Source organism: Ruditapes philippinarum, unplaced genomic scaffold (assembly GCF_026571515.1).
Source record: "Ruditapes philippinarum isolate M1 unplaced genomic scaffold, ASM2657151v2 ctg32_1_1_1_1, whole genome shotgun sequence".
NCBI classification, from domain to species: Eukaryota; Metazoa; Mollusca; class Bivalvia; order Venerida; family Veneridae; genus Ruditapes; species Ruditapes philippinarum.
In genome coordinates this window covers 6,846-151,024 of record NW_026860502.1, presented here as the reverse complement: position 1 = coordinate 151,024, position 144,179 = coordinate 6,846, and the positions used below count along the sequence as shown (strand labels likewise).

At 33.4% G+C, this 144,179-nt stretch overlaps 7 protein-coding genes across 12 annotated transcripts in view; 4 read left to right on the top strand and 3 right to left on the bottom strand.

The window, feature by feature from the left end:
- Nucleotides 1–10,847, top strand: part of LOC132760327 (solute carrier family 49 member A3-like) — a 12,814-nt gene extending 1,967 nt beyond the window's left edge. For both annotated transcript variants that reach the window (XM_060752282.1, XM_060752281.1), the window contains exons 2-10: nucleotides 3,169–3,327; nucleotides 3,854–4,070; nucleotides 4,754–4,830; nucleotides 5,649–5,783; nucleotides 7,457–7,573; nucleotides 8,072–8,224; nucleotides 9,105–9,262; nucleotides 10,094–10,239; nucleotides 10,634–10,847. In XM_060752282.1, the coding sequence (XP_060608265.1) occupies nucleotides 3,169–3,327; nucleotides 3,854–4,070; nucleotides 4,754–4,830; nucleotides 5,649–5,783; nucleotides 7,457–7,573; nucleotides 8,072–8,224; nucleotides 9,105–9,262; nucleotides 10,094–10,239; nucleotides 10,634–10,794 (1,323 nt within the window). In that variant the 3' untranslated portion in view covers nucleotides 10,795–10,847. The remainder of the gene's footprint in view (nucleotides 1–3,168; nucleotides 3,328–3,853; nucleotides 4,071–4,753; nucleotides 4,831–5,648; nucleotides 5,784–7,456; nucleotides 7,574–8,071; nucleotides 8,225–9,104; nucleotides 9,263–10,093; nucleotides 10,240–10,633) is intronic.
- Nucleotides 10,848–24,428: 13,581 nt separating this feature from the next.
- LOC132760326 (uncharacterized) lies at nucleotides 24,429–27,486 on the bottom strand. The gene is made up of 2 exons (XM_060752280.1): nucleotides 27,377–27,486; nucleotides 24,429–25,899 (listed from the first exon to the last, which is right to left on the bottom strand). Exon 2 carries the CDS (start codon nucleotides 25,793–25,795, stop codon nucleotides 25,148–25,150), a length of 648 nt encoding a protein of 215 aa, XP_060608263.1. The 5' UTR covers nucleotides 25,796–25,899; nucleotides 27,377–27,486; the 3' UTR covers nucleotides 24,429–25,147.
- Nucleotides 27,487–27,541: 55 nt separating this feature from the next.
- On the top strand, nucleotides 27,542–36,749 carry LOC132760325 (histone chaperone asf1b-B-like). The gene is made up of 4 exons (XM_060752279.1): nucleotides 27,542–27,736; nucleotides 32,121–32,236; nucleotides 32,529–32,705; nucleotides 33,765–36,749. The coding sequence occupies exons 1-4, from the start codon at nucleotides 27,628–27,630 to the stop codon at nucleotides 34,011–34,013; spliced, it is 651 nt and encodes a 216-aa protein (XP_060608262.1). The 5' UTR covers nucleotides 27,542–27,627; the 3' UTR covers nucleotides 34,014–36,749.
- A 17,308-nt stretch (nucleotides 36,750–54,057) lies between these two features.
- Nucleotides 54,058–56,242, bottom strand: LOC132760324 (tubulin alpha-1A chain-like). Its single transcript, XM_060752277.1, has 3 exons — nucleotides 56,091–56,242; nucleotides 55,543–55,765; nucleotides 54,058–55,384 (listed from the first exon to the last, which is right to left on the bottom strand). The coding sequence occupies exons 1-3, from the start codon at nucleotides 56,091–56,093 to the stop codon at nucleotides 54,255–54,257; spliced, it is 1,356 nt and encodes a 451-aa protein (XP_060608260.1). The 5' UTR covers nucleotides 56,094–56,242; the 3' UTR covers nucleotides 54,058–54,254.
- A 4,959-nt stretch (nucleotides 56,243–61,201) lies between these two features.
- LOC132760323 (uncharacterized) lies at nucleotides 61,202–69,983 on the top strand. Of its 3 annotated transcripts, XM_060752274.1 has the most exons (13): nucleotides 61,202–61,355; nucleotides 61,862–61,979; nucleotides 62,828–62,871; nucleotides 63,151–63,268; nucleotides 65,322–65,365; nucleotides 65,489–65,606; nucleotides 66,150–66,193; nucleotides 66,667–66,784; nucleotides 67,207–67,250; nucleotides 67,614–67,731; nucleotides 68,558–68,601; nucleotides 68,864–68,981; nucleotides 69,616–69,983. In XM_060752274.1, the coding sequence occupies exons 1-13, from the start codon at nucleotides 61,292–61,294 to the stop codon at nucleotides 69,626–69,628; spliced, it is 1,005 nt and encodes a 334-aa protein (XP_060608257.1). In that variant the 5' UTR covers nucleotides 61,202–61,291; the 3' UTR covers nucleotides 69,629–69,983. The 3 variants fall into 3 exon arrangements, with proteins under 3 accessions (XP_060608257.1, XP_060608258.1, XP_060608259.1); XM_060752275.1 differs by lacking the exons at nucleotides 63,151–63,268; nucleotides 65,322–65,365; XM_060752276.1 differs by lacking the exons at nucleotides 67,614–67,731; nucleotides 68,558–68,601.
- On the bottom strand, nucleotides 69,658–108,302 carry LOC132760321 (coiled-coil and C2 domain-containing protein 1-like). Of its 3 annotated transcripts, XM_060752271.1 has the most exons (26): nucleotides 108,151–108,302; nucleotides 107,494–107,591; nucleotides 106,992–107,189; nucleotides 106,478–106,724; nucleotides 105,606–105,724; nucleotides 104,806–104,887; nucleotides 102,678–102,809; nucleotides 98,269–98,417; nucleotides 97,550–97,622; nucleotides 95,324–95,569; nucleotides 94,966–94,983; nucleotides 92,968–93,110; nucleotides 92,282–92,338; nucleotides 89,679–89,810; nucleotides 88,964–89,022; nucleotides 86,045–86,161; nucleotides 84,390–84,519; nucleotides 83,741–83,792; nucleotides 83,094–83,193; nucleotides 82,300–82,390; nucleotides 79,873–80,019; nucleotides 78,402–78,424; nucleotides 72,749–72,812; nucleotides 72,139–72,268; nucleotides 71,344–71,468; nucleotides 69,658–71,088 (listed from the first exon to the last, which is right to left on the bottom strand). In XM_060752271.1, the coding sequence occupies exons 1-26, from the start codon at nucleotides 108,275–108,277 to the stop codon at nucleotides 71,053–71,055; spliced, it is 2,895 nt and encodes a 964-aa protein (XP_060608254.1). In that variant the 5' UTR covers nucleotides 108,278–108,302; the 3' UTR covers nucleotides 69,658–71,052. The 3 variants fall into 3 exon arrangements, with proteins under 3 accessions (XP_060608254.1, XP_060608255.1, XP_060608256.1); XM_060752272.1 differs by lacking the exon at nucleotides 94,966–94,983; XM_060752273.1 differs by lacking the exons at nucleotides 69,658–71,088; nucleotides 71,344–71,468; nucleotides 72,139–72,268; nucleotides 72,749–72,812 and adding an exon at nucleotides 76,289–76,622.
- A 3,923-nt stretch (nucleotides 108,303–112,225) lies between these two features.
- Nucleotides 112,226–120,605, top strand: LOC132760367 (uncharacterized). Its single transcript, XM_060752351.1, has 2 exons — nucleotides 112,226–112,390; nucleotides 118,900–120,605. Exon 2 carries the CDS (start codon nucleotides 118,908–118,910, stop codon nucleotides 120,603–120,605), a length of 1,698 nt encoding a protein of 565 aa, XP_060608334.1. The 5' UTR covers nucleotides 112,226–112,390; nucleotides 118,900–118,907.
- The last annotated feature ends 23,574 nt before the right edge of the window (nucleotides 120,606–144,179 follow it).

Genomic DNA, 144,179 nt, shown 5'->3' with positions numbered 1-144,179 from the left:
TGTTCATTGTTCTGAACATTAACCGAGTTAACACTAGACTAGATTCAATCATTTTTTGATAAATCCTTTTCAAATACATTTTGTGACATTCCAGTATTAAAACAGCAGTAATGCCATTATAATTTAGAAATATTAAAGAAGTATACTAGTTATTTTTTGCACGAGGAGCGTTATCTTCTGACTGAAAAAAGAACTGCCAATTCGAAAGACAATATTGAATTGAAATAAATGAATGTCGGTATGAATTTCATTTTTTTGGTACTATTGGAATAACAATGTGGGTGTACATTAACCAAATGATTGCGTGATTGTGACATCAGCATTATTTTCTTACATAATGTTTTCGATTTTTCTCAGTCATATACATGACATATACATTAGTGTCTTTCATTCATGATTTGACAAATAAAAAATACTATCAACATAATGCCTTATTTTTCAATTTCTATATATTAAGTGTGGAGTGTAGATTCGAATTGATTGAACGAGTTGTATAATATTATTTTATTAAACAAGTTCAATAAATTCAGTATTGAATCTACACGAATATGATATTCTATTTATCATATAACCAACATAAGAACTGTTTACATTGAAACAATTCCCATTTTCGTTATTGACACGCACGCTTATAGTATAACGCTAACATTAAGGGCGTCTTAACACCCTATGTTTGTCTAACTCAAATGACGTTTCGTCAAAATATGCACGGCTGTGCAATACCGTTTTTTACGAAGTCGCAAAAGAGGCACGGTTATGTGATAATATTGCTTATGGTTATTACTTTTCCTTTTAAGGATACTATTCCTTATACGTGCAATGAAAACTAAAGCAATAAAATTTGGAAAAGTGATACGTGTAATAAATATATTACATCCATGAAACAATTTTACTTTTATGTTGTGATTGTGCTAACAAGAGCAAACTTGATATTTCCCAAGTTCAAATACAATTAAGACACCAGAAACATGCCACGTTGAGTTTACATAATTTAATATAGTTCCGCATGTTAAGAAATACAAATGTACTCATTTGTGAGTGGGTTTGCCTTTACATAATGTTTAGTCAATTTATCAGTTTACCAAGTAACTAAGAACATATGAACTCAAAACTTTATGTTAAAATAAATTTACCCATCCTAGTTTATTTCATTGCCTGTTTATCGGTATCGATCACTAATAGCTACATATTTATGTATTATTATGTCGGTATGAGATATCGCCGTTTTCAGTAATAGTATTTTCAGTCAATTAAAATCGTTTTATGTTCAAAAGAGATTGCATGAATAAAATTCAATTATGTATGTCATTGTACACCATTTTTTATTTGTATTTTTTCATTGCACGAGCAAACTAAATCTGCTTTATGCATGATAAAAACAAAAACAAAATATGTATACATATAAATTAAGTATTATAATAAAACAAATTTGTCTGGTTGTTGTGTACATGTAGTTTTAAACAAAATCTTTAATGTAATTTGAGTACAGCAACATAAAAAATTTCCTTTTTAGCTGTATATCTCTTTTATACATGTATTTACATATGGGAGTATATATCGGTTACCCTATCTCTAATACCATGGCACTAACGTGAAGAACTTTTTTTATTACCGAGTGAAATTCACCGTTTGTATCCAGTAACACAGGAATAGGTTAACTTCGAATCTGAAACGAGTAACGGGGGACCACTTAGTATTCTTACATGTGAGTAAACTATCCATATATCGCAGACCGTCGGTGGTTCTATTCCGGTTCCCGGAGGGGCACAAGAGGTCTTCTTGCATCAATAAAGCTGGAAAATCGCCAAGGCTCGTTCCCGATAGAACCGATCACCCTCGGATCACTCCTCTATCTAACTCAATGATAGATTCTATTAATATGACCTTACTGTGTTATTGTGTTTTATTGTCTTAAAACTTTTTAGGACTTTTAAGGAGAAATGAAATTTTTATTTTTATTTTTATAAAAACCTTATTAAAAGTTACAAAGTTCAAATTTAGGCTCTATAAGCTCCATATTATGGCTTACAAAGTTCTAATTAAGATCTTATCTCTCAACTCCTAATAATATTATATTTCTCCTAGCTAATCCATACTTAGCAGGCTTTCAAAACTTTTTACTTAGTTTATTTAGTTACAAAGTTATAATAAGGTTTATTTCTCCTAATTATGAGTAAAAATTCCTAACTGACAGGTTAATTATTGCGACATGACCACAAGAGTTGTTGTACGTGATTTCGGATGATGTAAAATAGACTAAGAAGACCACGCGTAAAGATTGCTAGAGTTGAAACATATACGTCAACGTCGTTTACCATCTACTGTGACGGCCAGGTCCGCCGGATAAAGTTGTAATCGGATATGTAGCAATGTCCTTTCCGTTAGATACAGTGGCCATATCTCGGACAAGACATAACCAGGTGGCACCGCACAAACACATGTGTGTGTGGGCTCGACGTAATCTAATGTGGTGTAGGCAAAATGAAACTATCCTGTTTACAGACGAATCGCGATTCAATCTGGGTCATGCTGATAAAAAATACGATTCGCATGTAGAGACGAAAAATGAAAGTGATCCTGATTGGTTTTAAGTAGAAAAGCTGAGAACTAGGGTGGTAGTGCGATAATTAATTGCTTTGCTATAGCAGAAAATCTCAATGGTTAATTCCAGGACCGGATACGAGTGCTCCAATAAGCTAATAGCTTCCAACACAATCGAACTAAAATAAACTCGTATAAACTAAATGAAGAAGCCATAAAACGCGACTTTGGCATTGCCAAATATTAATACATATATTGTCATACTGTCACATTGAATTACCATACTTTCACAGTCACATGGTTATAGATATCTAAACTGAATCTATATATTTATTGTTTCATTGTATATATACGCTCTTCTTTCTTTTTATACATGCAGTTTGTAAAATCTTTTTGTCCGCATACGATTCTTTAAAGGGACCTCACTGACATTTCTCGACATGATTGGTCTGGAAATGTTTTCGAGATTCATGTGCAGTTTGAAGGCTGGACCAACAGCTTAGGGGCCAAATTTCAGATCAAATGCTGTTTCCGTTTATCCAGAATGATAATTTTAATTGTGAAAAACGACCAAAACTGTAACAGAATTAAAAATATCATTTCACAAGCCTAATGCAAATATTTCAGATGTGGTTGACCTTTGCACCTGTTGCGGACACCTTCATCGCCTACTACGGCATTTCTTCGTCTCAACTGAATATGTTGTCAATGACTTTCCTAATCGCAACAATACCACTTGGCTTTGTTGCTACATGGGTATTGGACACGCAAGGGCTCAGAACAAGTGTAAGTTAACCTTACGAATGTACACGTTTTCTTCCGAATGTTAAGTCTAATTTGATCGTAGTAATGGGTATACATGTAAAACAGGATATTTTAATCTATTAAGTTCAATAAACAAGGTATGTGTTTCCTACACGTTTCGTTCCAATAGACTTAACCATCATCACAAAATCCAACTTCCAATTCGACAATACATTACATTACGTATAAACTATTAAAGAACTAGACCATAAATAAAATTGGTTTTAATATGTTTAGGTATAAACCATAATGTTGATGATAGCAATCTTTAACAAAAAACAAACAAACCAACTTAACCACAAAATTTTGCGAAAGCAATTAATAGGATATATTAGTTTTACAAATGTAGTGGAACATCGGTTATGCTTAAGATGATTCAAAATAGTTATCACCTTCATCTGCCTTTCAACCGTCTTCTATGTCGCCTGCGCAGAAATAGAGCCATTCGTAGATCTAATGCTCGTTTATGTATATGTATTTAACTTATGATGCACTAATTTAATTTCAGTTACTGATAGCGACTTGGTTAAATAGTGCGGGTGCGTTACTTAGGAACATTAGTTCTTTTGACACAGTGCCCAAGAAATTTTCATATGTCATATTGCTCTGTGGACAGATTCTTGCAGCCTGCGCGCAACCATTTGTAATGTTTGCGCCAACAAAAATGGCCTCGATCTGGTTCCCTTGTCATCGTCGAGCGACCGCAAATATGATAGGAAGCATGAGTAATTATAAGATTTGATATGTCATAAAAATTAAAGTAGTTCTTTACCATTTGTGTTACCTTAAATAGCAAAATGTGAACAAGATCAATAACTTTAGATCATTCCTTTAGGAAAAAGCCTCCAAATGAATAACTGATAAAGCATTCACATTCTATTTCTCAGGGAATAAATCTGTCAAAAGCTACCAAGATCGCATTTTTATCGAAATATAACTCATCAAAAACAATTGTATTTGTAATTGTTATTGACGATTTCTGGCATGAAAATATAAATCATACGTATAGATCACAAAGATTTTTGTGTTGCCGAAAATGTATGGAATACAACTCGGTCGATAAATTTGGCGATTATATAGTGAGCAGAAAATGAGCTATTTTAGCAGAGTACAAAACATATATCACCTGCTGCATCTGATTTGATGATAATTACTTTACCATTATATGTTTTATCAGGAAAACTCTGGCTGAATGTATCGAAAGACGGATGGGACACTTCAACTGTATGAATGCTCCATTAATCTTCATGAATTCATAATTTCGACTTTAATAACTATTTAAAATAATTTTAGCATATTGAATGCACGATATAAACTCCACGAATCCACGATGTGAGAACTATAGTGATACCAAAATCTGATTACTGAGTCTTTCTCTTCTTCCATGTTTTGCTCTTAATTTTTTCAGTGAAACCTTTAGGAAACATGGTTGCATTTATATTCATTCCGTTCATGGTGGACGATACATCGGACATCCCTGCTGTGGTAAGCATGCATATATTTGGAAGGAAAAACTAATTTTGATATATGTCAGTTTTTTGGGGTTTTTTTTTTTGTTGTTGTTCTTGTTCTTGTAGTTGTTTTTGGTTGTTTTTTTTTTATATAAAAAATCCCTGGAATATGTAATTGTCTACGGAAATGTTTTTTGCACGTGTAGATTTCCATTGAAGAACCGTGGCGTTTATAGTTTTTTATATTCATAAACACGAAAACGCAATTTTGCAATTATAAGGTCTTGATAAAGAATTTTGACAGGTTATATGTCCAGGTTGAAACATATGTTGGTATATAATCTTATGATCATTTAAAGTAGGATATATAACCTGTCAAGAAGCACTAAATTAGTGATGCATGTAATAGTGAGCTTTAGATGTCTTTGTTTCGTGATCATATCGCATGATGTCGTTTTCATTATTTTTTACCAAATTATTATGTCCTAAAATTTTGTAATCTATAGTTATTTTTTGTTCATCACGGCGTTGCTGTCACTCTTCCACCGGATCAAATGTATACTTTGACAATAAAATTAGCCGCGCCATGACAAAACCAACATAATGGGTTTGCGACCAGCATGGATCCAGACCAGCCTGCGCATCCGCGCAGTCTGATCAGGATCCATGCTGGTCGCAAACCCATTATGTTGGTTTTGCCGTGACGCGGCTCAAATAATTGCGCCCCTTAATACAACAATATATGACATATATAACAATAAATATATAACAATATACTTTAAGTATACCAATTTATTTAATTATTTTCATTTGTGTATTCTGTTTGCAGTAAGTTCATACTTTTGTTTTTAGCTATGGGTAACATCCGCACTGGCATTTTTTATCACTATCGTTGCCACTTTTGGGATACGGGATTCAAGACCACCAACTCCCCCGTCTGCAAGCGCGGGCACAATTTCCACGCCTTTCTTGCCAGGACTTAAACATGTAAGCCATACACGTACAAGTATTTGTACTTCAATTTGTATCCAACATCTTAATTTAAGCTTTTGTGGCCCTTTCGTAAACGGACTAATCATTTTTTTCCAACGCATTAGTTTCAATTTGAAAATATACAGTAAGATAAATACATCTGCTTATTCAATTTTGTTTTAATTTTGAAACTAGCATGTAAATATTTTAGTTGATAGATATGTTCTGCTCTGATCCGTTGCCATTTTAGATGTTTTCGTATCAAAATTATCTCAACCAAGATATATCTTTTAAAAAGATACTCGGCCGAAGTATAACTGTTAAACATACAAAAGTATGTTATTTATATTATAAGTTTTCAATACAAAAAGAAAATTAATGTAAGTAATGTTTGCATAACAATGGCATGATAGCTATTAAGAAAATGCCCATTTTGTAAACATTGAAATTTAATTAAAGCATATTGATATTGGTAATTTTTTTTAAAGAAAAACAACTACTATTTAAGGTGTCCTTTTTACATGTTTTCCGTTTGACTTTTTAAACTTTGTAATCATTTAAAAACTAATTTAAATGTTAAAGAACTATCCTCATTCCTGTACATTTTATTTTAGAACTATCCTTTACATTTCATTTTATATTGACATATCAAAGAGCTATCCTTAAAAAATTATTTTAGAACGGTATGAACTATCCTTTACATTTTTTAGAATGGTTAAAACGGTCCTTTACATTTTATTTTAGAACGACCAATGAGATTCACCGATTTCAGTTCGTAACTTTAAAATGACCAGTGAAAATTCTTCTTGTATTCAGTTCTTCACTGTTAAGTTTACAGGAAGTCAAACCGATAACAGACGGACTTCGTCCGAAAAACAGAGAAGCAGAGATGTATAGATTCTGGCCAATGCATGTACAGACGAATCTAAGATTAATTTTTATTGCAGCCAAAATACCCAAAGATTAAAAAATAATAGCATATTCCCGACCGAAGGTCGGTCTTTTTTTAGTTTGACTTCCTGTAAACTTTACAGGGAAGAACAGAATATAAGAAGAGTTTTCATTGGTCATTTTTAAATTACGAAATTAAATTTGGAAATCTCATTAGCCATTTTAAAATAAAAATGTAAAGGATAGCTCTTGCCGTTATGACATAAAATGTTAAGGATGGTTCTAAAATAAAATGTACAGGATAGTTCTTTAACTTTCTAGATAAATTGAGATCTATAGAATGTTTAACATTCAATTTCACTACATTTTAAAGTGAAGAGTTTATTTTAACTGAAAACTTGCTGAGTTATTTTACACATGATCTGAGTATAGTTTTGCATATTAATCACGTGTTTATAAAAGTAATTGCCTAACCGACTGCGCAGATGTTGGTGATAGAAATTGAGTTCACTCACCGAAACACGACAGGTTTGTTTAGAAATACATACTGCAGTACATCTTTTTCAAGATCAATCACCCTGTAGAAAAGAAATCATCTTTACGCAAGCTATGCTAACATTTCTATATGACTTTGAATGGAAAACTAAGAACTAACATATTTAAGTTAACCAGTTTTTCTTCGGTCGTGTATCTTTTTGAAAGATACTTCTTGTTATTGTTAAATGTGAAATGATTTTTTTTACTCAAAAATGGGCGTAAAAACTATTAAACAAACAAAATCATTTTACAAATTTCAGATTCTATTTAACAAGAATTACATAGTGTTAAATCTGGTATTTGGGGGTGGTCAAGCGTTGTTTACAGCCGTCACAGCATTCATGGAACAGATTTTATGTCCACGGGGATACACTGATGTAAGATTCAATCAAAGCGCTGAAAGCACTGCTTGAGACGCAATTTTAAATGCATACACTGTTAAGAAAGAAATTTTAAAATATTATCTAAAACATATTTAACTTCGGGTGGAACAAGTTGATGCAATAACTACCGTTGAATCACCTAAATGCGATAAAATGGTCGATTTACCGTAATATCACTGCCCCCATCCCATTCCACTAACTAAAAAGTAAATAAACAGAATTTTAAATATCATAAAGTCGTAATTTAGGTAAGTAATATCATATTAGCGTAACATATATTCTGGATTACTTTGTGCATATTTTCTCTTTTAAGTTTAGTTCATGTCTGTATGAAACACAATTTCATTTTTAAGTTTATTTTATTCTGGGAATATTGATTAAGATACGTTTGAAACTAATTTGAAATTGTATTCCTTTTTTGCCTTTTTTTATAAGTGTATATGCGTTTAATCATGTAATTGCTTTCATTTCAAATGTTTAATATTTCATCAGGAATTTTCTGGGTTATGTGCATCACTGATGTTAGGAGTCGGGATGATCATGGCGGTGCCGGTCAGTTTATATGTGGACAAAACTAAACATTTTGACGAAGTTTTCAAAGTATTGTACGGTTTATCGGCACTGTTCGCTATTGTCTTCACTCAGGTGCGCAGTTGTCCCACAAATTAATTTCAAATGTTTTTTTTTGTGTTTGCTGTTGTTGTTCTTAGTAAAATGTTAATGCAAACTCAATTAATATATAACTAATGTATTTGGGTTTTTAGACACATTAAATAATCGCCAATTAATTTGTTATCATTTTTCTATTTTCGTCCCATATTCTCTTTTCAATAAAACAGAGAATATTAATCAAGTTTCACGGTTTAAAACCGTATACTATTATAAGAGGAGATGATGTGTAAGCTGCCGGTTAGCTCAGTCGGTAGAACCGCGGTACGGTATTTCAAGGGTCCCTGGTTCGAGTCCGGTGAGACTGCATATTAATTAATGTGTTATTAAAATTTGGGAAACAATTCAGAGACACAACTCCAGTTTGCTTTTGTATTTGGTGACGAAATGAAAGGTGTACATTCACCGGCAATACTTAAAATTACGAATTGTCACCAATTTTAACACAGTACAATTAATGAATAATTTCTTTGGCAGGATCAAATTATCTTTGTAGTAAATACACAGTTCCGTAGTACAAGACGGAATAAATAATTGTAAAATTTGGCTTGTTTTTCGTATTTTAGCCAGTTTCAGAATGCGACACAAATGACATTAATCAGCCACCATAATGGTTAATGTACTTATTTGATTGTATATCTTTCTTGGTAAAAATGCCATGCAAGTATAAATAACTCGTATTAATTGAAACGACATATTTAGATATAGCGAGTAAACTTAGTATGTGTTAGTTACAAATTTCTATTACCATTTTTCATAAGTTTTCTGTAAATATGTGATAAGAATAGATCATCACCTTGTCATTATATTCATAGTGAGATAACTTGAAAGTGTTCTAATTCTATTTTTAAAACAGGTTTCACGACTTAGAGACCAACATGTTTGGGTTGCTATTATGACGGCGCTATTTGGAGGTTGTGGGATTTCTCTTTATGCCATTGGATTTGAGTTAGCAGTTGAAGTAACATACCCAGTTGCCGCGGCAACTGGATCCGGGTTGTGCTTAGTAGGAGGGTAAACTTATCCCCTATATGATTATTTATAAGTTTGACGTTCGCATTATGAAGAGTAACGCGTTCATATATATTTTATTTATGTTTTATAGGCCTACCATGACCAACTGTTTATTGAATAGTAGACGATTTCAAGGGTAGTTGATTCCAAAATTATAGTTTGTACATACGTTTTTTTTTCTAATTTCATAAATAGAAGGAATATCTTAATTGCATAATATATAATATATATGAATGTAATGTAAAATCTATAGATACAAACTGTAAAAGGCTACGTATTGAAAATCAGTGTCAATGTTACATTAACAGCCTAAAGTTTAGTCCTAACCACGCTAAAAGTGTCTTAAATGCACTTGTCCATCCTTCAATCTGGACAAAATCGTTCTCATTTATAGGAAATTTTTTCAAAGTATGTTCTGATTAAAAAGGGAACAGTACAGACAATGATCAAACGGTAAAAATGTGCCGGCAAGTCTTGGACTGCATTGGTCGCACGGGTTAGAAAGCAAGGGTTTGTCTGTACGGCTAGCGTAAAAGCAAGATAACGGTTAAATAACTGAATAAATGAGAAAGTTAGCAATAAATTTCTACTTGAAGGTATTTTCTAGGGTAATAGCAGAATGAAAAACTGTATAATCAGAATTAATTTCAACTTAATATTTTCTTAAAAGTTTGACGGAAAGGACCGATAGATGCGACTGCGCTTAAATTACAACAGTACCATATGTTATGACACTATACTTTAGAGAATATTTGCACTCAGAATTTATAGTCAAATACTTTTTATATGAAAATAATTTAATTCATTGCATTTTGGTATTATTTTTTCTAGACAAATTCAAGGCATAATATATATGTTCATTATGCAATATTTAACGAGGCCACTTCCGGCGGAAGAGATGCAATTAGAGACAGGATGCTATGTTCCGGAAGATATCAACGCAGATACAAAAGTTTTGGAACCTCGCGACTGGACTTGTAAGAATCAGAATTTTTATTTTGTTATGAGATAATGCAAATGTGATCAAGTCACGTGATTGAACTGTGATTTATTAAAAAAAGACACAAACAGAACTAATGAGTAAGACATTTGATCTAGAACATTGAGATTTTGAATATTAGATAATAATAAATATAATTATTGTTATATCACAGATATTTTAAAAAAAAAACTTAAACCCTTTTATTGTGAATGCTTTTTGTTTCATTATTTACTATTTTTTAAAAAATCGTTCAATTCTGACGTTCTGTTATTCATATTTCCTCCTCAGTAAAAGAATTCATTATAAACACATCTGACTTTTCTAATGTAGTATATGTATTTGACATCAGATAAATAACAACCGATTATCATTTTATTGTATATTTTCAGATTCAAACTTGTATATTCTAAACTGTATTTCATGTGGCACCTTTGTGTTATTGGTGTTTTTCTTCAGACCCAAATACAAACGACTCGAAGCTGAAAGGACGGCAGTGAAGCATATAAATAAGAACACTGACATAACAATAACATGTTCCACACACTTATGACATCACTTTGATATTGTTTTGTACATATGACGTTAAAAATTGTTTGAACTTGCTTTTATATTTATTATTCTAACACGACCCGCATTTTTCCCTATTGAACATAGAAGAACAGAAAGTGTGTGTTATTATGCAACAGATGCACAGTTTGACGTTCTATATTTAGACATGTGACGTAATCATTATACACGTGACGTAACCACTAAAAATCCGACGCGCTCAAAATAAGTACGGAAACAAATCAGGCGCAATTTTGCTTAACTATCAAGTACGGAAACATTTATTTGTTGATGTCGTGTTAGAATCGAAATAATATATCCAAATCAGTGATTTTATCGCTTGATAACACCACTGTTTGTCGTTCGGATGCGCATCATTATATCACTCGGGCTACGCCCTCGTGATATAATTCCTCGCATCCGAACTCCAAACAGTGATGTTATTGAGCGATAAAATCACTGTTTGGGATATATTATTTCTTAAATCATTTTATCATGTGTATTGTCGGTAACATTTAGGTCACGTGACACACGGCACGTGTTACATAATTATACAATGAGGTCATCGCGAAGGGAATCAGATACATGTATAATTATTAAGACATACATTAAAATATTGTTGCTTTATAAAAACGGGGATAGATCATCTTAAGAATTGGCGTCCACTTATACTGAAGCCATTATTATCAAAGTTGCTATCGCTAAATGGCCACGAGCTTGAGTTAAATGTAAAAATCTGTAAACAAAGTGATCCCTCGGAAGCATTAATCACAACAAAATTACAAGAGAACTGCAGACTCGGTTTGATTGAGTCCGTACATGAGGGATAATGTAAAGTGCAACATCCCTCACGCCCCCTAGCACCGGCTTGAGCGGTACTCAATTCTCAACACTTAATAGTGCTGGCATCAATGATCCCGTAGGACCAGAAAAATGTGTTCCACACACTTATGACATCACTTAAGTCAATACACAAGACGATACACATGTTTTTTGTGAGAATGAGTCTTCAGTTTTTGAAATATTTAAAAGTTTAAGAGAATATAAGCGAGGTTTTACGCACACGTAAAATGTTTTCAAGGGAACTGTCATTTTTGTGTGCTGCATACGTTAGAAGAGCCGAATAAACTGCTACCTAGACAAATGTCTGTTTAGATCTGCGCAGTTGTTAAAATTAAAGGGGGAGCGTTACGACACGAAAGTTCTATTACGTCCGTACCATTTATTATGCTCCCCGAAAAATTTCGGGGGAGCATATAGTCGTCGGGTTTTCCGTCCGTCCGTCAGTCAGTCCGTCTGTACGTACGTCCCGAACTCGTGTCCGGCCCATAACTTTGTTATTTGAAGTCTGATTTAAAAAAATATTTCACATAAATGATCACCATATTGAGATGACGTGTCGTGCGCAATATTAGGGTCGCTACCTTGAAGGTCAAGGTCACAGCATGACCTTGCAGCAAAATCGGGTCCGGCCCATAACTTTGTTATTTGAAGTTGGATTTTAAAACTATTTCACAGAAATGATCACCATATTAAGACGACGTGTCGCGAGCAACATTTGGGTCGCTACATTGAAGGTCAAGGTCACATTATGACCTTGCAGCAAAATCGTGTCCGGCCCATAACATAGTTATTTGAAGTTTGATTTTAAAACTATTTCACAGAAATGATCACCATATTGAGACGACGTGTCATGCGCAACATTTGGATCGCTAGCTTGAAGGTCAAGGTCACAGCATGACCTTGCAGCAAAATTGTGTCCGGCCCAAAACTTCGTTACTTGAAGTCGGATTTAATAACTATTTCACAGAAATGATCACCATATTGAATCGACTTGTCGTATGCAAATTTGGGTCGCTACCTTGAAGTTCAAGGTCACAGCATGACCTTGCAGTAATATCGTGTCCGGTCCATAACTTCGTTATTTGAAGTCGGATTTTACAACTATTTCACAGAAATGATCACCATATTGAGACGATGTGACGCGAGCAACATTTGGGTGGCTACCTTGAAGGTCAAGGTCACAGCATGACCTTGCAGTAATATCGTGTCCGGCCGATAACTTCGTTATTTGAAGTCGGATTTTACAACTATTTCACGGAAATGATCACCATATTGTGACGATGTGACGCGAGCAACATTTGGGTGGCTACCTTGAAGGTCAAGGTCACAGCATGACCTTGCAGTAATATCGTGTCCAGCCGATAACTTCGTTATTGAAGTCAGATTTTACAACTATTTCACGGAAATGATCACCATATTGAGACGATATGACGCGAGCAACATTTGGGTGGCTACCTTGAAGGTCAAGGTCACAGCATGACCTTGCAGTAATATCGTGTCCGGCCGATAACTTCGTTATTTGAAGTCAGATTTTACAACTATTTCACAGAAATGATCACCATATTGAGACGACGTGTTAGGCGCAACATTTGGGTCGCTACCTTAAAGGTCAAGGTCTCAGCATGACCTTGCAGCAAAATCGTATCCAGCCCATAACTTCGTTATTTGAAGTCGGATTTTACAACTATTTCACAGAAATGATCACGATATTGAGACAATGTGTCGCGCGTACAGTGTAGCAATACCTCGTGACATTGACGTCATTTTCGGCATCATTTCCAAGACAAATATTGCTCGATTCGGAAGAGAAAATAGCCGTAAATATTTTGTTTATGTACCAATTTCTTTGGGATATGCACCAGTCTATGAGGAAAAATATAAGCTTTCCACAGAATATTGGATCTTCGTCAGTTTATATGCCGTTTTATCCAACACTTTGCATAACCTTGGAAGATGCTTGTATTAGAGCGGGCTTCAGTTGCAAGCTATTTCGTTTTCTGGCGTTATTTGGTCTACGCCATGATTAAAAAGTCAGGTTTACATCAACCGGGAGTACGGAAGGCAAAACTCTACCTAAATATGTTCATATTTTTATTATGAATGACATAAATTTTACATTTTTCTTCAATTGTCAATTCTGGCACCAGTTCCAAGTCGGAAAAAAGGACTACAGTTAAAAGCAGATTTTAGAATCCGTTGCAAATGCGAAGCAACATGTCTATCGTTCTCTTTCTACAATTTAGTTTTTCATTGTTGATCTTTCACAGAGAGATTGTGAAAAAACTGAATTTTCCTTAAAGCAATAACACTTACTTTATCGCAATAGTGCATGTCAAATCACGTAGATTTAGTCCTGTCGAAAAATAATATTTTGGTTTCGTTTTGAAGATGTTTAAATTATTGCTCATCTTACCCTATGTAGTAAAATGTGTTTTATTCTATTTCACAATGGCGAAATTGATAAGAAATATACGTGCTCTCTGTGAGAGAAAAAGTTAAAATAAAAAAAAAATTTGTACATGTATGCTACGGAAAGGTTTAAACTTTAACGCGAGTTTTGTAAAGCTTAAGGTATTTTTTCAGTCTATATTTTGTAAAGAGTAACTGACAAACACTAACACTCGTTAACTTGACGAATAGGTTCTTCTGTCTTTTAAAAGGTATATATTTTTTCTGGAATTGCCGTATAGAGTTTGATAAACGAAATCACAATTGAAGTACTATATATGCACATGTATCGGTATTAAAAATCATGAATCTAATTGTCACGCGCATTAACGTGACGTTAACATTTTATGCTTATTAAACTATAAGCACTTTCATCATCAGTCAGATTTTGTTCTTTGTGTAGAACAATTTTAAATATCATTACATATAACTTGGAACTTTGCCGTGTAAACCTGATATAGTATTGTTTCTTAGTTGCATTACTCAAGATTCTCTATTTATCAAAAAGGCCCAAAATAGCCATGCGTCGCCAATAAAGAACGAGAATGGACGCCATGTGGAGTAAACAAAGTAGAAAATAGTAAACAGATAAATGATTTTACAAACCAACAGCCATCGATCACAGTCAAATTTCTTGAATCAAAACATTGAAAAAGACGGAAATAACAATGATTATCAATAATTATATAAATTTACATTAACATCTGTAATAGCAACACCGACAAGATCTATGACTGGGATCCCTATGACACTGATGCGTCCATTGTATAATTGATAGCTAACATATGCTAAGTATAATTACGATTACATTTGAAGAGTATATTCAATTTTTATCCTTCAACTGTCAAATGACTTACTTCTTTATTTACATATCAGATAATTCACTTATTTGGCATATGCATTATGTTTATCATGTTAAAGATTTTTATATGTAGTCCTTTTTAAATCTTAAAATGCTACAAAAATCCTGTTGAGGGCATCTGCAGGCCATGCCGCGTGCAATAATCCATGCATTTACAGCCAATGACCACATCGATAAGAAATAGTCCCAAATAGCCCTATCGTTTTTATTCAGTTTAAAGAGACATTATTGTTAAAAAAAAAATGTTTTCAAACAATAAATATTCCGTTCCCTTCCTCTCTTTACAATTAGTATTGGTGAGCTCTCTGATAAATCTGAGTTGACTGATATAATTAACTAAATTTGTCAGATATGCAGTTTATTAACAGATATAAATGCAATAATAACATAAATAGTGTTTAGTGTTCTTAAGTGAACGAAGTTATATCCAGTTAACGAAAAACGGTTACCGTGGGTATGAAAACAGGATGTAAAAATATTTTTATCAACGAGTGCCACTGTGTTAAAAAGCTGAATCTATCATACTAAAACATTGCTACAGGTTCTTTACCAAGTATATATATGGTTATACGTATAAATAACTCTTTACAAAAGAATAATAACCTTTGACTTGAAAATTGCCGCGTTGAGGCGTAACCCTTTTCACATCATATAAATGGAAGTGATCCTTATTGTGCACGTTTATTGGACAGGCTAGCTAAGTCAAACCGAGCCTGCAACATTTTCAATTTTGCCGTTTTGGGCGATATCTAACTATTTTGAATATTTCGAATTTAGTATTGCTACATGGCACTAATAGACTAACAATGATTAAAGAGCAAATCAATTTCTTTACAAATACAGACAACAATTTAACGACTTTTAAAATCACTTATAGCGCAGCGAGTAAAAATCATTTAAATATTCATTTGTGTTTATGTATATCGTATAGTAAATAAAATGTTTTTCATGGTTAACATAATTATAGAAAGAGAACGGTAGGCACGTTGCTTTGCATTTGCAACGGATTCTAAAATCTGCTTTAAACTGTAGTCCTCTTTTCGACTTGGAACTGGTGCCAGAATTGACAATTGAAGAAAAAGGCAAGATTTACGCCATAAATAATAAACATATAAACATATTAAGGTAGGATTTTTCTGTCTGTACCCCCGGTTGATGTAAATCTGACTTTTTAATCATGGCGTAGACCAAATAACGCCAGAAAACGAAATAGATTGCAACTGAAGCCCGCTCTAATACAAGCAACTTCCAAGGTTATGCAAAGTGTTTGATAAAAGGGCATATAAACTGACGAAGATCCAATATTCTGTGGAAAGCTTATATTTTTCCTCGTAGACTGACCAGTGCATATCCCAAAGAAATTGGTACAGAAATAAAATATTTACGTCTATTTTCATTTCCGAATCGAGCAATATTTGCCGAAAATGACGTCAATGTCACGTGGTATTGCTACACTGGCGTAACACTCGGGTTGTTTTTACACTTTGAACTTTGTCTGTGACATTACTCTGACACTACAAGAGGTATACCTTCCTGTGTCCAAAACCTATTCGGGGAGCATCACCCGGTTCAACCGGCTCTTGTTAGTACTGGTTTTATACTGTGACAGGACTGTTGCCTTTCAGTCAATGTCGTAATGTGCCAGGAATCCGACACCATGTGTCTTATAATATATAGACAGTGTTGCCAGTTAATTTATTAATTATATCCTGATTAAACTTTAAACTTAAACGTACTAGGCATCAGGCCCGTTACCAAATCTAACCAAAATAAACCAGCACACGCCTGACCTCCCTTTTCTATATAAAAGGCCGCTATTTAAGTTTTTGAAATCAGAACTATTTCCGCACAGCATTATCCAGTCATCTCAAAAGAAAAATTTCCTCAAAACCAACTTGTTTCCTAGTTTCTTAAAGTCAACAAATGGTTATACTGAAAAATTCAGATGTTTTATGACAATGCAATGCAACAGCTCTTACACCGTTGCGTTTTTGTCCAAATGCTCTTGGTGGAGACAACGTGTTTACACATGATGGTTTCACGCTAACTACAGACAGTTGCACAGTTCATTGTTTGCGTACGGAGATAATTTCAATTCAATTCAATATTTTATTAGGCATATAAACATTATATTTTTTTGCCTAAATGAATATATTAGGCGGCAACAAATACCATGAGAAGAGTATGTTATATACAAAGAATGATGATAAATGTCAATTATAATATATATGTATATGGAAACACTCATATTTATACATTTCAATTCGATAGCACATAAATTTATTTGCAAGTGACTACTACATTGTCCGATAAAATATTCCGATTACTGGGTCGTATAATTATAAACATGTATAATACAAGATCGGTACATGTTACCAGGCCACACAAACAAAATTATGTGCTTTACATGCAAAAAAAGTAATACAGTATTACATTTGAACTAATATAAATCTAATCAGTAAACGCAGTGCGTTTTATATTTGCTAAATATATAAATTTTGCTAACTTATTTAAAACATTCGACTGTTGTGTAGTTAACAAAGTTTTAAATTTCTGAGACGTTGGCCAATGGCAATAATATTTAGGGAGACATGCATTTCTTATATCTCGATAATGCGGGCACACAAGAACAAAATGATATTCATTTTCAATAGCATTCATTTTACAATATATACATTTTCTATCTTCTCTTACAACATTTCTGAAACGACCTTCTTCAATTGCAAGTCTATGGGATGAACATCTTAATCTAGTCAATGCAATACGATAAACATCAGTTTTGACACACGTCAAATATTTTTCAAATCCAATGCAATCTTTTATAATTTTATAGGTACTCAGTTTTGGCATTGTATCAATCATTGAGTATAAATCTTGATAATATTGACTATACAATCTTTCGATCACAGCATTCAATTGATATTGAGAAATGGTAATACAATTCCATAAATATGCAAAACCTAAGTTTTCTAGTAATGATTTATATAGATAATAAAACATTGTCTTTCCATTTGAAGAAAATGTAAAAAAAATGTTTTGCAACAAAGCCAGAAATTCTAAATTGGTCATGAAGTGTAAAGCTGATGTATGTGAATGTTTTTATTTACTATGTTTTTATTGACGACTTGAAAAATAAATCGTGTCATTCCGCAGTAAATAATGCGTCTTATTCAAAATCATATAAGACTGAACGAATGAACTTTCCTCTGACAAGGCATCTTTATTGGACAATCAAATGACAGGACTTGGAAATTCAAAGATATTAAATGAACGAGAATTTATGTTGAAACTTTAGTAATATTACGAACGAGATTGGATAAAAAAATAAGCACAATTAAAAAAAGTATGAAAAGTTAAGGAAAATTCTTGTTCTGATAATTTATGTTGTTTTTCTTATTAATTTTGAATTGAAACGCGCGGTATACTGACAAAATACATATATGAAATCAAAATAATTATGAGACAGCGGCCAGATGTCTTAACTTTTCATTAATTTCCTTATATTCAAGCTAGTCTGAATGTTAAGATAATATATAGAGGATATTTGTTTAGTTCATTGTTAGATCGGAATATTATATGCAAAATAACGTTTAAAAGGACGTTTTAACCTAATGCTAAATGAAAAATGCACCAAATAATAACGTGGCGTCATTTACGACGTCACGTCAGTAAGTTGATTTCCAGTTCTGTGCACGCTGGTATTTCACTGAAACAACGTAACGATATATAAAAGATATATTTCTTCTTTTTTTTGTTACACTGAAATTCGTTTTCGCAGGAAACCATTACACTTCAGTACATTTCTTAAAAGTAAGTAATAAATTGTTTTTAAAAGACATTTGGGACTTTTGAAAGCAAAAAAATAGCACAGGCACTCTTTAAGGAAATTAAAATGTACGCGAAATTGGATTGCCGAATGGCATATTCTCAAATCAAGCATTCCTTAATTGTATAAAACTGCTTTAAAAGACCATGATTATAAAAAGGTGTCGAATTACACTTAGACCATATTGTCTTAATGAGCAAGTCGCAAACAGATATTTCATATATGGAATCAAAAAAATTTTAAATTAAAAACTGTAGCAAATGGGAGAGCTTACTAAACTGTAGCAAATGGGAGAGCTTACTAAATATTGAGTTACCATGGAATAGAATATGGATCCAAGTTTATTTTTTTTTCTTCATGCAAAGTGGAAAATTTAACACGATGTTATTTATAAAGAAAACAAACTGTCTCTTATGAATTTATCTGACGGTAAATGTTGAAAAATCTTAGACTCTGATTTTTCTAATTTTCAATCTACTGCACTTTACAAGCAATTAAAAATAAATTGATCAATACTGGCATATTTGAAACCAAATGGGCAATTTAGAAATATTGTAAATTATACACGTCAACCAATACCTAGTTTAAGAAAATTGTTTAATGGTATAAAATACCAATTTCCATAAAAATGTAGAAATAAAAACGATACCGAAATATTTGTAATTTGTTTGAATATTATCTTCAATGTAAGGGACGCAACTCAATTAAAAATCTAGCATTAATATATAAAGAGTTAATTCGCTTTTCACCTTTGTCACCAGAGACAAAGCTAACAAAGGGATCAAATGTACACCCATTAAGTTTAATTTGCTACAAAATGCCATTTTTTTCACTTTTTGATAGGCATGAGAGATATTTCAGTGGAGTATATAGGACCTGCTTATCTCTGTTATCTACATCTTTGATTTATCACATTATCTGTACTATTTCTAATTTTTCCTTTTAATTCATACTATGCAATCAAATGTATTTTTGCTGGGAAGAAAAAAAAAGAAAGAAGAAGAAGAAAAAAAGACATACATTAAAAACATGACCCTTTATATGTTATATGTACAGATGCTGCATGGTGTCAGTTTAGCATGTTAAATGGGTACTATTGAATAAAAGTTTTCTCATACCCCGATACTTTGTGATATTTAAAACCTACGAATCAGGCCTAATCATGATGGATTCGTTAACCACCTATAAATTAAAGATATATATTTTCTTTACAAAATCACCAATTATTTCAATATGCCATGTATATCATAAAAAGCGGCCAAGCAACATAAGCTTCATTTTATTGATCACAGTTTAAGCACAAAGGGGTTCATCTGCAGCTTAGTCAACGGTTCAAGTTATGTTAAAAAAAACCTTGTTTCAAAGCAGACAAATAATGTTACCACTGGCGCATTCATATCCAGTTTAAACATAATTATCCAGCCTCCATTTTGCAACTTCTACTATATAATTGTAACCATTACCGGTACAATATGTGTAGAATGAATATGAGTCATGGTTATGACCTGGTCCAGCCACAAAAACCTGTGTTGAAAGACAGACACCTTTACCAGTAAGCCACTGCTCCATCTGATGTTAGGGACATGTCAATGCAGTGAAATAATACAATGGAATATACAGGTACATGTTGCAAAGCAGTGTTGTTACAAGCAATCAGAATGTCACTTATTCTTTTTGTGTTGACATTTTCATCCATCTTAATTATGGATGAACGACTGGCATTCAATTATGCACTCTATCCATAAATTGAAGACAACATTTCATACTTGATAATGATTGTCAGTTAAAAATTTGTATAAAGAAGGCATAAATATTTAAAAAAGTTTATTTTCCCATTTTCATGAATATTATATGATATAATGCATCTAATAGTATATAAGTACAAATTAATAGTATAATATAAAATTGACAAAAAACCGATGGCCATTCTATGAAATAAAGCACAAGTAAGATTACTAATAACATAAACATAAGCTGGGTAAAAAATACCACAAAATTGTATAAAAAGTGATATTTGTGCATATTGTGTAGATATCAAACTTAAACAGAGAATAAAAAACAAATATAAACAAGAAAATCAGCAAAGCAATATAAAACTAACATGAAGTATAACAAATAGATGTACTAAACAGAGCAAATATCATTTATTACAACACTCTCAACCAAACAAAGTATAAACAAAAGAAAAAAAAACAATGAGAAATAAAAAAACAAGTAATAATATTGAAAAAAAAACTAAACAGATCTTAAAATTATAACACAATCAAACTTAAAGCTACATTATAAGAAGTCAAATGTATAAATTTGAGTTTAAAAGCAGTACTATACATTGTATATATTCGTAACCTTAGGAATCCTAAGAGATCATTAATTTTATTATCAAATATTCATCATTTAAAAACACAATGCTGCTACATATAATTTTTCATTTTGTTTGTGTACATGGAATGTTTTTTCGTGTATAATCAATGCTGCATCAACCAAACTTATATTTATTTTGCCAGGTTTGCCCACATTGCTGATAATAATTAATTTAAGGGATTCACACTACACTTACATAAATTAATGACATTACAGAAAAATAGGAACAATAAATTAAAGTAAAACAAATTAAGGCAGCATTGTATTCAAATCTCGCTTTATCTGAGCTCTTATAATAAACGATAAAAAGTCATTAGATAATACTCATCAACAGAGCTTGTAGCAAGCTTTATGACAATTCTTGTATGAGTTTAATTCTTACAATGCTGGAAATTACAAGTGATTAGCCTTTTTCACCAGTATAGAGCCAAGTCAACATGCACACCCCTGCCTTTTGACTTGGCTATTTACTGTTGACTGACCAACTTCATATTTTGACCTTTATATCCCAAAAACTGATTTTCAAAAATGGAATCTGTACAAGTCTGATTAACAATTTAGGGTTAATGAAAGTTTATATGAAATAAAAACAAAAATAGGACTATATCTATCATGTTGCATTGTTAATATGTCATAAAACATAGAAACTTGATCTTGTATATATAAAATTTGTAAAATGAATGAGGACTAATCTTTTGAGATAAAAATACATATGTGTGGTTTATTGTCATTATGACACCTCATTTTAAACACTTTCAATTTAAAGATATAGGTAATGGTTACAGTGCATAAATATTTAATTACAATATATATTAGAAAGGGTAACAAGGGTAACAACTCTAGCACAGAACATGTCTTGTAATTGTTATATTTATAGAACTTGCATTATGTCTATAATCTTTAATACTACACCTGTAACACCAGTTTTCTGTACAATCAAAATGTAGTTGTAAACTATGACTATTTTATTCATTAATAATTGGTTATCTAATGTCAAAGATATGTTGTACACTAATGGTTTTATGGATGTATGGGAGAATCAAGGTTGTGTTTGTCATAAATCTTTTTTCTGCGAATTTAGGCAACGTGTAATAGATAACTTTTTACAAAACTGGCATTCTACTGGTAGCCCAGTTTTGAATTTGTATAATAATTTGAAGAGTGGGTTTGGTTATGAACATTATTTAGATCTTTTACCAGGAAATCTTAGAACTTATATAAGTAGAATACGTATGTCTTCACATAACTTACTGATACAAACCGGACGTTATGGTGTAAACAGAATTCCTAGAAATGAACGATATTGTATATATTGTAATCCTCGTGATATTGAAGATGAATACCATTTTATATTAGTATGTACCTGTTTTCTTGAAATTCGTAAAAAATACATTAAGAGATACTACTATGTTAGACCAAGTATATTCAAATTTATTGAATTGTTAAATTGTAATAATAAGAAAATATTGTGTAACTTGGCTTACTATATCAGAGATGCTATGGCTAATAGAACATCCATGTCTTATAATATGTAATAATGAATGGTTAATCCTCTATGTAGGAAGTAAACAGAATATTTCATGTTGTATTCTTTATCTATATTTTCATTGTTAAAAGTATGTATGTTAAGATCTATAGCTATATTTATGTACATTAAATAGCCTTCGATCTGAAGGTAGCACTGTTCTAAAAATAGATTTTACCTTATCACCACTACACCACCTGTACTGACTTTCGGACAAGGGATTAGGGAGTTCACATTATACATGATGTTAATCAGGGTACATTTACTTTGTTTACATGCAATTTTTTAAGATATTTAATACAATTGTAGAAAGCAAACAAGTTGGAAATGGAATTTAGTGTGAAAAGAAAAGGGACACTACACACTGTACTTTTTTAAGTTAAATTTAAACATATGTCACAATCTGCTCTGACCTCTATATATACATCTTTACACCTTGTCAATAAAACAAAGTTTAAAAAATGCACCAGTAATTGGCGATGATTTTAACAACAAATATTTTGTGTGAGACATAAAATAAAAAACAAATGTATTTTATTGTCTATACGTAAACAGTGTATGTTAAATCACGGACCTCAATTGTCAATTCAGTTTAAATATACATGCAAGCATGCATGTACGTATACATTATTTCTGATAAAATAAATACTAGAATCGGCATTTTTTATTAGGTAAAATAGGAAAAATGCAGAGTTTTGCTTATTCTAAAATTATTAAAGAATTAAGATATTAATCATTAATCTAATACTCGTAGCACTTTGGTGGATAGATTCATGACATCTCCAATCTACGTATTTATATAAACAAAATTTTGTACGACAGACAGATACTCTTTCATTTTTAGTCCCAATTTCTTAAAATCATGCCATATCATATCACCATTTCTAATTTTGATAAAAAGTGAAACAGAAACAAATTGCCAAGCGCCGGCATTTTTCTCAAATTGACATGCAGGGAAAGTATTGCCCCGAAAGTTATTTCTTTTTCACCATATCATCTTTTTTTAAACCATTTCAATCATGGTTTACGCAAGTTTAACTCCAGATACATCATTTCATTGAGAGAAATGTGAATAAAAGTATTCGTATGTAGATTAACCAGTTTCCTTGTCCGAAACTTATCGCTATGTGGCTATTTTTAGAACAGGTCTCTTATCAGTGACGTATACGATGCTTATCTCAGATCGTTCCTTATGGCATGTGACTATTGTATAGTATATTTAAATTGTACAAATTGTAAGATGATGTACCATGTACAAATCTTGAATAAAATTTCTGTTCTGTTTATTCATTAATATATATACCACTAAAAGGCCAACAAAACAACACAATTTTGGTACTTCATCAGGGATCTATGATTAAAGAACTTGTGAATGAGTAGATGGGCAAACCTTTTGTAACTCTGGTGCATTGTACAGAAATTTGCAATTAACTCATTGACTTTAAAAACCTTGACATCCAATTGATATATATAAAACATACATATAAAAATTGTTAAATGTAAAATAGAGTTAAAGCCTTATGGCCTCTAATGGAAGTCACAGATTCTAAAAAATACTGTACATATGTACATGTGCAATTATGTTTTGACTATTGCATAATTATGAATTTTTACATTTTTAAGAACATAGTAAAAAAATATTTATTTTCTTACAAATAAAAATATATAAAATTTACTGTGGCAGATGGAATGTAACAGCTCATTTATAAGAGACATCAGATGATCACAAAAGTGCATTTTTTTAATCATGAACATATTATAATATACATGTAGAGTAAGAGATTTTTCTCCTTTTAAAATCAATAAAGTACATTTAATGAGTCAATGCATAACAAATGTGAAAAAGAAAGACAGATTGACATAATAATTATGTAATTCAAATAATCATTAAAGAGAAGTGTTAAATTTCATTAGATCATTAATAACAACCTTAATTTACAATAAAATCCCTGCACTTAATACAAAACCTATACAAAATATAACCCCTTGTAACCCTGTGATCTTCTTCGGATTCAATACTAATTAAGCTAAAACTAATTCAACTGACCTCTACATAAACATAATTTTAGGGTGCCTTCAGCTAATATGGGAGAAAATTAAAACATCAAAAGTTTAAATGTGTCAGATGCAAGTTTCCAGTTGCCATTTATTTGAAATAATATTTTTGAGGCATATTGAGCTTGCCTTTATTTACAAGAATAATTCCATTGAAGGACTTTGTTTGTAATTACATGTCAACTAAGTAAATCATTATCTACATAATTTAACTTCCACATCTGACACATTCTTCAAAATTATAAATTGCCATTCAATATGAGGAAAATATTAACATAATTTTAAAAAGAAAATTAATATAAAGACCAGCGTAATATAGTATGTATTCTTTTCTTCCATATATTGCTAAGTTTAAATAACAACCATATTTTGTCCTAAAATGAACAATGTTATCAGAAACTTTATATGTTAAACACTTTAACAAATTTTCTTAACAATCAAAAGTAGTGTTCCTTCTTTACACTTGTATTTCTAACAGTAATTATTTCACTTTCATCTAAATCATCCTCTGTCACTGAGAACTTTTTAGTTCCCTCCAACTGCACAAAACTCCTTGCCATTTCACCAACACTTATCGATTCATCAGCAACCACTTCATGTATTCCACTTCCTGCAGAATGATTTCCTATGTCACCTCCGTCCGTATTATCAGCTTCATCAGATAGACTTGGACTTGCGTTAACACGTACATATCCATCATCAATGTCATTTACAATAAGAGCTACTGCTTCAACTTTTGAACAATATGCCTTCAAGTCTGGAATGAGATCCATTAAATCACTTAATGCTTTACACTTTTGTTTGAGAATGTCCAGCTGAGCATTTTTAGCGAGCAATTCTTTCTGCAGGATTGTAATAATTTCATTATTTTTACTTACTTCTACATCACGTTCTTCCAACTTATTCCTCAAGTCCTTTATCACAAGGTCTTGATGGGATAGTTCTTTTATTTTTGTTTGTATAAATGAGTCTTTTGCAGACAAAGCACTTTGTTGTTCTTGAACAGTACTTTCAAGCTCACTTACTCGACTGTACAATGCCTGTAGGTGTTTGTTTGCTTCCTCTATACTTGTTCTATTCAGCATCTTATTTCAGCACAATAGGTTTTTAATTTTGTAGATTGTTGTTTTTGCTTTTTTCTGCTAAATCTTATAATTTGGTAATTAGATAGACCCATATAAAACCATTCCTGAAAAATACAGCAGAGTTAAAATATAAATAAATATATAATAATTAAGTACATTGTACTTTAAATATAAAGATATTAATAATAATAATAATAATAATAATCAATTCTTTTATTTTATATTTCGGAGATAAGAGACATGACAAAGTCTAGAATTTGACATATCTGAAAAAAGTTTGTTATAGTTTCATATGATGATTTGATTGAACAGCTAGTTATTACAAATAAAAATTTTATTTTATTATATTTACATGCGCAAAATAAAAAATTATTCATTGATATATTTTAGATCTAAAATAACTAATTATTTCGAGTAAACCGTGATTTTGGTGAACTGTTTTCTGATTGGTCGTTTATTTTTAGATTACTGTCGCGCCAATTTTGTACTTCCAGTCATTCAAGCCTTTGTTGTCTAGCTGTCAAGTTTAAGAAAAAACCCAGCAGTCACATCTCTGTTGATCTACATACATATATGTATGCTTACGGTGACTTCAAGATTAAATATCTACTTATAACTTGAAATAATTGTAATGACAGCTTTATTTCTTTTAAGAGTAATCAATTCCCTACCATTTAGTTTTGAAGATTTTGAAATTTGGTGAAAAAATACGTAATAGTTTACATTAGGATGAGTGCTGAATATTGAGTGGTACGCTGCATAATTTACTAAATATACAATGTATAATTATGTTGTAGCTATAAGTTTTTTGGGTTTTTTTATGCGTATTGACTAATTGACATGCTGAACACCTGTGCTTAGGGTGGGATGACAAAAAGTATTGGATAAATTGACTAAAAAGTTGAGGAGTTGTCAACAAAACTAGTTCACCCAACATTCTCTGAAATGAAGCCTGGTGACTACTCTGTAACTTCGCAAGCAATAGATATATAACGAAAATCGCTTTTGATAGTAAATCACTAAAATCGGTTACAAGTAACAGGTTTAAATAAATGTACTATATCACTATGCATATATATACCATGAATGTTTCTTATTTTAACGAAATAATTTGCTTATTTGGGACCCTCAGTACAGTGAAATAAGACAGGCAGAACAGTTTATTTCTATACTGTCATTTCACGTGTTGAATGAAAACTCAACGATAAACATTTGCATGATGATCCCTTAACAAAAATATTCATACCTCAGGGCCAAAAAACCCTTCTTTGTAGAGGCCGAATATAGGCTGCTTCCCCAAACAATCTAGCCTCTTTTTTTCCCCAGTTTGGTCCTTAAAATTCCCCAGTCTTTAAATTTCCCATAGAATTTAGAACAAAATTAAATGATGGTGTTGAATTCAGGTCTTTTACTACCTTATTAGTAATTTCCCAGTGCTTTTTGCTTTTCTAGTTGGAAGAACTTTTAAAAGTTTTTGTTAAATTTGAGACCCCTTTTCCCAAAGTATGCCAAAATCACCCATATTTTCCCCAAGAAAAAGGCTGAGGCCCCTTCCCCAAAAATGGTGTTTGGGCCCTGTACCTGGTCCATACAAAAGTCATAAATAGTATAAAATGTCAATAATTTATAAAATTTGACGTGCTGTCAAAAAGCCGGAACCGGAAATACAGTGTCTGTTGCCATTTATGTCCAATGAAATTTCGCAATAAGTTAGCACTATAGAACATTGGCCAATCGCTACACGCGTAATAAATGTGCATTGTCGCCATTCATTCGCGCCATTCTTTTTCGCCGAGCATAATATTATTGTACTAAAATTACTGTTTAAAGTCATGGCGAAGGTTAATATAGTTAATGTTGTTGTTCTTGATAATCCTTCACCTTTTCTCAACCCGTTTCAGTTTGAAATAACATTTGAAGCTTTGGAGGACCTCAGTGAAGGTAGATAATGTTGTTGTTTTTTCTTTTTATGAAATTTCAGAAATTTTATTTCTAGTTTTATTTTATAAAAGTAGATTTCCATTTATTGTGCAACTGTTTAATGTTGGAAACTTTTTTAAAAATTTATTTGCTTATATAACTGACTATAATACTGTATATCGGTGTAAATTTAAAAATACCGTCAAAATCATTCAGAAGGGAAAATGATTTTTTGTATTAAATCTGCTTTTGTCTCAATTCATTTGCCCTAATTTTAAATTACGTATCTTAATTCATTAATCTTATATTTTTTTTCATTTTCATGTTTTGTTAGGTGGTAACAGGGGGGTGAAATGACTGGTTGACATCAGACATAAATTTAGCAGACTGGTGAAAATGCCCCATTGGGCTGAATTCGGGTCAGCTCGGCCCTTAAACGTACTCGGGGGGCCCCCGAGTCAGCTCGGCCCTATTCCAACTCAGCACAGGTCAACTTGGCCCACTTTTCAATTATTAATATTTAGGTTTGTGTTATCACTATTTATTGTAAATATTGTAATTATCTATAATACACGGATTGGCAGTTTCCGAACTAGCAGCAGACAGGCTTTTCTTATCAGTAGAATTGCGAGTAAAGATAACCGATTGCGTATCTCACTGTATTTCTGACTTGTGGTAGGTTTAACCGTAAATTTAAATACTTTCAGTGTCAAACAATGTGTTGAAATATACAAAATCGGACATTTAATCGCCCAAAACTAGCGATTTAAATACGGCTAAATTTGCATTCTTTTGCAAGCGAAGAGAAACTAAGGGAAACAACTCTTGTTTTTTCACTCGATTTACCTCGGTTATTTATGTAGTTCATAAAGGGACTGTCAATTGGTGGAGACAGAGAGAGTTTATAAATATAACAAAGAACAAACAGTGCTTTATATTATATTTATTGTTACAAAATTATAATACAAACAAGTGAAGAGGCAGAACGAGACAAAATCAGGATATACTAGTACATGTATTAATCATGTTCAACATATTTTATTTACACAAAAATACAAATTAGTAACCTCAACATGACATTTATATAATAATAAGATATTTCTTATTATTCATTTACCTTAACAACATGCAAAGCAAAGTTAATACGTTATATATATTTTTGTGAAGTGGGCCGAGTTGACCCGTGCCGAGTTGGTATAGGGCCGAGATAACTCTTTTCCATTGGGCTCATAGGTGTTTGGCGCGTTGATTGGTCAATACTGTGGCCAGGCGCCCTTTTCTAGGTCTGACCACTCGGGGAATTAGCTTTAAATCTTAACTTCACAATTGCTTTTGAAATTTATATAACAACAAACTTTAATGTCCACATTCAGTTTCTTTTATTCCATATGATTTGCTAAATCTTTTACACCAGTCCACCTTATTATTAATTAACTATTATCTTTTACAATATCAAATTAAATCCTTTTGTTCACTTCTAATCTTTCTACTCAATGTATTTTCTTTTCTTGTCCTAACCTTCTTAACCTAGACTTAAACCTAAACTGACCTAACTTTCCCCCCAAATCTGTATGTCCAAAATTCTATCCAAAACAAAGTATCTGCCCCCTTTTTGAATTTATCCAATCAAATAATATATTTCTTATCTTTAATCTGTCTATCATAATTAATATTACATTATCACATGTGCATTTGACCATCTTCTAAGTTTTTACATCAAAGGATTTCACACCTAAGTGATATTGCTTTGAGAAGCTGAAGGAAGCAGACCAAAACTAATTTCAGTCTATCCCCCTCAGCTTTCCAAAGAACCAAAATATGTTATTAGATCACATATTAGCATAATATTAGGTTGATCATAAACATAAAACAAAATATTGCCTGGCTACATTATCTCGCCACCCAGCTAAGTTTGCTCTGTCAAACTTTATACATAAACATATAAACATATCAATGAACATTTAACAATCAGACAAGTAATAAACAAATTAAAATCACTACTAAGCAATTTACATATAAATATACAGATAAGGTGGACTGGAAAACTTCAATGTTTCAAAGTATATAAAACACAATTTAAAATGCAATACAATGTATATAATAATTATGCAATCAACACAGTTAACAGTGTAATTATAGGAAATAGTATGCTCTTTTTAAAGTCTTGATATTCTTAATTAACCAAAGGAAATCTTTATATAATTATGTTCATAATTTCCATATAAATCCATTTTTCTGATATAATGTCACCACAAAACTTCCATTTATTTCCATTTCATTTTAGTTCTTTTTGTCTGGTAAACACTTACTTTGATTGTTTGATTTTAGTCTTATTTCCTTTGCATAAAGATAATTGTATTTACAGTTAAACACACATGTTTTTCACATTTTCACTTCAACACTGTCATTTCACTGTCATCTTTGTCATTGTAATCAATTAAAACACTTAAATCACTCATATCATTTTTCAATCACATATTGCATAAACTTATGATGATTCAACCATATTTTTCAATCATGTCATCGCAATATACTTAATTCAATTAAACATTAAACATACAAACTTCTGTATTTACCCACAAAGCATTTTGTAAACTTAATTTATGACTGTAAAGCTTGAAAGATGTGAAAAATAGCAAACATAAAACAAAATATTGCCCGGCTAAAAATTTTTAATGTATTTTCTTTTCTTGTCCTAACCTTCTTAACCTAGACTTAAACCTAAACTGACCTAACTTTCCCCCCCAATCTGTATGTCCAAAATTCTATCCAAAACAAAGTATCTGCCCCCTTTTTGAATTTATCCAATCAAATAATATATTTCTTATCTTTAATCTGTCTATCATAATTAATAAAACATTATCACATGTGCATTTGACCATCTTCTAAGTTTTTACATCAAAGGATTTCACACCTAAGTGATATTGCTTTGAGAAGCTGAAGGAAGCAGACCAAAACTAATTTCAGTCTATCCCCCTCAGCTTTCCAAAGAACCAAAATATGTTATTAGATCACATATTAGCATAATATTAGGTTGATCATAAACATAAAACAAAATATTGCCTGGCTACAATACCCCCGGGCCCCCCTGACCCACTCTACAACCCTCCTACCTCTCAAAACCATATTTTGACAATTCTTTGACACTGAACATTACACTTTGAAGTTTTCTCTGAAAACTGAATGAAATGTATACTGACAGGTGATGCATATGTAACATACTTTTTAAGGACTTCAAAAATTATGTGTTATATAAACACTAAAAAGGGGAAATAAATTACAAAAGTGACAGTAGCTAAATATTTTTTTTTCTGTTTATGTCAAATATTATTCTCAATAAACAAAGTTTAAAAGAAATATCTATTTCTTTTCTAGAAATATGATTTTTTATGACATAAGCCCGGTCGGGCAATTTCACCAGCCTGTTAAGATCTGATGCATAGAAACATCTTCATTAGTAATGATTGGTAAGGATTTGAAAGAAATTGCATATCCTATGAAAGATTAATGCAAGATAAACATGCTAACACTAACTGAATTTAAATTTGTAACCTTACATAGGAGATATATGTCCTTTTAAATGTCTCCACTTAGGCAGCAATTGCAGTGCGATACTCACTAAGTACATTGTATATATTGCACTATGTTGGAAACGTAAATCAGCATTCTGACCAATATCTGAGTGATTTTTGAAACTGGTGATTAAAAAAGTTTGGTGATTAAAAAATGTATTTTTCCTTGCATTGCACATAATTATTTTGACCCGAAATTCTTTATTTTCTATAAAAAACAGAATTGTTTCCAGCAGAGAATGGCCTTTGTATGTGCAAAGGAGAAGATTTCTGTAGATTTGACAATGTGGGCACTCTGACTGATATGATTAAGTGCAGTGTTATTTATCAGTGTTTTTTTTCACTTTTGGGGGAAGGAGGTCGGTGCCCTTTGGAGGGGGAAAAATGCAATAGGAGGGGGAATTTTATTTGTTTACTCATTTTATTAATTTATATTGTTTTCTTTGCGATGGAAAAGGGGAGCAACTCTTGCAACACAAGTTTAAAATACATCTCTTTTTCTTAATATACGGATCTAAAATATCGATACGTCGCATGTTAAACTTGTTGGGACGCCGGGAGTAGCTCCCCTTACCTACCAGAGAACGATTTGTAAACAACCTTGCTTAACAGTTACTCTTATTAAATAAAACATTTTTTTTGGCAGTTAGTTGCAAAAAAAATGATATTAATTGCAGGCAAATTTGGGCTGCCATGTAGGGGGAAATTTAGGCTTTGAGGGGAGGGAAAACATACTATTTTGAGGGGGGAATGGGGCCGAATTTTGCCGAATATTTTGGTGAAAAAAACACTGTTTATGATGAATTCAGTCTTCTTTTCCCTGTAACCTTCAGATTTGGAGTGGAAAATCATATATGTTGGAGCTGCAGAAAGTGAAGAATTTGACCAAACTTTAGAAACAATACTTGTAGGCCCAGTGCCAGGTGGTAGACATAAGTTTGTGTTTCAGGTATTGTTGATTTTTGATTCCATAATCATATATAGTCTATGTATATTGTAATAACCAAAATTCAAATTACTAAAATATATATCCTAGTCCTACCATATCAAGGGCCTCACTGCAGGCTTCTTGCATAACATACATTTCATCATTTTGAAGTCTCAACAATTTTCTTTTTTAAATTGATTACTGTTAATGATCATTAGAAGTCAAGGGCAACATCATTGACTACTTGTTAAATATTACATGGAAACGTAGATGGTTGAATGCTATATACAAGTTTATTGTCTTATTATTTCAGGCTACACCTCCTGATACTAGTAAAATACCACTTCAAGATGCTGTTGGGGTGACAGTTGTTTTGTTAACATGTTCATATAGAAATAAAGAGTTCATAAGAGTGGGTTACTATGTAAATAATGAGTATGATGAACCTGAGATGAAAGAAGTACCACCAACTGTTCCACAATATGACAAGGTGGGTATTAAATTAATAATCACTACTGTGTTTGCAGTAGTAAAAATTGTCTTTCATTAAAAATAAAAGGGTATGTGACAGAATGTATACTGTTGACTAATCATTTTTGTGATGATATCAGAATATTTGAGCCGTGTCACGACAAAACCAACATAATGTGTTTGCGACCAGCATGGATCCAGACCAGCCTGCGCAGTCTGATCAGCATCCATGCTGTTCGCTTACAAACCGTATAACAAGTAGAGAAACTGATAGCGAACAGCATGGATCCTGATCAGACTGCGCGAATGCGCAGGCTTGTCTGGATCCATGCTGGTTGCAAACCCATTATGTTGGTTTTGTCGTGACACGGCTCATTTACTGTTGACTACTTTCATCATTTTTACGCTGAAATCAGATTTAATAATGTTTGTTTTGATTATTTTTATGCAAAAATCATATACATGTAAGCTTTTAATGCACAGTTCTATAAAAAGCAAGGCAAGTCTGTTACATAAATTCAGAATAATAAGGATAATACAGTGCAACTTCTGCAGAACAACACTCATATGGTAGACAGGGAATTTGGTAATTGCGGAAAGGTGTTGCTCAAACCATGTAAAATTGTGGGAAATAATGATGTTGTTGTAAATAGGTATATTGCTGTACAGAGAATCGCTCTGTAGTGGTTGCACTGTATGAGAATAATTGTTGTTATGAACATTATATTCGTTTCGTTCAAAGCCTTGATAATGGCTGTGTTGTCACGTCAGTATTCCAGTATATTTCTATTTAAGTTATTAAGTAAGGTATGTTATATGTTGATGTTTCACTTCAGAAAGTAGGTTTGGTAACTTCTGCTTTTAAATGACTTGAATAATTATAGTTCTACAACCTGTTGCCATGAACTCAAAAACAATATTTGAAGAAGATTGCAAGAACTAATTTTTGCTGTATATTTAAAACAGGGCCTCACAGGCTATAGATACTTTTGCCCCATTTATTTTATGTACATATACAGTAGTACTAGGTGGAATGAATCATAAGTAATGCTGTTATGTTTGAATTGTTTAATTTCAGTTGATGAGAAACATTTTAGCCACAAATCCTCGTGTTACAAGATTTAAAATAGATTGGGATGACAATCAGAGTACACCTGTTGAAAATGGTGAAAATGTACCTCCAACACATAACCTGGAATCAGAATCAAACCAAATGGTGCCGTCCGGATCTCATGCACTTGACGAGATGAAATCCCAGCAAGTGGTTCCAGAATTAAATGGAGGTGGTGGTATGGATATTGATGACACCAGTGTTAGTATGTCGTGAAAATATGACACAGTGTTATCAATTGTGTAAATGGGTTTTAAAAAAGAACGGCTATAGACATGACATAAGGCGAACTTACTTAATATTCTGTGTTATGTCAAGTAGCTGTTCTTAACAGAAGGGCTTATCAGTGGGTAATGATTGTTTTGTAGTGATTTACAAAAGAATGGGAAAAATAGATCTCAAAAATTTGTGAATGTTTGTTTACATCAGAAAAAAAAGTTAAAAGACATGGCAAAAAGGCCCTTGTAGATGAAATATTTGTGAAGGAATTGGCATTAAGATATACTTGTTACTTCTTTAAAATTTATATTGCCAGTCCATTTTTTTTAATTTTCTGAAACATTGGTTTAACTAAAACTAATGAATGCTGGTAAAAAGTCATTTCTCATTCTAAATCACAGTAACGGGGTTGAGGTGCAAAGTCTCTGTGACTGGAAAGTAAACCTATATAAGCTTACTAATTTCAAATCTGCATCATACAGCTGTGGGTTGGAATCCCACCAGCAACTTTTAATTCTTTCATGTGAGGAAGCTATACAGTAAGCATATGGAAGGTCCGTGGTTCTACTGAGATATCTTCATGTTCCTTAAATACTGCATGGAGGGGCACCTGAGGTCCTCCCATCATGAGTAATGTTGGGTTGTCCATATGTAAACTTTACAGTGTTTGTTTGCATATTTACCCCATTAAAAAGATGACCTTTATGTAGCTTTGAAGTGAATGACATAAGCTACGTACTAATATTTAGTGTTAGTTTATCAGTTTATGAACTTTATTGTATTTATTCACCTATTGTTAGATACTTAATAAGACAGGGTTTTCTTTTTTATTAACATGGGCCGTATATAGCTTTGACTGTTATAATACTTCTTCAGTTCATTCTGACATGTAATAATGAGCAAACACTCTGACAGAGGAGAATTATTGTCATGTTATATTTGAAACATCTTTATGTTGTTGATATTATTATTATTATAGTAATTAGCATCAGAAACAGTAGATTATAGAAGAACATTTGTGTAGCTTTAAAGACAAGTTCTTTTTATCTCGTTTTATAACTATAACTTTGATTTAGGTCTCTTTTTTGTGTCTGTTTTGTTTATTCCTTGAACCATTAGTTTAGCCCTTCACTTTATCATATGTTTTATTTATTTACCTATGAAATGTAATGACCAGTTTGTGTAAAAAATACTGGTCTGACGAGATAATATAGTGTATCACTTTTTGATTAATTTTGAACTAGCAACTGATAGGAAAGGTTGATGTACTTGTTGATGATACTAAAATAGCTTGAACTATGTTTTAGATAAGTTTCTGTAACATTTTATGTGAATGATACTGTTTCCAATGTGCGTTATGTCGATATTGAAGGTTTGTTTTGTTTTCATAAACAATAAATGAATATCTGGGCCATTGACAAATTTTCCTCAATAATATTTAATTTTGCTCAAGAAATAAAGAATTGGCTACAGCAAGTCAGCCCTGGTGTAAATGTACCTATAATTTAGTTTGATTAGATTTGTGGAAGTATGTGTAATATCAATTGTATTGCACATTATTATTAAAAAAAGAAAGATTTGGATTTTTTTTTTATTAAAACTGTCACCTTTGTGAAGAACTCTTGGATTAAGAGGTCAAAATTTGATTTCTGAGAAGCAAATGAAAATGTTTTCGTGCAATAATCTTTCTAAATAGTGGATACCACTCTTTAATACTGAATCCCTGCATCATATATGCTAAAGTCTTGTAGAGTAAAGTGTATTTGTGTTATCATTTATTTAATATTGAGATTAGAAGAAAAATCATGTTCATATTTTCATTTATCATATATCAGAAATAGAAAATGTAGTTTCTTGAAAGCTGTCTTGTATGTAGTGTTTCATGTCAAACTTGATTATCTTATTACAGGCTTTTATATTTCCATATTTATAGTGATGATATCAAATATTCTTATCTTCTCTGATTGTTTATCCATGAAATTCAAAGATAAGAATAGATCAAAGAACTTGACAAGAGTCAAACTAGTAAAATTGGTATTCTTTTTAAAAATAAGTTTTGCAGGCCACTTTGGCTTCATGGCTTAAAATTTGAGTTAATTTTAAGCATAAAAATGATACTTTGATTTTACAAAGTTAAGTAAAGATTTGATTTAAACAAAGATTGCCATAAAAGCTTGTGATCATTTTTCTAAAAGAGTCATACATGCAGATACATTCAGTTGGGGTATTTCAGTGATTTTAGTATAATTCTGGGGAAAAACTTTTCTACTTGTGATTATGGTATATCTTTGTGTTTATCATATATAATTATATTTGGATTAACTGGCAAATGGCAATGGGAAATACATAACTGTCTTGAATGGACTGTCTGTTGTGGGATATAAAATGTAATAATTCTACCAGTAATAATTAAGTAAGAACTTGACAATTTAGATGTAAGTGCTAGGAATTTATATTGTTTCTACTTTTCCAAAGAAAGTTGGAATGCTGTTTTTAGCTGTCAAGTCACCATCCTTTGATGTCACTGATATTTTTGTTTCATTATTAATTTTAAAAGTTTTCATATTTCCTTCTAGTGCTCTGTTATATTGTTGTACAGTCATGTTTTGGTATTTACTTTGATGAGGTAGAAATATTTCACCAAAACAGACTAGGTATTTAAAAAATAGATTTTATATTTTGACTTACAACCTTGATTTACTTTAACCAAATAAAGTAAATTGAAAAAAAAAAGATTTGTTGTTTATTTATTATGTGAATATTTGATGAAGATAGTTGATTTGATTATTCTCCCCAAAGCGAAAACATACAGTAGTCTCTTTGTCCGTCTGTCCGCATTTTCTTGTCTGGGACATAACTGAAAGTACAAGAGGTATTTACAAGGAATTTTGTAGATATGTATATCTCTGTGATTAGAAGTGCAGTGCACAAGAACCGTAACTCTGTCTTGCCTAAATTTGGAGTTATTGCCCTTATCAATTTTTGTCTGGGACATAACTGAAACTACAAGAGATATCCACAAGAAACTACTTATATGTGTCCAAAACCTATTCGGTAAGCATTAGCCGGTTCACCCAGATCTTGTTTTCGGCAAGTTACTTGCCGTTTTAACAAGGTGTATAGCCTCTGTAGCTAGTCTTGACATAGAATCATTTTCCCATTTACCATTGCAGTTCAAATCACATCAAGACTCTGAATTTGGGTTATTAAGACAAGACTGTAGAGTTCACAGCTGTGCTTAAAGTTGCTTCACATCCCAGTGTTAGATAATTCAGGTGTCATACCAACGAGTTATGTTAAAATTATGATGACTCATTTTAGTGAGAAAAGTTAGGACATCTCTTGTTTTAGTAAATGTTATGGCGGTATGTGTTCATCGCCTTTAATTAACGAAATTTAAATATGATGGTATCAAACCTCTTGTGGTGAAAATATCTAAAAACTTAAACTATCAACAGATCTGTATATTCTAATATTGTGAAGCTATAAAGCAGGATAAATATTAGTCAAAATATTTTGACTGTCAAAGCTTATTTCTGAGATAGTTTTTGTTTTTGGGAGAATCTTGCTTCTAGAGGGGAGATATTGCCCATACCCAAAATAGCACAATATTGAACAATATCAATTTGTTGTTATAAATGTATATATTCAGGTGGCTACTAAACGCGATCTGGCCTTTTATAACTAAAACGTTCTAGTTACTTCATCTACTGAACAAGTCCTTCAAACAAAGAATACCGAAACTGTATGTAAACAGGATTTACTGTCTAAATGGGCGAATAGTGTAATGCCTCATGCAGCGCAAAACCACAAATATTTTAAACATCTTTCATAACCATGATAACATTGGCTACCCGTGGCCATGGGGCTATTACATCATACTGAAAGGCGGTTAAAGTTATTTAGATTTCTAAAAGCCGACCAGATTAAGTGACTGTTTTATCCAAACACCAGGATTACAGTATAAAAAGGAGCGCGACACTTGTAATCTCGACATTATGGGTTCGATTCCCGCGCTGACCAACTGAAATTACTAATAATCAGTCTTTCGGATGAGACTTTAAATCGAGGTCAATTGTATGAGTGTTTAAATATTTGGCACGTTAACGAACGAGGAGAAGCTCCTTGAATGGAAGCATCTTTCTGTATCTGTATCTTGCACTATCCTCCAAAAATCTTAAGTGACTTATATTAATTCTTCTGGAGGACTCAATCATAATATGGTTATAAATAAACTCAAATACACCGCACGAAAATTTCTACTTTCAGTTACTATCAGTTACACAAAAGCCAGGAGAAGAGCTAAGAAGATGAAATAAATCTTGATTTTCTCTAGTTATATTAAATCATTTACTTTGAAATTTGTCATAAAGATTCTTTACATTACTAATAATATACCTCTTAAAATGACTTGTTTGTCACCTATAAATCATGTTTTTTGTTGTCTGCTACAAATTTAAAGTTCCCTCTTACTGATTTATATTTCAGATCATTATTATCCCGGGTATGTGTTACTGTCCCGCGAACAGGCCATAAATCTGATAAAACAAGATTTTCAAAATGATTTATTTTCAATTAAGATCTGCCGCTAGACAGTTATTGTTTTCCTGTAATCTAATTAGTTCTGTTTCAAACGGTTCCAATATTTCAACACAAGGTTTCCCGTAGATAAAATACTGTAATAAATTTCCCAGAGGGGTTAAGGAAACCTCACATTTATAAACAATTACCAGATACTAGTATTTAGTTGAAGTCAGAAATGATGTACATATAGGTTCAATAAATATAGTAATTAGTTCATGCCAACAAAATTTAGGAGGGAAAATCGCGATTTGAAATCACACGAGCCGGCAAATTTGGGTAGTATTGTGGTTTTTAAACCTGTTTCATTTTTCTATTCATTAAAAAAACAGTAGATAATCCTTTTTGGTAATATTTCCTTTTCAAAAGGTTGACCATAACTTAAGCCTGTTACACGTTTTATATTTGTATTCTATTAACACAATTGATGGATTTAAAAATGTATCATTTTCTATACAAAAAAGTAACACAAAAGATGTGCCCGGTTTTTTATTCATAAACTCGACATGTCAAATTTTCTATTCATAAAGTGGACATAGCACGTCACTTATGTAAATAAACTGGAGCAAGACCTCCTTTTTCATCACAGGTGTCTGGTTAGTAAGTCGGTCAACTTTAAGAAACTTAAAAACTAAACCTCAGTCTTAAGCTATGACCATTGAAGTACATATTTTGTATTACGGTAACAGGTCGGTGAAATATGCTGTGATGTACATGTAAATAAATTATGCTTTAAATATTCTGGCTGTACAAATTATTCTTCGAATTTGAAAAAAAAAACAAAAACACATAAAAAATCCTAATGAGAGAAAGTGGTACGTACGCTACTTGAAATAGCAGACATTCTAATTTATCCCGGATTCATGCGTTTTAAATGACATGGACATCGGATTAACTATATTACAACTTTCAAGAATTGACCATTAGATTTTGCAAACAACATTTTACCGTTTCTAAATTTCAAAGGCACATTTATCCTCAGAAATGATTTTTCTCTTTCAGAAAGGACACACGCACACAAGTACAGATGTTTTATAATGTAATAATGGATTTAGAAAATATGGAATAAAATGGTGCTGAATCTGTTAAATTTTATTTGGTTAAGGAAGCATGTATTAAAAGTCGGAAGATACTAAATCTCTATTACTTTTATAATTGCCCAAACACAGAAACAGCATAAAATGACCCAGCTATATGACCAATGAGTAATATTTTGAAAACTGTAACAAGACACAAACATAAACTGAACAAAAAAGAAACTTCCCCTGTTTTAAGCGTATATATAATGTTATTTGAAAAAAATCAAATTGTCAAATGAGCTACATATATTCGGGCGAACGATTATATGTGAGATAAAAACAAATTTTAACTCCATTTTAATTCGTTTTGCAGAAGAAACCAACTGAACGCGATTTTCACGTGCATGCACTCGTGTATATTTCATGAAACATTTCAGTGTAATTTTATTGACTTTCATGTTAACAAAAAAAGACATTGACATTTTTTTTCTTCAGTTTTCTTTATTTTTGATATGCCTTTGAAATTTACGCGAACGTTAAAGATCCTGTATGTTGTAATTACGGTTGTAACCACACTTAAGTGAAATTTTATATAATTATGTAGATATAATTATGCTTCTAAAAACAATTTTCAAACATTTAAGAATATGTAAAATATGTAGTGCAAATATTTGTCCACATTATATGTAATCATAAAAATATATGAATTCATTTCTTATTGAAAAACATATATAGAAAATAAATTTCTTATAACCTCCCTTTATTAACATGAAATGTAAATTCGGTAATATCTTCACAAATAAAGCTTTTTGGAACTTACAAAATTGATAAATCTTCATTTGAGCATTATATTTATGATATAAAACCATAAAAAAATGAGTTTTAGGATCTTTAATCATGTATGTTGTAAATAAGAATTTAACCACACTAAAGTGAATTTTTATATATGTATATATTTATGTTTCTAAAACAATTTTCAAACATCAAAGAATATGTAAAAATATGTACTTCAAATATTTTTCCACATTATATGTTATCATTAAAATATATGCATTCATTTCTCATTGAAAGAATTTGACTAAGACTTCATAAAAAATAAATTTCTAATTGCCTCCCTTAAACATGAAATGTAAATTCGGTAATACCTTTACAAATAATGCTTTTTGTAACTTAAATATTGATAAATTTTCATTTGAGCATTATATTTTTGATATAAAACCATAAAAATGGGTCAAAGACAGAAAAGGCCGGGTTGCATATGTATACAAAATATCATGAGGCTGTGATGTTACTTAAATTTTCTACCACTGTCTGACCATTGATGTTGAAAAGTTAACTTAGTTGGTAAACCTGAAAAGAATGAGCATCAGACCTGAAATGGAATCCCACAATATTGGACCACAGTCATGTAAATGCTGTGAACCACATATCAAGAGGCTGTGGTAAGTAGTTGCTGAGAAAACTGTTACGAAAATTTCCTACTATCTATTGATCATTAATTATGTCAAAATTTAATGTTGAAAATTTAACTAAGTCGGCAAACAGGAAGTGGATGAGCGACAGACCTGAAATCGAATCCCACAGTATGGGGGCCATGTGTTGATGCTGTATACCAAATATCAAGAGGCTGTGATAAGTAGTTGCTGAGAAAACTGTTACGAAAATTTGATTTCCTACTATTGACCATTAATGTTGAAAATTTAACTAAGTCGGCAAACAGGAAGTAGATGAGCGACAGACCTTAAAACGAATCCCAAAGTATGGGACCATGTGTTGATGCTGTATACCAAATATCAAAAGGCTATGATTAGTAGTTGCTGAGAAAACTGTTACGAAAATTTCCTACTATTGACCATTAATGTTGAAAATTTAACTAAGTCGGCAAACAGGAAGTAGATAAGCGACAGACCTGAAATCGAATCCCACAGTATGGGACCATGTGTTGATGCTGTATACCAAATATCAAAAGGCTATGATTAGTAGTTGCTGAGAAAACTGTTACGAAAATTTCCTACTATCTATTGATCATTAATTATGTCAAACTTTAATGTTGAAAATTTAACTAAGTCGGCAAACAGGAAGTAGATGAGCGACAGACCTGAAATCGAATCCCACAGTATGGGACCATGTGTTGATGCTGTATACCACATATCAAGAGGCTGTGATAATGGGTTGCTGAGAAAACTGTTACGAAAATTTCCTACTATTGACCATTAATGTTGAAAATTTAACTAAGTTGGCAAACAGGAAGTAGATAAGCGACAGACCTGAAATTGAATCCCACAGTATGGGACCATGTGTTGATCCTGTATACCAAATATCAAAAGGCTATGATTAGTAGTTGCTGAGAAAACTGTTACGAAAATTTCCTACTATCTATTGATCATTAATTATGTCAAAATTTAATGTTGAAAATTTAACTAAGTCGGCAAACAGGAAGTGGATGAGCGACAGACCTGAAATCGAATCCCACAGTATGGGACCATGTGTTGATGCTGTATACCAAATATCAAAAGGCTATGATAAGTAGTTGCTGAGAAAACTGTTACGAAAATTTCCTACTATTGACCATTAATGTTGAAAATTTAACTAAGTCTGCAAACAGGAAGTAGATGAGCGACAGACCTGAAATTGAATCCCACAGTATGGGACCATGTGTTGATGCTGTATACCAAATATCAAGAGGCTGTGATAAGTAGTTGCTGAGAAAACTGTTACGAAAATTTCCTACTATTGACCATTAATGTTGAAAATTTAACTAAGTCGGCAAACAGGAAGTAGATGAGCGACAGACCTGAAATCAAATCCCACAGTATGGGACCATGTGTTGATGCTGTATACCAAATATCAAAAGGCTGTGATAAGTAGTTGCTGAGAAAACTGTTACGAAAGTTTTTTCCCCGCCCGCCGCCCGCCCGCCGCCCAACATTCACCATACTATAACCCGGGTTTGCACCAGTGCAACCCGGCCAAAAATGAGTTTCAGGATCTTTAATGTTGGTTTAACAATGACTGTCGTCGCTTTGAATATTGGATGTTCTACTCGTGCTATTCGATCCTTAGGCAACAGGGCGTACAGAAGATCGACCACGTAGTCGACGTCCTCGCATCACGACGCGTGCCCAAGACCGCTATATTCAAAATACCTACCTGCGCAATAGCTTCCAAACTGCCACAGCACTGCTGCTGACACCCCTGGTACACATAACAACTGTATATCTGCACAAACTGTGCCAATCGCTTCTGCGAGGGTGGGCTACATTGACGTCATACCATACGTTCGTTGTGTTTTGAGGAAATCGTGTTTATTGTTCACGTACACACCAACGCTGGCGTAGACAACAATGGGATAGTGTTCTTTAAATTTCTCTGACGTGTCAAGGTTTTCCATTCACCAAGCTGAGGGTTCGAGTATACCGTAGGAGAAATGAACGTTTTGCTGACTGCTGCGTACTTGAAAGAGATCGTTGAGGGAGTTGGGGTTCTGTCTTGACCTGGGCAGACATTGCACATGGCTTTCGCACTAGTCTCGTCGTTATCAAAGGGACTTTGAATGCCCAACGATACCGAGCTGAAATTCTAACGAGGCATGTTATCCCACAGTTTCAAAATAATATCAGTATCACTCTTTTTCAACATGATCATGCCACAAGCCATACAGCTAGCGACACTGTTTCATGAATGGGGGTCCACTTTCAAATAGTGTCGAATTTATGAATCATTAAAATGCTCGCTTTTTCAATAGAAAATACTACATTTATAATGACGTAATAAAGAATGTCGATATTCTGAATAGAAATCTCAACATCATTAAAATGTTGTTTTTTTTTCAATAGAAAATACATGTACTACATTTATAATGACATCAAATAGATGTCGTTTTTCTGAATAGAAAACTCAACATTAATTTATTGCTAGTTTTTTCAATAGAAAATGTTACATTTATAAAAGTGTCGATTTTCTGAATACAAAACTGTACATCCTGTGGTTTACAACTATTTAATGAGGTAGAGTTATTGCAGTCAGCATTACAACTGTTGACCTTTCTACTGATAAACTATTTATAAACAGACTTCTCTCAAAAATATTTACAACCAATTATTTGCCAGGCATTCATCTTATTTTTACTATTCTATAAAATCCTAGCTTAATATTTTACAAAATTGTCCATCATATAAAATTTGTACCATTGCATATTTTCTACCATGGCGGAATTCGAAGAACATGTTCAAGTTAATGAATTCGGGCTCGTTGTTACATTGAACATAACAAATGTTACGCCATATTAAAGTGACAGCATTAATTACACAACTCTTTCGACAGGAACAATAAACATAAACCAGTTATTGAAAATTGCGAAAACTGTGAACAATAAAAATGTGAAATAAAGATGTTCGTGAAGTTGGCAGCCTATAGTAGCCTAACAGCCTGAAGTTCACAGCCTAACAGCCTACAAAAAATAAGGATAGTAGAAACAAGAAAACCGTCGGAAATGAGCGGTAGCACTATAAATTTTAGCTTGGTAAAAAAACTGGTACATTGTGTATATATGTGTGCAAAGCGGTTATCAATTTGTTAATATAAAAAGATACTGGACACCACCAGGAACTGTCAATATTCATCCAACAAAACAAGGACAGATATTGTCTTTTGACATGTATAACAAAATGGAAGTCTTATTTAATGATATCAATGTACATGTATGCATACCTAACTTTAATTAATTTCAACCTTGTTACATGCAATTAGACCATGCAAATGTTTTAGGGGCATTAACTTGTTCTGTTTGTAACACAACAAGGTGCAATTAAAAAGACCATGAAAATGTAATGTAAAACCGAATCTTACTTTGTTTATGTTGTCTTTATTACAATAAAATGTATTAAAATAACAATGGTTTTATTGTATAATATATTGTATGTTTTTTTTTTTATTTGATCATTCATCAATATGTTACATGTAATCTAAGGATTGCTTACCGCGTGGGTTCAAACTCTGTCAGGGGCAAGCCGTTGTTTCCTTCATTGCTTAGTACTGGTTGGTTCCAGGAACGGATTCGAGAGTGTTTCAATAAGCTTATAGCTTCCAACACAATCGAACTAAAATAAATTTGTATAAACCAATATGTTACATGAAAGTCAGTATATGTATCTAGAAATTATATGGTATGATATTAAAAATCCAGTCTCATATTCTGGACCATTAACATTATACCGTTATGTTATAAAAGAAGGCAAGCACGTCATTAGTCTAAAGACAATTAAACAATGGCTTAGTGACCAAGATGCATACAGTCTTAGAAAAAGAGTCCTAAGGAAGTTCAAAAGAGGCCATGATATAGTAAACGGTATTGATTTACGTTAGGACATTCACCACGCTTCTTGTGAAAACATAGCAAAGTGTAATTCCTGTTTGCGGTTTTTGTATTTTCTGATCGCAGATCAGTAAATACAATGCTGACATTCAATGTCTGACACAGAATTTTCACGACAAACCTAACAACAAGTTGTTCTCAAAACAGCTTAAAACTAGCGATGTAAAAGAAAGAAATAATTTCATTTTGTTACAAGTATCCAACAAATTACAACGCATTCAAAGTTTAAAAGTAGCGTTGGCTTATAGAAATGTCAATAAATGCAGAATCACAAATTACGCGGATGAATATCATTTAAATCAATGAATGCTATTTTTAGCGATTCCGATTACCGAATACTGCAGAGCGTAGTACACAAATAAATCTGACTGTGAGTAGTTGAATATATACATGTCGGACTGTTTTAGCAAGAAGATTTTCGCTAAACTATTTACATCAGTGTTAAACAACAGGTTTATTGTGAACAAAATACCTCGAAATTAATAAGGATTACAATTCTAAATTTAATATTATATGATTTTATTCAGGTCTTCTTCGTATGACTTCTCCGTGGTGCAGGGGTAACGCGCTCGTTTAGGGAGTGAGAGGTCTGGGGTTCAAATCCCAGTCAAGGCACCTAACTTTTAAGTGTCTTTTTTAAGGAAGTAGCCACGATATGCAATGATAAAGTTTGGCTGTCATAAAAAAATGAACATAAATGATTTTTGATGCAACTCTAGTCATGCAAAATTCCGTATGTATCAAACTTAAAATGTTATAGTAAAAAATTCTAAACCTCGGTGCCCTGTAAGATGAATGATAGTATATAACAATAACAACTTTTACAAGAAAATACATACAGATATACAGTACGATTTAGATTGCAAAGATCAGAAAATACCACAGAGCTTGCAGCCCTTTGATTACATTATAGCTCGTGGCTACATTATGGCACGCAAAGAAAGAAGTATGAATATAAAAAAAAACTTAATCTCTTCTGATAGCTAAAAATGAATGACTTACCTTTCATATTTATTAAAATATATCATAAAACCAATGATAGGCGTGATATTCAATAAAAGTAAAGAGTTCTACATCAACCTACACGTAATCATAATAAAACAAAACAAATACAACTTTTTATTTAGGTTTGGTTTACGCCGCACCAGTACTGTAAAGGTCATATATCGACACTGGTGGACCTGAGGTGCCCTTCTGTAATTTATTTCTATTACGTACGCACCCTGAGTAGAACCAGTGACATTTCGTACATTAGCTTGAAACCCCGCCGGGATACGAATTCACAGCGGTGAGGTGCAAGTGGTTTGAAGACAACGACCTTAGCCACTCGATCACGGACGCCAACTAAAACCTTGGTACGGCCAGGTTCTACTTTTTTTCCTATGTACAGCAAGTGGCCTAAAATAATGATGTTAGAATCTTGAAAACCTTACTTTATGGAAACATAGATACGCCATCACTTATTAATAATCTTTCAATAAAAGTTTCGCGAAAGCCATGGAGGGTTTCACGAATACATAGCAATATTTCATGAAAGTAAGATACATATCTGGAAAACGTTGATACAAAGGTTGTTAAATACGAAAGGTTGCGCGACACGTCCAAATGTTTTTCACTAATCATTTACTATTCGAGAAAAATATCCATTTATGGGGAAATGCCCTGTCTGGATTATCTATTATTTTCAGGAATCTTCCCTTTATAAGTAGTGGCAGTTTTAAGATGTGTGAAGTTGGCGGCCTGGCGGCCTGGCGGCCTAGCGGCGTGAAGTTGGCGGCCCAGCGGCCTGGCGGCCTAGCGGCGTGAAGTTGGCGGCCCAGCGGCCTGGCGGCCTAGCGGCGTGAAGTTGGCGGCCCAGCGGCCTGGCGGCGTGAAGTTGGCGGCCCAGCGGCCTGGCGGCCTAGCAGCCAAAAATTTTAATGTTCTAGAAATGTTTTTTTAACAATAAAACGGCATTTAATGAAGTTTTAAAGATAATTATTCTTATTTAAACGATATATCTAAAGAAAAAATGACTTTCAGAGATTTTTTTTAATTTTGTCATTTTTGTGAAGTTGGCGGCCCAGCGGCCTGGCGGCCTAGCAGCCAAAAATTTTAATGTTGTAAAAATGTTTTTTTAACAATAAAACGGCATTTAATGAAGTTTTAAAGATAATTATTGTTATTTAAACGATATATCTAAAGAAAAAATCACTTTCAGAGATTTTTTTAAGTTTGTATTTTTGTGAAGTTGGCGGCCCAGCGGCCTGGCGGCCTAGCAGCCAAAAATTTTAATGTTGTAAAAATGTTTTTTTAACAATAAAACGGCACTTAATGAAGTTTTAAAGATAATTATTGTTATTTAAACGATATATCTAAAGAAAAAAATCACTTTCAGAGATTTTTTTAATTTTGTCATTTTTGTGAAGTTGGCGGCCCAGCGGCCTGGCGGCCTAGCAGCCAAAAATTTTAATGTTGTAAAAAATGTTTTTTTTAACAATAAAACGGCATTTAATGAAGTTTTAAAGATAATTATTCTTATTTAAACGATATATCTAAAGAAAAAATCACTTTCAGAGATTTTTTTAATTTTTGTCATTTTTGTGAAGTTGGCGGCCCAGCGGCCTGGCGGCCTAGCAGCCAAAAATTTTAATGTTGTAAAAATGTTTTTTTAACAATAAAACGGCTTTTAATGAAGTTTTAAAGATAATTATTGCTATTTTAAACGATATATCTAAAGAAAAAATCACTTTCAGAGATTTTTTTTAATTTTGTCATTTTTGTGAAGTTGGCGGCCCAGCGGCCTGGCGGCCTAGCAGCCAAAAATTTTAATGTTGTAAAAATGTTTTTTTAACAATAAAACGGCATTTAATGAAGTTTTAAAAGATAATTATTGTTATTTAAACGATATATCTAAAGAAAAAATCACTTTCAGAGATTTTTTTAATTTTGTCATTTTTGTGAAGTTGGCGGCCCAGCGGCCTGGCGGCCTAGCAGCCAAAAATTTTAATGTTCTAGAAATGTTTTTTTAACAATAAAACGGCTTTTAATGAAGTTTTAAAGATAATTATTGTTATTTAAACGATATATCTAAAGAAAAAATCACTTTCAGAGATTTTTTTAAGTTTGTCATTTTTGTGAAGTTGGCGGCCCAGCGGCCTGGCGGCCTAGCAGCCAAAAATTTTAATGTTGTAAAAATGTTTTTTTTAACAATAAAACGGCACTTAATGAAGTTTTAAAGATAATTATTGTTATTTAAACGATATATCTAAAGAAAAAATCACTTTCAGAGATTTTTTTAATTTTGTCATTTTTGTGAAGTTGGCGGCCCAGCGGCCTGGCGGCCTAGCAGCCAAAAATTTTAATGTTCAGCCAGGTTTTCGAAAGTTCAATTAACCAATCATGTAAGGTTTACATATCCCGTGCTCCTCCATGTACCGAAAACAGGTCACGTGCTCCTCCATGCCTCAAAAGTTAAACGCGTACCAATACCCTGCGGTCTCCAGACCGCAGGTTAAACGTAGCTTTCACGACGTGCGAATTTCACGACGACACAAACAGACGATAACTGTCAAAATGGATAGGCGATTTGTCTTTTTATCAGAGACATAAATGTACTACATGTTGATCAAAAGTCATGATTTTTTTTAATTTATTTATAAATTTTATTTATACTGTTTGTGAAATTCTTAAAGTCCGGGTTATTTTGCCTAGTAACATTAAATTAATATTGAATTTCATTAACAAAAATGGAATCACAACTCCTAAATCATCGGTAATCGGAATATTAAAAGAAGAGCATACACAAAATCCGTTTAGGGTTTGAGATATTTCACACACTGAACAAGTAAAATTATTATTTGAAAGCAAATAATAGTAAAAATGACAGCACAAAACAAGGGGATGAAAGGATTTAGATTCGGTATAATAGAACAAATAAAACATGGCCTTTCGTGGAGATTATGCACGTCTTTTTCTTTTCTTCCTATGTTGAAAATTCTGGTTGCTATGGCAACAAATAGTCTGAAAATATGGCAAATTTAATATAAGTCAGATATATATCTGTGATAACGTTTGTGTAGATGAGCTACGCAATTCGCTGGTCAGTGATTTCCAGCAAATATTACGAAAATTTTCAAACAACATTTTTTAATTATAATTATTTAGTAACATAATGGTCAAGTCTACTATAACGGTGTAAAACAGATATCATATTGTATTTATCATCTTTCAACTATATAAATAAAAAAACTACTAATTTGCCAACTGTCAACTTAACGCAGTAGGTAAGACTGTTAGTTAAATTTCTATTTGAATATCAATGCAAGGCATGTTCGATTCGCAAAAATTATTTCTGTATGAAGAATATTTTTATTGTGTTGTGTTATTTTTTTTATTTACTTCTCATTTCACTTTTTCTTTTGTTTTCAATGTACACAAGATAAAAAATATTATAATCTGTGTATTAAAATTATTAGATATTGTAACAAAACTACCTTGATATCCCAATTCATTTGCATATATCATAAAATTGATAAAATAAGGAAAGAAAAATGTTAGACAATTTCTTAGGCTCGAACTCGTGGTAAAATTTTAAGTCGTATCGTATACCAACAACTTTACCAAATTTGCCATAAAGTTGTTTTAAATGGTACTTCTTATCTTGTATTATATTCTCTTCTTCAAAAAAGCTGTTTTACCTTTATCCCGAGATGATAATTTGGTTCTAACGGTACTTGGGAAAGTCCATTAAAGGGTAAGTCTGCATATTATCGGAGATTGAAAGTGTCAACGACTATTATAGTATAATTTCTAATAAAAATGTGTACCATCGTAGTGGTTAAATTGGTAAATCAGGGTCACTGTAACTTCTTATGAAATGCACTCACAGGTTCGAAACCGACGCTCATACATGACATAGTGATGATGTTATTTTTGTTTTTTTTTTCTTTTTCTTTTGTCTGTCTTTTGTATGATCGTTTGAAAATATTTTGTTCTTCCCAATTTCTTTTTCTATTTTTTTTGTTATTTGTTTCTTGTTCCCCTCGTTTTAAAGCAAACTGCTACATGTCAAGTGATTAATTAATTAATTAAATTTAGCATTTTAAAAATTAAACTATTTTAAACGCACTACGATTACGAAATATTTATAACTTGAATATATGGATCAATATATAACATACTTAACTTCATTATATTGTTACATTTATGATGATGTCTAACTGTACACAAGTGCATATCAACCCGTGTCCAAAAAAACAACAACATTGAGGCATCAATGAGGGAATTCGGTAGTTTCATATAATAACCGGTTTATTTGTTATAAGTCGATATTACTAGTAATACATGTATCATACAAATACTGTACATCTTTTATGAATATTTCAACATTATATCGTTTACCATTTAAGTACATGTAGTAATTTTATATGATACCAGATCTTCAATATATGGATCCAAGTAAGTCATGTATGGAACCAGATGCTATTATATGAAACCGAATTATCAATATATTAAATCAATTTTACAATATATGAAACCAGTTTATCAATATATGTAACCGAAGTAGCAATATAAAAGTTGATTTTCACATTATATGATACCAATTCTTTAATATATGATACCAAAGTAGCAATATATTGAACCAAAATGTCATTATACTGACGGGACTTTTTTACAGGCTGTATTCTATCCTTGCACCGGTATTACAGTCCTTGTTTAAAGAACATCGTGCTTCACTGACTGCATACTGACTGCATACTATAAGGAAATATTTGAAATTAACGTCACATTCACTTAAAATGGGCTGGGCAGGCAAAACTTATCGTTATATATGTAGTTGTATGTCATAATTTAAGCTATTGAGTCGTACTGACCATTAACAAAAACATATTTAAAAAATAAGTTCATCTCGACCTTTACCTTTGATCAAAAATAGGCAGTGCCAGAAGGACACATCAAGGTTAATCTACTGACAAAGTTAAAAAATAACTTGTCAAATAATAATTGATTTCATGAAAAAGTTTATGCATTGTAATAACAGAACCCAGTGACCTCGGTCTTTGACTTGTTGACTTGAAAATAGGCTATTTTGGTTCCATATAATGACAATTGCTATCATAGAATGTAACATCAACTTATATACTAGCTGCTACTTTGGTTCGATACATTAATAAAATGGTTCCATATGTTGTAAAAATGACTTAATATAATGATAATTCGGTTTCATATAAGGGCATATTGAATATCTGGTATCATATAATGTGACAATCAACTTATATATTGATACTTCGGCTCCATACATTGATAAAATGGTTTCATATATTGTAAAAATGAATTAATATATTGATAATTCGGTTTCATATAAGGACACCTCGTTCCATATATTGTTACTTTGGTTCCATATATTGAATAATTTGTATCATATATTGTAATAACCAACTCATATATTGATACTTTGGTTCCATACATTGATAAAATGGTTTCATATATTGTAAAAATGAATAAATATATTGATAATTTGGTTTCATATAAGAACACCTTGTTCCATACGTTGTAACTTTGGTTCCACATATTGAATTATTGGAATCATATATTGTAATAACCAACTCATATATTGCTACTTTGGTTCCATACATTGATAAAATGGTTTCATATATTGTAAAAATGATTTAATATATTGATAATTTGGTTTCATAGAAGGACACCTGGTTTCATACATTGCTACTTTGGTTCCATATATTGAATAATTTGTATAACCAACTCATATATTGCTACTTTGGTTCCATTCATTTTTTCTTTAGATATATCGTTTAAATAACAATAATTATCTTTAAAACTTCATTAATTGCCGTTTTATTGTTAAAAAAACATTTTTACAACATTAAAATTTTTGGCTGCTAGGCCGCCAGGCCGCTGGGCCGCCAACTTCACAAAAATGACAAAATTAAAAAAATCTCTGAAAGTGATTTTTTCTTTAGATATATCGTTTAAATAACAATAATTATCTTTAAAACTTCATTAAAAGCCGTTTTATTGTTAAAAAAACATTTTTACAACATTAAAATTTTTGGCTGCTAGGCCGCCAGGCCGCTGGGCCGCCAACTTCACAAAAATGACAAAATTAAAAAAATCTCTGAAAGTGATTTTTTCTTTAGATATATCGTTTAAATAACAATAATTATCTTTAAAAGTTCATTAAATGCCGTTTTATTGTTAAAAAAACATTTTTACAACATTAAAATTTTTGGCTGCTAGGCCGCCAGGCCGCTGGGCCGCCAACTTCACAAAAATGACAAACTTAAAAAAATCTCTGAAAGTCATTTTTTCTTTAGATATATCGTTTAAATAACAATAATTATCTTTAAAACTTCATTAAATGCCGTTTTATTGTTAAAAAAACATTTTTACAACATTAAAATTTTTGGCTGCTAGGCCGCCAGGCCGCTGGGCCGCCAACTTCACAAAAATGACAAAATTAAAAAAATCTCTGAAAGTGATTTTTTTTTAGATATATCGTTTAAATAACAATAATTATCTTTAAAACTTCATTAAATGCCGTTTTATTGTTAAAAAAACATTTTTTACAACATTAAAATTTTTGGCTGCTAGGCCGCCAGGCCGCTGGGCCGCCAACTTCACAAAAATGACAAACTTAAAAAAATCTCTGAAGTCATTTTTTCTTTAGATATATCGTTTAAATAACATTAATTATCTTTAAAACTTCATTAAATGCCGTTTTATTGTTAAAAAAAACATTTTTACAACATTAAAATTTTTGGCTGCTAGGCCGCCAGGCCGCTGGGCCGCCAACTTCACAAAAATGACAAACTTAAAAAAATCTCTGAAAGTGATTTTTTCTTTAGATATATCGTTTAAATAACAATAATTATCTTTAAAACTTCATTAAATGCCGTTTTATTGTTAAAAAAACATTTTTACAACATTAAAATTTTTGGCTGCTAGGCCGCCAGGCCGCTGGGCCGCCAACTTCACAAAAATGACAAAATTAAAAAAAATCTCTGAAAGTCATTTTTTCTTTAGATATATCGTTTAAATAAGAATAATTATCTTTAAAACTTCATTAAATGCCGTTTTATTGTTAAAAAAACATTTCTAGAACATTAAAATTTTTGGCTGCTAGGCCGCCAGGCCGCTGGGCCGCCAACTTCACGCCGCCAGGCCGCCAGGCCGCCAGGCCGCCAACTTCACACATCTGCAGTTTTAAGCATTAAATAGAAATATTTCTCTTTAGGATCATTAACTACATGAACGTTTTTCTTGTTTTCTGATAAATTAATGTTAATTTCTCAAGAAAAACAACAATATTTTTAAAGAAAGTTTTTTTACGAAATTGTGAATTTAATGTTGTTCATTTCTGCGACAGCTGTTGCTTGAGATGGTGAGATGGCAAAATGTCCAACTTATTATAGGTGATATTACCTCACACGTGTTCTTACATTTTTAACAATTCTAGTAGTTGTTCATATACAAGCTTGGAATTTAAATTGCGTCTTGCACAGCACATTGTGACATTTATATCCAGATATAATTTTGAGCTTGCATTATATGTATCTATTTCTATAGATTTACACCAATATAAATTGACCAGTCGAGTTGTTTTATGTACAGTTGCTCCGAGGAAATACATGTACAAAGCAATAAGACCATTGTGTCACTGTATAACACTGCTGGAAATGTGTTAGACAGATTAGTCGATAGAGCTAAGGAACTGAATACAGATTGTCCCTGGCTCGAGTCCCGACCAGCTTGCAAACTTTTTCTACTCTACTACGACATATTTTGACAGGTTATATGGCTCACATTTAACTGCACACCAAACAGCTTGGCGAGCCTTATATAAGAGGCCGCTACCTTTAATGTGCATATCATTTATGGCTGATGTTCGAGATTTAGCTGAACACATAAAATATGTGCAGGATGAAAATGTGCACTTGACAGAGTTAGAGGATTATTCCGATACTGTAGCATCAACGTCAACTCTATATTTTCAGTGATATACATGTACCTCATTGTACCTCAAAATTTAATGCTAAATTATCTTGTGTATATATATAAAAAACTAATATAAATTTCCCTCACTTTTATTTTATACATCCTTAAATTTGGTTTACTTAACAAAATTTGAATAACCTTCAAAATATAAATAAAGGATTAAGAATTAATCAATAGATAAATAAATAAACGTTAAGAGATTTATCTAAAAGTGGATTTTACCAGTCATAGTAACATAGTTTTGAACAATTTAAATGTCTTATTGTTTACTTAATATTCTTCTCCTTCTTCTTCACCTTCACCTTCAACGGAGTCGACACCAACCTCCTCGTAATCCTTCTCGAGGGCTGCCAAATCTTCACGGGCCTCGGAGAACTCTCCTTCCTCCATACCTTCACCAACATACCAGTGAACAAATGCTCTCTTGGCATACATCAAGTCAAACTTGTGATCAAGACGAGCCCAAGCCTCGGCGATGGCAGTGGTATTGCTCAACATGCACACGGCACGCTGGACCTTGGCGAGATCACCACCTGGTACAACGGTTGGTGGCTGGTAGTTGATACCAACCTTGAAACCAGTTGGACACCAATCAACAAACTGGATGTTTCTTTTGGTCTTGATCGTTGCAATAGAAGCGTTGATATCCTTGGGGACAACATCACCTCTGTACAACATACAACAAGCCATGTACTTTCCATGACGGGGATCACATTTCATCATCTGGTTAGCTGGTTCAAAACAGGCATTGGTAATTTCAGCAACTGACAGTTGTTCATGGTAGGCCTTCTCAGCAGAGATGACTGGAGCGTATGTGGCGAGAGGGAAATGGATACGTGGGTACGGTACCAAGTTGGTCTGGAACTCTGTCAAGTCAACGTTTAGAGCACCGTCGAATCTGAGAGAGGCAGTGATGGAGGAGACGATCTGACCAATTAATCTGTTCAAGTTGGTGTATGTTGGTCGGTCGATGTCAAGATTACGGCGGCAAATATCGTAAATAGCTTCGTTGTCAACCATAAAGGCACAGTCAGAGTGCTCTAATGTGGTATGGGTGGTCAAGATAGAGTTGTATGGCTCAACAACAGCAGTTGATACTTGTGGTGCTGGGTAAATTGCAAATTCCAATTTAGACTTCTTTCCGTAGTCAACGGACAACCGTTCCATAAGAAGTGATGCGAATCCGGATCCGGTTCCGCCACCAAAGGAGTGGAAGATGAGGAATCCCTGGAGACCGGTACACTGGTCAGCAAACTTACGGATTCTGTCGAGGACAAGGTCGACGATTTCCTTACCAATGGTGTAGTGACCACGGGCATAATTGTTGGCGGCGTCTTCCTTGCCAGTGATGAGCTGTTCGGGGTGGAACAACTGTCGATAAGTTCCTGTTCGAACCTCATCTAAAAGAAGAAATTATCGCTGCAGGTTTTAATAATATTCAGTTAATTTCAAAAATTTATAAATTAAATTACATATATAAAACAGCTTTAAAATGTATTTTAGTTTAAAAATGCATTGTAATATCGGTACATCTAGTATATACAATGTATAGACATACCGACTACTGTTGGTTCCAGGTCGACAAACACAGCCCTAGGAACATGTTTCCCGGCTCCAGTCTCGCTGAAAAAAGTGTTAAAGGAGTCGTCTCCACCTCCAATTGTCTTATCACTGGGCATCTGACCATCAGGCTGGATACCATGCTCGAGACAGTACAACTCCCAGCAGGCGTTACCGATCTGGACTCCGGCTTGGCCCACATGGATGGAGATACATTCACGCTATAGAAATAACAATAAATAATTATAAAAAAAATATTTTCAAAATTTTTATAATTCAAACAGTAGTTTCAAATTTTTCCATACTTGAATATTAATCAGTTACAATTTTTGTGGTAATCAAAATAGAAAAGTGTACTTGTAAACACAAACAAGCCATATGTTTGTCCAATTCACATTATTTTGCTTTTCAAATATATTTAATATGAGTAATCATAAAAAACGGAAAAAAGTACCATTGACAAAATAAAGTTCAAACAATCACATGCCCACCATTAGTATTTTTTAAATTAAATTTAATAAAAAAAAATATGTAATGATAACTCACCATTTTGATAGTTTTGCTACAATTTCCCTTCTGATGCTACAATTTCCCTTCTGATACAAAGACAAGAATAAGGAAAGAGCGGGTGTGAAGCGTTGCTAGCGACAAACGTTAATTTATAGTTGTGACGTACAGGGTATATACTTCACGTCATTATTAACGCGCTGTTAATATTTGACGATTTCGATGTAAACAAATCATCGTAAAGTATTTGTCATGTGAAAATAACGAAAACTGACACTGAATATGTGGTTAAGCTATGTTCAAGTAAACGGGCCATTTTTTTAAAGCAAATAAAAATACACACATACGGCTGCTGTGGCATTATACTGTAATTATATTTCCAGGAATCCAATATTTTACTTGTAATATCATTTCTGAGAACATCGGGCTTTATATCTTTTATAAATGTCTCTGGTGAAAATGACGATCTGACAACCGTTTAGAATGCGACATTTGTGGAAGTACAATAACGCATATAAAACTTTGTTATTATGATAATCGACATGCCTCGGAAATTTACCAAACTGCTAGTGTCATATATTATATACCGGTACATTGTAATTTAAAATATAATGTCTCAGGAACCATATACGCGCTATTGTGATTTACAATATAATATAGTGATTCATATAGTTTTGCACAAATCTACGTTCCTATGTTATTTTTGATATTCCTGCATAAGTAAAAGAAAGAGCATAGAAACACGAGGCTATCTGATTTGTACGAGCGGGCGTAGCCCCCGAGTATTAATCAGATTGCCGAGTGTTTTGATGTTCTTTCTCTTTTGTATCATAGTCAAACATAAAACACGTTCCCTGTTGTCAAAATATGAAACCCCGGCATGTTAACCGGAACATGATATTTCTGTCGCTTTCCCTTTCTCTGCCGTCACAATATGTAAACCCCAGCAAAAATGAGCCAATCAATGGGCATGCTCTAGAGTGCGGATAACTAATACCTGCACTCCAGTTAACGCACTGTGCATGTATATACATGTATATACAATTAAACTCTGACACATTTTCAACAGAAAGGTTCCCAAACTGTGATACAACAGTATATACCAAAGTATGAAGTTATGGTATGTCTCAGGGAGAAAAAAAGAGAACGAATTCGTTCGTGATCACTGATCTTGACGATATATTAACCTTCATCTAAGTCTGAAATCTTCAGCACATATTCGTCATACATCGTTGTTTATGATATGACATTTATAGAGAACATTATATTTATCAATAATTGTTTCTTCGTGTCTTTCGTCTCTCACATAGAACGAGTCTTAAGGATATTTCCACTCTTAGAAATTACGTCCGCTATTTAGTACTTTAACCATACTTATAAATCTAATATATGTTGCTCTAAGAGGACTTTTTGTAGGCTATAACTTGAGTTTAAATCGGTTGGCATATATACCAGATTACAAAATCACATATACATGTATACAGAAAATTAAAAAAACAGGTTTTAGTGGCGAAGTATAGTTATATGTTTTTCTGTTGTGGGAACTGGTAGATATTTACTCACTGATGAATTCGTAAATACTATTGATGAAAATCATTATTGATTAAGATTCAGTTATACTGAATATTTCATATAAAGTTCAATTACGACCCCATAAATTTTAAAGGCATTACTTGAAATAACGGCATCAATGCATCTTACTAACTATTTTCAAACCGATTGCCTCCGTGCTACGTTTTCCAATTGATTTCAGAGAGAAAATCCGTTTCATTTCAATATGCAACACTTTCAATTTAAGATTTAGTATCATTTTCATTAAAACTGTATCAATACATATCTGTCTAGTTAGGATCTTGACGGCTTTAAAATCTGTGTAAATGTTTACATTTTTATTTTAAATTTTAATTGAACCATATTAACTTTGTGATATCAGCGATTACATGAAAGTTCATGGTTTCAGTCTTGCTTGTGTAGTTCATATGATAATCATCATCATCATCATCATCATCATCATTATAATCATCATCATCATTAACATCATCATCATTTAGCAAGTTGTACATCAGTCCATATTATCGTTGTGTCATTGTGCACTTTCAATTGTGGCGCATTAAATAAGGTTGCACAGGTAACCTTTACGCACGTAGGTTCATTATATAGAATTACCTTATTCATAGACGAGACATGATATACGCATTAAAGCATTTGATGCAGGGTATACCAACAAATATCACTTTATACTTTCACCCAGATTTTATATATTCATATATACATGTCAAATTTCAAAATATCAACATGATCAGTATATATCTTCAATAACTTCGTCAAAACAGAATCTAGGATGCTGAAACCTTTAACCGAGTGTGGCATATATATTGCATTATGGAATAGACATACTAATGAACTTCAAAATAACAAAGAAACCCACTTTCCTGGCAAAAATTCGTTCACCCGTTTCAAAAAATCACGCCGTGTTCGCCATTTTGTCAAGTTTGCAACAAATTCGCTCGCTTGAACCAAGCACGTCTTGTACACCGTGTGATAGTGTACATACTCGAACAATAGAAAGGGTGACACACGTGTCTCACCCAAACAATAGATATACATACACACTTGTGTCACTATAATAATAGCTTCATGTGCACATAACTGTTTCTCCATAACAAAAGAAAACAGAACATATTCGTTTTCGCATTTAACTAAAGTTCCATATTTTTGTTGATATTTATTGAGGTCGATTTACTTAATCTGTTGTCGTATAGTAGATGATTAAATAATAAAAGTTATGAACCATATTAAACTTTTATGTGAACAGATTAAGTTATTAATTAACAGTTATACGCCTTTTTTAATTCTATAGTTAAAGTATTTGCGGTAAAACATTTGTGCACATGAAGCTATGATTATAGTGACACAAGTGTGTGTGTATATCTATTGTTTGGGTGACACTCGTATGTCACCCTTTTAATGTTCGAGTGTGCACACTATTACGTCATTTTATAAACAAATTGATGCTGGACACCCCCCCCCCATTCATCACACAAGATGAAAATAAATCCTGTATTTATAAAAAAAATCTGTTTATGACAACAGTGAAAATACGAAAAATATGTTTCACTGCAGTGAAAAATAAATTTATATAATAAATAGACAGATAATAATAATACGCATTTTATTTCATCAACATTTCACATTATTTCATTTATAAGCATCTAATAAATAGTTTCAGGCGTTAATAGTTTCTGCTTATTTATAACATATATGTCTTTAGTTTTTGCTTAGTCATAACATACACGCTATTCATATTCGTTCGTGTTTTTGATAATGTCGATTTGCAATACAGAAGCACATAAAAATCGACAGACTGGAACCCAGGCTACTTTATACCCTTTTGTTAAATAATGTGGTCTTTGACGGATTCGTAAAGAAATCCAGGTCATGTTTATTTAGTGCTATCTTTTTCCATAGATTTATTTGTTGCAGACGATGTTTATGTCTTTGGTGGCATTAAAGTGTATAAAGCTATATCTGTTGAAATACGAGGGCATATTTTAATACATGTAAGTAGCAACGGTAGCGCGTTTTTATAAATAATACCCCTCATAAATGATTAGTATAGAGTCCTTCAAAATATTCTGTGACAAATGTATAATGAAAGCTTCACAGTTTATACACTTTAATGTTTGACTTGTTCCACAAATTGAGTCTATTAACGACGATGTCAAATACCGAATTTAACATTCTGCAAATGTTGATATATTTTTTATCACCAAGCTTTAGACAGTTGTTTGTGCATATGCTAAAAAGGACAATTATCCTATAATAATCACAGAAGGCTCTCAGATAAAACGAGTGTCACTGATTTTTGCTAATTATCTTACTTTCCGCTGCTTAAAGGTAACCTCAATAACATTGACATTGAACTCAACCTTATCAGTTCCTAAAAGAGGTTCCCTGAGAGTGGACTTAATACTAATTCAGAATTTAAATAACTTTCAGAATAAGGACTTATTTCAGCACAAGTTCAAAGTTAGGATTGATTAAAAAAACTAATTATAATTGATATGAATTTAAACAAGGAAGAAATGTTTAAATTCATATCAATTATAATAAGTTTTTTTTTAATCAATCCTAACAAATGTGTATCTACGGATAGCGTCTTTGACACAAACTGTCTTTCAAAATTATTTGAAAGACCCTGAAAAGAGCAACAACATTTCCTTTCTCTTCCAATATTTTTCTGACTTTATGTTATTGATGTTAAAGGTGAGACTCGGGCAATTTTTTTATTTCTTCGTTTTGAATTTTTCATTCATTATTATGTAAATGTCCTCAAAATGAATACATTAGGCAGTAACAGGAACAAAACTTTTCTCCTTATAAATAATAATTAAGTGGTGGTTTCCAAACTTGACCCACGTGGGTATGTCTGTTGGGAAATGGTATGCAATATTTTAAAAATGTGAGCAAATACGCGTGTAATGCATACTAAAATCTTTACTTTATAATACTTACTTAAATGAGCATTTATATTAATTTATTACTGATAAATTTTGGCTATTAAAGGGACACCACTGAGGTTTTTTGACATGATGGGACTGAAAATATTTTTTCCAGATAAATGTCCTGATAGACCAATAATCTTTATGCAAAATTTCAGACCATTCGCGCACTTCGTTTTTTCCAGAGTAATTATTCAAATTGTAAAAAAATGACCCAAAATGAAAAGCGTTTAAACGCTTTACACTCAAATCCGGCTAAGAAAAGCATAAAAATACGATTTTCTATTTATTTCAAAGTATATTGCTTAACTGTATTTTCTTATATTTCTGTTTAAAGTGCCGCAGCTCATTTATGTAAGACATTCAAATGTTATGTTTTTAGGCTTTTAAACCTCAGTGGAGTCCCTTTAGATAATTTCATTAATACTGAGGGCACATGTGACAACTGACCCCTAGAGCGGACCAAAGTCACACAACACATAGTGCAATTGGCCTGACTTTTTTTTTAAAGTAAAACTATAAAATATGGTGCACTGGGGCCTCTACAAAAATTGGTAACATATATTTCGAAAATATAGGCTAAACTTTCCATGCTTTGTGTGGCGTGACATTAAATAGGAATCAGTTATGAAAGCGACCTAGTTCTAATCACGTTAATCACCATGTGCAATTATATAATAAAAGGACAATATCTTAAAAAGTTCTTTCACTTTGATATACAGAACAAAACGCAGCACCATGTTCGTTATTCTTCTTTGCGCGTGCATTGTTTACGCCAACGCAGCTCCATCTGTATCTAAAGGTAAACTTTAGTTGCATGTTTTTCGTATACAGAATAAGGAATAAATTTCGAATCGTAAAATCGTCATGGTTTTAAAGATGCGAGTTGTTTGTTAAATTAATTGTAACAAATAGAAAAATCAAAGTATATCAAATTGTTATTATTAAGTATATCATTCAACTGTTCCCTAGCAAGATATTCGAACTCACAGTAATGTATAAGTTAATATACATGACTTTTGTAGGCAGCACGTATATACATGTATAACATTATTCCATGTTAAATAAGTGGTTTTATTTCAAAAACATTTTGTTTGAAATATTTTTTATGGTTATAACTGAAGATTATTTCGCTCATTATCATGGAATGAAACAAGAATTAAATAGGACAAACACATGATTCGTATAATTGTTATTCGTATAACTAACATAAAAAGAAAGACATATAAACCTCGGGCTGGAATTTAAAAGTTTGCATACAAACCCGTTCTTACGTAACTTAAATAAGATTGTGTTGTTTTTCACTAGGTCCTTGCCACTTTGATGGGTTCGCATATGCAGCGGGTGAGACTATATTGTTGAAGGGTTGTCTGGGCACCATCGAATGCCTTGGTGACGAAAGTTATGGAAACATGAAGGAGCTCGAGTAAGGACATATTTTGAAACGGTTGATTTAAGGAACTACACCGAGGTCCAAATTAAATTTGAATATCTTACATAGATCGGCCGGGGCACTTTAAACAGAAAGATATTCAAAAATTTATTGAGAAATATACTCAGAAATATATTGAAAATTGTATTTTTTTCACCATTAGAATAATTATTCTGGAAAAACGGACAGAGCAAATGATATGAAATTTTGAACACAAGTTATTGGTCTAGACCTACATCAAATGGAACATTAATCTCGGAAAATTATTTCCCGTCTCGCTTTGTCGATAAACCACAGTGGAGTCCCTTTAAAGTTACAGTTGGGGAAATCTTCAAAATGCAGTAGTAATTCGTCAAATAGTGACGTAGTATATGAATAAGTATACACTTCATGTTTCATTGACGGTACATTGTTCTAGTAATGTGCATGTTCATGTAAACTAAATGAATATGCTTTTGACAACATTAATTGTTCGATATGTTTGAGTTTAAAAGACGTTTAAAGACTTATTTATTTGTCTTGGCTTTTTACCTATTAGAAGGTCTCGTGAAAAGATTTTTACTATTTAACTATTTTACTAAGAATTTTATCCATATTACGGTGTGTTGTTTGTTTGTTGTTGATTTTTATGCCTGCACGCTCTGAGGTCATCCTGTATTTAAAACTTAAATAAGTGACTGGTAAAACTTTCAAAAAAGCAACAAAAAAACCACCACCAACAACTGTATACGGTTAGTATACAATAATTTTCATGAAACTGTCCAGAGTACAAGTGAGCGAATTACAAATGTATCTCTATACCATTGCAATATGTTAATGAACGTTGCATTCATTTTTTTCAGTGGAATTTGCCCAGATAAACAAGCAAGAGAGGTGGACGGACAAAGTGTGTATTTTTCAAAATTATATACATTTTTTTTTGCTTCATCATTGAATTTTCGATATACTATGCTTATGATTCGCCATCAAGTAGAGCTAAATTAGCTAAAGGTATGCTAATTGACTTATAATTGAATTCCAAATACCTTATTATTATATGCGAAAATGTCCAATAGTTAGTTAAGTTGTTGATATTTCCTGCGAAATAGAAATTTTGAAAACTGTATGGCAAAATATAAAGTTTTTTTTCTTCTACCAATACGTTATATTCGATATTTTATTACAGCTGGATGTCTGTTTGATGGCCGTGTGTATTCTGCTGGACAAACTATTATTGTAGGAAAATGTGAAGCTCAATTAACTTGTCTAGGATATAACAGTTATTCCGAGAAAACAATGCTAGGGTAGGTTATTTTGCTTCTGTTTGTGCAACTCATTCTACTTAAGCACGTTTTCAGCATAATAACTTAGTCTTTCACATAGAAATTCACGAGAATCTAATGAACATACCGAAAGGCGCCCTTCACTACATTATTACAAGGCAAGTTCAAGGATATATAAGTTCATGGATTCGATCATTTATTTTAAAAACACGCCGAATGAAGTATTTCGGGAAAAACATAAACGTTTATTATTCATGATAAAAATATATGTGCGTTTGAAAGGGGTTTTAAACAGTATTACAATATTGTCCAAATAAGCAGTTTCATTGCTCATTTTGTCAGTAATGTTTACTGTGTAAGTTATGCAGTTACAATGTTCGCTTTGTGAGTAATGTTTATTGTGTAAGTTGTGCAGTTACAATATTCACTTTGTGAGTAATGTTCACTGTGTAAGTTGTGCAGTAACAATGTTCACTTTGTGAGTAATGTTTACTGTGTAAGTTGTGCAGTTGCAATGTTCACTTTGTGAGTAATGTTCACTGTGTAAGTTGTGCAGTAACAATGTTTACTTTGTGAGTAAAATTCACTGTGTAAGTTGTGCAGTTGCAATGTTCACTTTGTGAGTAATGTTCACTGTGTAAGTTGTGCAGTAACAATGTTCCCTTTGTGAGTAATGTTTACTGTGTAAGTTGTGCAGTTGCAATGTTCACTTTGTCAGTAATGTTTACTGTGTAAGTTGTGCAGTAACAATGTTTACTTTGTGAGTTATGTTTACTGTGTAATTTGTGCAGTTACAATGTTCGCTTTGTGAGTAATGTTTACTGTGTAAGTTGTGCAGTAACAATGTTTACTTTGTGAGTAATGTTCACTGTGTAATTTGTGCAGTTACAATGTTCGCTTTGTGAGTAATGTTTACAGTGTAAGTTGTGCATTAACAAGTTTTACTTTGTGAGTAATGTTCACTGTGTAAGTTGTGCAGTAACAATATTCACTTTGTGAGTAATGTTTACTGTGTAAGTTGTGCAGTAACAATGTTTACTTTGTGAGTAATGTTTACTGTGTAATTTGTGCAGTTACAATGTTCGCTTTGTGAGTAATGTTTACAGTGTAAGTTGTGCATTAACAATTTTTACTTTGTGAGTAATGTTCACTGTGTAATGTGTACAGTAACAATATTCACTTTGTGAGTTATGTTTACTGTGTAAGTTGTGCAGTAATAATTTTCACTTTGTGTGTAATGTTCACTGTGTAAGTTGTGCAGTAACAATGTTCACATTGTGAGTAATGTTCACTGTGTAAGTTGTGCATTAACAATATTCACTTTGTGAGTAATGTTCACTGTGTAAGTTGTGCAATAACAATGTTCGCTTTGTGAGTAATTTTCACTGTGTAATTTGTGCAATAACAATGTTCGCTATGTAAGCAATGTTCACTGTGTAAGTTGTGCATTAACAATATTCACTTTGTGAGTAATGTTCACTGTAGAATTTGTGCAGTTTCAATGTTCGCTTTCGGAGTAATTTTCACTATGTAAGTTGTGCATTAACAATATATTCACTTTGTGAGTAATGTTCACTGTAGAATTTGTGCAGTTACAATGTTCGCTTTGAGAGTAATGTTCACTATGTAAGTTGTGCATTAACAATTTTCACTTTGTGAGTTATGTTCACTGTTTAAGTTGTGCAGTTGCAATGTTTGCTTTATGAGTAATGTTGTGCATTAACAATATTCACTTTGTGAGTAATTTTCACTGTGTAATTTGTACAGTAACAATGTTCACTTTGTTAGTAATCTTTACTGTCTTTGTTGTGCAGCAACAATGTTCACTCTGTGAGTAATACTCACTATGTTATTTCTGCAGTAGCAATGTCCACTTTGTTAGTAATGTTCATGTATTATTTATGCAGTAACAATGTTCAAGGATGCTTTAAGGATAATTGTGTCCGCTCTGTGCAGCCGTAGTATGTTACAGTATTCGCTTGTTGTGACAGGTCAGTATCAACTGCAGTAGATTGTTGTCTATTAATATTTTTTTAATGTAAATCAATTGATTTATTTTTTCTTCATTTATCAGCGGAGTTTGCCCAGAAAAACAAGCAAGAGAAGTGGATGGACAAAGTGAGTAATAATAATAATACATTGTATGATAATAATATTAATTTATATGAAATGAAGTCACATCCATTGCAATCTCGTAAATTATAAGAGTATAAAAATGGTATATTCGATATTTTATTACAGCTGGATGTCTGTTTGATGGCCGTGTGTATGCTGCTGGACAAACTATTATTATAGGAAAATGTGAAGCTCAATTAACTTGTCTAGGATATAACAGTTATTCCGAGAAAACAATGCTAGGGTAGGTAACTCTTGATTTTCATAGCTTCTCGAACCTTTTTTATTAACATACATGTATCATATTTGAGCGTATTTTATTAATCTATGGTAAAATTTCAGAAGTTTCGTTAAGAGATCCGGTATGTCTCTTTCAACATTTTCAAGCTTGAATAACCCTGTGCCTAGATTTAGCCTTCGAACTCCTATTTTATACGATCTGAATATACATGTATATTTTGCCAAACAAGATATTCGAACTCACAGTGAGGGAAATAGGGTGGTGGTGTGGTTGCAAGCTGTGTAAATGACAGGAATTAATTTGTTAAAGAAACTTATTAGTTATTAATTAATAAACTGAGACAGCTTTTATGTAAGAGACAAGCAGACGATATCATAAAGCTATGTCGACATGGACATCCGGGTAGTTTGATCAGGATGTCTGTAGATTAATTAATATAACTCTGTTTCAAGAAACCAATATAAGTCTGTGCAGTTGATAACTGAAATCATTATACTTAGTCTTCATTTTAGTAAGTAGATTAATATTGTTTTCATTATTTATTAGTGGAGTTTGCCCAGACAAACAGACAAGAGATGTGGACGGACAAAGTAAGCCACTCTTCATTTATAAATATTTCTTATTGCTAATATAAATATTTTTGATGAACAATACACACAAGCATGCGGCTGTCAATTGAAAGAATTCTGTTTTTAATTTCCGACAAAGTAGTTGATAGAACTTTAGTTTTGTATTCTTGTGCATTTCATGCTTGTTATATCAAAGAGCTAAATTTGGTCAAATAATATAAAAACATGATGATACAAACATCGAAAATTTTACTGAATATTTGGCCAATTATAGGTTTAAAGTCCCTTTGCAGTGTCTTCATTGTAATTGCGTTTATGAGTGTCTTTAATCTAGTACAGACCTTATATCTTCATGTGTATTCTTTGAGATCCATTTTAAAATTTGTTCTTTTTACAACCCAATTACATGTAATACTCGTTATAAATACCTAACAGTTATGGTCCCTTAATATACCAAATATAGAAATATTAAATATTCATTTCATGTATTACAGCTGGATGTCTGTTTGATGGCCGTGTGTATGCTGCTGGACAAACTATTATTATAGGAAAATGTGAGGCTCAATTAACTTGTCTAGGTTACAACAGTTATTCCGAGAAAACAATGCTAGGGTAGGTAACTCTGCAATCACACAATTTCTTTCATGTGCATATGTAGCATTTATAAGCTATCAATTAAATTTTAAAACAAGTTGTACATATTTAACATCTTAAGTCAAATACGAACAAGAGTCTAACGATGTGGAATGAAAGTGACCTATACGTAAAAAAATACGATATTGCAATTCGTTTTTAAACATACCTTGCCTGAGCAGGTACCATTCCTACATATAAACCAACGCATTTTTTTACCAGGCTCCGTACTGATAACTGATATCTTTATTTTAGCATTTTCTATCCCACTAATCAACTTGATTCAAATTCAAAACATGACACGTTCATTTAAGTAATGGTAAATCTTAGTTGATGGTCGTTTTCAATAAACTATAATCAATCATTCATGAATTACTATGTATATTATTTTCATTTATTAGCGGAGTTTGTCCAGATCAGCAAACAAGAGATGTGGATGGACAAAGTAAGTTATTCTCATAAATTTACATTCATTATGACTTGTTTCCTTCTTGATATAACTCGATCAACGGGTAAAATATTTCGTTCTATTTGTTCAGTAACGTAAACTCCCACTAATATTAATAAAAAAACCCCCAAAAACATCACGTCACTTCACTAATGAAATTGTACGAAAGAGCCTTTAATTTATTGATTTACTGTAGATCGGGTGGTATTTGTTCGTACTTTTCCTCATAGATCCATGTCAAAACTCTTTTCTGAATAATTAAAAAAGGCACTAATAACATATTTCAGAAATCGAAAGATCTAGAGTTACGGCTTCTTTATATATATAAAATATTTGACACTAGGATGTATTTTATTACAGCTGGATGTCTGTTTGATGGCCGTGTGTATGCTACTGGACAAACTATTATTATAGGAAATTGTGAAGCTAAATTAACATGCCTAGGATATAACAACTATTCCGAGAAAACAATGCTAGGGTAGGTAACTCTTTATAGCTTCTCAACCCTTTATAATTTACAAAACTGCAGCTTATTTTAGCGTAAATCTATAGTAAATTTTTGTATTATTGCGATATTCAAACCTTAAATTAAAAAAAAGCAAAATCATTAATGTTTTCGGTATGAATATGTACTTCGTAAGAAGTATGAAAACATCATACAATTGTGGCGGAAGAACCCGGATGAACCCAGAGGCGCACGCATACCAAGAGACAAAAGAAGGTACCTTGATTGAACCTGAATACTGTACAAACACAACTGGGCGATTTTTCGTACAAAAGTATTTTTATTGGATTTTGTCACCCTGACACTATGAAGGTTTCTGGTAGAGACCTCAGGTGTCCCCTTCGTGCATATTTTCAGGCACTAGCGGAATCTTAAGTAGGACCATTGATCTTAAAGCTAGCTGGATAATGTCCTCACATGAATAAATCAAGAGTCCTGACGGGATTCGAAACCAAAATACAACACTGCATGACAAGTGATTTTGACCTTAACCGCTTTGTCAAGGAAAAAATATTCCAAGGTGAGCAGTAGGTGACCTGAAGCCACGAACAAGAACTTTCTTGTTAATTATCTCATAACAATGATAATAATTTAATATATTGTAGATTATATATATCTGCTTCAAGATAGATTTTGAAGTTTTTCGTATTTTCAATATTATTGCAAATCCATAAATAATAAACAAGTGTTAATATAATATAACCATTTTTTTAATGAATGGCAATTTTTTCTGACATTGACGTCCAATAAACTGGAATTGATGAATATTTTCTTAATTATTCTATTTTATTTATTTTAGTGGAGATTGCTCGGAAAAACAATCAAGAGATGTAAACGGACAAAGTAAGTGAAATTGGTGGATTTTTTATTTTGTACATACATGTCTAGTTTTATAATGCTCATCAGTGTTGCACTATTCAGTTCAGTTGCAACTTTCCATCATATTCAGTTAAAAATAAATAATAATCGAATATGTTTAGTTATAATTCATATTAGACTGTTAACGTGCTTAGTGTCCTATATAATTCTTGAAGCATTTTATATCACAGTTAAGATTAAACGATGGAGAATAACTGCCACATAATATACAGTATTTTAATTACAGCTGGATGTCTGTTTGATGGCCGTGTGTACGCTGCTGGACAAACTATTATTATTGGAAATTGTGAAGCTAAATTAACATGCCTAGGATATAACAATTATTCAGAGAAAACCATGCTAGGGTAGGTAACTCTGTAAATACTACTGATAAGGTAACTCTGTATATATTATTGGTAAGATAACTGTTTTTATATTATAACAACTGTCAAACCCAACATTCTGATCACTGCTCACTTATGAGACAGGTGGTCAAGATGTCTGCCTCTCAATCCAGGTCTCGTAGGTTTAAGCCCTATACTTCCATTATGGCAACAGATTATGGCCATGTTGCCTTAAACCATTTAGCATGACACCAGCATGAGAACAACTTACTTTAAAGAAGCTACCTGGAGTGATTCAATTAAGCTAAAATAATTATGTTGAAACAGATTTTGTAAGACGGTGTGACTATATAGTTGATAAACATTCAGGAGTATTTAATGATTACAATCAAGTTCATGTATGATTCCCGGTAGCCCACTGTAGGTTTCATTTGTCAGGCACGGACAGGGCCTTTCACGTCATTTAATTAAGCTAACCTCCCTTCTAAAAAAAGCCCAAATAAAGAGTCCAATTTTGCATTTTCAATTATCGCACATAGTTTCCTGCAAACAATCGAAGTTTCATCTTCATGCTAAGATTATAAAGATTAAACATGTTTTTTTTTACATAATTACTTATATTTAATAAATATATTTTGATTTTTTTCTATTACAGAGGTCAGTGCTAACTGGGGAACTACAAAACACTAAAACTTCATGTCATATATTGTTTTATTCATAACTTGTTATCCTATATGTAATAAATAAATTCATTTTTATACAGAAAAACAGGCGCTTTGTTTTCTCTTTTTTGCTCATAATATTATACAATAACTAATGAAAAATAACAACAAGGTAAAACAATTACAACAAATAAAACTTTATAAGAAAACTAGATGAATTTTGCAATCAAAGATAACAAAAAAAACCCTCACAAAACAAGAGCTGCCTTTCGGACAGTTTGCTCTACTATTCTCAGTGTTTAACAAGAGCCTGGAATAATCCAAGTTCACTAACTTAAAGCAAATAATTGGTGTAAAATCACTGCAAGAGTTACAGGTCAATAATCTTCAAATAAGACTTAAGACAGTGAATATAAAAAGAAATGAAAATGCATGCAAAACCTAAGCCAACCTTTAACTGGTGCCAGAGTTGAATTGAAAAGCCAAAAATATGTCTCGAAACCATTTTTCCATATTTAAGTTAAATATACATATTTTATTTTAACAAATATACATATTAAAACATCATTTGTATCTATTATGATATTGTCATTATATCTACATACAATTTTGAAATGAATAAATAATATTATTTCATAAACAACAGGCATGTGGTGGTAAAAATAAAACCCAGAACCTCTGTTGTGACCAAATTTTCAAAGATTTGTATGTACAAGTACTGTAAAAGCAGATAAGTATTATGCTTTTAATAGTAGGGAAAACTTTTTTCAAGCACAAAAGCTCTGTTACAAAAATTCATGAAACAATACCTGAATATACACTGAAACAAACTAATTACATCAGATATCTAGAAATATCAGGTATCAAAACAACTGAGCAATGAGCAACATGATAAACTATCGTCAGTGCTTGATAGTTGCACTACAGGTCTAAAAAGGCCCAAAACAGGAATATAACCATGTTAAAATCCATGACACTTCTGTTTTGTCTGCCTACAATTGAAGGTGAAGGTTAATAAACAAGTTTCAATGCCATACCTAAATATGTTCACCAGAAAAATCTAAACAAAGAGGTTACAATAAAGTTGACACCTTAACCAACACCATGTATTGATGAGTTGGATAAATTTTTCCTATTCTTTCAAATAAAGATCTAAAAAAATTCACTTTTCTAAATAACAAATTCTATGTCTCATCATCTTAGTTAAAGAATTCTGACTTTTTGTATAGACAATATTAAAAGCTAAATTTGTACCTAGCAAACGTGAACAACACCCGGAATTGATTAATCACAGGTCAATAAAATTATATTTCTTGTTTGACTGTGTCTGTATATATATTTAGGCACATGGTCACAAAACACAAATATCTTTTGACATTGGTCTTTTTGATCAGTTTTTTCCCCATGAATGTCTGTCTCTTATCAAGTGATCAAATGTTAGGTATCTTGGTCCTAATTGCCGCCACCTGAAATACAAAGAAAATATAGCATTAATCAATTGATAAAGCATGTTCTAGACATAACAAATTTTGTTCTGGCTCGCCTTTCACTAGCGTTCTCAAAGTCAAAATCTCAGTCACTATTGAGACAATCTCAGGTTGAGATTTGTCTCAGATTGAGAATGTTAGTGGAATATGTCCACTATTATTTGGAAGAATAAAGACACATACCAATATCATATGTTCTTAACATTACTGATCCATTGATTTTAATCCACTCACCTCTTTTTCCGCCAGTTTTTTCTTGGTGAGCATAAGTTGTGCTTTCTGCATGTCTCCATGTTGTGCGTACTGTTTACCTTCCGTGGCGTATGCTACAATATCTTCGTCTACCAACTTTACATAATCTGTTAATATTATAACATGTCTGTAATTCTGCTTTAGGCTTTGAAATATCTTTTAAGTCAACACTTATAACATAATATTGCCATATATTACATGTCATTGCCATATATTCAAAATTAATTAACTTTTGTTTAAGAATAGTGTAATTGTCAACAATGATATTAGTTCTAGTCATTTGAATGCAGGCCTGGGCAATATTAATGTTATTGAAAGTAAATATTTAATGCATGCCTATTCACTGTTACTGTTATTGGCATTCCTTCAGTGCATGGCACCCGACAGTGTAAGCTTCCCTCTGAACCATTATATTTTCTCAAAGTGATGGTTTTCTTAAATTTGAATGAGGTTTGAAGCTATTTCCTTTTCTTGTCTGATTAGATTTTTTATGCAAAACTTACAAACAACCTGCTTCTTTCTTTCTATCTTTAACTGATGTACAATGACACAGTCTGTGTGTTAATTAAGGCTGATACGACCATCTTCTACTGGCAGAAGAAGACACCAGACTTTTCCATTATTTAGTGCTTCACAGACGTCTTTACAGAACCAATTCATTTTGAAATGGCCATCTTTAAGTGATAGAAAAAGAAAACCAGATTCCTTTCTTCCATTATTTAAGGTTAACACTAGCACCTTAGCAAAACCATCTCAATACCTAGCATCATTTCTTACCTTTCCAAGCGTCTGTTCCCCCAGCTTTCAGTGATGCTGATTGCTGTTCTATCTTCTGCTGTAAAAGTTTACTTTTACCACTCAATGCATTTAACTGTGTAGCACTTAAACTGTCCCTCAAACCAGATATCTGCAAGACAGGAAGAAGAACATTTAAATGTCTGTTAATTTTGAATGATATTTATTGTATATTAAAATTTAAGAACAAATTCAGTTTATAATCATTACAATAATAAGTATATCTCATTTTTCATTTTATTACAGTTACCTTTAGTAATCAACAGGCAGCTAAAACAATTTATGGAGACTTATTTGAAAAATTCATTTGCTCATTACAGTGGGAGGAATGCGAGGACAGTAAATATACTTGCATCTCCCTAGGATTCAAACACTGACCAACCTATGCAACCAGGTCCAATCTGACCAGACTCTACACTGTTGGTTACATAAATTTAGCTTTTTGATATCAAAACCTCTTTAAATAACTATGGACAGTTCCAAATTTAAGACAGGGCAAATTCATAAATATAAATTCAGGAGCGTAAGGGTTACAACTATGTCGTATACAAATAAAGCTCATTTTAAACTGTGGATTAAGTGAGAAATTTACCTGTTTATCTAGCTGTTGTTTCTCAAATTTCAACACTTCCATACAAGTTGATCCGGCATGGCCTCTGAAATCAAACAGAAGCATACTGTCTGTACTAAATTTATTTGCTTTAAAAAGCTTATATAACCTGTTGGGCGAGTGTTATATAACAACCCTTTCCACATCACCAAATATAACCGGTCAAAAGCCTTTCATTATGTTTTCATAATATTGCTCAATTGAATCCATTGATTAAATTAAAACTGCAGCAGTCATGTATTCGCAATATATAACCATAATTACTGCCCAATGAAATTACAATTTGAGCAATAGTGATATTACCATTTACCTGGAACTTACTGGGGTTTGGCACTACACATTTGTAAGCGACCTTACAAATGTGCAATGCCATAAAGCCTTAAAAGATCCATGTAAATGGTAAGACCACAGGAGATACTACTTCTTCGTTGGATGAGAATGGTAACCAGATCCGATAATACACAAATATATAGTTTGGACAATTCTGTCAAAATATGTAGAGCTAAAAGTTAGTAAGTATTTCATTAACAAAAGCATTTGTTGTTACTTCTGTACCTCTGAAAATATGTATTGATACTACGATTTTTTTCTCCATTTACACTAGTCATAAATCTTTCGCATATTAAAAACACCAGGGTTCATAATTATGTAGTCATAAAGTTTACAGGAATACAGAGTCCAAGGACTCACATTTTAAGTGTGTATAGGTTTAGTCAATATTGCTTAATTTCTGGAACAATTTAACAGTTAGTGTGAAGAATCATCAAACATACAGACTTTCGTAACAACTTTCCATGATAAAAGTATATTTTTCTGCCTGGACCAAAAAATTCTAATCCTAATTTAAAACTGCTTGATTATTTCATCATGTACAAGCAATAATTTCAATTGTTTAATATAATTACTGGGTGATATGATTTCTTTTTATATGTATGCAATATAACATATCACAAAAACAAAAAAATGAAATTCAACAATACTGATTTCTGATTTATTTATAACAAAAGACGTAAAAATCAACAACTATATTAAATCATATATATGTACAACAATCTGGCAAAATATAAAAACATCAGTAAAGATAAAATAAGGCACATAAATTACAGAGAGACACACAATGTGGACAAAGTGAAATTTTTCATCTTAAGAACACTTAAACATGTACCGGTATGTTGTATATTAACACTTTGAGCACTTGTGGTGAATATGACATCTGATAATAGTAAAGCCACCTAGATTTTACTAGTAGTATGAAAATATTCAGTTATGTTGGTTTATCAATAGTAATAGCATAACCCTATTTTGTTTGTTGGATTTTATGTTGCTTTAACACTGACAGGGTGATTTAGCAACTTTACTGAAAAAGAAAAACCTCAAGGGCTCTCCGTGCACAGATGGGCACCTGAGAATAATCAATGATGTCCAGTAAACAGAATCCAAAGTCCCTGTTTGGATTCTAACCCACAGCGGCATAGGGCAAGTGGTTTGAAGTAAACAATCTAAACTACTCAACCTAAGGCATTCCTGATATTCAATTTTGTATTCTACTCTGATAATTAGTCCTGATAGTTAGTCCTGATCGATTTTAAATCCTCATATTAAATTCTGATATTCAGCCATGCTTTAATTCTGATAATATATCAGTCCTGAAATTCAATTTTGTATTCTATTCTGATATTCAGTTCTGATATTCAAAAATATATATACAATTCTGATATTCAGTCCTGATATTAAATTCTGATATCATATCAAACCTGAATTAATTCTGATATTCCATCCTGATAATCAATCCTAACATTCCTAAAATTGACTATCAAATTAAAAAGTCACAGTGTACAATTGCACGAAATTATCTACAAAGAGTTAAAACAGTAAACTAGAACCAGCATAAATGATATTAATTATCATAAATCATAAATCACTCTTGAAGTAATATAAGATTTCAAATATCAGATCATGAGGTGATGTAATAAACTGTATAGACTATCACAGACATATATATAAAAATATAATTTCTATGAAGATAAGAATAATATTAAACAAGAGGGCCATGATGACCCTGAAATCGCTCACCTGGGCGGGGCGGGCAAATTTTAACCCAGGGGCTTTTATTGGAACAAACTTGGTAGTTACTCACTAGAATGTAGTTCATGCTTAATATCTTAATTCTAGCTCTTTGGATTTTTTAAAAGAAGATCTTACTATATACATAAAGGGAAAAACAATGACCCCTGCAGTAATTTTTTCCTGCATTTTACAGCCCAATAAAGGCTGTTACCCCTAGCCCTAAATAGGTATATTTTCCCCTAAAAATGCTATTATTTTCCCCCTAAAATGCCCTTTGCACATTTTTCACTAGAGCGATGACTTAACAGCAGCTGACTTATATCAGCTTAAGACAGAACACTGTCCCTACAGATAGCCCCTGCATGTATCATGGATGTTAAATTGAATTGAAATTGAACATTCTAAAACATGTGTGGGTGAACCATTCTCAGTTGTTAGAATTTGATTTTCCCCTTTTCTGATTTATCACGCTATATTTTCCCCTTCAGAAAGCCACAGGTTGTTTTGAAAATTGAAAAAAAAATCACTGCCCTGGGGCGGGGCCAATTTTGACCCAAGGGCTTTTATTTGAACAAACTTGGTAGACACCCACTAGAAGATGTTTCATGCTTATTATCTAAGCTCTAGCTATTTGGGCTTTTTAAAAGAAGTTTTTTTTAAGTTTTTACTATATACAAATAAGGAAAATCAATGACCCCCCACAGGGCAGGCCAATTTTGACCCCAGGGCATTTATTTGTACAAACTTGGTAGACACTGGACTAGATGATGTTTCATGCCAAATATTTAAGCTCTAGCTCGTTCAGTTTTCTAAAAGAAGATATTTAAAGTTTTTGCTTTTGGTTGCCATGACAACCAGAGGTCTGCTTGGAATTAAATTCTTTAAACAAATTTTAAAGTTGATTACCAAAGAAACATTCCTGTGAAGTTTGGATGAAATTGGCTTAGCCGTTTATGAGGAGATATCGTTTAAAGTAAAAGTTTACGGACAGACGGACGGAAGCTGGACGAAAAGCGATCACAAAAGCTCACCATGTCACTTTGTGACAGGTGAGCTAAAAACAGCATCCATGGATTTCCTTACACAGTCATAATGTAAATATGACTAAATACTATAATTACTGCAAAAAGTAAGAGAAAAATATACCCATAAATCCAATGTAAAATAAAGGACGGAATGTATTCATAATATATGTATATTAAATGAATGAATTAAAAAGATATATCAAAATGAAACTATATTTTCATATAAATCATGTTCTTCATTGCATTTACTAAGAAAAACAAAAATGCTACATGACTAGTAAATAAAATCACAACGTTTCAAAAGTTCTCAGTAATCAGATCTATATAAGATATAAATACAATTTTGTGCAGATTATTAATTTCATTATCTTAAATAAATCAGATTTCACAAATTAATTAAGTCTAAAACTTAAGTCTGAAACCTTATAGCCCCTTAATATTTCTACATGTTAATGTATTTCTATGCCTAATCATATCAACAAAGTTTAAGATGATAACTTTAACTTACAAAGTAACCTAAAATGTATCCTAACCATGGCAAGACAAATAGGTTTAATTAAAATCTGCGCAAATCTTAAAGTGTATAAAGCTATATCATTTTTTTTTAATTAAAAAAAGAAAATATAAGTCCATATTTGATCACAGGAGTTAACTGTTTATGATTGTACACATGTATGTTGTTTGTCTGTCTGTCTGCCCATCTGTCTGTCTGTGTGTATAGAGCTGCTTGTCACATGAGTGTGCAGGCACGAGACTTCTGGTTCCTGTGAATGACACAGAAAGAAACAGTGATCAGGTGTCTGCACACTTAATGTAACAACCAGATCAAATATATGTTACTATCTGGTAGCACTAACAACCAGATCAAATATATGTTACTATCTTGTAGCACTAACAACCAGATCACTAATAACCAGATCAAACAAATGTAACTACCTCTCATAGCACTAAAAACCAGATCATCTAAATGTAACTATCTCTTTAACAGCACTGACAAATTGAACAAAGCATAATATTTTCTTGTTTGAAAAAAGCTTGAAATGTGTCAGATGCCCCCGCATGCAGCCAAATTTCAGATGTTACAATATTTGGTTCAAAATGAGTTTGCACAAATTATTTTTTTCATTTTAAGTTCAAAGCCTTTAAATCTATTCAATGCAAACATAAATCATTTTTATACAAAGTTCAAGGCACTGAAACTTTTCAGTGTTAACCTTTTGTAAATTGCATACTGCATATTTAAAAATAATGACTACATACATTTCAACAAAAGTATGAGTGCTGAAACTGAAAATTCAAAATTTTTCCAACAGTCAAGAGAGATAACTTTGTCCAAAATCATTGAACCACGACCAAATTTGAACTTGAACTGCTTATTCCTAAAATGTATCTATATGACAAATCTGAGTTCAATGTGTGCAACCATCGGGGAGATGATGAACGGAAACTAAAAATTTCTGATTTTTTTCAAAGTTCAAGAGGGAAAACTCGAACTTCGAACTTAACCAGTGTTTTCTTATGACATATCCCTCTCTTAAATTTGAATAGAATATCTATATATATTGGGGAGATAATGAATGGAAACTGAAAATTTCCTTTTTTTTCAAAGTGAAAGGGGCATAACTCTGCCAAAAATCATCGAACCATGACCAAATACAAACTTGACCTGCGCATTCCTTTAACCTATCAATATCTCAAATTTGAGTTGAATGTGTAATACCGTTGGGGAGATAATGAACAGAAACTGAAAATTTCATATTTTTTTTCAAAGTGAAAGGGGCATAACTCTGCCAAAAATCATCGAACCATGACCAAATTTGAACTTGACCTGCGCATTCCTTTGACGTATCCATATGTCAAATTTGAGTTGAATGTGTAATACCGTTGGGGAGATAATGAACGGAAACTGAAAATTTTATCAAGGGGCATAACTCTGTCAAAAATCATCGGACCATGACCAAATTCGAACTTGATCTGTATTTTCTCAAGATATATCCATATATTCCAAATTTGAGTTGAATGTGTGCAACCGTTACTAAGATAATAAACAGAAACTGATGATGATGGAATGACAGAAGGACGGAATGACGGAACAGGGTAACATGATATGCCCCAACCATTTTATGGCGGGGGCATAGAAATAAAAACCGTTTTTCTTCTAAATAGGATGTTAGCTTTAAATATATAATTTTTGGCTGAATTTCTTAAATGTACTTGTTCAGTTTCATTTTTATTACAGTCCATACCATAATCAACTTTTGAAGACATCAATATGAAAATTTGAAGTTATTTAGTACACAGTACAGAGTCTGGTTGTAGTAAAGGCATGTTATAATGACCACTTGTACATGTTATCGAAATGTTATGATTACATTAGGGCAAACAATAATTATTGTCCAGATCCTTTGTTTACATTTACTAACTAAAATTAAACATGAAAGTTAACTATTTATTAATTATTATAGTATTGAAACTTATCTCTGTTTACTGAAATAAAACGGTTAAAAACCTTACCTTATTTAAGACAAACAAATCTCACTTACCCCTTTTTTCCTCCACCTTGGACCTTTGAAATAAAAACAAACAAAAAACGACTATACAAACTTAGAATCCAAATTTTACTATTGCATGTCTGTATGTAAATAAATCAATAAGTTAAAAAAAATTCTTTACTATTATAAAGAAACTTAAAGATACAATAATCTTCAAAATTGTAACCTTATTTATTAATTTGGGTAATTTACATATCATGAAATCATTGTCTTTAAAATTACCATGTCCTATAATTGCTTGTTACCTTTGACTCCAAATTACTATTGTTTTAACTTAAATAGTAATAACTGGCCTAGGTTGGAAAAAGACTGGCCAACTTTCAGTAGGAATTAATTTAACAATGGCTAAAGTGATACAATTTTGGCATCAATGTAATTCAACAATCCCATTTAGTGACAAACAAAGCAGAAAACCATGTCATCCTTATAAAAAGTTAAAAGTAGCATGACAATTTTTTTTATATTAATTATCAATTTTCTTAACCCATAACCTTCTGAATTTGTAAATTAAAACTTCCTGCTGGATTGATTCTACACTAGTGGCATAAAGTAATCACTTTAAGCAGGTTAAAGAAACTCCACTGAGGTCTAAAGGCGTAAAAACAAAAAATTTGAAAATCTTACAAATAACAAGTGAAGCATTAAAAATGGAAAATCTACAAAGGATAACAAAAAATACTCAATCTGCCTAAAGTTCAGATCTACTTATTTCTTCTATGTACATCTGATGATGTTTCGCCTTCTTTATAATTCGGATTTCCTGAGAAAGTTATTTTTAGCCATGCAATCAAACTGGTTTTACAGATAGGCATAGAAGACGTATCAAAATACTGTTATCCGTGAAAGTTAAACACATTGTTGATTTTTATTAGAAAAAATTGTTTGAAGTAATTTTTAACAAATTAATTTGAAATAATAGAATCAATTTTAAATGGGCAAGATTGTTTTCCCAGTTAACCTGTCGGCTATATGGACAAAGTCATGTTTTTTCTCAAATCATGAAAATTACCTACTCAGTATTGGTTTTCCAATGGTTAAATTTAGAAACTACATCGCTTTCAAAATAATGAAAGCTTGTAAATGATTGGTTGTTTGAAAGACCACAAGAAGATGACTGCCTATGGGTGAATGTTAAATCCTAATGCATAGATAATTTAGGAGCAGATTTTAATTCAATTGGAAAAATACTCATTATTAAATTGAAAATCTATCTTATATGTGATTATTAGCCGAATTTGAGAGAAAAGTATTGCAACACCTATCATTTTAAGGTGGTTTTTCTTCACAATAAAAATGATAACTATAGAAAAACAGGATGAGGGAATGAGCCAAAATTTGCATACAATTTCTTATATATTGGTATGCAAGTCTCAGAAAAATATTTTCAGCCAAGTCATGTCAAAAAACCTCAGTGCAGTCCCTTTAAAAGTTGAACAAAACAGTTGATTGTAAGTATATTTACAGGTTGTGGGGTATCCAGTGTTTTGATGAACTGGTCAATAACTAGCCACTTCTCCTTCACTTCCTCCACTTGTTTACTCTTGAAAGGATCCCTGATACGAAGTTTAACCTCCAATTTACCACCTACAGATTTACGCCCGTCTGTTAACTGTAATCATATCATTAAGATCAAACTCTTTACATTTATATTCGAAATATCACAAAATTAACTATCTTTGTCAATATATTTCTACCCTTTTTTTAATCAGCCATGGGGCCATTTGGACATTATTTTTACCATTTAAAAGAATTTTTATTGTTAAATTTTCATAGAAAATAACATGAATCTGGAGTGTGCTGCCTGGCTCCAAGTTAATATTCTGCAATATATATTGAACAAGGTAATATTAGATCAGCATAAAACAACTGTATTTCAAAATTTGGTTTCATTTCTTTTCCATGAAGAACCATTCTTTTAATTCTAATTTGGTAATAATGTCACTCTGACACTAACACTTTTCATGTGGACAGAAACTGTTCAGTCATTATGAACACATGGGATGAACTATCCAGGATCTCTACACTAAACTAGAACTGCCACTATGATGGCGTGAATACCCCCGCATACCACTTTGTCAGAATCAACAGTGGCCATTTAGAGCTCAAGGACAACCTCCCTGCCAAATCTGAGGTTACTAAGCCAGTGTATTGCTAAGTTATGTAATCTACATGCTTCAAATGTGAAAATGTCAAAATCAATACATTGCGGACAGGACATTCTTTAGCAATTGAGAAGAAAAGCTTTTTTTTGTCAAGGTCCCTGTGACCTTGACCTTTGACCCAGTGACCTCAAAATCAATAGGGGTCACCTTACAGGGCCTTTTTACCCTCTATTACAGGGGCCGGTATAGGGCTGCTTCCCCAAAGAAAATTTCTTTAAAATCATGCAGTTTTCCCCAAATATTGAATTTACATCAAGTTTTTTCTTCCCCTTTTGCAAATATACCATGTAATTTTTCCCCAAAATTAAGGGCTGGGCTGCTTCCCAAACTTGTGAAAAAAAGCCCTGCCTTATAGTCATGATCAACATCCATGCCAAATATGAAGACTGTGGGTTAAAGGAATCTTAAGTTAATGGGTGGACAAACTTTTTGAAGTCAAAGTCCCTATGACCTTGACCTTTGATCCAGTGACCTCAAAATCAAAAGGGGTCATCTACTAATCATGACTAACCTCCATTCCAAATATGAAGACTGTGGGTCATAGGAATCTAAAGTTATTGGGCGGACAAGCTTTTTGAAGTCAAGGCCCCTGTGACCTTGACCTTTGACCTGGTGACCTCAAAATCAATAGGGGTCATCTACTAATCATGACTAACCTCCATGCCAAATATGAAGACTTTGGGTCAAAGGAATCTTAAGATATAGGGCGGACAAGCTTTTTGAAGTCAAGGCCCCTGTGACCTTGACCTTTGACCTGGAGACCTCAAAGTCAATAGGGGTCATCTACTAATCATGACTAAGCTCCATGCCAAATATGAAGACTGTGGATCAAAGGAATCTTAAGTTATTGGGCTGACAAGCTTTTATAAGTCAAGGCCCCTGTGACCTTGACCTTTGACCTGGTGACCTCAAAGTCAATATGGGTCATCTACTTATCATGACTAGCTTCCATGCCAAATGTGAAGACTGTGGGTCAAAGGAATCTTAAGTTATTGGTTGGACAAGCTTTTTGAAGTCAAGGCCCCTGTGACCTTGACCTTTGACCTGGTGACCTCAAAGTCAATAGGGGTCATCTACTAATCATGACTAACCTCAATGCCAAATATGAAGACTATGGGTCCAAGGAATCTTAAGTTTTTGGGCGGACAAGCTTTTTGAAGTCAAGGCCCCTGTGACCTTGACCTTTGACCTGGTGACCTCAAAATCAAAAGGGGTCATCTACTAATCACGACTTACCTCCATGCCAAATATGAAGACTGTGGGTCAAAGGAATCTTAAGTTATTGGGCGGACAAGCTTTTTGAAGTCAAGGCCCCTGTGACCTTGACCTTTGACCTGGTGACCTCAAAATCAATAGGGGTCATCTACTAATCATGACTAACCTCCATGCCAAATATGACGACTGTAGGTCAAAGGAATCTTAAGTTATTGGGCGGACAAGCTTTTTGAAGTCAAGGCCCCTGTGACCTTGACCTTTGACCTGGTGACCTCAAAGTCAATAGGGGTCATCTACTAATCATGACTAACCTCAATGCCAAATATGAAGACTAAGGGTCAAAGGAATCTTAAGTTATTGGGCGGACAAGAAAAAACCGCCGGACGGCCGGACAGCCGGACGAAAGGACAGCCGGACGGACGGACGGACGGACAAGCTGATTCCAGTATACCCCCCTTACAACTTTGTTGTGCGGGAGTATAAAAATTGAAATACTTAATGTATAAACTTACATCATAACTATCATGTACTGTACACTGTGTTTCTAGAGGTAATAATTTTACATTCACTGTCCCTAATGGCTTATCACTCTTTAAAAACCCTCTGTAATGAAATAAACATATAATAAATGCACTTGTATGTCAAATTTCATGGCAATAAAAACAAATAAAAAAGATTTATATTCTTGATAAAAATTAATTATCAGTTCCACATAAAATGAAAAATAAATTAAAAAAACAACAAGTTCACCATTTGTTTTCTCCTTTTTGTAAGTATTTAAAACACTGTGAAGGCTTTATGGCCATTTTCAAGCTTATCTGGTAGAGCAAGACCTTATATGCCCATCAATGTATTATTTCAGGCATATGTGGGCATCTGAGTAGAACAAACAACTATCTGTAGCAAGCTAGTCAGCTTCCTCACATGAAGAATTAACAGTTCCTGGCAGGAAAATGTTGCATTATTTCTAGAGCAAATGTTAAAATTACAGTATATACACTAAGTTTGTAAGTTTTTCTGTTTTTTAAGGCATATTTTGACTCACTTTTGGTCATATTTAAGAGGCCAATCCATGACCTGCTTTCCTAGATTTCTAACCAGTAATTACGAATTTCTTCCCAAGTGATGGACTACTAATTACAAATGATTACTTAATCAGAATTGAGAGACAAATGACTGTAAGACTCCATGAACGAGATCCATTTTCACCTTGCTTGGGAATCGAACCAACAACTGCTAGATTACAAATCTGATGCTCACTCTATTCAGCTAAGCAGGCAGACAAATAAAAACACTCTAAGCATACCTTTTATAAAACACTTCTAATTTTATAGTCTTCCTTTCTATGACACGAACCAGAGCTCTAGATTTCCTGTTCATATTGAACTTGACAGGTTCTTGATATTCTGTAATTACAAAATAGAATCAAAATTCAATTTCAATTATCAATTCAATAATGAGTTGAGATACAAATGTGTCCTTGAGAAACATTGTGATCAAATCATTTGTAAATAAATCACATCTTTATTTGTTTTGTTTGTTTGTTTGATTGTACGCCTCTTCCATCAGTATTTCAGTCATATAGGCAGGTAGTTTCCTAACCATCTTTATTTGTAACCTCTTTATTAAACAAATGTATTTAAAATAAACAAATTCATTTTAACTTATTATTACAATTAAAAAATTTTAAATCATCAAATACTGAATAATCTTTTCTATATTTAGGAGCTGTTGTTAAAAAAGAATTGTGGATAAAACGAAGACAAACTACCATCACAAAATTTTGTGTTCAGGTGAGCTAAAATCAAGCTTGTGAATCCATGATCATAAAAGAATCTGATATTGACTATTGCAATTATCTTTTTCTTTAGATTGACCTATCTCTTTTCTGTAAAGTTGGACAACTAACATTGATCAGTAGGTGTACATAATTTAACTGAATGAAGTACATACCTGGATTAAATGAACTTTTAACTGTTTCTGTTTGTCCACATTGTGGGTCATCCTGAAAATACATTTTAACTTGTCATTTATTCCAATACAGAAAGCATTGTTTTATTTTTATGAACCTGTAACAGCAAACTCCGCATATAACAATATTTAGAGGACCACTGAATTTAAATCGGTAAAGTTGTTATTTCCTCAAATACAAATCTAAAATCTAATGTCTTACCCAAGTGTTGTTTTTACAAGCACATTCCTGAATGTTTTATAGCTAAAGTATAAATCTCTGTCATTAAACATACTGTTCTCCAATAATATGTAAATGTAGTACAGGAGACAATCTTATTTAAAGCTGGGACATCAGTGGCAGGACGGCTAAGGTTGTTGCCTTATCAACTGCTCCTTAGTCCTTACCCTAGTGGGTTTAAAATCCCACCAGGAACTTTTCACTCTTGCATGCCAAGAAACTTTTCAACAAGTTAACAAGAATATAAATGGTTCTACTCTGAAATAATGCATAGAGTGCACCTAAGGCGTTCTCCCCCAGTAAAACTGGCAAGTTGCCATATCACTTTTCAGTGTAGGTGTGACTTAAAGACAAAACACAGGATATATAGCTTCCATAGAGTATGTGTAAAAATAAAACACTAATACATACTGTTGGAAAAGGGAATTCATATTTGATATAAGTGTCTAGATCTTTCTCCGAATATCCTGATGGAGGGTTATATTGCACACCACGTACCACTGTCATCTCTAAATCATTGTCTCCTAAATCTGTATTACATCTGAAACATGTGTACATTGTAGTTAGTACCAAAACTACATCCATCTGGTATGCTCACAGGGTGTAACAGTATATAAATAACACATGGGTTTGTGGGTAACAGTAAAAATATCATCCTGAGGAAAATACTGTTACCCGAGGCGTAGGGATGATATTTTTACTGTTACCCACAAACCCATGTGTTATTTATTTTATTACCCCGAACAAATACTGTGATGATCTAAATTTGTCAACTAAATCTAACTGTAACAAAAATAAGCCAAGAGAAGCAATAACTAAACTGTAAACGTTGCAAGTTTTAAGTGCACTGTAGGCCTACTTGAGAAGCTGTTTTTCTTTTATTCTTTAGGCAAGTGATGATATCTACCAGTCATAAACATAAAATAAGCTGTGTTTTATTCAGAAAACAAAACACTAACCCATTTATAAGGTTATGATCTGTGAAATCTGATCCTTCTGCATCCAGAATATTCTTCGCATGGTTTTTGACAAAGTGCATTTAGAAAATAACGATGATATCCTACAGATGTCTGTCCACCAACTCTATCTGTAACGTTTCACTGGTTAAAATTGTTAAATTATCCTTTGTTGCATGCTTTGTCTGCATGTTCCAGTTTGACAAAATTATTTACATTACAGTTACTTCCGTTGAAAACGGATGTTTCCTGTTGACTATTCAACAAAAAGATATTTAATACGCGAAAGGGACTCTAGGGTGCAAAGAACTAAATTTTATCAGAATAATAGTTTCTTCGGCGATGCCCTATCGTCGAAAATAAGAATGAATCGAGAGAAAAATGGCGGCCATTTTATTTCATTTTATTTAGAAAATAGACCACGTGACCAGATTTTATACTGTTAAAAAATACTGTTACCTATGTAACAGTACAAAAGTTCGTAGTCAAGTGGTACACTTGCATTAACAGTAAGAATAACTCCCAGAGGCCTATGGGAAATTAACATTACGAAAAAAGTGAGGGGTAATAATAACACATATACATAGAACTTGTTCAGAAATTAGTTCAAAGAAACATTCATACACAAATATTGATATGACAACAATGCTAAATAAAGATGATAACATTGTTATCTTTTCTTTATTTTTTTTTCTACTTTTGGTATATCAATCCAATGTATCTTGCTTTATTGGCATATAAGGTTAGAAATAAATTTCTTAACACTAATGAAAATAACTTTGTAAATGTCAAAAGTCAAGTATTCAAAGAAACCTTAGGTCTGAACTTCATTTAGTGTTTGAAATTATTTTTTGTGCAATAGGATTGCAGTATTTCAAATGAATCTTAACACTTTAACTTTGGTAAATCGTAAAACTGTTCATCAGTCTTGTAAATCGATTGATTGTAAAAATAATTTAAAACACTTAGCAGGTTAAAGTTTATTAAACTTAATGCTCAAAAAATATAGGCAATGATTATTGTAGGTCCTGAAATTAACTCAATAATTTAGTAAATACAACATACTGTAAATATAATTTAGTGTAAATACAATTAAGTGTAAATACTTACTGCACCATTGAAAATGTTCTATTTTCATAATGAAATTTTGGAACAGGATCTTTATGCCGTAAAGCATTCTTTAAAGCATCTAAATCTTTCCGTAAACCACTTTCCATTTTTTGGAACCTGAAATCATCAAGGTAGTTACATATAAATTTCAAATGAATTTGCAAAGTGTGCACAACATGATTTACTCAGTGAGTTATTTGCACCATTCTTTACAAGAGACAGCTTCATTGGTGAAATAGATCCACTTTGGATTTTGAAGTATCCATCTTGGTATTGTGAGAATTAAATTATGTGATTAATATATTTGAAGAAACCCACTACATGTAGTATAAACCTTGGGTTAAGAGTTATTAGGTTATATGATATAGAGGATATTTGTTTAGTTCAGTGTAAGATCGGATTATATATTTCACCAAGTGAGCACCAAAAGGTATATTTCAAGAGAGTGGAATATGAACTTTTGGTGTTCACAAGATGAAATATATTTTGATCTTACACTAAACTAAACAAATTTTCTTTGCAAAGAAACGTTTTAAAAAGACATTTAACCTAATACTAAATGAAAAGAGCGCCAAATAATAATACAATGTGACGTCATTTACGACGTCACGTCATTAAGTTGGTTTGATGTACTGTGCACGCTGGTATTTCACTGAAACAACGTAAGAGGCTTAAATTGAAAACAGTGAAATAATCAAATTGATAGTTTCACTGTTTAAAACAATGAACTTATCAGTTTTTTTTATATCACTAATAAATTTCTATAAATCACCGAAAAGCATGTAATAAATACATGATATCCCCCATTAACCATATCTGAATGCACTCTCATAAACTGGAAAACAAAAATATACAAACGCTTGTACTGTTCTCCAAAAATCATTATAGATTGACATATAATCTTTTGGAACATGTTGCCTATAATTATGTTTTTTTTTCAGGGAGTAACATTTATAAATACATCACAAATTAAGACAAGAGGGCCATGATGGCCCTAGATCGCTCACCTGACTTATCAAACTCATCCAAACAATTACCTAGACAAGCATTCTGACCAAGTCTCATGACAGGTGAGTCAAAAATATGACCACTACAGTGTTAACAAGGATTATCCATATTTGAGCAGTGCGACCTAGTTTTTTACCCAGGTGACACATATTCAAACTTGACCTAGAAATCATCAAAAGAAACTTTCAGACCCAATTTCCAGGATAATTGGATCAAAACAGTAGCAACTAACAAGTGTTAACAAGATTTTTCTATTTTTAGCTCCGGTGACCTAGTTTCACATGTGATTTCGAACTCATCCAAGCAATTACCTAGACAAGCATCCTGACCAAGTTTGATGATAATTGAGTCGAAAATGTGACCACTAGAATGTTCACAAGGTTTTTCCATATTTGGGCGGTGTGACCTAGTTTTTCATCCAAGATGACCCATGTTCAATCTTGACTTAGAAATCATCAAAACAAACTTTCAGACCAATTAACAGAATATTTGGATCACAACAGTAGCCACTAGAGTGTTAATAAGATTTTTCTATTTTTAGCTCCTGTGACCTAGTTTTTCATCCGAGATGACCCATGTTTGATTTATTCCCAGCAATGACCAAGACAAGTTTCCTGACCAAATTTGATGACAATTGAGTCAAAATTGTGACCACTAGAGTGTTAACAAGGTTTTTCTATTTTTAGTTCCGATACCTAGTTTTTCATCTGAGATGACCCATGTTCGAACTCATCCGAGCTATCACCTAGACAAGCATCTTGATCAAGTTTGATGATGATTCATGCAAAAATGTGACAGCTAGAGTGTTAACAAGGTTTTTCTATTTTTAGCTCCGGTGACCTACTTTTTCATCCGAGATGACCCATGTTCGAACTCATCCGAGCTATCACCTAGACAAACATCCTGACCAAGTTTGATGATGATTGAGGCAAAATTGTGACCTATAAAGTGTTAACATGGTTTTTCTATTTTTAGCTCCGGTGACCTAGTTTTTCATCCGAGATGACCCATGTTCGAACTCATCCGAGCTTTTACCTCGACAAGCATCTTGACCAAGTTTGATGATGACTGATGCAAAAATGTGACCGCTAGAGTGTTAACAAGATTTTTCAATTTTTAGCTCTGGTGACCTACTTTTTCATCTGAGATGACCCATGTTCGAACTCATCCGAGCTATCACCTAGACAAGCATCTTGACCAAGTTTGATGATGATTGATGCAAAAATTTGACCGCTAGAGTGTTAACAAGGTTTTTCTATTTTTAGCTCTGGTGACCTACTTTTTCATCGAGATGACCCATGTTGGAAATCTCATCTGAGCTATCAACTAGATAAGCATCCTGACCAAGTTTGATGATGATTGATGCAAAAATGTGACAGCTAGAGTGTTCACAAGGTTTTTCTATTTTTAGCTCAGGAGACCTACATTTTCATCCGAGATGACCCATGTTCGAACTCATCTGAGCTATCACCTAGACAAACATCCTGACCAAGTTTGATGATGATTGAGGCAAAATTGTGACCTCTAGAGTGTTAACAAGGTTTTTCTATTTTAAGCTCTTGTGACCTAGTTTCTCATCTGAGATGACCCATGTTCGAACTCATCTGAGCTATCAACTAGATAAGCATCCTGACCAAGTTTGATGATGATTGAGGCAAAAATGCGACCGCTAGAGTGTTAACAACTAAATGTGAACGGACGATGGACGGACGGACGACGGACAATCATCGATCCTAAAAGCTCAACCTGAGCATGTTCAGGTGAGCTAAAAATGTTTGCTTCGTGAAAACTGGAATACATGAAAACTCAAAAACAATTTCAAGCAGTGTAAAACAGTTTCAGTAATCAAACAAAGAGACATCAGCTAGCTTACATGTGCTAATTGATCAGTTTAAGTTTAAAAACACTTACTTGTTAGCACTCATAATATCTCCTAACTTTGAAAAATGTGTATTATTTGCTGTACATGTCTGAAATGGGAAAAAGAAGTGATTTTCACAAAACAATATTGCATACAGCTACTGCAAAATAAAAGCAAACAAAAGAAAACAAGCTGTGTTCATCAAATAGGAATGACCCTATCTAAAATCTGTCAATAAATAACAAACAAAGTTATATATTTGTAAATTTCTTAAATATTGAAAATTTGAAGTTGAAAATCAAGTCATTTAAATGTTCAGGTTATATTTCAATAAGTCAAAATTAAACTTTTGTCCAGTGGTTAGTTGTAACAGATCCAAGTATTAACTCTCTTACAAAAACTCTTATACAAACTTTACCATGTTACAATGCACTGAAGTAATACTGGTTGATGTTACAATGCTAAATTGAAATCTCTACTAATTATTTGTCCAGCTATTTTTTCTAGCATGTCTTTTCAGGTTATGTTTTAATTCACACAGTGACATGTAGAAAGTGACAAGGGTCCATGGTTATAAAGATATTTTCTGAGCATCCATAAATGCTTGGGAACTTTACTAAATGTGGCCTCCTTTTTAATAGGGTAAAACTTCTTTTTTTTAAGTGGTCAGTCAAGGAAATCCAATGATTGTTAAATATTGGAGTCATATTCACACAGGTGAAATATCAAGATCTTGTGGTTTGATCAATTTTAAAGTATACTCACTCTAATTTGTGCTATAAGGTCTTGTTGTAGTTTCTCAAACACTTCTTCCCTGTCACCAGACAGCTCACATTCCTCTTTAGACACCATTACAAAACTTGGATTGTCTTCATCAGAATCCAGTGATGGTGGTACCTAAAATAAATATCTTTTTTATTTTTTGTAACCTGCTGGAACCAAATGAGATTAGCCTTTGTCACCAGTAGAGGGCTAGACCACCATCCACATCCATGTAGTGTAACCATCCAAGCTCTATACTGTTACCTAACTAACTTCAAACTTTCATCTTGATATCCCCAAAAATTGATGATAAATAGAAGCTGGACAAGTAAGAAATTCATGAGGTTATGGGTCAAATGTAGCAACAAAAACAACTTGTCCATGTAATCAGAACATGGTAACCACATTGCTAAGTATTGGCTGCTTAACTTTACCATTTAGTGAACAGTACTGTTCTATATATAAATTCAGTAGGACCAAGAAAATAAAATTCTCTTTTTAACAAGAGCTTTAATATCCAATATCTGATAGTGTAGCAAAAACAAGTCTTTGAAACCTTGCCAGTAAATAGGTTCAACAGTATGTAAAAAATAAACATGAAAACTTGCAAATACAAAAAGGGGTAAGTAAATGTTACAAGAGCTGTCGGTAGGACAGCAACGCTCGACTATTCTTAGTGCTTGATAGTAAAAAAAAAGCTTGATAGAGTTACCTCCTCCTCTCTACAGGTTGGGGTCATGTTGGTGAACAAGTGTGCAAAGTTTCAAAGCCATATGTCAATGGACTTTGAAAATATTTGAACTATTACAAAAACTTTAACGTAAATTCTAAGTCGAAAAAGGGGCATAATTCTGTCAAAATGCTTGATAGAGTTACCTCCACCTGTTTACAGGTTGGGATCATGATGGTGAACAAGTGTGCAAAGTTTCAAAGCCATATGTCAATGGACTTTGAAAATATTTGAACTATTACAAAAACTTTAACGTAAATTCTAAGTCGAAAAAGGGGCATAATTCTGTCAAAATGCTTGATAGAGTTACCTCCACCTGTTTCCAGGTTGGGGTCATGATGGTGAACAAGTGTGCAAAGTTTCAAAGCCATATGTCTATGGACTTTGAAAATATTTGAACTATTACAAAAACTTTAACGTAATTTCTAAGTCGAAAAAGGGGCATAATTCTGTCAAAATGCTTGATAGAGTTACCTCCTCCTGTTTACAGGTTGGGGTCATGATGTTGAACAAGTGTGCAAAGTTTCAAAGCCATGATGTCAATGGACTTTGAAAATATTTGAACTATTACAAAAACTTTAACGTAAATTCTAAGTCGAAAAAGGGGCATTATTCTGTCAAAATGCTTGATAGAGTTACCTCCTCCTGTCTACAGGTTGGGGTCATGATGGTGAACAAGTGTGCAAAGTTTCAAAGCCATATGTCAATGGACTTTGAAAATATTTGAACTATTACAAAAACTTTAACGTAAATTCTAAGTCGAAAAAAGGGGCATAATTCTGTCAAAATGCTTGATAGAGTTACCTCCACCTGTTTCCAGGTTGGGGTCATGATGGTGAACAAGTGTGCAAAGTTTCAAAGCCATATGTCAATGGACTTTGAAAATATTTGAACTATTACAAAAACTTTAACGTAAATTCTAAGTCGAAAAAGGGGCATAATTCTGTCAAAATGCTTGATAGAGTTACCTCCTCCTGTCTACAGGTTGGGGTCATGATGGTGAACAAGTGTGCAAAGTTTCAAAGCCATATGTCTATGGACTTTGAAAATATTTGAACTATTACAAAAACTTTAACAAAAGTGGTTACGCCGACGCCGACGCTCGGGTGACTGCAATAGCTCTACTTATTCTTATCGAATAGTCGAGCTAAAAATCAATGGCATAGATATGTACTCTTGCCTGGAGATGGTCGTGAAAGTCATGAACAAGTGTTCTAAGTTTCAAAGCAACATTTCAAAGGGTTCAGTATATGATATATAGTGGTTAACAAAAACAACATAACTTTCAAGGTACCTTGCTGACATGGACACAAAAAAACTGACACCCAGTTGTTAATAAAATGTCTCACTAAATATATTTATATAAAATCAAGCTAAAAACGGAGAGAAAACAATGCAAGGGACCTTGTAGCTTATTAAAGTGAATGTTAAGTCCATATTTTGAATCACAGTTCAATTCACTTGTAAGTCTGCAATACCTTCTTGCAACAGTTCAGTATTACCTTATTGAGGTGAAACTTGCATAAAGGGCAAAGTGAGTAATCAGTTAAGTACTCTACACTTAAGCACAGACACATGGGGTGTAGAGCTGAAAGCCGTTTTGAAAAAATTTCATATTTCAACGTCTATAAATAAGTATTATATTCAGTTTTTTTATATGATCAGTGCATGTGCTGGGATTGACAAATATGCATTTTATTTGGATTTTAAAGGCGTTTTGAGCTCCCCACCCCAAGTGTCTGTGCACTTAAGTATAAAGGTGCAATAATTGCAACAGCAATTTGTTTAATTTTTTTTCACATAAAATATTTTAAACAAATAATAATGACATGAATTCTGACTCATTCCTGAATAAAATAAATAAGATATCACCAACCTGTGTAAGATCTACTGGTAGGCCACTCTCTGAGGCATCAATCATAGGTTCAAAACCCTGAAAAATAAAAAAATATGCATTTATTATTCTTAACAATTGACCTTCTGAATTTGTGAAAAGGATTTGAACCCTGCTTTGAATTCCAAACACTCGTGCAACATTTCAGTGTTTTCAAAAGTCAAAATCCAAAAATTGAGGTATCAAACATTATATAGCCAGGCCAGACTACAGTGTTGCATGCTGGCCTGGCTCTATACTGTCAGACAACTTTTGGTACCAGCAGGCTAAAGGTGTTACAGCATGTTATAAGACCATGTCCTGAGCAATTTGAATACAAAAAGCTTACAAGATTGTATGGTAAGAGTTTCAATATTTAATTCCATTACTACAGGATTCAATGCACAATGTTTTTAATTCAGTGACAATCATACAGAACAACAGATAACAGTTTTAAATAAGTCCACCATTCTTAACTTATCACATGATTAATTATTCACGAAGTGTAAACTTATCAAATTGACAGTTCATACAAATAAACTGTCAATATTCAGTGTGTCAACTTATAAAATCAAACCACTAAAAACGCCTGAATTTGACAAACCATGGCCTGTTGCTAAAATGCTGGTTAAAAGCACTATCTTTGAGAAAAAATAACATAAGAATATGAAATAGTTGTAATAACACACCTTTGCCATTCTAAGATATTGTTTGGCTAATGCTATATCATTGTTCTTCTTTGCATTAATGGCGGCCATTTTGTATTCCTGCATCCTCTCCTTCAAAAACTGCGTCTGCTGATCAGCTCTCAGTGACATTGTACGCTTCATAACTGAAATCATTGTAAAATACAAGTTTTATTGGTGTTTAATAAAGTTCTGAAAAATTACTGGCCAGGATATTTTTTGACGTGAATAACTCAGATGTTTCAGATGTTTGGTAAATGAAAAAGAGTTTGAAACACAAGTATTACATGGGTTTAATAACTCAAAATATTTTACTGGCTTTTCAAAAAAAGAGAGAAAAAAAATTCTGTTATTTTTGATGAAAGAGTACATTTATTTTATTTGATTACATTAAGGCAGTTGTATTATTACCCAGAAATAATAATATAATTCATCAATTTTAAAGTTTAGGCTGTTCCATTAATTTACATAAAGTATCCCTACTGGAATATCAAATTGCATATTCTTGCTAGGTATTTCACATTATATTCAACCTCTAGGATGTAGTTCCAGATAAAATCAGATTGTCAAGAAGATGAAAGAAATAAAAGAAAATGTGAAAACTGAACTTATGCTGTTAATGAGATACTTTTTTGCATCATGTGTAAGTTAATTGCATAGTTGAAAAGAGCATTTAAGTCACTCCAAGCACTTAAAAGCCTGTGAGGCTATAATTACAGACTTATACAATAAGATTATAAACCAGGCTAGCATAAAAATATGTGCAAGTCTATACTATTGACTGATCAATTTTAGGCCAGGCCCACCTAAACATCTGTACAGGAGAAGATTGAGCATGTGTGCAGTATTAACTGTTGACTGATCAATTCAAGCCAGGCCAGTCTTAAGATCTGTACAGTATGTACTTTGGCTGCCCAATTTCAGGCCAGGCCAGCTTTAACAGCTATACACTGGCTGCCCAATTTCAGGCCAGGCCAACTTTAACAGCTATACACTGGCTGCCTAATTTCAGGCCAGGCCAGCTTTAACAGCTATACACTGGCTGCTCGATTTCAAGTCAGGCCAGCCTGAATATATCTGTACAGTCTGAACTTTTGGCTGCCCATTTCCAAGCATGGCCAACCTGAACATCTGTACTTTGGCATCTGAATTTCAAGCCAGGCCAGCTTGACCATATGTAGTCTCTACTGATAAATTTCAATATTTTCAAACTGAAATCCCTAAATGTCCATACCAAGAATTCAACAAGATATGTGTTAAAATACTATGAGTTGCTATTAATTCTTTTCTAGCTATGATAATGTCATATGGTTTGTGATGAAGTTAAACACACACTTCAATTATGACTTTCAAATGAAAAAATAAAGCCAGAGTGTCCCTGTCCAAGAAATGCTGTACAACATTGCAACATTTCAAAATAAAACCTTTTACATCACCTTCATTAACTACTTATTTCCCTTACATAGAAGTTGCATGGTTGGTAAGTTGCATAGTTTGTAAATTTTAACACAAGATACACAGAAATCAATAGATAAGAAAGTTTCTACACGGCAAAATGTATGGGTAGAATAATACAGATAATTAGTTTAAATATATTTGATTTAGCATAATTGTGAGAAAAGCTTAAAGCTAATCAGATACACCATCCACGCCACTTCCTAGAACTAACACCAGTACTGGTGTCACATAAGGAAATGTGGTTGTAGCCCCAGTTTGGCACAAACCTATGATCCTACAACCACAGTTGGGCTCGAACCTATGATCTGTGGGTTGATAGGTGCTTCACTCAAACAAAAAGGCCTCCTCTACATTTACAAGTACTTGTTCCATCATATTTTAATAAATCTGATTATTCTGTTACATAAGTTTTTCTGTATCTGAATACATATCCTGTATTTGCACAATACACAAAATAAAATGCAAACATGTAAAACATTAACACATGTGACGACTGACACACAACATAAAGAAAGAGAAATATGACACGTGTACAATACTTACACCTTTGCTTCTGAGAGACTGTATCACACAATAACAGTATTTCTTTATGAATTTTAAACATTGTAAATACATCTAAATGGTACAGATATGTGTAAGGTGTTTTTTCTCATGTGAAACAAATTTAATCTTCAGTAATACATGTACTTTGAATCATGTACATTGTTAAATAGATTAAGCTTACATTTACAAAGCAAAATATTAATAAATGTCCATGATTTGATTGTTTATTGTTTTCAAACTTCAGTTATAGATGTGAAAGTTTTTATATATGAGTTATATATTTTTTGATAAAATGATATAATGTTCTTTAGCTATTTGTTGTAAAAAAGATTTTGACTTTTTTCCCATGACAGATTACCTTTCTGACTACCATGGGCATGTTTCCCAGGTGAAACATCACTATGAGCTGCAGCCTGTGGCTGTGGTGACCTTTGTGGCTGTGGTGACCTCTGTGGCTGTGGTGACCTTTGACCTGCCTGAGGTGACCCTTGTTGACCCCTGCCTGCAGGAGCCTGTAATGAATTGTTGCTGGAGCTGGGAGAAGGGGCTGGCTTGGGGTGCTGAGCTGGAGCTCCTGCCGGACCAGTAGGAATTGGAGCATACCCTAAAATAGAAGTTCTAAACTATACTCATACCAATACACCATAAAACATATTATTATTCTGTATCAACATTGTAAAGGTTATACGGCCACTTTCCAGCTTTACGTGTGAAGAAGGCCTGAGTAGAACCACCAACCTTCCATCAGCTGGTTTGATAGCTTCTTCACACAAAATAATGCAAAATCCTTGGCAGGATTCATGTCCCACTGTTTGTTTCTTTTTACGCCTTTTTCCCAACAGTATTTCAGTCATATAGGCGGGTAGTTTTCTAACCATTGTTCCTGGAGAGTTACACCAGTACTAGACTACCTTCCTCCGTGCTAAACTACCAAAGCATCTCCGGCGGATCGAACCCACGCCAGAGAGGTAACTGGATTAGAAGTCATCGACTTTAACCCCTCGACCACGGAGGCTGTTATGTCCCACTAACAATTCCTATCATTTCATATCAGTTTATCTGCATAGAAAGAAAAAAGAGAAAAACTCTTAATATAGTAAAATGTAAAAGAAATATCTCAGGAATGATCTGATGTGCATTTATATTCTAATCGTATCTTGAAATTTACCTCTATGAAAATGTTTCATGAAACAAGAACTGTCTTAAATGCATGTGATGTGATTGCCATTGTACAGAATTTTTTTTTACTTTACTTATTCACATCTGCACTCTCTTGTTTTATACACAGAAAAAACTTAACATCATTGATTTAGAAAATGAATAATGAATAAAATAATTAAACAAACAAGAGGGCCATGATGGCCCTGAAGTTGCTCACCTGTATATAGGCCCCTGAAGCGGGGCCAGTTTAAACTCCAGGGCTTTTATTTGAACAAAGTTGGTAGACACCCATTAGAAGATGTTTCATGCTAAACATCTAAGGTCTAGCTGGTCAAGTTATTTCTTTACACATTTAGTTAAAAACAGTGACACACCTGGGGCAGGGCCAGTTTTGACCCAAGGGCTTTTATTTGAACAATCTTTGTAGACACTTACTAGAAAATGTTTCCTGCTTAATATCTAAACACTAGCTATTCGGGTTTTTTCAAAGAAGATTTTTAAGTTTTTGCTATACACATTTTAAGAAAATCAATGTCCCCCGGGGCGGGGCCAATTTTGACCCCAGGGCTTTTATTTGAACAAACTTTGTAGACACTCACTAGAAGATGCTTCGTGCTTAATATCTAAACTCTAGCTATTTGAGTTTTTTCAAAGAAGATTTTTTAAGTTTTTGTTATACACATATAAGGAAAATGAATGACCCCCGGGGCGGGGCCAATTTTGACCCCAGGGCTTTTATTTGAACAAACTTGGTAGACACTCACTAGAAGATGTTTCATGCTTAGTATCTAAACTCTAGCTATTTGTTTTTTTTTTCAAAGAAGATTTTTTAAGTTTTTGCTATACACATATAAGAGAAATCAATGACCCCTGGGGCGGGGCCAATTTTGACCCCTGGGCATTTATTTGAACAAACTTGGTAGACACCCATCAGAAGATGTTTCATGCTAAATATCTAAGCTCTAGCTTATTGGGTTCTTTAAAAGAAGATTTTTTAAGTTTTTACTATATGCATATAGGGAAAATCAATGACCCCCTGGGGCTGGGCCAATTTTGACCCCAGGGCTTTTATTTGAACAAACTTGGTAGACACTCACTAGAAGATGTTTCATGCCAAATATCTAAGCTCTAGCTCTTTGGGTTTTTTAGAAGAAGATATTTAAAGTTTTTTCTTTTGGTTGTCATGGCAACCAGAGTTCTGCATGGAATTAAATTCTTTGAACAATTTTCAAAGGTGACCACCAGGAACATTCCTGTGAAGGTTGGATGAAATTGGCTGGGTGGTTTATGAGGAGATGTCATTTAAAGTAAAAGTTTACGGACGATGGACAACGGACGGCCGGACGAAAAGCGATCACAAAAGCTCACCCTGTCACTTTGTGACAGGTGAGCTAAAAACACTGTTCTAATAAAATGTCCAAACCTGGAGGCGTGGGTAATTCATCAAAATCGACTGGTTTTCCTGCTTTATGTGCTTTAATAGCATCTTGATATTGCTGAAATAATATAGGTTTATGAGATAACAATAAAGGGTATGAAATATGAAGATTTATTGAAACCTCATAAATGTAACTAATGTACTTTCAGCAGTTGTACCTCATGATGTTCCACAAGAAATCAATATTGGATCAGATCTTATCAATTTAGACTTGTTTAATTTCTTGGGCAAAAAAAATCTATATTAAATACATCTTGTACTCCATTTCATTTTCCAAGTCCAAAAATCCATATCAATTTGACAAAATTCATATTGTATTTTGTCAAGTCTTGTTTCATTTTCTGATTCCAAAAAATATATATCATGCTCCAAAGAACAAAGTTTGGTCAAGAATTTAAGATTTGGTTGTCTTAAATAAAGAAGTCATTATGCATTGTTGAATACAATACTGATTCTATTGAACTTGTACACAGCTGCAAAATGTTTATTGGACTTGGCTAGTGCCTAGCTCACTTTACGTTTGACAGCTGTACACTCACTCAAAAGAATTCATTACTGTTCTCATTTGTTAAGATTTATTAAAGAAAATACCATTAGATTCAAATAAATCTTATTTTACTGTGCTATCAAGAAAAGCAATGCATATACAATGTTATCAGAATCATCGTTTCCTTGATTGGTAATAATCCATGTTATGAACTTACTTTAGCAATTCTGGCCATTCTCCTCATTTTACTATTGTTTCCCTCTTCTTTAGCCTGTTGTTCAGCATTCTTGTATTTATCTAATCTTTGAACCAGAGCATCCATTGTTGTCTTAGGGGCACTGGGAGCATCAAATATCTTCCGTTCATCTACAATATAATTTATCCTATTACAATACAATTTATCCTATTACAAATACAATTTATCCTATTACAATACAATTTATCCTATTACAATACAATTTATCCTATTACAATACAGTTTACCCTATTACAATAAAATGTACCCTATTACAATACAATTTATCCTATTACAATAAAAATTTTCCTATTACAATACAATTTATCCTATTACAATACAATTTATCCATACCCTATTACAATACAATTTACCCTACTACAATACATTTATCCCATTACAATACAATTTATTCTATTACAATACATTTTATCCTATTACAATACAATTTATCCTGTTACAATAAAAATTTTCCTATTACAATACAATTTATCCACACCCTATTACAATACAATTTACCCTATTACAATACAATTTATCCTATTACAATACAATTTATCCTATTACAATACAATTTATCCTATTACAATACAATTTATTCTATTACAATACAATTTACCCTATTACAATACAATTTATCCTATTACAATACAATTTATCCTATTACAATACAATTTATCCACACCCTATTACAATACAATTTACCCTATTACAATACAATTTATCCTATTACAATACAATTTATCCTATTACAATACAATTTATCCTTTTACAATACAATTTATCCTATCACAATACAATTTACCCTATTACAATAAAATGTACCCTATTACAATACAATTTATCCTATTACAATACAATTTATCCTATAACATTACAATTTATCCTAGTACAATAAAAATTTTCCTATTACAATACAATTTATCTTATTACAATACAATTTATCCTATTACAATACAATTTATCCTATTACAATACAATTTTTCCTATTACAATACAATTTTTCCTATTACAATACAATTTATCCTATTACAATACAATTTTTCCTATTACAATACAATTTATCCTATAACATTTTAATTTATCCTATTACAATAAAAAAATTCCTATTACAATACAATTTATCCTATTACAATACAATTTATCCTATTACAATACAATTTATCCATACCCTATTACAATACAATTTACCCTACTATAATACATTTATCCTATTACAATACAATTTACCCTATTACAATACAATTTATCCTATTACAATACAATTTATCCTATTACAATACAATTTATCCTATTACAATACATTTTATCCTATTACAATACAATTTATCCTGTTACAATAAAATTTTTCCTATTACAATACAATTTATCCATACCCTATTACAATACAATTTACCCTATTACAATACAATTTACCCAATTACAATACAATTTATCCTATAACAATACAATTTATCCTATTACAATACAATTTACCCTTTTACAATACAATTTATCCTGTTACAATACAATTTATCCTATTACAATACAATTTACCCTTTTACAATACAATTTATCCTATTACAATACAATTTATCCTATTACAATACAATTTATCCTATTACAATACAATTTATCCTATTACAATACAATTTACCCTATTACAATACAATTTATCATATTACAATACAATTTATCCTATTACAATACAATTTATCCTATTACAATACAATAAAACAAACAAACAAATTATACAACTACTTAATATTTAAAATGATTATCGGTAACTGAAAAAAAAGTGTTGCTATTTTAAGAAATGCTGTAAGTTACAGTATAATCTGACAGGTTACCCCCTAAGGTCACTCAAGTTCACACAAGCTTTGGCTGTGAAGTGTAAAAAAAAAGATGTTTATTTCGTCATCAGAATATTTGACAGGGTGATTAACCAATCAGGGAAACATTGTGCATGACTTTTTTCATGTCGGCAAGTGTCTTTGATGTATGCTGTCTACACAGAGGCATACAAGGGGCAATAAAATTCGTCAATATACAGTGGCAAAGGGACATTTGGTGCAAAGTAGGAACAATTAAATGGATAATGCACAGTATTAGACGTCAGAAGTAAGAAGAATATTGCATATCAAATTTTTGAGCAGCCATTTAAAAAATATTTTGCCTGCAATTAATATTAGTTAGAAAGTTACCATGTAGGCATAAATTTTAATTATTGGTTAAGTACTGAATCATAAACGAACCACTTGTCATAAAATATGATTTAAGTTTTATTACTAGGGAAATTCAATTAACTACAAACTTTTTAACAGTTATTTAGGTCAATGTTTACTTATTTTCCCAAGGCCCATACTTTGGTAAAAATGGCCCATCATTTTCAGACCAAGTGGGCCCAGGGCCCAGTTCTTTCAAATTCTTGGCAGATCTCTGGTGAATACAATTTATCCTATTACAATACAATTTACCCTATTACAATACAATTTACCCTACTACAATACATTTATCCCATTACAATACAATTTATCCTATTACAATACATTTTATCCTATTACAATACAATTTATCCTGTTACAATAAAATTTATCCTATTACAATACAATTTATCCGTACCCTATTACAATACAATTTACCCTATTACAATACAATTTATCATATTACAATACAATTTATCCTATAACAATACAATTTTTCCTATTACAATACAATTTTTCCTATTACAATACAATTTATCCTATTACAATAAAATTTATCCTATTACAATACAATTTATCCATACCCTATTACAATACAATTTACCGTACTACAATACATTTATCCTATTACAATACAATTTATCCTATTACAATACATTTTATCCTATTACAATACAATTTATCCTGTTACAATAAAAATTTTCATATTACAATACAATTTACCCTATTACAATACAATTTATCAATACAATTTATCATATTACAATACAATTTATCATATTACAATACAATTTATCCTATTACAATACAATTTACACTTTTACAATACAATTTATCCTATTACAATACAATTTACCCTATTACAATACAATTTATCCTATAAGAAACAAGGTTAAAACTGGGCAATAAGTGAGTATGTTCAAACTTTACTGTCTAAACCACCATAACATCAATCAAATTTGGAAAGGTGTGTTTTGTCACAGTGAGTAGTATGACTCAACTTCATATTACTGTTTTAATTTGATACACTGATCAAACCATTACCATACTGACTTAATTCTCTGACCATTACGTTACAGTGATATTAAGATATCTTAGAATTATCCTTTTAATGAGTGCCAACAAAGAAGATTTTAGTATCATTACAAACTATATCCTGAGATAGTAGTACCAAGCAAAAAAGATTTTGAAACCATCTAATCAAGGAAAATTATAGTACCATTCAGAACTACAGTATTCCTAGAAATGTTCGCGGATACAATATTTCGCGTTTTTCACAACGTCGGCATTTTCGCGGAGACAAACTTTCGCGGATTGTAGTTACTGCGAATTCCGCGAATATTAAGTCGCTACGGCCTAAATTACAGCTTTTTAAGGCTACGGTATAAACCTACATGTACATGTATTTGATTTTCCATTTATGAATGTCACATAAATAATTCAACAATTCATGCAATTCATGATTGACCTTAAAATCTATAAACTAGAACAAGTGTATTACTCAAAGGTAGCAGGTAATTTCCCGGGTTTTTTTTTCCCGGTCCAGACGTCTGGATTTATATAACGGTTATGTTGTGCTACTTTAACAGTATTTGACTGTACATCGCTTTCATTATAACAACAAAACAGCTATTTATCAATGTAGCTATTGTACTTTAAACAATGGATTACTACTATCCAAGTCATTTAATGTACATAAACTGAAAATGCTTTGTAATGGCTGTGACTAGCAAATATGAAACGTGAATAAGGGTGATAATTACTAATAATTGACATTTTTTCATGTTTTTGTTTTGTTTTGTTATGTGCATTATATGTATATTGAAATGTAAATATGGATTACAAGCTAAAACATGTGGTGGTTTAGTAAGGAGATGAACTTTTGAATTACATAATTCTTTACACGTTTCTATAGCACTATTTGGTTGAAGCTAGAAATGTTCGAAGATTTGTTATAAGTGACATATTTGCGGCTATAAAGATTCGCTTAATCATGCCTACCGCGAAAAGCGCTAACTTAAAATGCGCGAAATCTTTTCTAGGAATACAGTATACCTGACATAGTACCAACCAAGGAAGATTCATGCACCATTTCTTATGATACTTTTGACATGATCCAGTGATCATGGCTTAATGTTTACACTAAGCTTCTGTTGAAATGTTTAACAGTTGATTATTTCACTTATCTAGAAACACAGTAACATTTACCTTCTTCAGAAGGAAGTGGTGGTACATGTGCCGGTGCTGCCGGCTCATCTCTCCCACGCTGCATAGACTCATGCTGGACCCGAGACCCTGACGGACCTGCTACAGCTTCTGCATGGGACTTGGGTGTTGAACCTAGTTAATAAGTTAAATGTTGGCATTCATTTTTGTTCATACATTTTTGTTCATAAATTTTTTATTTTACCATTTTATCATTTTTGATAATGAAATTTAAAGTAATTGTTTGACAGTATATGTATAATTTAGGTTTAATATGTTTTCAAGTCTTTACCTGGTTCCTGTTTCAAACATAGCAGTCATTTTTTTTTCTACACATATTATCACTAATATCAGCAACAAGCAATACTATTTGTTAAAAGAACAATATCTCTCCACCACCAATATGTCAATCACATAAGATATGGCCTTAATTATATGACCAAAACAAGAGGGCCATGATGGCCCTGAGGTTGCTCACCTGCATATAGCCACCCCCCCCGGGCCAATTTTTACCCAAGAGCTTTGATTTGTTTATTTGAACAGACTTGGTAGACACCCATAAGAAGATGTTTCATGCTAAACATCTAAGTTCTAGCTCATTGGGTTTTTTAAAAGAAGATTTTTTAAGTTTTTACTATACACATATAGTTAAAAACAATGACACCCCTGGGGCAGGGCCAGTTTTGACCCCCGGGCTTTTATTTGAACAAACTTTGTAGATATTTACTAAAAGATGTTTCATGCTTAATATCTAAACTCTAGCTATTTGGGTTTTTTCAAAGAAGATTTTTAAGTTTTTGCTATACACAAAAAAGGAAAATCAATGACCCCCGGGGCAGGGCCAATTTTGACCCGGGACTTTTATTTGAACAAACTTTTTAGACACTGATTAGAAGATGTTTCATGCCTAATATCTAAACTCAGCTATATGGGTTTTTTTCAAAGAAGATTTTTAAGTTTTTGCTATACACATATAAGGAAAATCAATGACCCCTGGGGCGGGGCCAATTTTGACCCCAGGGCTTTTACTAAATATCTTAGCTCTAGCTCTTTGGGTTCTTTAAAAGAAGATTTTTAAGTTTTTACTATCTGCATATAGGGAAAATCAATGACCCCCTGGGGCGGGGCCAATTTTGACCCCAGTATTTTTACTTGAACAAACTTGGTAGACACTCACAAGAAGATGTTTCATGCCAAATATCTTAGCTCTAGCTCTTTGGGTTCTTTAAAAGAAGATTTTTTAAGTTTTTACTATATGCATATAGGGAAAATCTATGACCCCCTGGGGCGGGGCCAATTTTGACCCCAGGGCTTTTATTTGAACAAACTTGGTAGACACTCACAAGAAGATGTTTCATGCCAAATATCTTAGCTCTAGCTCTTTGGGTTCTTTAAAAGAAGATTTTTTAAGTTTTTACTATATGCATATAGGGAAAATCAATGACCCCCTGGGGCGGGGCCAATTTTGACCCCAGGGCTTTTATTTGAACAAACTTGGTAGACACTCACTAGAAGATGTTTCATGCCAAATATCTAAGCTCTAGCTCTTAGGGTTGTTTAAAAGAAGATATTTAAAGATTTTACTTTCGGTTGCCATGGCAACCAGAGTTCTGCATGGAATTAAATTCTTTGAACAATTTTTAAAGGTGACCACCAAAGGAACATTCCTGTGAAGTTTGGATGAAATTGGCTCAGTGGTTTATGAGGAGATGTCATTTAAAGCAAAAGTTTACGGACGCCGACCGGACGCCGGACAAAAAGCGATCACAAAAGCTCACCCTGTCACTTTGTGACAGGTGAGCTAAAAACCCAACTACTTTATATAGCACTATAACAAACATATTAAAAAAAAATTGCTACAATTTATTCAAAGTTAAATCAGGGACAGCAAAATTGTCTGCATTGCCAAGGTTGTCCTACAGCCAGTAAGGGTTTTCCAGAATTTACTTTACATATACCATACAGATAGGTAAATAAAAGAAATGCTTCAAATAAAATGGAAAGTACATGTAAGTCAAAAACAGATTTTGCCACCCAGGTTTTATGGGATTTATCACCATAGAGCCCTTTCTTAAAAGACGTAACAATTCTTTTAAAATATATTCTATTTATAAATAAATAGAAACATTACCAGCTTGACCCGGGGGTGGAGGCATCTGTGACAAATCAACAGGTTGACCAGCCTCTAAAGCATGTATTACATTGTCAAATTGCTGAAATATAAACATGAAACATATTTTCTTCTTAATATATGTACCAGTCAATAGTTATATCACACAACAATCACCCAGGAAAAGCAGGGACTTTTAACTGTTGGATGATTGATCCCAAACAAAGGGTTGTTTAGCAGGCATATTCATTTTATTTATTCCACTGCACTGTGATTTGGACTTATTGGCTGCTGCTACAGCACCACAACAAAACCACCACACTGACCCAATAGTATGGTAACAGATGGGCTCCTTTCCCCTTTTATACCCTGCACTTCCATAGATATAATGACTAATAACAATTTAATGTACATATAAAAACAATTTTATGATATCACATCACAATCTCATTTTGTTTCTTTAATTATTTAATGAGAAGAAAACAAGTATACATGTACACTGAACAGACCGAGGTGCCACAAACATCCTCAGTAAGATAGGGAATCATTTCAGAGACATCTGTTTAACTTTACATAATTATTATTAATATCTATATATCTATACAAAAGGCAAAGGGACTATTATTTTCCATTCATATACCACTTCTACAACACACCTGTACAAGCCAAACTTTCTTTGATATATAGCAAACATATACATTTCAATCAATTTGTTTGTGTATCACTATCTACATGTATAGAACAAACATAAACATAGCTTCCCGAAGTTTTCAGGTGTTTTCTAAAAGAGGTTTTATTGTATTCAAATAAAGCAGCCTTACTTTTGATATTTTGACAAAGTTTCTAGCTGTAGTCATGTCACCACTATGTTTGGCTGCCAGAGCGGCCTTCTTGTACTGGTCACGTCTATCTACCAGCATTCTGTGCTCTGATGATTCTTCTACAATATATCATAATATATTATCATAATGTACTTTAAGTCAGGCCAGTATAATTAGTTTGTGCAGCCTACCTACATTCCCACTATTATTGTAATATAAGTTTCCAATTGGCCACTTGGAGTTATTCTTACTGTTAATTCAAGTGTACCATGTGATTAAAAATAAATTTTGTACTGTTACATAGGCCCACTATGCAATTTTCCATGCAAGAAATGTAACCTCTAGCCTTTGTAAATTCAGAGAAAAATATTTTTCAAGTTTTTACTATATACATATAAGTAAAACCTATCAACCCAGAGGCAGGGCTAATTTTTACACTAGGGGCAAAACTGGACAACTTTGGTAGAGGACCTTTAGATGATATTATATACCAAATATCAAAGCTCTAAGCCTTGCATCTTCAGACAAGAAGATTTTTAAGTTTTTACTATATGTACATAGTGAAAATCAATGACCCCTGGGCAGGGCCAATTTTGACCCCATGGTTATAATTTGAACAATTTATGTAGAGGTCCACTACACAAAGTTTCATGCAAAATATCTAACCTCTAGGCTCTAGCATTTGTCAATTCAGATAAGATGATTTTTTAAGTTTTTACTATATACATATGAATGTACACAGGTGAATTGCTATATGCAACCTCATCGCAGATGCTGCGGTGGCATAACAATTTTAGATTTACCTTATTACATCTACCTTAGTTACCAAAATGATATTTAGTTCCTGTTACATTAGTTATTTCATTTCTTACCTTGAGAAGATGGCCCTGAGGTACTGGGCTGCTGGGTTTGGACAGGGGGAGCTGGGGCTGCCTTCCTTGGTGCTGGTGCAGGTTTAGGAGCATCTTCTTGTATCGTCGGCTGGAACGTAGGTACAGGGTTCAGAGCTGGTGGTTGGGGCTGGGCACGTTTTTGTGCTGAGATGGCAACTTGTGGAGGAATATCACCTTCATCAACTGGTTTACCCTGCCTTGCTTTCTTCAGCAAGTCTTGGATAGTCTGTAATTGAAATCTGATTATTCAAAATGTATTACAATAAAACTATATATGACTCTGTAGGCATAATCAGTTTGTCTGACTTTTCAACAGATATCCTATTACAAGCCACAGAGAAAAAAAAACAACAGATTTTATAAGTTATGTAATGTCATATTACAGGTCAGACTTTTCTCAATATTGCCACAGAAAATGTAATCCGCATTGGTATGCAACCTGTCATTGTAAAAAAATTTGAAGAGTCTATACAAAACACGGGTTTGATTGTACCTTTAATCCTCTATCAGCACGTCTTTGTTTGGAAGTATCACCAGAAGATTTAGCTGCATCTAAAGCATCCTTGTAATTCTGAAGCCTGTCCTCTAACACAGCTACCAGCCCACTACCACCACCCGAGGAGGACGGTGTACTGGCTGGCTCATCTGTTTCTTCATCTGACCCACCACCTTCAAGGTCTTGTAATTCATTCTATAAAAATATTAAGGGGAGATCATCCAGAAATTACAGTTTTTGTAACCTAAGGTATGTTGTGTTAGGGTCCAATGCTCATAAAAAGAACATGTTATGGTCAAGGTTTAAGTTTCTCTGCAGAAAGACAAACAGACAGGACAAAAATGAAAAAACAATTCCCTTAATTTTTGTTTACAATACAAGGACAATATAAAACAGACCTAGAATTCTGCAGGTGATGCTAATGTAAGGATAAGCTCCCTTAAAATATTAAAGTTCAAATATCAAAATAGGTAAAAAATAACTGTTATAATGAGTGTACCAGTAATTCAGGATCTTCTGTATCCGACAAATCTTCATCATCTAGATCTTTCATACTGTCTGCAATCATCCTATCAAAGTCCATAGGATTTACTGGACCTAAATATATTAACAATAACATGACCATATAATATCACTGAGCTATGATGTATTAACTCGTGTGCATGTTGCTCTCAACATATGAAGACAGCTCAACAACATAATTAAAAAAAAAACATGAACATTTCGAATTTTATTTAAAATTTTAAAAAATAGTTTCCATAATGATAAGAATTGCTGCTCGTGTAAACATGTATATATATGAAGTCACTGTCAAGACATGTTAGTTAACAAGATTTTATTTGGCTGGTTCATGCACATTCTTTTAATTTACATGTCTTAAAAAAAATCTACATTCAATATTGTTTAGCAAGAACTGAACATCTGACCATTTTTTAATCAAGGAAAAGTAGCATTTCTCATTACATTGAAATTCTAAAGTATTAAATAAAAGTTACTCTATTAAAAGTACATGTACTACTGATCTAGCATTTAACCGGTAAGCATCTCAAGTCAAAGGTATACATATATAAAATGTTTCTTTCCCCTCCCACTACCATCCCACAAAAATGTAATTGCCAAACCAAACTTTTGAAACAATTAGATAATTTCCACTTACCTTTAGGTCTACGTTTTTTAGGCTGTGGTTTTCCTTGTAATGCCATAAGCTCCGCCTCCAAGTCTTCATCGTTATCTATATCCCCATATAACTCCGCCTCAAAATCTCCTAATCCACTCATGCCCATCTATAAATATAAATCATGACAAATTTCCATACAATTTCAATACAAAGACGAAACAATTTACAACTAAATCACAGATACTGAAGTCCTATATAAAACAGAAGATTTTATGAAATGCACTTGTTATTTATTTCCTTATAGCAAACCTTTCAAACATAGCAATATATAGCAAACAACATTCTTTAAACTTTTCTTAATACCTAGAAATAAAGCTGTCTGAGGTTTATTCTCCTCATACCTTTATCAAGACAAGTACTAAGTTTTGGCTTTCAATTACCAAACTTTGTAATTTATCAAATCAAAGACGGTTAATAAGCATCTCTAAGGTCAAGGTTAATACAGACTTTAAAGGCCTTTATGCCGGTAAAAATGCCCATTTAATTTCTCAAAAGCTTTTTATTTACTTTGTCCTGTTATAGTTTACAAATTTATCATAATAAGCCATTGTATTATAAATTGAACCAATTTTTGCTTCTTCTATTTTATGGTTTACCAGAAATAAGTACAGAACTTTAACTGTTATAATGATTTGGCATTTTGTATCACAGTATAGAAGTTCAAATTACCACTTTATTTACAATTTGCTACCTTTTTGCTATTTGCTTCAGGTGGTAAGCATCTAACATGCTGTAACTCAATTTTTTATGGTTTCATATCATAAATATAATGCTCAAATGAAGATTTATCAATATTGTAATAGTTCCATAAAGCATTACTTGTAAAGATATTACCGAATTTACATTCCATGTTAATAAAGGAAGGTAATTAGAAATTTATATTCTATAAAGTCTAAGTCAAATTTTTCAATAAGAAATGAATGCATATATTTTAATGATTAATCATTACATATAATGTGAACAAATATTTGCAGTACATATTTTACATATTCTTCGATGTTTGAAAATTGTTTTAGAAGCAGAATTATATACATATCTAAAATTTCACTTAAGTGTAGTAACAACCTAATAATTAACCATTAAATTCATTATTATGTCTTCATTGAACACATTTTTGCACTTTCAAAAGAAAAAATGCCCTCATTTCTGAGGCTTAATGTGCCATTTAATATCTAAACACAGTTTAGAATTGTGTCAGACTGCAAGAGATATATGCAGTATGTATTCTATATTCACAAGTTGACATTGGTGTGAACGGGGCCTAGAGCTGTCATCGATATCGACAATATCGATGTATCGTTGATATTTTTTTGCCGATCAATAATCGATACACATTTTAAAAAATCAATACTTTTGACTTATAAATTAAATGTCTAGAAATTATAAAATTCACCCAAAATATATACAGAAGCAGTTATTTATATCTAATGTTATGCTTTTGTTATATAGTTGAATTATTTCATAGCAATGGTGACAAAAAATATTGTCTGGAAAAAATCATGCAGTGGACAAGACACTGTACAGAACATGTTTTTGACTGAAATCATTGAAACAGGTATGAAAGAGAATGACAGACAAGTGAGCATAGGATATTATCGATATATCGGTGTATCGTTGATTTTAGTCACTTGATATCGATATATCGTTGATGTGCTTTGCACTGAATCAATGACAGCTCCAACGGGGCCTCATATAAGGTTCGAAATCAGATCACGTGCAAATCTACGAATGTGGTGTATGCAGTTTATTGTAAGCGTTGCGAACGTTATATTTATGTTGGAGAAACAGGGGATATGTTGTACCAAAGACACCTTCTAAATTTATCCAGAATACGAACCAAGTACAACGATCCGTTAGCGGCACATTTTTACACGAACGACCACACAGTTAATGATTTTTCAATAATGGGGCAGGAAAAGCTATACGGGAATGACAAATACAGAAAAACAATAGAAAATTTGTGGAAAAATAAATTAAGAACCTATAGATCATAATTATGGAGTTAATACCAAAGTATAACGCGATAGACAGCAAACAACGCCACGGCGGGCGTTGTTCATTGATGTTACGTCACTTCCATTGTTTTGTTTGATATATTTGTATGTAAAATAAATGCTGCTGAAGAAGGCCGCAAGGCCGAAAGCTTCAGCAAATTTAAATTAGCGTTTTTGATTATACGGGGAAGTCAAAGACCGGGCCCGCGAAGCGAGTCCGGGCTTTGGCTTGCCCAGCTATAGACTACACATGTATATTTAAAAGAAAATGAAATAAAAAAACAATTAAAAAATATATAGAATTATATACCTATCAATGAAATTTTCAGTGTCAGTTCTAGTCGGGCGCCGCCATTTACAATGTATCGCAATGATAATAGGCGGGGTATTCCGATAACGGAACAAATCTCAACTTTTCGGATAAATGATAATCGTCGAGTGTTCCGAGTGAAAACGGAAGCGGTGCATATAATACTGAATGACACTGAAAGAATGAAAGGAATTTTTAACAACTTCCCCGTTCATAGGCTTTGCCTAATTTCATATTATATATAAGCCTCTCAGTAATGATCATTAAGATGTTAAAAATGGGGCTAAACTAAACAGTTGGGAGGAAGACTATTTTGATGGTATTGTGTCCTTGAGTAAGGTATCAGGTAGTTATAAATGTTAAAGCAGAACTAGATACGCTCTATAATCATTTTAAAAATGTAAACTCGCAAAATACTGATGAAGAATGCTTTGAAATTCCAAACGATATGACAGAAAATTTAAATAGGGATCTGAACTACCTGATACCTTACTCAAGGACACAATACCATAAAAATAGTCTTCCTCCAACTGTTTAGTTTAGCCCCAGTTTTAACATCTTTACTGAGAGGCTTGATCCATTCTACAAATTCTAATTTGAACTTTGTCTTTTAAATTAAATTTTTGTTCACTTTTGATCTTCACACTTTACATGGCAAAAGATCTAAATCTAAAATGGTTATGGCTTCTCCTACAAATCTGGATTACACAGTAAATTTAATAAATTATCCTAACCCCACCCACACACAGGCGCTTGTCACATAATCAAATATTTTACATAATCGGTATATATATGTATACAAAGATATACATATATAGACCGATTATGTAAAATATTTGATTATGTGACAAGCGCCTGTGCACCCACACTCAATGATTTCGAGACGTTTCGGCCCCAAGACATATCGGCCCCAAATTACCCAAGACGGTTCGGCCCCAGACGTTTCGGCCCTTTACCAAATCGGCCCCAGAATAAGTACTGTGTTTTAAACCGGTATATTAAAATTTCATAGTTATAATAATCATAAATGACAATTTTCATGAAGTGGAACGCCAATTTCCAAGTACCTTGAAAGATTTACGATACGTCTTATATATTTTACGTAAAAGATTAAATCTTTACCAAAACCATCAACGATTAGATACTTGTTGCATTTAATGTTAACTTCAATGTTTATGTATATCTCATAATAAATAGCTACTCGTAATTATTTCCTTGATATTGAAAAATCTAACACATTTAATTATCACGTAAGGAAAGTTAGTTGTTCATGCACGTGAAAATCGAAATATCCGGTCATGTAATTTTACAATGAAAAGAAAACAGAAGCCATAATATCTATAATTCTTTTGTCACTGTCAACATTGTTTGATTAAACTAATTAATAAATATATAGCAAGTACATTTATGATTTGGTTTCAGTCTTTCAATCACTTTAATAACATCTAGCATCTATCATTATCTAATAACAATAATAATTAAAAATATTATCAGGAAATTATAGCAAACCGTTTTTTAATTTTTTGAAGTTTTCTCTGATATTACTTACATAAAGCTATAAACTGTTAATTAGTTACACCTTGAAAAAATACGTAGGCCTATAGTTTAATTAAGATAAAAAATAATGTTTTCTAAGGAATAATTGTAATTAACTTTCTTAATCAAGAAGTTTTAGTGGTTTGTTTTATAAATTAAGGATTAACCTGCCTTTATTGTTTGTTAAAAACCTTTAAAAACATTAACGTATATGTAGTGGTAGCTGCCCGTCAATCCCAATAGTGGTGGCTGACCTGAACCGGAAGTGATGCGCGAGTGACATCGCAGTGTTCCTGCCTCTTCTAATCTGGTCTTCTTGCAGAGCGGACGTATCAGAAGCTTTGAAGATTATCCATTCACATCCTTTGTGTACATTATTGTAAGTTCCCATTTACCATTGTAGTTTTACTATAATGGTGGCAGCGGTGATTTAATTCTAGCTGCGGCCTGTATTTTTGACGCTACCAGTCAGAATCCACGTCAATTTTTTCTTGTTTGTTTTTTTTTGTGGTTTTTTCCTCCATTTTTTCCTCGTGGATTTTCCCCTTAAAAATTGTATACCGGTATCAATTTTTGTTCCCTAAGCCTAGCAATTCATTAAATTGAATTGCAGAGGAATTTTTTAAGCACGATATTTCTTTATATTGTGTATTATTGGGTATAAATTAAATTTTATATCGGGAATTTTTATAAGGTATCTCGGGATACTTTCAACCGGTGTTTTTTCTGTCAATTATCTGTGAAGTTTTATAAATAAAGTGTTTTTATAAACATTGTATTGCTTTATTATTTAATATGGCGACACACAAAGAATTTCCAGGTATGGAAGAGTCAACTCGTTTCATAGTTGCGATTAATTTTGCTTCTAAGGAGGAATTGGCTATGATTCCAGGGGTAAGTGATAAGTTAGCTACCATTCTCTTTTCTATTAGGGAAGCTGGTGGTAATATTACCCCAGAAATATTGTCGGCAGTATGTCGTAAACATTTTACCGGTGAAGAATTGGGTAATATCGATTTTTCACTAAAAGAAAAAGTGGAAAAGTCTCTTTTCAATGAGGGAACTTCAGTCGATGAAGTTTCGGAGAGGGACATCTCGGCAGACAGATCATTTAAGTCTATGAGTGAATTTTCAGGGTCTGATCATTCGGAAACATCTGAATTGAAAATTGCCGATATCAAAGCGGATGAGCCTATTGGGACTTCAGGAACATTACAAGATCCTGTAGTTCGGCCTAAAGAATTTATGCCAACTGGGACTTCGGGAAATGTAAATGATCCTGTAGTTCGGCCTAAAGAATTTATGCCTAATATGCAGAGGGGTACTTTGGGGTATTCGATGGTAGACTTTTCTACACCGAAATTTCCTCGGAGTATTCCATCTGGCTATAGGCAATTTATGTCGTCTGCTTCAGATGTAGATATAACAGAAACCCCTGTTAAACATAACACGCCTTATCAGGCAGGGGGTTATAGGCAATTTGTGCCGTCTAAATCTACTGCAGGTGTTCTAACCCCTGATGTTAAATTTAACATGCCTAGTATGGTGGGTGGTTATGATCAAGACTATGGAACGCCGTTACGGTCAAAGTTACCTGCAAGTGCTTTACCAAGGAATATTACGTTTGATGGTCGTGGCAGCTGGGAAGCTTTTCATTTAAAGTTTTCGCATTTCGCAGAACGCTGTCAATGGTCATCGGATGATAAATTTGATGCGTTATGTTGGGCGCTAGAGGGTAAAGCGTTAGATTATTATGTAATTTTACATAAAAACGGTGAGGGGCGCTCGTATATGTCACTATGTAATAAGTTAGAGGCAAGATTTGGTGAACAAATTTTGCCAGGTGCTGCACAGGCACAATTTCATCAGACTAATCAGAACCCGGGCGAGTCTATTGATGATTTTGTGGACAGGTTACTTAGCTTGGCAGGTCAAGCGTTTAGTGGCTTACGGGAGTCATTCGTGATTGACCAAGTCATGAATAGATTTTGTTATGGCTTGTTAGATAAGGATGCGGGACATTATGTATACATGCATAACCCCGAGTCTATACAACAGGCTAAGTTGATCGTTCGTAAATATCAACAAAGCTATCAAGCTTTGTATGGTAAAAGTAAGCGCGATAAACGGCGTGAAGAGGAGAGGGTTTCTGCGGTTAGAACTGATAAACGTATCAGTCATACACCGAAAGATAACTCTTTAAACATGGATACTGTAATGAGTGCTATCAAAAACCTTGAAAATCGGTTTGATAAGCTTGATAAAAAAATTACAGTAGATCAAAAGACTACCGTTCCTGGGGAGAAGCCAAAATCTAAAAAAAGGTTTAAGTGCTATGGCTGTGGGAAGTATGGACATTTTAAAAGAGATTGTCCTCAGGATAAAGCCCCTATTCAAGAACGGTTAAACCAGGAGGGGTCGGGAAAGTCAGTGGCCCCCCGATCCTAGAATATTCTCCGGTTAATGAGTCTATTCAAGACCACTGTGTGAACCCCTGTAAGAATATGGAAAATATTCAATGTGAAACTGAATCTGAGCAGGTTATAGTTTGTCAAATCAGGTCAGCGTCACAATTTTCCTTAAAGGTACAGGTGGGGGAATTGCCGGTCACAGCTATTGTGGATACAGCAGCGCAGGTTACTATTATATCTGAGAGTATATTTAATCAGCTTAAACATAAGCCTAATAAACTCAAGGATGTTAAGTTATATACTGCTGGGAAAGATATGCCAATGGCTGGGTTTATTGTGGGGCCGGTAAGATTAAGGATTGGCTCAAAATGGTATTCTGAGAATATATATGTTGCTCCAATTGAACAGCAAATGTTACTGGGGTTTGATATTCTTTATACTAAGGGTCAGTCTATTTTGGATATGGGTCAAGGGGTTATGATTTTCGATGGTATGCACATCACTCTAGATATTGATTCAAGTAAGGGTGCACCTGCAGTGTCTAGAGTTACTGTTGCAAAACGAAGAGTTATTCCCCCTTATTCAGTGGCTCATGTAAAGTGCAATATGGAACACAAATTAACAGATTATATCATTGAACCTCTAGAACAGACTAAGGCCTTTAAACCTAGAGTTCTTAGAAAAGGTTTCACTGATCCTGTTATGTGTATCATAAACCCCACGGATGGATATAGAACATATAGGAAGGGTACTGAGATTGGGAGGGCTTATCCGGTATCTAATATTAAACAGGTGGGGGAGGAGGATGAGGAATATTTTATACGTCAAGTTTTGGGAGATAAGGGGGTAGGAAATAGCATTGAGCTTAATGGTAAAGAGCATTATGTTTTACCGCCGTATCTTCAGCAATTATATTCCGAATCCTGTAAACATCTTGATAAAGAGCAGCAGGGTCACCTAGCTCAGTTGCTTATAGAATATAAAGATGTTTTTGCGCAAGATGAATTTGACCTTGGGAATTTCACTGCTATGGAGCATGTTATTGAGACTGGTGATGCAAGACCGATTAAACAGGGTATGCGGCGAACACCAGTGTGTTTCGCTGGTGAAGAAGAAGCCCATCTCAATAAGATGCTTAGGGCAGGGGTTATTCAGGAGTCAAATTCAGATTGGGCCTCTGCTCCGGTGCTTATTCGGAAGAAAGATGGCTCGGTGCGCTGGTGCATCGATTACAGGGCACTCAATGAGAAAACTGTGAAAGACGTTTTTCCCTTGCCTTTGATCGATGATTGTCTAGATACTTTATCGGGCAGTATCTGGTTCTCTAAATTAGATGCCAATTCGGCCTATTGGCAGGTACCGATTAGAGAACAAGACCGGAAGAAGACCGCTTTTATTACTAAATATGGGTTATTTGAGCATAAGCGCATGGCGTTTGGGCTATGTGGGTCACCTGCTACTTATGCTCGTATTATGAATTTAGTAATGAGGGGGTTGACATGGAAGACAGTATTAGCCTTTTTGGATGATATTGTTGTGCTAGGTACAAGCTTTAGAAATCATTTAATTAATTTAAGGGAAGCCCTTCAGCGATTTCGAAGCTATGGGTTAAAGCTGAAACCTAAAAAATGTATATTTTTTCAAAAAGAAATAGAATTTTTAGGTAGGAAAGTTAGCGGTGATAGCCTGGCCGTTTCAGAAAGCGATATTGAAGCTGTTAAGAAATGGCCCGTTCCTTCAAGCTCGAAAGAGGTGGAACGGTTTATGGGCTTAGCTAATTACCATAGAGGGTTTATTAAGAACTTCTCAATGGTAGCAGAACCCTTGTATTCCATAACAGGAAAGAAACCATTTGTGTGGCGGGAAGAGCATCTAAGAGCATTTAATGTTTTGAAGGAAGCTTTAACTAAACCGCCTATATTAGCTTTACCAACCCTGGGGGACCCGTTTATATTAGATGTAGATGCCTCGAACCTGGCTATAGGTGCCGAGTTAATACAGGTCCAGGGGGGGGAGGAAAAAGTAATAGCATATGGTAGTTATGGATTTACAAAGGAGCAAAGAAATTATTGTGTCACTAGGAAAGAATTGCTGGCTGTAGTTAGATTTACCCGGCAGTTTAGACACTATTTGCTCGGTAGGCCGTTTACTGTCAGGACTGATCATTCTAGTTTAAGGTGGCTAATGGGGTTTCGGGAACCACAAGGTCAATTGGCGAGATGGTTGGAGGAGCTATCTCAGTATAATATGGTGCTGCAGCACAGGCCAGGTCGTAATCATGGTAATGCCGATGCATTGTCCCGTATTCCTCATGGGGATGGGCATTGTAGGGTAAACTATGAAGGAAATCGACTTGGGGATTTACCTTGTGGGGGATGTAAGTATTGTAAGAAAGCCCATGAAAATTGGGGGTCCTTTTTTGACGATGTAGATGATGCAGTACCATTGGCCGGTAAAAGTCATCAGTTGACTGGTGGTCTTGGGAAGCCAGCCAGGGAAGGTACTAATGTCTACGGGAATCAAGTTGAAACTAGATTAGTCACTAAGAATGATAAACCAGTTTATGCAGTTGGGACTATGAGAATGAATCTCGATAGTTCAGAGTTTTCTATTAGCTCCCCGTTAGTGAACATGTTTAAGGAAGTCATTGAACACATCCCTTGGGAATTTTCTGATAAATTAAGTCCTTGGGATGAAGAATTTGGCATAAATGTGGTCACAACAAGGAGGGGATTAGCTTCTGCAACGGATAGGCAAGACAAATCAAGTCAGTCCAGTATACTGTCTAGCCAGGGATCCTCTGCTGCGCAATCCTCTTTCACCGGTCAACCGGATGGTCCTATAGTGCCATCCGGAAGGTCACTAGCTCGATCGGCGAAAAAACATAAGAAGGGGGCCAAGGTAAGATCTAGTTTGGGCACCCAAGAATTGCGCAGTTGGGGATTCTCGGTAGCAGAATTAAGTCAGGCTCAGCGACAGGATGAGGAATTGCTGTTTGTTCTGGGTTGGCTAGAGGGAAGAATGACTCCAGAGACGTCTGAGTTGTTTAGGGCTAGTCCAGCGGCTAAATTTTATTGGTTAAACAAAGAGCAATTTCTTCTGTTGGATGATGTCATGTATCAACATGATAGGGAAAGTGATGATGTCCGATTGGTTATGCCCAAAAGCCTACGGGAGGAGGCTATGGCGCTCTGCCATAGTTTACCTTCATCAGGTCACCAGGGGTCTCAACGAACTAGGGAAAAGGTTAAGGAAAAATTTGCCTGGTATGGGGTAGGCCTTGATGTGAAAAGGTATGTTTCACAGTGTGAGGTCTGTAACCAGAATAAAAAGGTCAATAGACAAGGTAAGTGTCCATTGATGGAATATCAGGCAGGGTCACCCATGGAAAGAGTTCATATTGACTTTCTAGGGCCGTTACCAAAAACGCCTAGGGGTAATGAACATATTCTCATGATGGTAGATCAATTTACCAAGTGGGTGGAATGTATTCCTCTCCCTAGTCAATCAGCAGAGGTCACGGCACGAGCTGCAGTGGACGGTTTCTTTTCAAGGTTTGGAATGCCCTTTGAAATATTTTCTGATCAAGGTAGGAATTTTGAATCGAAGCTGTTCACTGAGGTTTGTAAAGTCTTGGAAATACATAAAGCTAGGACTACTCCGTATAGACCTTCTTCGAATGGACAGGTAGAAAGATATAATCGCATACTAATGGATGCGGTTAGGTGTTTTATAGGCAAAACGCAAAATCAATGGGATTTGTGCTTGCAACAAATAGCAGGAGCGTTAAGATCTTCTGTAAATCGTATGACGGGGTTTACAGCTAATAGGCTAATGCTTGGTCGTGAGGTGAATATCCCAGCTCAAATGATGTTCCCACATAAAATGGGTAAGGTAAGGGACCCTGAAGACTATTCACAGGAGTTGAGTGTGAGTCTGCAAGAGGCTCATAAGCTGGCTCGTGATAGGCTGAAGAGTTCCTCTAAAAGAATGAAGCGTAATTATGATTTACGTGTGTTAGAGCGAAATTATGAGGTTGGGGATAGAGTTTACCTATTAGATACTGCAGTGCTTAAGGGCAAATGCCGTAAGCTCTGTCCTCCTTGGAAGGGTCCGGGGGTAATTGTTACCAAGTTATCTTCCGTACTCTTTCGGGTAAAACTCAGAAATGCGGTATTCGTGGTTAATCATGATAGGTTAAAGCCATGTCATGACCGCGAGGTACCGCGATGGATAAAAATATGGGAACAAAGCCCAAGAGATATTGCATGTCCGAAAGGCGACGATAAGTTATATTGCCTTTGTCAAAAGCCTTGGCAAGGAAGATTTATGATTCAATGCGATCATTGTGGAGAATGGTTCCATGGATCGTGTGTAAATGTAACCGCAGTGGACGCATTGAATATTAATCTTTATAAATGTCCTGATTGCATGAAAAGATCTAGGAGGAACTAAGTCTAGATTTGTATATTTTCAGATTTCAACATGCCAAGACACATGAACATATCACGGGTTCAAAACTTCACAGCTAGGCTGAAGTTGGTGAACCCATTTGAGCTAGCTAGGGTGGTCACCCTGTCTGACAGGGAGGATCGGTTCAGCACCTTACTGGACCAAGTTGGACTGGCCAAGGGGAGGAATTCCGGTGGTTGGCTTCACAGTCTTGCCAGAGAATTGAATGTCCTGCAATTCCACTCGCCCGAGTGGATTAGTCAGCACGTGAGCTACATTGCCCGAAAACCTAATCCAGTGTGGAAGGACGCCCCCCAAGGTCAAAGTAGGGATGTTCGTCTCCAGTCTGATCCTTTATTGGAGAGGACTGGAGAGCATCTGGAGCCTGAGGAAGCATCTGAACGGTCTTTATTGGCCGCTGAAGGTGTTGAGTGTGAGGTAAGCTCTTTATCCTCGGGTGGTGCGGACAAGTTATTGGACTCTAGTCCTGTTCGCACTCCGGTGAAGCCGGTTAGTCCCGTGAAGCCACGGATGCGAGAGGAGTTGAGTGAGCACAAAAGGCACACTCCTGTAAGCCGCCCGGCTAAGGCCTTTAAGCCTGGCCTGGGTGGTAAAACCTACGCAGAAGTGGTCAGGACTGTTACTGGTGGACACGGTCCAGGACCGGTGAAAGGGTCCCAGGGTAAGAAAAATAGGCCCAGGGATCACCCAGAAAGTGTGGTCAGAGCTGGTAAGAAGCCAAAACTGTCCATCACTATAACCTCTCCCTCTCCTATTGGGAAGAGGTGTCCGGTGTCTGGTTGTACGGAAGATATCAACCGCAAACATGCATTGGTTTGTCATCTTCCGGGTGTGTTTAACCCTCATTTGTCTGGGGAAGAGGTCTCTCAGAGAAGGTTAAATGCCCTTAAGCTCATTACCAGGTGGCTTTTGGGTGCACACCGGGACTTAAGTGATTTAGTCAATTTAGTAGAATCACTTAGTCCACAACCTGTGGAAGAAAAGCCTGATGATTTATCCGCACAGGCTATGAGGGACTTCCTGAAAATTCTAAAAGAATCAGTGCCTGAGAAATTGACATTAAAGCCTTGTGGTAATAATGTCGGGATCTTGGTTCACTGGAAGTTCCTTCTCTTTATGGTTTCAATGTTAGAGAAGGAGCAACAGGAGAACCTTGGACGGTTATTTGACATGTCCGAGGAAGATAAGTCCCAGCTTCCGCAATATCCAGATGGGTTTGATAGCCATTGTCATCTGGATAGAACCCTTAGGGATTTAAGGATTTCTGATGCTTCTCTAGAGGCATTAGAAAAGTACAATCCTCTGGAAACCCATGCGGTTAATCTAGTAGGAGTGGTTGGTGTGTTTTGTGACCCCGCCACATATCCTTCTAGAGAAGGGGTTCGGGCATGGGTGGATCAGGGGGTTGTACCAGTAATTGGTTTCCATCCGAGATTGACTCCCAGTGAATCCAATCTAAGGAAGCTGGGGGAGGTCTTAAAATATCCAGGGGTAGCAGGTCTCGGGGAAATTGGCTTGGATCGTACTGAGGATCCTGAGAAGTGGGCTGACCAGATGCTGACGGTAGAGAGAATCCTCAATTATCTCTTGCCCGAACATGTTCTGGTACTCCATTGCCGTAGTATTTCAAAATTGACGGGCAGCTACCACTACACTCCTCCCCTTCCTATTTTTGAAGTCTGGCCATCCGATCAGACTGTGAGAATCTAACCCTGTACTCAACTCATGAGGCTACAGACCTATTTCCTGGTTTCAAACCAGTACTGGCACGGTACCTGAACCTTTTGGTACAATGCCTAAGAGTGACCGATTTTAATCGATCACCCAGCCTCCGAAGAGACTTAAACGGGCTCCCCCTCCGAAGACACTGAGAGCGCTGGGGGATGTCTCTCAATGTACAGCCTTCTAGCATTGGCGGATGAAGCAATTCTATCTATGCTTCATTTGCTTACGGCACATCCCTCAGTTAACCGGGAGCAGCTGATTCATTTGCACTGCTTTACGGGGTCACCAGCGATCTTGCAAAAGTGGATAGGTACTTTTCCTAACACTTATGTAGGTTTTACAGCCATATCCTGTGGGTCAGGTAAATACCGGGAGACCATACGCCTGGTTGAACTGTCTCGGTTGTTATTGGAAACCGATGCCCCCTACTTTAATCCCCCCGTTGTAAAGTATCCACACCATATATGATTGGGTGGGTGGCGGCCAAGATAGCAAAGGCACGAACCGAAACTTGGAGTGAACTCCTCCGAGTGGCCTCCGCCAATGCTAGAAGGCTGTACATTGAGAGACATCCCCCAGCGCTCTCAGTGTCTTCGGAGGGGGAGCCCGTTTAAGTCTCTTCGGAGGCTGGGGTGATCGATTAAAATCGGTCACTCTTAGGCATTGTACCAATAGGTTCAGGTACAGTGCCAGTACTGGTTTGAAACCAGGAAATAGGTCTGTAGCCTCACGAGTTGAGTGCAGGGTCAGATTCTCACAGTCTGATCGGATGGCCAGACTTCAAAAATAGGAAGGGGAGGAGTGTAGTGGTAGCTGCCCGTCAATCCCAATAGTGGTGGCTGACCTGAACCGGAAGTGATGCGCGAGTGTTGTCGCAGTGTTCCTGCCTCTTCTAATCTGGTCTTCTTGCAGAGCGGACGTATCAGAAGCTTTGAAGATTATCCATTCACATCCTTTGTGTACTATATTGTAAGTTCCCATTTACCATTGTAGTTTTACTATATATATATCAGGAAATGTTCAGAGAACATCAAACATTGTTGAACCATTGCATTTCTTAACTTATGTACATGTTATGTTCTTACGCTGCACCGGTAACACATGCTTGAAATTGCGGGAGAAGAAAAAAATTGAAGTTTATTACAAAAGCTGTGGTTTAAAAACGCAAAGACTGTGATATCTTGCAAAACGAACTTTAATTGTCAGATTGAGACAAGTGGGAAACATTTTGTTTATGCAAAAAGGTGACTTTCATGCCTTTAGCGTTGGGCGACGAGACGGGCGGGTATATTTATACCTTGACACCGGTTGGCGATCATTATCACTAGTTTTCGTGACAGTGTTTTTGGCGATTATCTGCCTGTCTATTGTGAGTGACAGGTTGTTGATGATGGAAAACGTTGCACAAAACCTTTCTGCATGTGATATATCCAGCCAGAAGATTAAAGATTTCGAGGATAGTGAACGATTTGTGAAGGAAGTTATGTCGACAGGACTAAGTTAGGTATTTACATCAAATAAACGTAAAAGAAATATTTCTGTACCTGATGATATTATCCTAAACATTGAAAATACACCAGTTATGAAAAAGAAGAAATCTTCAAATTCAGATTTGTCACGTGAATGTCACGGGGCAGCAGAGACAATTATTGTTGCTGACGTCAATTCACCAGTTACTGGAAAACCAGATTTTGACAATTTACAGCTTCCAGATATAGCTAAAATGATCTAGAACTGTAAGTTGTGAAATGAAAGTTATGTCTGTGAATATGCATCGAATGAACACTGACATGCGTAGTATAGTAGATGCTGTGTATAAAAAAATTGACGCTGTTGAAAAAAATGTTAACCAACGTATCAAAAACACTGAACAAAGACTGTCTAATAACATGGATAAACGATTTAACAAGGAGATTACACTTTTGAAAAAAACTAGTAGACGACAAGACAAGTGATATATATGCTGAATTGAATGAGAATGCGGATGATGCTAAGCAGTCGATAGAGGATATTCAGACTACACTCGCAGGATTACAACCGAACACTGAGAGTGATATTTCCCTGAACATAGTTATACTTAACGTCAGTGAAACTAGGTCTGAAAACGTGATTGAAAAAGTAAACAATATTATATCTGAAGGTATGAAATCATCGGTGAAGGTAACCAATGCCGAAAGGAAAGGATCTACCGAGAATAACAACGCGGGACCACGGGTGATTGTTGCAACCCTTGCAAACAAAAACGATAAATCAACCATTATGAAAAAGAAATCTCTCTTGAGAAACATCAAAAAGTTTGAAAAGGTGTACATTCATAATGACCAAACTAAGGAGGAGAGAATCCAGGTGAATAATTTGAAGAAAATTCTTGATAGTGTTAAACATGGAAACACGGACAATCTTGAGCTACGTGGCTCAAGAGTGATTCTGAAAAAACATGATACAGACTCAAGAAATGATACAGACTCTAGAAGGAACAACCAACGTGACAACAGAAGAGATCAAAGGCAGCAAGAAAGACAAAATGACTCTCGTAACTTGCAAGGCTACCGCCCTGAAAGGGGCGGAGGTAGTAGACGTTAGGAATAAACCTGCGGGTTTTGGAACATTAAGGGTTGGAACTGTGACAATTTATCAGATAATAGTGTTTTGAGAGAATCCTGTGTTAATTATTGTAATTGTGATATTATTGGTGTTGCAGAAACACATTTAAAAAATGAAAATGTCTTGAATATTAATGGTTTTCAGTGGATTGGTCAAAATAGAAAACAGTTACATAAGAAATCAAAAAATGGTTCTGGTGGTGTGGGATTTCTTTTAAGTAATACTCTTTTAAATGATTTTAAGTATGAACTTTTACATCAATCCTATGAAGGCATTTTATGGGTAAAACTTATTAGCAAATATGATTCAAATGTAACTATATGTATATGCCTTTGTTATTTGCCTCCTTATAATTCAACAAGGCAAATTGATGTACATGACTTTTTTGAGAATTTGATGTGCCAGATTCATATTTTTCTGTCAATTTTATCTCTGTTATATGTGTGCGGAGACTTCAATAGCCGCTGTTCAGATAATCTCGATTATAAATTATACCAGGTATTGATACTATACCATATAGAGAGGTTATAGATTTTTCTCAGAATTTTTATGGCGCATGCCTAACTGACTTTCTAATAGATACTAATCTTTGTATTTTAAATGGCAGAAAAACAGTAAAAAATGACTTTACTTTTATCGGCCCACAGGGATTGTCTGTGGTTGATTTTTGCCTAGTCCCATATGAACAGCTACAGTGTAACTTTGATAAATTTGAAGTAATTAGAACTACATATTTGATGACAAATTCAGGTTGTTTTTCTACTGTAAACCCAACTACAATCATGCCCGATCACTCATTTTTAAGATGGGTAGTTTCTTTTGATGTCTGCTATGATGTTAGTGGTAATGACTATGAAAAAGAAAATTTTACGAAAAACAAAACATTGTTTGATACAAAAAGTCCACCAGTAGATTTTTTGTGTGGCTTAGATGTTGTATCTAATTTGAATATAATAATAAATGATTTAGAAACAGCAGATATGGGTCAGGAAATACTTAACTCTCAGTATGATAAACTTGTAGATATTTTTCACACCGAAATGTACAATAAATTACAATATAGAAGTGTTAAGTACACATCATTAAAACGAACAAATAAAAGGTTCCGTAAAAACAAGCCATGGTGGACAAATGATTTATCTGTTTTGTGAGTGAAATGAGTAAATCAGAGAAGGATTGGCTGAAATGTAATACTAGTAATAAGAAATTATTAAAACAGACATATATCAGTAAGAGGAAAGCTTTTGACCGTTGTGTTCAGAAGGCCAAGAGAGAACAAGTTAAAAATGCTCAAAAGGATATTGATGATTTATTAACAGTCAAACCAACTGAGTTTTGGAAACAAATTGGGAAGATTGGTATTGGTAATGAGAGAATGAAAAATATTCCATTTGAAACAGTTTTGCCAGATGGTTCAATTAGTACCAAACCTAAGGTTGTGCTTGAAAAATGGGCATCTGACTTCTCTGACCTTCTGAACACAAAGGGTGATGGCAGTTGTTCTCAGTATGTGGGTGGGGCCTGTGATAATGAAGTCGGTGACTTTACACATTTTAACCCAAATTCAGAAATATCTGTTGAAGAGACATACAGGGCCCTTATTAATGCAAAGTCTGGTAAAGCCCCTGGTCATGATGATATACCGGTTGAATTGCTGAAAAATGATCCGGCTTTATATACTCTCACGGCTTTATTCAACCAATGTCTGAATACTAACATGGTACTATCGGCCTGGTCTAAGGGTATCATTACTCCAGTACCAAAGTCATCGACTTCAGACCCAAGGGACCCACTTTTATACCGGGGCATTACTCTTGCACCATCAATGTATAAGGTATATTGCAGTATTTTAAATGAAAGAATTTCTAAATTCTGTGAGAGTGAAAAAATTATACATGATGAGCAAAATGGTTTTGTTAAAGATAGAAGTACTATTGATCATGTCTACACCATTACAAGTATTGTTGAAACAAGAAAATTGAAAAAACAAAGTACTATTACAGCCTTTATTGATTTCAAAAAGGCATATGATACTGTACCTAGGGCTAAATTATGGACAAAACTACAACAGTCAGGTCTGTGTGGAAAAAATCTCAATTCTGTTATTTCATTGTATAAAGATGTTCAATGCTGTATAAGGTTAAATGGTTTTGATTCACAGTGATTTGAAGTAAATTGTGGTTTGAAACAAGGCTGCCCGCTGTCACTTATACTTTTTAACCTATACATCAATGACTTAGTTACTGCTATAAAAGAAGCAAATATTGGAATTAAAGTAAATGATGAGCTGTTAAGTATTTTATTATTCGCAGACGATATTGTTATTTTAGCGGAAACAGCTGCAGATTTACAGAAGCTGCTTGATATCTTAAAAAGTTGGTGTAATAATAATAGTATGGTTGTTAATTGTAACAAATCTAATATTTTTCATTTTCGACCACCTAGTTGTATTCAGACAAGCTATGTTTTTAAAATTGGACCGCCACACATACAGATTACTCATAGTTATAGATATATTGGTGTTGTATTAAATGAATTCATAGATTTTACAGAAATTGCCAAAAATGTAGCCATGTCCGCTGGTAGAGCACTTGGTTTAGTAATCTCGAAATGTAAAAGTTTTGGTGGTTTTAACTTTCCAACATTCACAAAGCTCTATGACTCCATGGTTCTACCTGTAATAAATTATGCAGCTCCAATATGGGGTGATAAATCCTACTCATGTATAAATGCTGTCCAAAATAGAGCCATGAGGTATTTTTTGGGAGTTGGAAAATACACACCAAATGCTGCTGTACTTGGAGATATGGGTTGGAAACCAATATTTGTAAAACAGTGGGGTGCTGTTACAAGGCAGTATTGTAGATTTTTAAAGATGCATGACTCTAGATTAAATAAAAAAGTTTTTGAATGGGTTAAATTGTCATCTAATACAAGATGTAAAACCGGAATATTTCGTATAATGGAAATGTACAGAAACATTGGAATGTTTAATATAGATAATTTACATAGATGTACTAAAACTGTTGTAGACACCTAGAAAATAAGCTGTTACAGATTGAAATTGAGAAATGGAAGCGAACTGTAAACAGAGTTGATTCAGTAAGAGGTAATGGTTGTAATAAGTTGAGATCTTACAGACTTATAAAGTCTCAGTTTGTAACTGAACACTATGTTAAAGAACCACTTTCATTTCATTTTCGAAGTGCTATGGCAAAATTTAGATGCGGTGTGGCACCGATTAGATTAGAAACTGGGCGGTATGAAAATCTTAATGTACATGACAGAACTTGTTTCAATTGTTTAAACTGTATTGAAGATGAAGAACATGTTTTACTGAAATGTCCATTGTACACCTCCATAAGAGAGGAACTATACACACACAGTAGAGGAGTTTTTAATGGGTTTGATAATTTATCTGATAAGGAGAAATTTTGTATATTATTCACTGATGTAAACTTAGTTAAATATACAGTCAAAGCCTGTTTTAACATTTTAAAGTAAAGGAAAATTTTACTGTACTGTAAATAATATAAATGTCTTTTTAATAGTACAGTGTTTATTTTAACATTTGAATTGTATTATTAGTAGTTGTAGGTATTTAAGATAGAGTGTTGTGAATCTTACAGATTGAATTTATTTTATTACTACACATTTTAGTATTTTATTTCTCTTAAATTTCATTAGAATTGTTATACATCAGACTAGTGAATTGTTTTATATATAGACTTTTACACACATTAGTAGGAATATGAAAGCTTAAAATGATAGATTCACAGCATTCCCAATTCATTTATTTAAGTGTGCATAGTATATAATCATAAAAGTATGTAAATATGATCTTTTATTATATTTACCTATAGATGTAAGCTTTGCTTACACGTCTCTTATAATTCTATATTGACTTTTACCAGTTTTATTCATTTCTATTGTGATATATGTGTTGTACATGTGATGAGACGTAAATAAAATATTTGAATTGAATTGAATTGAATTGTAACCAGTAATCATAAATGTAATCTGATTACTCCTGTCAGTAATCAGTAATTTAATCAAGTACAATGTCAAAATGGAGTAATCAGTAATTTAATTTAATCAAGGATTTTGACAAATAATCATAATTTAATCGATTACAATTGTCAAGTAATCGCCCCATGTCAATTAAAGGCAAGTCTAGCTCTTTCGACAAGTTCAGCTCAGCTTTAAATTGCCCCTCTAGTAATATTCTAATATACTTTCACAACACTGATTGTTTTATGAGCAAACTTTATAAAAGACTACATAAGAATGCTACAGACAAAGTTTAATGATCATATATCAATTATTTCAGTAGAAATGATCTTTAAAGTTTTTTCTATTTTTAGCTTTAGAGACCCCTAAAATGAGCCAATTATATTAATATGAACAACAGACTACCTACGAACGCTACAGACAAAATTTAGTGACTATCCATCAAAAAATTCTGTAGAAGGAGACATTTAAAAGTATTTCTTATTCTGGCTTTAGCGGCCAATCAAATTAATATTAGTAAACTTGATAAAAGACTACATAAGCATACTACAGACAAAGTTTGGTGATCATCCATCCATTAGTTCTGTAGATTGAAACGTTTAAAGTATTTCTATTTTTAGCTTAAATAGCTGTCCCTAAAAGGGGCAATCAAATTTATATGACCAAACTTGATCAAAGACCAAGCGTTAGATTGTTCACCCACTAAAAAGGAACGTGAGCTGGGATTAGATCGTCGTGAGGCCAATCAAATAAGTATGAGCAAACTTGATAAAGGACTACCTAAGAATGCTACAGACAAAGTTTGGTGATCATCTATCAACTAGTTCTGTAGAAGGAGACGTTAAGGTTTTTAAATTTTTTACATTAGCGGCCCCCAAAAGGGGCCAATCAATTTAATATGAGCAAACTCGATAAACGACTACGTAAGAAAAATACAGACAAAGTTTGATGATCATCCATCTATTAGTTATGTAGAAGGCGACGTTTAAAGGTATTACTATTTCGGCCCCTAAAAGGGGGCAATCAAATTAATATGAGCAAACTTGATAAAAGACTGCATAAGAATGCTACAGACAAAGTTTGGTGATCATCCGTCAGATAGTTCTGTAGAAGAAGATGTCTAAAAGTTTTTTCTATCTTATGTTCTTTTGACCCCTAAATGGGGCCAGTTGAAATGACATGAGCAAATTCATGTCTAACTGTCACAAGGATGCTACAAACCAAATTTGAGGTAAATCTGCCCAGCAGTTTCAGGGGAGAAGATGATTGTTGACGAATTACGACGGACGCCGGAGTATCACCCTTTTATACTAACAGCTAAGTGCTCACCCTGAACCTTTGGTTCTGGTGAGCTCAATTGTTGACTAATTTAGTGTACAGCGCGCAGTAATATATTATTGCGTCTTGTTTTGCACGCGATATTTAGCGCTACATTGTGACGTCACGTAAACAACTCTTTAAACGTCTGTACAGCGTTAATGACTGATTAAAGATATTAGTGTTCGGATTTATTTTCTTAGTTAGACATTTTCTATCATTCTAGATAGTTTTCAAAACAAAATTCAACAAAAGTTGTTTTGTATTTATCAGATTTTTTAAACAAAATGGCGAAAAATGTCCCTTAAAATAAATATGAGTTTTGACTCCGCCCACTTGCATATTTATATTTCATATTTATTTTTAAAAAATATGAAATATATTTGACTGATATTTTACCATATTTCATGGGTTAAATTAAATAAATTCGTTTATTTTTTCTTTGCTTTTCTTATAAAGCAGGAGAGCATTCAATAACTGCAAGGGTCTTTCGCCGTTATTTTAACCAATGATATCCACGTGAACTGATTTCTTCCTTATTCTAATTACAATAAAGTGTTTACTTCATATTACATGCATTTATATGTTTGCCGCGACATGTTACAATAGATAATTGAAGACATCCTGAAACCGGAAATTTGAAACTGAAAGTGTTTCCTGTTGCAAGGTCAATATATCAAGTGTCGCTTGAATAGAAAAAAAATTAGATTTGTAAACTCGTAATTTGCCTTCAATTTTTTTCCTTAATGTTTTTCATATGTGTAGAATGTAGAAAAATATGACTGAGCGAGTGTTTTGTCAGTACTTAATCTTTACGCTATAAAGTATGGAGGCTATTCGTTGCCAAAATCCAGCCTTGTTGATCTGAGTTGAACAGTTTGTTAATGGATAAAATACAATTGTATTTCTTTGTATGTAAACTCCAGTGTTGCTTTCTTGGATTTAGTTTGCCGATTTAACATTGTAAATTTGTATTTCAACAAAATACATTTTGTTAAACGACAAAACATTAACTGTTTTGCTGATAGTAGCATTACCAAGTGTTCGAATACTCATTGTTTGTGTATACGCCGACAAAACAGAAGTTACATTCTAAGCACCATTATGATTCGGATCAGCATCTTTACACGTTTTCCAAAAGGAGATAAAATAAGCTCCGCCCATTTTCCCCGCCCACTACATCATTGTTAATAAACGTATTTATGTGTCTGTTTTTGGTTTTATTTATACTGGGCGCCGGTTTCCCATATGTCCCAGACTAGTCGGCCTCTATTACGATTGCTGGTAACGTAGAGCCTGCAACGGAGGCATTATTCGCCTGCAATGTCGTCGATGTCGTAGAGCCGCGACGGAGGTCTTTTCATGCTGTCGATCGTCGTAGACCTTCTCTAGGACCAAATTCCTCGCTTCATGAACAAAGGTTGACAATAGAGGAAAGGCACCTCTTCCGGGAGCAGCAGCTCTCTTTAGGACCACACCCTTCGTCGTTGGTTAGGTCACACCAGCTAAGTGACCTAACTAGGTCACCCATCTGGTGTGACCTATGCCTTCCGAGCGACGTGCACGCCACGAAGGGTAGTCGGAAGAAAAAACGTATTTATCCGCTAATTTTCGCTATTTATACCGTCAGCGACAAGAAGCGGCGTATTTTCCGTTTACCACACCTTTTACTTGTTATAGTTATTCACCAAACATAATTCACTTGCATGATTGCCATTCTATGGCTTTATACAATCAACATCGGCGGACTTTAAAGGATTATAGGCATATAAGTTTTAAAACGTTGCAGATATCACATTTCCTAGAAAAGGAAACTAAAAAAAATAATAAAAAACTCACCAGGCTACTTACTGCCTGAGGTTAAATATTTTTCAAGGAAGTAAAATCTATTGATAAGACTAGATTCAAAGCACAAATAAATTTTACTGAGGGTATCCCAATTTGCATAGGAATGAGTAACATTTACAGTTAAGCTGCTACCTTACCACTTTCAAATTTTCAAGTCGACATCTGAAAGAGATTTTGATACGACTAATTACTAATACAGACCAAATTCTGGCTATTGTCATTCCTAGTAGTAGCATTTACTATTACATAAGTAACCTTAAAACAATATAATAGTAAAAATAGTAAAATTATAACCAAAGTTGTATGTACCCTTTCGTACATAACTTTTTTATTTTACCGTACTGTTTAGATATATTTTCCTATTTTTACCATTTTGTTTTTCAATAATGATATCTAAATGAGTCCAAAGGTATGTATGTTGATTAATAATGATTATCAATTGATGTATACCTTGTTTATTTTACTTCTTAGAAAGCCATCACTTACAAAACTTAATAAATATTCTGTGTAGTAATTCATGTACATAAAAAAATAGTTCCGATAGACAGCAAGTCTAGGATACAGCTATTGACTGAATGTATACACAGATTTTAGAGTTGCTATTGATTCAGTACAATGCATAAAAAACATTAACCTACGTCAGCTTACATATACATGTATTTAATAATAGGAGGCTAAATCACATCCTATGACTCAAAATACCTCCCCAATGGAGGTAAACAGAGATGCTAGGATACACTGAATATTTATTTTAACATTAAAATGGGACAAATTCACAAGATTTTGGTTATACAACGGAAAACGATAGTAAACTTTGAATTGTTTAGTGGCAAAAATATTGGTTTTTGTACAACCGTACATAGTGCTTTAAAGAAAGAAGGCACAGGCTTACTGTTCAGGTTTCCATGTATCGCTTTCTAGTACTATTTGCTGAATCGTGTAACGTTTGAAGGCACACAAACCCTATAGTTCATATCAACAAATAGTGGTGTGTGTCATTATCTGTGGGAAACATTCCCTTATGTTGTTTTTGCATATTTTTATGCTCATTATCAGTATAAACGCTGTTACATTATATCTTAACCAATTTTGCATTACTTGAATATCCTGTACCAGAAAACGTTTTAACAAAAACGGAGTATGTTCAAAGTCAACAGTAATGCAGTTGATGTATGTGCAATTTATAAAAAATATTTTTGTACCAGCTTTCTGAAAATTGGCTCCGCTTATTAATTTTCGTCTATTTCCGTGATAATTCCATATATGGAAGTTGCAAAATCGTTTACGTAAGAATGTAAAAGGAAAGTGTGGTGTTGTTAACCTGAGTGTGTCAAGTTGATGCAGTTACATTCTCAACGTCATGATGTACAGCATTTTAAAACGTTCTATCGTTTACATTATGTCGCAAATTTGAAAGTTGCATGTTTACAGCTTCCATTTTATCACATCGAGATAATCAAAATGCTTAATACCAGTGCAGCATGTAACTCTCGGATCGACAATTAGATTTTAACTTATCAGTTAGTAGAACCGAAGTATTCATTGTCAAGTTTCAAAGGCTGGATTTTTGGCAACGAATAGCCTCTATAATAAAGTGGGTCATTTACAACCATCTGAAATAAATTACGGACTACTGTTTCCGCCATTTATCGCCTAAATTTTTAACAATCTGAACCGTTATTTATCCAGCATTTAAAAGCGTTATAGTGTAGAGCTACAGTGTCCGCTTCGTAAATGTAGATACCCTGGTTTGAATCCTGGGAAAGTCATTTTTGTTTTAGATATATTGCAATTAAAACCTAGCAGATTTATTTCCTTAAAAATGGAAATATACAAATGTGACAAAATTGTTAAAAATGTGGCTAATGGATTTCATAGTTTCAAAACTAACTATTCAGTCTGATATATTGACGCCCATTTTTGTTTGCATTACCTACTATGTTTAAATTTCGGCCAGATAAAAAATGAACAATATCATGACAAAACGTTTTTATAAGAGAAAATGCACAATCACCAGAAAAACAATAAAGACTATTTGGAAAGTAAAAGTCATACTAAATATGTACGCTAATGCAGATTCGATGTTAAAAAACCGAAAAACCAGTTCCATAACCTGAAAGCTCTAACCACTACGTTACTCGTTCTATTTTATTGCTTTAAAATGATAGATAGATACTTTAAATAGATGTTATACTTTAATAACTTGCACAACCCATTATTTCATAATGATACATGTACCTCCACATCAGGTTCGGCTTATAGGAAGCTTTACGGTAAACAAAAACAACTAGAAGCAGACGACAGAAAACAGTTTATTTATTCATTCATTCGTTATCATGAAAAAAAAACCGAAGGAAAGTTGAGTACCAAAATTGCAAAAATGATATTCCTAATCATATATTTTATTTAAAATATGATATATATGTCATTCTTTTGTTTGAATTATATTTTCTTTTTCTGTAATTATATATAGTATCCCCGTCGGATTAAAGAAAACGAAGCAATAATTAAAACAAGACCGCGCTAATAAGCGTGTTTTCGTTCCGCGACTCCGCCGTTTAATTTCTTAAATCTCGCTCTGCTCCCCCGCGGGACGAAGTTTTATTTATTAAACTTCGCCCCGCGCCCTAGCAAATTAGCATGTTTTCGCCCCACGCCCCTGTCATTTTAATTTGTTAATTTTCGACTTTTCGCTTGACGGGGTCGCGGGGTGAAAACACGAATGGCACAAATCAGCCACCATAGCTCTCATCAAGCGACACGCATGATGACTAATCACTCTTGCTCCCCTAGAATGAAAAAATATATATTCATTTTTTTTCGTTTAGTATAATTCGTTCTATTTCCTACAATATCTTGTATCAAAGATATTTTAATAAAAACATCGTGCTATATAAGAACTTTTTCCAGATACACAATTCGACGGTGTGATGAGTCAAGACATTAATACCCTTCGTGAAAATTGTCTGGGCAAGTCAGCACGAAAAAAAAAGCATTTGCCATACTGCGAAATGTCGGAGAGTCACTATTGTCGCTTGTTTATGGTACCGATATATAAAATATTAATTGACAGCTCGACGTATACATTCTTTAGTTTTCTGCTTACTGGTTAGTCGGGAAGTCGGAGTTTGTATGGCAAATTGTCGAACTTTTCGACATATCAAGGAAATATCTTAGCCTCAAATGTTGCATTTAACACTTGTTATTTTATTTTCCTTTATAATGTATCGAAAACTCGATATACACCTGGCAAATGACGCTTTAAAAACATTAAACCTTCTGACATATAGTGTTAACATTACATCACGAAAATAAGAAATTGCATGAATAATATCTAGTTTTTGCGTATCTCCTAAGTTGAAAAGACGATAGTCACCCTCCAGTGAATCTCAATAAAAATAATTCTTCCTGCTCACAAGACATCCCTGTGGGTCAAAAACTCGAAATAAGCTTAACAATTATCATGTGAATAACTTCAACTTTTCGATTTTTTCGTGATAAAAGTACAACACGAAAATTGATAAGCATCTGATGGCACATTTGAATATCTTTTTCCTCAAAATACAGTTTTAAATATATAATGTACAGTCGACTCTCGTTATCTCGAAGTAATCGGAACTGTCCAGAAATTATCGAGATTACGAAATGTAATAATAACTTCTCGTAATACTGACATATTGTACTCACCAAAAGATATATGAATTGCTTCAACTATTCCTCGGTGTTAATTTAGTTACGTGGACGTTTTGTGTAATAACCAAAAGTTTTTATTACCTACGTCATGTGTGTGTTTGATCTTTAGTTTTGAAATTGATCTCAATTGAGTTTCGCGTATGGACCTTGGTGTGTTGATGATTGAAATGATTATCAAATAATCTACTTTTCCAACACTATAATTTAGCTTCAGTCCTCAAATTTGGATCATTTATACGAACAGTTAATTATGTTAAAAGGATTTTATAACGTCTGTCGGTACAGACTCGTGGCTGTTTACAGCGGTAAAAAGGCTGCGCAAAGTTTCTTCTTAACATTAACATATTTAGGTCTGTAACGATACCCGGTGCTTGATTCTTTTTCAACCATATTTATTATTTACATTTTTTTCTATTTTTCGAAAAGAATTTATGAAAACTTCATATTTTTGTTTAGTACTTTTTCTTATAAAAGCGTATGCATTTACAACGTTATCTTAAGCGGAAAAATGACATCATTCTAAAAACGCAAGTAATTCATAAACTGCTCGATGGAAAAAGGTCAGTTAAGGCACGCATTTTGTCTTACACGGGATGTAAGAGAGGATTTTCCAGCATTAAATAGAAGATAGTCCTGACTTAAATGGAAAAAACAAAATATCTGATGTTTGCTTTTGTAACGTATACGTCAAAGGATTAGATTGAAATATAAAGCCTTTGGTCCAATTCCATAAAAGACTGTTTTGAATGTTCAGTTACACACAACGAACTTTTCATCCGACTTTTAAGGTGACAAAGAGTTGACAGTTGTGCGTGGTTATTTTTCTCGAGCGCACGACATACTTTGTCATGACCACGAGTTAATAAGTCGTGTGCATGAGATAATTAAGTAGTGCGCACGAGATACTATAACCTGGTCACGAGAAACTAAGTCGTGGGAACGAGATATTTAAGTGGTGTGCACTAGATACTATGTCGTGGCCATGTAACACCGCACTTTCGGGTCCACACACTTTAGGCTGTTTATAGTGTGAATAAAAAAACTTACATGTTATTTTGGGTAATACTTTATGTACCACTAAAATCGCTGCAATTTTGAAATAAGACTAGATGGCTTTTTTTCCGAAAATTATAAAATATTCGTGTTTTAAAATAATTACTTCCATAATTGGACATGAATTTTATCTAACTTATGAGTATGATGAATTCTTATAATTTGACATCAATCTTGGGAGCCATCTTGAATGTTTCATTTTTCTCAGTGGTTAGCAGATTGACAGAGCCTGGATTATTATCAATGCAAGCAAGTCTTTTTCTACAACATTCAACATAGAAAGAACTATAAATAATTAATGCATACAGAAATGTAATTTCCCTAATATAACTAGAAACTAAATATAGAAAATCCAGAATTTTTCTTGGCAATATGTGTGACATGCAATCTCTACAACTATCTGGATACAACGCTGGTTCAGGGATATGATATCTTATGTATTATTACGTACATCATATATATTTATATATTTTACTTTCAGGCCACTATCCTATGAGAAAAATTATAGAATATAAAATATAATTATAATAAACTGCAACCTTTAGATATAACAAATTAAATATTCTACTGTCTGCTATTGTCATCCGACTTTCTTTGCACACACTTTGTGGCACACGCTTTCTTTTACTCGGGACCATTCGCCGCTTTTCATCGAATGGCACTTACGTGTCACGTTAACTGTCGTATGATCACATATGCGGATGTTTCTAAATTCAAAATTACACCAATTTCGTGTTTAAATGCTGAATTCTGCTTAAGCTGGTTCTAGGGGGCGTGGACGGTAGTTTGCACTTGACAGTACCGTCCATGAACAGGCTCAATCAAACCGAGCCAGCAACAGTTTCAATATTTGCCGTTTTGGACTTTCTTAAAGATTATTTTCTCTAATTTAATACATTTCGTCTACTACGTTCCTTATTTATATTTATAATTGGCATCAACTTCAAGATATTATTTTGAAATATCACTACAATTCATTCTTATTGATTTAAACATTATGACCCCGAAGTGCGGTGCAACTTGAGAACAAACTTTGACACCAAAGTGAGTAACGTACTTTGGGGTTGGACCCCAAAGTACGTTACGTACATTTAGGTCAGATTCCATAGTGTGTTTGACCCCAAAGTGCGTTGTTACATGGCCACGAGTTACTAAGTCGTGCGAAAAAGATACTATGTCGTAGCCACGAGTTATTGAATCGTGGGAACGAGATAATTTAGTTGGGCGCACGAGATACTATGTCGTGGCCACGATTAAGTAAGTCTTTCACACGAGAAAATGTAGTGGTGCGAACGAGATACCACTTTATAGCCAAGAGTAACTAAGTCGTGCACACGAAATAATTAAGTCGTGGGCACGAGACACTATGCTGTAACGAGATAATTATTCAGATTACACTCTTTGCATTTTCTTAGTAACCTACAAATGTGCAATAATACAATGCTGTCCCTACTTCACTTGCCTGTCACAGTGTCATATACAAACGTTATTTATTGGACAATAATGTTAAACTTAGCGTCATTATGACACTGATTTTTCACCTTATGCCCTCAATATCATAAGGTGTCATCTACTGATCAGGTGAAATGTACATACTAGGTTATAAAATAGATTATAATATACCAAGGTATTCACCAGACGAAAATTTTACATGAAGCGTGTTGGTTACTTTGATCTTTGACCTGTGACCTCAGTCATCAATGTTGGTCATCTACTGGCCGTGGGCAATGTTCCAATTAAATATAATAAACATGGGCTTATTTCTTCTCAAGTTATCGTATGAGCATGGTTAACGGGCCGTTAGTAAGTATATATACTAATAATCCCTATCAGAGGATGGTCTCTACAAAGGGACTTAACATAGTCAAAATTAAAGTATAATCTACAAATCTATAAACAAGGGCTTATTTCTTCTCAAGTTATCGTATGAGCATGGTTAAAGTATAAATACGGGCCTTGAATAGTGATCTCCCAATATGATCCTTAAGACATGTACCAAGCATAAAGTGAATGACTTCAGTAGTTTCAAAGATAAATGTTGCATTTACAACTTAAACCAGGAAGTTTTAAAGTTCATATTATATAGATTGTTATCTGATGTGTTAATCATCATGTGCGCATGACTTTACTATCTCATTCGCACCTCATACTAACTCATCTCGTGTACATGGCTTAGAAGCACGTGGCCACGACATAGTTCATGATGCGCACCACATAATTATCTAGTGCACACGACTAAGAAACACATGCGCACGACACAGTATATCATACGCACCACCCTATTTTCTTGTTCCCATGACGTAGTAACTCGTGGCAACGGCAAATCATCTCGTAGTTATTAACGAGTTATTAACTCGTGGCATCGACATGGTATGTCGTACGCATCACCTAATTATCTCGTTCCCACAACTTAGTAACCTGTGGCCACGACATAACATCTCATGCGCACCACTTAATTATCTCGTGCGCAAGACTGAATAACTCGTTGCCATGACACAGTATCTAGTACACACGCGTCATCTCTATACCACCGTGCCTATCTGTAATAATTTTAGATCTTTGTCGTCATCGCAGCAACCTGTCACTGGAGACGGTAACACATTGGACAATGCTTCTACAAAAGCTACGGCCAGTGTAATATTTGAATAATTTAATGGTTATTGAATATCGATCATGACTTATTTAACCTCATTTAGATTTTGGATCATCCCGTTTAATATTCCGTTGGATATTAAATAAACGACATATCAATTTAACCTAGTGACTAAATTTATAGTAAGTGTACAAAACTTACCTTTATCGCCATTCTACACGACACATTTTTTGTTTATGCATAATTGTTCCTTTGTTGAGTGAATAAATAATTTCACATATTGAAACACAAAAAAAAAAATATATATACAACGCCAGAGTTATTATAATAGCTAGCACAAGTATGCCATGTTAGTGTGTATAAAATATCCGTAATAATGCCTTAAGTAAACTAGTTATGTGATTACGACCACTTCTCAGTGAGTAGAATATGTAAGTCAAAGTGGATTGGTTAATTTCGCGCAGGACATTATTTACTATCATTAGATCTGCATTTTCAACGAATGAAATAAATTACAAACAAGAGTCACAGCAAATCGGGGGCAACGCTCGACTTTTTTTCATCGGAAGAAGAATATTTTAGTATAGACTACTAAAAAAACGAGCAAATACAATTATTTAAATTTCATATTTGACCTTAAGTGTCAAAGTCATTCAAAGCTCAGGGTCGCATATGAATGAATTAGTTTTGTCAGATGCGTTTATTTGTCAAAGAATGATTCCAGTCCTAAGTGGAAAAAAATAATAAAATTGATCAGATACCAGTGCAGCTTTTTCTACTCCGTAAAAATGGTATTGCAGGGTCTATCATATATTTTGACGTTACGTTAGAAAGGTCCCCAAACTATGATACAAACTATGTTTGTATCATGGTAAGGGGACCTTTCTGTTGAAATGTGTCAAGTTAAATCCTTATACATATACATGCAAAGTGCGTTAACTGGAGTGCAGGTATTAGTTACCCGCACTCCAGAGCATGCCAAAAGCGATAGAACTATCATATTCAGATGCTCGTTCATTGGTTTCTTTTTTCTGGGGCAACAGGGAACGTGTTTTTATGTTTCAATATGATACAAAAAAGAAAGAACATTAAAAATTCGGCATTCTAAAGACGCGCTAAATGTTAGCGATACACTTTTGGCGCGCTAATGAAAAATGAGACTTTAGAACTTAAAAAAAATGATTATTTTGCAATTTAAACAGTCTTCATTCATAGAATGTGATAAATAGAATATTATATTCGTGTAGGTTCATGACTGAATTTATTCAATAACATTTTGTTCGCCAGAAGGTCGGATAATATGATTTTTTTCAAACTCGTTCAAAACATTTCAACATTGAACCCCTTCCCTTTTCATTCCATTCAATATCCTCAGTCTTATTTATAATTGGTTAAACAATTTTATAAGGATTTTGATCTAATATATAGGACATTTTTGTCCGTTAAAGAGCAAAACAACTAGATTTAACATTTTCCTTCAACACAATGTTCATGACTAGCCCTTTATTATCGTCAGGGGATTCAACTGAAGTGCTAACTCAAACTACCCCTCTCAAATAGTCCAGATAGTAAAATGAGCCTCGCCGATGATCAGAGAAATACACAATATGAACATTTATGTCAACCCTTCATTTATGCATAAAAAATTCATCTTGAGTTAATTGTATAAAAGACACTGACATAAAGGCACATTATGCCTCAGACACAAATAAATGTTTACTTTTTTTAAAGAGAGACAGAGCAAACATCAATTTAAATATGTTTAAATAATGGTTTTAGAGAAATGTTAAATGCTTGTTACTTAAAAAAAAGTCGATAAATGTGATATAATTTGTCATAAAAGTGGCAAAATGTAAATAATGTAGTATTTTGACATACAATATACATATGCACTATAACAATACTTATTGCCAAATAGCAGCAGATGAAATAAATGGTTTCGGTAAAAAGCCAATGAGTGACTTTTTGGATACTATAAGAGTAAACTGAACTGAAATTACTTTTGAGAAATAAAAATAGAAGCATTTCTGAGGCAAAATTGGCCTTTACAAGTGAAGTGATATTTATGTGTGTTTGAACAAAGAAACCTGTTTTTTTTTTCTTCTATACCTGATTTTTACTACATGTATCACATGCGCATAGACGACCCGACAGATGGTAAAACCATTACGTAATGACCTTGCTAACGTAATACTATTACGTAATGACCTTTCTAGCGTACTACCATTACGTAATGACCTTGCTAACGTCATACGATTTAGTAATGACCTTGCTAACGTATAACCATTACGTAATGACCTTGCTAAAGTAATACTATAACGTAATGACCTTGCTAACGTGATACCATTACATAATGACCTTGCTAACGTAAAACCATTTAGTAATGACTTTGCTAACGTATTACCATTACGTAATGACCTTGCTAAAGTAATACTTTTACGTAAAAACCTTGCTTACGTATAACCATTACGTAATGACCTTGCTACCGTAATAACATTTAGTATTGACCTTGATAACGTAATACTTTTACGTAATGACCTTGCTTACGTATAACCATTACGTAATGACCTTGGTAACGTAATACTATTACGTAATGACCTTACAAACGTAATACCATTACGTAATGACCTTGCTTACGTTGTACCATTCAGTTATACCATTACGTAATGACGTTTATCACACACCCGTGCCGATTTTGCGACTCCGTAAATATGGTATTGCACGGTCGTGCATATATTTCTACGTGACGTCATTAGCGATATACAAACATAGTATAAAGACGCGCTAAATGTTAGCGTTATACTACAAGTGCGTCAATGAAAAATGACTCTTATTTCACTTTAAACGGTCTTTAATTTGGGTATGTAATTAATAGAATATTAAATTCGTGTAAATTCATTCCTAAATTTATTGCACTCGTTGAATAAAATAATGTTATGCTCGCTAGAGGCTCGCATAATATAATTTTATTCAACTCGTGCAATAAATTCAGTATTAAACTTACACTCATTCAATATCCTCTATTTTCTAACATAATACAATTTAATATTATACCTCATTCGCATACGCCGTTCAATATTTAATAAGACGTCATCCGGTCCATAAATCGCAGACAGACCGGCTATCTAGTCTATAATTCATATATGGACTGGATGTCGTCATATCAAATATAGAAGGGCGTATGTAAATAAGGTATAATATTTACTTGTTGTTAAATTATTCTTTTTACTGAATAAATTTTTATGCTTCACATAAATTGATCACACACCCCTGCCGATTTTGCGACTCTGTAAATAATGTATTGCACTGTCGTGCATATATTTTGACGTGATGTCATTAGTGTAATACAAACATAGTGTAAAGATGCGCTAAATGTTAGCGTTAAATTATGACTTTTTTCACATTAAACGTTCTTTATTTTGGGTATGTGATAGATAGAATATTTAATTCATGTAAGTTCATTACTGAATTTATTGAACTCGTTGAATAAAATATTGAATTTTATTCAACTCGTATTGAACTTACACTCATTCAATATTCTCTATATATTTAATGTTGATCAAAAATAAAGATTTGTCTTTAATTAGATTATAAATTTTATTTATGCAGTTTGTGAAATTCTTAAAGTCCGGGTTATTTGCATAGAAGCATTAAATATTTAATTTGATTAACAAAAATAGAATATTAAAAGAATAGCATGATATTTAGCTGCATCGATAGAAAATAATTTAAAAAAAAACCGATTAGGTTTTGAGATATTTCACACACTGAACAAATAAAATTATTACTTGAAAGCAAGGAAGTTATAGTAAAAATGACAGCAACAAAAGGGGTGAAAGAATTCGGTATAATATAACAAATGAAACATGACCTTTTATTCGGGCCAAATGCAAGTTTACGGACTGGTTGTTTAGACCTCGTGAGGTATATGGCCCTTAGCTGCGCTTTAGGCCATATACCTTCCTCATTCTGACCAACCAGTCCGTAAACTTGCATATTGCCCTCAAGACCATGCTTTATTTGTTAAGTAATGGCCTTGCTAACCTTATACTATTACGTAATAATCTTTCAAACGTAATAACATTACATAATGACGATTCTTACGTCATTACGTTACGTAATAACCTTTATTTCGTAAAGCCACTACGTAAAGACGTTGCTAAGGTAATACCATTACGTTATGGTTAAATTTAGAATTGCTTGTATTTGGCTCTCGTGGAGTAAACTATAATGGACTGTACAACTTTCTGCGTCTCGTGAGATAGTAACCTATTATAATCCTATCTCGCCAAATACAAGATCCACATCAAGATACTCTTTTAATAACCCTATTTAAAAGCAGAAAACACTTTCTATAACTTGATGTAATAATCAAATCGCTTTGTTTCAAATATCTTTTTCTGTACGAAATCTGCTGTGGTCATAGTATTATTTTTACAATAGGTTTATGTCTTAGATTTGGTTTGCTATATTGCTAATCATGGTCATGCAACTACATATTAGGTGAAAAGCAACGTTTTTTTGGTTTTAGTCTATTAGTTTTGTTTTTGGGGGGGAAATTTTTCATCAAAAAATTTTCCTTTTTAAAGCCCCTTTTTTTGTTTTCCCAAAGATTGTTATTATTTTTTAAATGCTTCTGTGTTTTGTTTTTTTTCAATTTAATTTTTAAATTTTAAAATTTTTTTTTGTCTATTCACCCGGGAAAAATTTTAAGAACAGAAATTTGGGTTTACACCCTTTCATGTTGTATTGGGAAAAGTTGGGTGGTTTTTTTAAACCAAAGAAAAACAAATCAAATTTTTATTGAAAAAAGTGGGGCAAAGAGTAAACGATTAAACTTTTTGTTAAAAAACAAAATTTTTAATTAAAATATTTTTTCATATCTTTTCGGCAGGATAAACTGTCCGAGGAGGGCCAGGCATTTTCGTATCGTAAAATGGCTGCCATTTACAGTATCCAGTGATTATCCCAAGCACCACCGCGACTTTGCGCGGGAATTTTAATTATAGCTAACCTCGGCGCGTCGCATAGAATGGAAAAAACCTTTTTCATATTTTATTGTAATAAGTATTAACAAACTGTGTCTTTCGGGTTTTTTTATCAATATATAACCAATAATGATGTTAATATGAATAAATAATCATATCTCAAATCTGTGACTCAAATTTGTGATTATGCTTCAAAGCAGTCAATTGACCGTGAATTTGCTTTTCATATTTTTGGTTTCCTTGAAATCATTTTTTCTCATCTGAAGGCATGCAACTTTAATATGATGATACATTAATTACATTCCATGAAAATGTTTAAAGATATAAAATATCTCATGACATGTTTGTTCATTTTACATTACACCTTTAATTCAGCAAACATAAAGTCTTCACAAAAAGTAGTATGCAATCGTACCTATATTACATACGAATGTATGTAATATTTTTCTTGTTTATAATTAATATACAGCAGATGAAAACATTAAAAAAAGGATAAATGTTGAAAAGACAAATCAAAAATTCTCAAGCATTCTTAAAGGTGAATATCAGATATTTTTCGTAATTATAAACATATTTTGATATTTTATTTTCAGTAAAATTAAAGCCCGTATTGTATGTTTGATCTGTAATGACGTTACTGGCATAATATCCTTACATTGAATACTCGACTCAAATTAATTAATAGAAAGAGCATCAAAATACGAGGCTATCTGATTTGTACGAGGGGCGTAGCCCCCGAGTATAAATAAAATTGCCGAGTGTTTTGATGCTCTTTCTTATTTGTATCATAGTTAAAAATAACAACATATTTCTTGTTGTCACAATAAGAACCCCAGAAAAAAGTAGCTAATAAACGAGCAATGAATATGATATTGCTATCTCTTTTTCTTTCTCTGCCGTCACAATAAGTAAACCCTAGAAAAATGAGCCAATCAACGGGCATTCTCTAGAGTGCGGGTAACTAATACGTGCACTCTGACAGATAACGCACTGTGCATGTATACATATGTTTACGAGTCTGACAATTTTCAACAACTATGGTACATGTACAATGTTAAGATCAATATCTTATAATAACGTTATTTCATTCAATCACACGATGATATATAAAAACAAAATATATACATATATAGTAGCTATATTTTCATTTCCATCAATCATACCATTTACTTTTTTGATAAAATTTGCTCCAGAAATAGCATATGACCTATACTGTTTCGGTGTGACGTTTGTTTGTTTGTTTGTTTGTTTGTTTGTTTGTTTCATTTTACGCATTTTCCCAACAGTATTTCAGTCATATAGCCTGGTAGTTTCCTAACCATCGTTCCTGGAGAGTTACACCAGTAAAACCCAGTCAAAACAAACGCACAGTATATAAACGAAATCACTGTACCCTGCGAGTCTATACAAGTCTGTACACTGTCTTGCGAGTTCAAGCACATGTTACTTGCG

Excerpts from the sequence above, each read along its gene's own strand:
- LOC132760326 (XM_060752280.1), bottom strand. The coding sequence starts at position 25,795 with ATGCTGAATAGAACAAGTATAGAGGAAGCAAACAAACACCTACAGGCA.
- LOC132760325 (XM_060752279.1), top strand. The coding sequence starts at position 27,628 with ATGGCGAAGGTTAATATAGTTAATGTTGTTGTTCTTGATAATCCTTCA. Across the intron at positions 27,737-32,120 it reads TTTGGAGGACCTCAGTGAAG|ATTTGGAGTGGAAAATCATA; the intron begins GTAGATAATGTT and ends TGTAACCTTCAG. Across the intron at positions 32,706-33,764 it reads CTGTTCCACAATATGACAAG|TTGATGAGAAACATTTTAGC; the intron begins GTGGGTATTAAA and ends GTTTAATTTCAG.
- LOC132760324 (XM_060752277.1), bottom strand. Across the intron at positions 55,385-55,542 it reads CCTGGAACCAACAGTAGTCG|ATGAGGTTCGAACAGGAACT; the intron begins GTATGTCTATAC and ends TTCTTCTTTTAG.
- LOC132760323 (XM_060752274.1), top strand. The coding sequence starts at position 61,292 with ATGTTCGTTATTCTTCTTTGCGCGTGCATTGTTTACGCCAACGCAGCT. Across the intron at positions 61,980-62,827 it reads GGAAACATGAAGGAGCTCGA|TGGAATTTGCCCAGATAAAC; the intron begins GTAAGGACATAT and ends CATTTTTTTCAG. Across the intron at positions 67,732-68,557 it reads TCCGAGAAAACAATGCTAGG|TGGAGATTGCTCGGAAAAAC; the intron begins GTAGGTAACTCT and ends TATTTATTTTAG.
- LOC132760321 (XM_060752271.1), bottom strand. The coding sequence starts at position 108,277 with ATGGGCATGAGTGGATTAGGAGATTTTGAGGCGGAGTTATATGGGGAT. Across the intron at positions 102,810-104,805 it reads TCCACCCCCGGGTCAAGCTG|GTTCAACACCCAAGTCCCAT; the intron begins GTAATGTTTCTA and ends CTTATTAACTAG. Across the intron at positions 72,269-72,748 it reads AACAACAGCTAGATAAACAG|ATATCTGGTTTGAGGGACAG; the intron begins GTAAATTTCTCA and ends CCTGTCTTGCAG.
- LOC132760367 (XM_060752351.1), top strand. The coding sequence starts at position 118,908 with ATGCCAAGACACATGAACATATCACGGGTTCAAAACTTCACAGCTAGG.